The sequence below is a fragment of the Uloborus diversus genome, chromosome 4, assembly GCF_026930045.1.
Source record: "Uloborus diversus isolate 005 chromosome 4, Udiv.v.3.1, whole genome shotgun sequence".
Classification (NCBI taxonomy): domain Eukaryota; kingdom Metazoa; phylum Arthropoda; class Arachnida; order Araneae; family Uloboridae; genus Uloborus; species Uloborus diversus.
The window spans coordinates 20,344,664-20,488,842 of NC_072734.1; the positions used below are offsets into that span (position 1 = coordinate 20,344,664).

General features: G+C 33.2%; 4 protein-coding genes across 4 annotated transcripts in view; 2 read left to right on the forward strand and 2 right to left on the reverse strand.

Annotated features, from left to right (window-relative positions):
• Window positions 1–5,691, reverse strand: part of LOC129219928 (MAM and LDL-receptor class A domain-containing protein 1-like) — a 126,060-nt gene extending 120,369 nt beyond the window's left edge. Inside the window, 2 exon segments of the mRNA XM_054854245.1 lie at window positions 4,188–4,482; window positions 5,373–5,691. Of these exon segments, the coding sequence (XP_054710220.1) occupies window positions 4,188–4,482; window positions 5,373–5,691 (614 nt within the window).
• A 27,466-nt stretch (window positions 5,692–33,157) lies between these two features.
• LOC129219929 (CB1 cannabinoid receptor-interacting protein 1-like) lies at window positions 33,158–43,728 on the reverse strand. The gene is made up of 5 exons (XM_054854246.1): window positions 43,651–43,728; window positions 42,981–43,078; window positions 40,359–40,503; window positions 34,707–34,775; window positions 33,158–33,328 (listed from the first exon to the last, which is right to left on the reverse strand). The coding sequence occupies exons 1-5, from the start codon at window positions 43,726–43,728 to the stop codon at window positions 33,158–33,160; spliced, it is 561 nt and encodes a 186-aa protein (XP_054710221.1).
• Window positions 43,729–44,009: 281 nt separating this feature from the next.
• LOC129220455 (dr1-associated corepressor-like) lies at window positions 44,010–88,904 on the forward strand. Its single transcript, XM_054854875.1, has 7 exons — window positions 44,010–44,393; window positions 58,872–58,944; window positions 68,966–69,059; window positions 71,201–71,344; window positions 74,239–74,353; window positions 81,683–81,789; window positions 86,586–88,904. The coding sequence occupies exons 1-7, from the start codon at window positions 44,352–44,354 to the stop codon at window positions 86,668–86,670; spliced, it is 660 nt and encodes a 219-aa protein (XP_054710850.1). The 5' UTR covers window positions 44,010–44,351; the 3' UTR covers window positions 86,671–88,904.
• A 31,686-nt stretch (window positions 88,905–120,590) lies between these two features.
• The window catches only part of LOC129219780 (uncharacterized), a 242,999-nt gene continuing 219,410 nt past the window's right edge, over window positions 120,591–144,179 (forward strand). The window contains exon 1 of the mRNA XM_054854080.1: window positions 120,591–120,755. Coding sequence (XP_054710055.1) covers window positions 120,695–120,755 — 61 coding nt within the window. The 5' untranslated portion in view covers window positions 120,591–120,694. The remainder of the gene's footprint in view (window positions 120,756–144,179) is intronic.

Here is a 144,179-nt window from a genome sequence, read left to right on the forward strand (position 1 = left end):
GAAACTTCATATCCGCAATCAGACTTCTCTGACCCATGGAACATGGGTTAGTTTTTTCATGTAAAATTTGGGCCTAAGTAATTTGCTTAGGCGAACTATAGTCAATGGAAAGGGGCAATTTATGTGTATTTAGGTTGTAATTTCGTAATCTATTGTCAAGAATTTCTTTTTTACATGTTTGCTTGTGCAGAAAATCCCGATAGATTAAAATTAGATACATCTTTTGCACTTTAGCTATGTAACCGCATTGCACGCTCGTTAAAATAACGAGTGCCTTTGCAAGACTCTTTCGAAGTTAGTAGGGGAGAGGGTAAGAACGAAAAATAAAATAATAGTTTAAAAAATAAAAAAAAAACACGCTTTTGTAGCAAAATGATTTAAAAAGAAAAAAATAGTCTTTGGATGATAGTAATTGACCAAACACTTCATTTTAATGTAATACAAAAAACCATGGGGCGCTGTCTATTTACATTTTGCATAGACAACAAATGGAAGAAATTCAAGACAACAGATTAGAAGCTCCCCGCCCCACGCTTTTTTGTATTACATTAAAATGAAGTGTTTGGTCAATTACTATCATCCAAAGATTATTTTTTACTTTTTAGTTCAGTTTGCTACAAAAGCGTGCTTTTTTTTTTTAAAGTTTTTTAAACTATTGTTTTCTTTTTCTTTTTTTGTTTAGCTTAAATTGTTTTACGAAAAAATATTCATCTCAACATAATTCAAAACCTTTTATATTCATGAAATTTGCCAAAAAAAAAAAAAGAAAAGAAAAGCGACTAAAGGTCTCGGGCAGCATTCGAAACGCAGTCTCTCCAACTCCAAAAAGAATAACTATGCTCCGTAAAGTGTAATAGCCGAGCTCTAGAAACATTCAACTGCACTGATAAATTGCCTGTCGAGTAAATGTCTAATCCAGCTAATCCATCTCAGTCATCCGTATGTAGTGATGTGTGTATAGATGTACTTGTATGTGTGTAGATGTGTGTGGAGATGTATGTGCATAGATGTATGTATGTGCGGAAATCATATTTACATTACTTTGAAAATTCGAGATACATTTTATTAAAAGTATTGTTCAACAATGGTCTGATCAACAATGAACTGCCAATTGAAGGCTCACCTAAATTTTGGCATGAAATTAGTTAAAAACAATAATAACTCATGTTCTAATTACCTTGGAACATTGGAACAAATTTTATCTGATGCAGAAAAATTAAAGGTTTATAGATATTTTTAAATAACTTTTGTGAGCATTCTTTAATACATATTTTCTTAACTTTTCTTCTTCACATTGAGGGAATTAAGGCCAAAATATTGACTAAAATTGGAATAAACTAACCATTATTAGTTAATTATTAATTTGATTGCAGAATATTGCATTGTCATCGGGTCTGAGGTCGCGTGCCTAATTTCAAAAGAATCTATGAGCAGGAAGGTGGCGAAATTTGAGTTGCAAAATTCCGTTACAAGATACATACAGGTGAAGCTAATAAAAGCGTGTTAAAAAAAAAAAAAAAAAAACTCATTAACTCTTTGGTTTAATCTTTTCGTGACCGAACTATGAAAAAAATACAGAAAGAGTGAAATTTTGCGATTTAATGGGTTAAAATGACATTGCAAATCATGTGTTGATTTTTTTCTCTCTCTTTTTTTTAAAGTTATCTTTTCTACGTTTATTTTACTAGCCTCATATAAAGTCTTGTACATTATTTTTCATTTTTTTAGAAAATACATTTTGTTTAAAATTAATCCTAAATAATGCTCATACAGGGAAATCCCGTTACAACGAATATCAATACAACAAAATATCCGTTTCAACGAAATAAATTTTCAGTCCTGATATAATTATCATTACATTATTTGCATTCCATAACTACAAAATTCCCATCACAACGAAAAATTTTGCGGTAATTTTTAGTTCGTTGTAACGTGATTTCACTTTAATATGTAGATGACAGAATATGAAAATATTTACTAAAAAAAATAAATGAACAATTAATTAATTTTTTGGTTATTTTCAAACTAAAGTATTGCTATTTGAAGTTGGAGTCTCATAAGAGCGTCAGAGTGACGAGATGGTTAAAATAAATTCATGATTAAATGATGAATGTATGAAGTTTTATTTGAAAACATATCACAGTTATTTATTTATTTTTTTTTAATCTTATACTTCTGTCTGAAGACATATATATTGCAAAATTTTTGAAAGAAACCAAACTATTTCCAGTCTTTTGAGAGCTTATGGAAAGAACCTGGACCAGTGGTGCGACATCGATTTCGATATTTTCAAATCATCGCGATGTTCATGTTATTTCAAGTTGTCGACTATTAAGCATCTTTTAACTCCTTAGCACAAGTCCTTAACTCCTAAGCACATGCTTGCAATTTTCATCGCCCCCCCCCCTTTTTTTTTATCGGAACGAAAGGAAAAAATAAGAAATTTTCCGTTAGAGGTATGTCACTTGGAGATTTTTATTTTTTGGGATTTAATGCGATTTATCATGCTTGAAACCTAAAACTTTTGTAGTAGTATATGACAGTCTGCAACTTCATTTTCTACTAGTGGTACCCGCACGGCTTTGCCCGTAGTAGAAAATTAAAACGTCATTTGGTTCGCCTGTATATTTACAAATAATGTATGATGAATTTCTCGCCAACTTGCTTTTGCTCGCCCTTGTTATGGTAATTTGATCGTCCACGTTATGGTAATTTACTCGTCCACGTTATGATAATTTGCTCGGTAAAATGTTCTTAAAATTGGAAAAGAAAAAGCACAAAATTGAATTTTCAAGAAATCGCTTCAAGGTACTCACTCCTAAGCTACGAACTAATTTTGTGTCAAATTTCATGAAAATCGGCCGAATGGTCTCGGCTCTATGAGCGTAACAGACATCCAGAGACACATTTTTAGCTTTTTATTATTAGGAAAGAAATTCGAGGGTTGCCATACATTTATAGCTATCGCCAATCGCTTGAAGTAACTTTTCTATTGTCGCCAAAGCAGAAAGTCAACAAGTCTCCAAACCAAGTGACGTGCCGTTAACGGAAAAGTACAGTCTGACCACCTATGAGATGGAAAGGCAAACATTCGACTTTCGGGAGGAGATGGATCCTTCTATTAGTTTTAATGTGGCAGCTTTTTCAGATGCAATGTTAGCGTCTAAATTAAGCAGAGTTACATTGTAGCTAACGGAGCACGGGCATGAAATTCTTACCTTTTCTTCCTCCTTCTGATGGACTCGTCTTAACTAGATATTTGCTAATTCCATATCATAAGTGGACAGACTGTAGCTGTATAAGAACAATTTGTTGCAATCAATTTCGAACAGAAATTCTATCTTCTGCTGCTAAATTTAATCGGGAAAATCTACATAAATAAAATAAAGAATATACGTGTATGTAATGCAAGTATATTTATATGTTTGTATATATGTATGTTCTCTATACAAATTCAGTTTTCGTTGGATCTCGATCAAATTAGGCAGGGAGGTACTTGGGCACCCGAGAAGGAACGTAGGAGGGTTTTCGAACATCAAAAAAGTACCGAACCGTTCGGATTTTAATTTTAGGGCCCGAAAATTGCATTGAATGGCTCTTTCTACATGAAATAATTATCCGAGCAATTCGATTTCAGTTCCATTCGAAAATACCCCTGGAGTGCATTTACTTTCTTCGAATTTCAAAAAAACCTAGGCTGTAAAATCACCAGAAAAAGTTACTATAAGCATTTTCAAGCCTAATGGCACAGCATTTTCATATCGGAAAATTATCGTTCGCGCGATTTCATTTTAAATTAGCATGAATAAAAACATTTAGAAGGTTGCCACTTTTTTTTTTCTCGATTGTGAGTAAATAAAATTTTGTTTTTGTTTTGAGGTAAAAATTTCTCCTTTTTATTATTATTTGACGATTTATCTTCTTTCTTTTTTCTTGTGCTTTTAGCAGAAGATAACCAGAAATTTTAGTTGTATTTATGGAGGGTTGCGTTTAATTTATTTGGGAATTTTTGATTTCCGTTTTCTTTAAGAATGATTATTTTGGCGGGAAATTTTACAGTATTTTTTTTTGTCTATTATTTTTGCCTGATTGTTGAACACGAGTCACTTGGCATAACTTTTATTTTCGAGGTAGACCGTGCAAAACCGGGCAATGCAGCTAGTAAATAAATAAAGGCAGCTTCGCACCTGTAGGTGTGCGTTTGCAAATCCGGCACGGCTTCGAAAACGATCTGGTGTGGATCTCCGTAGCTGTACACCACTTCTCCCGGATTCCAGGAGGTATCTGCTGCCGGACTGTCTCTGCTGTCCCAAAGTAGAGCGTCCCTGCCTCCTCTCCGCAAGCTTCTCAGCAGCACACGCAGGGACCGGATGCTCAGTCCGGCCATGCTGTAGAAGAAGGACAGACACAGACCTGAAGGACTCGTCTGCTGGAGGACAGGGCCCAGGAGGGATGACGAATCCGGCAAGTCGCGATCGCTACCTGAAGTGAAGAAGGGAGATGAGAATAAGGGGTAAAATGTTTACCTTACTGGAGGGGGGGGGGGGGTCTGACTACACCTCAGTTCCTTGAACGCGTATTAAGTATTACATGTTTTAAATAGTTAAAAAATTATTTACGATTAGTTCTGAAGACAAGGACTGGGTGATTAAAAGTGCGCAGGAAGACTGAACCGAAAGGCACCAATTTAAGCTCCATTATATTACACTGTGCAAAATGTTTGAAAATTAACAGTTTTTAGATCGAAACGCTTTTGGGCATTAGTTTTTTTATTTCAGCTGAGGAAAGAATGCACAAACGGCTTTCAATGAAAAATTTGCTAACTGCAAAAAAAAGTAAATAAACAATTAAAAATAATTATAAATGATAATACAAAATTAATTAATAGACAAATAAAATGAAAAAAAATTAATATATAAGTATTTAAGTAAAATTAACAAAAATCATTTCTGACCAATTAATGTTTTTGCAATCATGGATTGCTGCAAAATTTTGAAACATTGTTTCTACTTTTTTGAAACTTCCTTTTGTTTTTTTTTCCTTTTCGAATATCTATTAATTCCTCCAGGTTTCTTAAAAATACAATTTTGTATGAACTTCGGGCTTTCTTTTCAGGCTTTTTATTTATTTAAAATATCTTACCAAATATTAATAATAATAATAATAAATGAATAAATACAAAAAAAAAAAACGTAATATTTTAAAAGTTATACGCTATATTCATGAAGCAATCATCAGAAAATAAATTATTTCTTTACAAAGAAATGTGAGCATTTGTAATTATTGTAAATAAAATATATGTATTGTTCAAAAACAAACAACACCCAAACGGTGCATAAAGACTTAATAAAAATTAAAAAAAACTCTATTACCTAAACTGGAGCTTTCGTAGAAGATGTATCCACTATTCTCATCCGAGCCCGTGTGGTCAATCGACGGTCCTCCGATCCAGTTGGAGGAGGATCCCATCCCGGGCCTCCACCGGACAGCATCCTCCGTGATGTTCTCCGGAACAGTCCAGTCACATGTGGTCAGTCTCCCCACTGACCCAAAGTCACAAGACTGCGGAACTTTTTCCGGTTCATCGTCCCGGCGGTAACGGGAAATCGGATTTTTGTTGTTCTCCGTTTCGGTGGTTGTACTCAGAGTACTGAAGATGAGGATGATCAGAAGGAGGCTCAAGACGGACATGGCGGTAAGGATGAGTTTGCAGTTCGAAGAAGAAATAGTTAATCAGTAATTATTTCACGAATTATCAATGGTTCTTAAGATTCACGACTGATAACCACTAGCCAAATTGACGGCAATATTTATAGTTCAAAAAAGAACTGATTAAACCCAAATTATTTCATCGATTAATAATGACTTGCGTTCATGGTAATTATTCGGATTGATAGCAGTATTTGCAGTTCCAAGAAAGAACTAACCAGTAACTGTTTCATTATTTAGTAATTAATTTTAAGATGCACAATTGGTAGTGATTATTCAAATTTATGGCAATATTTGCATTCCGAAGAAGAAATAGTTAATCAGCAATTATTTCTTCAATTAGTAATGATTGTTAAGGAAAACAATTGATGGGGATATTTCAAATTGATAGCATTACTTGTAGTTCCAAAAAGAAATAGTTAATCAGTAATTATTTCAGCAATCAGTAATGATTATTAAAGTAAACAATTGATGAAGATAATTCACATTGATGGCAATATTTGAAGTCTGCAGAAGAAACAGATAGACAGTTGTTATTTCATCAGATAGTAATAATAGTTACGATATGCGACTGATGGCAATTATTACGCGTGTGTGCGCATAAGTTCTACTTTGCAATAAAAATTCCAAACAAAACCAGTTGATGAATTTCTCGGTTTATCAATGAAAGATGAAGAGATAATCGCCATTTCCCCCCTTATTTTGAACAGATGCACAATGTAAAAAAATTGAAAGTTTACTTTGAAACATGTGGAAGGAATTCAACGAAAGGTTTTCTGAAGTAAAGCTATATAAAGAAATAATATCTTACTTGATGAACAACGGTAGATAAAACTCAAATGAAGAATTTTTGGATGTACTGTTTGAGAAAATACACACAAATCACTATCACTACCAGAAAATTATTCGTTGGTATTTTACACCAAGAATATACGACAAAAACTCACTTAGTGTTAATAAAAATTTATTCACAGATGCAAAGTTGTGGCCCAATAAATTATTTATTGAAAGCAAGAACCTATAAAAATTCACTTAGTATTAAAAAAAATAGATTCGCAAATGCATAGTTGAGGCAAAATAAATTGTTTAATTTTATTTTAGCTCAGTTGATATTATTGAAAACTAAAATTGTAGAATATAAACTGTACTGTACGCTCATCATATAAAAATAGATTAAATCATCGTCAAAACAGTTCATTTAACCAGAAGATGTTAAAATGAAGAGATGGTACATTCTTTCGCAAAATCACTTACTTCATTTGGATTGAAAACAACTTTTTCATATGGCAGACAAAACTAAAAGAATATTTTTAAAATATTGGCGATTGCAGTATTAAATCACTATATTCATATGGATCAAAACATTTGGTCACGTGTAAGCTTTATATTTTATTTCACGCATCAAAGTTTGTATTTCAAACCGCTGCCCTCAGAACACAACAAAATAGTAAATATTCTAACACCAGAGTACCGACAGAAAAGTACACCTCTGAAATGATGAACAAGTTAAGTGTAAAAAGCTTTTTTCTCTTTGTGCGAACTTATAAATCGAACCCAATGGGATCACGCCATTTACAGCTTCTTTTCAATACCGACCGAACCCATTGGAATACGGCGATTGCGAACAAATGGTTTCAGAAAAAGAAAACATTTTATGAACAAGTACAATTTTTCAGAAAGTGCTGAAATTTGTCGCTCTAGTTCTACCAACTGGAATGAATTCAATACAAGTTGCACGCGATAGGTAACAAAACTGATACCAGGCTAATTTTATTTTTATTTCCTATGCGTTAAGTATTTCCTCTCGAAAGCTTTTAGAACCATTCAACCCGTTGGAATGAAGAACAGCAATGCTATCATTGATTTGTAGTTCTGAAAATCAGGAAGTCATTACAATTGCATTAACACTGGAAAGGTAAACAAAAATTACTCACCGAAAACTGAAATTCGTAATGAACACGTTGGATTAAGCATAACAATTACTTAGAATTTTTGACATTAAAATTATGCATATTTTAACAGGTGACAAAGTATTTAATTATTTCATAATTTCAGGAAAAATGCTTCGAGGAGAAAAAAAAACAATAGCGGAAAACGGTATTTCACGAGAATACTATTAAATTTATAGCCCCTAAACACATACTGTGTTTGACCGAAAATAAACCTAATCGTGAAATAAGCCCCAGCGTAATTTTGAATGTAAGCTGCACCCCTAAAAATAAGCTTAGATCATCATTCAAAAGACCGAATCTCCTCCCATAGATATTGGGAAGGGGCATAACTAATATTTAAGCACAAATATATAGGGACGGTAATTTCTCGCAACTTAAGTCCCCTAAACGCAGTTTTAGGCTGTCTTTGGTCGCTTTAAAAAGAGGTCCGATCAGGCCATCACGCCCCCCTGATTAGTCACAGATCGAGCATATCTGGAATCTCTTCAGTCTGCAAGTTGGACGGCCTATGAGTTTGATCGAACTAGGGGCGCGTTTATCTTAGCTGTTCGAGATGATGTAGAACATCGTACGAGACTACTTAAAATACACCACCAGCTCAGTTATTCCATCCGAGGACTGCAGTTTCGTGCATTTTAGCACTCATCAGCCTGGAATAGGAATTACATGAGCTGGAGGCGAAAAACCCTCTTAAAGGAGCCAAGAGAGCCAAACAAACTGGTAGCTAATGCAGAATTAGCAAACCAGATGAGCGACCGTAGCAATGGTGCGGTTCAACTCAAAGATTGATGGCAAAGCATGGTATTTTGTAGTAAAGGAGTGAATAACTGAGCTGGTGGTCTATTTTAAGTACTTATGCCTTAGTCCTGGCTTAGGGCGGTAATTTGTTACAAAATACCATGCTTTACCATCAATCTTTGAGTTGAACCACACCATTGCTGCGGTCGCTCATCTGGTTTGCTAATTCTGCATTAGCTACCAGTTTGTTTGGCTCTCTTGGCTCCCTTAAGAGGGTTTTTCGCCTCCAGCTCATGTGATTCCTATTCCGGGCTGATGAGTGCTAAAATGCACGAAACTGCAGTCCTCGGATGGAATAACTGAGTGTATTTTAAGACTTCTGTCTTAGCCCTGGCTTAGGGTGGTAACAGGGGCGGCATTTCAGCATTTTATATGGAGGGTCGAGTTTCTTAAATATGAATTATCTTAGTATAGAACAAAACACATATTGGCTAACGGCAATTAATCATGATATGGGGAGAAATTGTATAGTTAGAGCCCCAGAAAATATATTTGTTGATGTGAGTTTTTTTTTTTCAAAAATAGTATGTATTTTTGAAGAGTATGAAAGCATACGATGCATTGAGCAGCTGAAATGTGTTTCTAGAAGAAGAAAGTGATGAACACGCATTAAATAGACGCACTTAAAATATGATGGTAACAATGAATGTAAAATACTAAGGCATTTTCCTGTGAAAATCATACAACCGCACCACTGCACGGGCCTCTCATAACTTAACTATTGTTACACAGAGCACACAAGAACGAGATATTTAGCCTATATGAGGAAATTACGTCTTTAGTTAAACTGATGAAAAATCGTTGGTTAATTTTTTTCTGTTCTGAAAATTCCAGTAAAGGCTTGATACATTTCTAATAATTTAAAAAACGGAAAACAATTGCTCATGTCTGGAAAAGTGTCGAGTTTTCATCAACCATTACAAAGAACCAGCAACATTGTTTTTCTTGAACATTAATTTGGGATTTATGTAAATTGAATGTGCTCATTTTTTATCATTCCTCTCAAAAAATTTGGGGGTGCGACCGCCCCCTCTCGACCCCCCTATTTGCCGCCCCTGGGTGGTAATCTACTACAAAGTCGTACGAGACTGTTATATTTCCATGCTCGAGTGTATCGTCACGTACATTCACGTTAAAGGTGGCTCAACAGTAAGGTGGTTCAATTTTTTTTTTTTTTTCAGCTAGAGTCCAGGACACCCCCAATTTTTTTAGACTTACTAATTGTATTATGCTGTAAAAGTTTTAGCTTCTTGCCCAAATTTTAGGAGGGTGCTCAATGACCCCTTAATTTAACATTAGCCGTAGCATAGAAAATGTCTCAAATTTAGAAACATTTAATTTCCCCAACTGTTTTTTTGTAAATAAATATTTTTTTTTTTGCAATGTATATGCATATTAATCGTGTATATTATAATATGTTGCATTGTTTTTTCAGTTCAATGTGTTTTTTAACCCCCCCCCCTCTCCATACTTATACGGAAAGGGGTTGAGCACCCTCTTTCAGTATATTACTATCCACAAGTTTAAAAATATTGAGGGGTGTCTTGTTATCTTGGAGAAACATTTTTTATATATACGTATTTTTGAACCACCCTTGTCAACAGGGTACTGGGTACTAAAACCTCAATTCATTTGGGATTTTTCCAGTAATAAATGATCATTTTACTTTCATTTTATAATTTTCTTAGATCAGTATTATCCTCACGTATGTAAAATTTCGTTTCATTCGTTTCGTTTCCTTGGTGCGTCGATTTTTGTGTTATAGAGCGCATATAACTTTTTTTTTTGTGATGAAAATGCAAACGACCAAAAATTTGAAGCCTGAAATGGTCCGGGGGGGGGATGCGTTCTAAAGTTATGAAGGGGCAAAAAGGACGAGCTTTGTTTATTTAATTAGACAAAGGGGGAAAAGCACAAAAATTCAAAAACAAAGCATACTTGAAAGCTAATTTAGAGAAATCTCAAAACAATATAATAATAAATCGAAAACCAAATCAGAAGTGAATCAAACCTTCTATGGTACAATTAACGTAAATAGAAATGTTTTAATTTCATAAAAATTTCTAACCATGACAGCAAAACAAAACGAAGTTGTAAGATGCTAAAAAAGCTAATTTTATGTAGCAATGCAAGCCCAGAAGTTAAAAGTTTTGGGAGGGGGAAGTAATCAATTTGTCGAATCATATTCCGATTTTACCGAATGACGCTACGGCAAGTAATTTAAAAAAAAAAGAAAAAGAGAGAGAATTTCAATCTTGCACTAAGCAATCCAAATTTACCGAAGAAGAAAGTTTTTGGAAGGTCATAGTAGCCTCCCATCGGGGTGCTTTTGAATGCACGTCATTTGTCCCCGAAAAATTGATATAAAGTCGAAAAAAAGAGAAACAAAAATAAAATATGATTTTTTTTTAATTCTAAAGATTATATCTATAAGCTTGGTTCGCAATAAAAAGTATGAAATAAAATAAGTAGGGGAGGGTGGCCTAAAGCGGGTAGGCCTTCGCATGCCCCTCCCCTCCCTCATGGTGTGTAAGCGGCGATGCATACGTATATCGTGTTTACATGAACTCCCCCGAGTTTTAGTTACTCCCAGCGAAGCAGCATAGTGAATCGGCAAGGCGCAACCAGACTTAAAAAAAAAAAAAAAAAAAAAAAAAAAAAAAGAGAAGAAGATACATTTCTAAAAAAAATGAAGTTTTGTAACTTGTGATTAGTCGAAGATCAGCTTATTTTTTTTTTTATTGTCAATGACATTACGTTATTCCGACACCATCCACTTAAAAACTACGATAGTCATTTCGTTTGTTTCTTTTTTAAATTTATTGTTACAGTTATTGAAAAAATTAAAAACGTGCCTTCGGGCAAAGGCGGGTATAGGATTTAATCATATATTTGTTTATAATTTCATTACTCGTGTGCTGACAGATTTTCTATTTCAATAGGATAAGTATAACTTTAAAAAGTTATTTTTTAGGATGACAATTATTTAATCCATCAATTTAATCAGTTATTTCTGTATGTTTTATAAACAAATGGGCCAATGACTTTAAATTGGATAAGTACAACTTTTTTTATATATTTTTTATAATTGGCAGGTAGCTATTCAATTATTTTAATCATTTATAACTTCATATTTGATTGACAAATGTACCAAATCACAATTAGTTAAGCTTACCCGCTTTGGGCTCCCTGGTACGGCAATGCGCGTTTTTCAAATGTTTGTAAAGTTTGATAATAAATAAATATTGGGTTTGAAATAATGTAAAAATCACTTTTTATTTTTTAGTTCAAGAGAACCCTGCTAGGAACAAAAACCGAAATTGTTGCAATAAAAATCAAAAACTACAATTTTCGAGCGTTCTAAGAAAACCTACCACCTTTGAGCCACCCTCCCCTATCTGGTTTCTTGATTGCAACACTCAAAAACTGAAGTTGATCTTAATATTTTTTGTTTTTGTTAATTCTAAAGTAGTCAATAAAATTCAAAATAAAAATTCAGAGTAGAACAAATATAGGCGGTATAGTAAATGCTATTCATATATACCTTCTGTTTACCGCGCATTTCTTCTCTCAAATTTTTAATTTTAATTTTATTGGCTGCTTTAGAATAACATAAACATAAAAATATTAAAATCAATATCAATTTTGGAGTGTTGCAATCAAGAAATCATATACGTACTTTTTTTCATACTTTCTCGAGTGAACCAAGCTTATCGAATTATAAAACACTTTTCAGATTTTATTTTAAAGGTTTTAAATCTTAAAATTTATTTGAGGTGGGACTTTTTGAAATTAAAAATTGTTTTTTACTTGTCACCTATCCTTCTTTCAAAAAAAAAAAAAAAAAAAGGCATTGATTTTTGTTTTAATATAAATGTATTGCACACTAAGAGAGAATAGCTCACATTTACTATTAATCTTTTTTCAATAATGCTGATTTGTATGCTCGAACTTGAAAGTACTTTTGAACAAGTATGTAGCGAAAAAAAAAAAGTTTTCAAAAACCCCACAAGTATATGTTTGCTTAGGTTTAGCTTTGAATATTGTTTTTGGCAACAATTAAAAATCGGAAGGAAAACGCGGGATGCATACGGAGAAAGTAAACAGAGAAAATCTTTATTTTATTTATTTACTTATTTTTTTTAAGCACGTTTCTTGACAGCGGGTGAAGTTATCTTTCGAAAATATTAAAGACAAGAAGAAAAAAAAAAATCATTTGCGCTCTCAGTGAGCTTTTACATTGCTAACAGCAATTTACACTGAAAAAAAAAATGTCTATTCTAATCTCCTTTTCCCAAATATTAAACGTGCACAAGAAGTTAAAATTTGGAAGAATGTTTTTGTTTAATACCTTTCCTTTATCGAAAAAAAGGTAAATAAATAATTTTTATAATTGTTTTTTTTTTTAAATTCTAAGCTATGCTTTTTTTTTTTTTTTTTTTGTGTAGAAAAATTTCATAATAGCGGAATGACAAACAACATTTTTTGTTAACAGTTGAAACAAGAACCAAAAACACATTGAAGCGGTTTTTAAACAATTAAAATTTTATATTTAGCATTAAGACTCAAATATAACAAGATATTTCAATATTTAAATACGTTTTTCAAATTTTTGATAACGCAAGTGTTTTTGATGATACAGGATTTACAATATTAGGAATGTAAAAGTATGTTTGATTTTAAATCTGCTGCTTGAAATAGAATATTCCGCCAAGCTGTAAATTTAGGGTCAAGCTAATTTAGAACACCTTCTTTTATATTATTCAATGAAACAAGAAAAAGAAAAAAAAAGAGAGAGAAAGAAAAAAATTGTAAGAGAATAATCACACCACACATAATAGTATCAATTTCCTGTTCGGTCGCATGAAAAAAAAAGACTAACGCTTTAATCTTGTTGGACAATGAAGATCCTGTTGCTAGAAGGGTAAAATAGATATTTTAGTCGCTTAAATCGGAATGTTTGGTTTAAGTTACACAAAGGGGCTGTTCACAAGCGATGTCACAAATTAAGGGGGGGGGGGGTTCATGAAATTGTGGAGGGAGGGGGGTAACAAGTGCGACATCACACATTTTTTAAAATAATAATATGTTTATAGAAAATAGCGTGACTTGTCACGAGGGGGAGGGTGTACAAAAATGTTGAAAAAAAGTTTAACAACACTTATAGTCAGCGTCAAAACTTAAAATCTGAGAAAAAGTTGGAAAAAAAAAAGAAAAAAATGCAGTCATTTAAGGAAACTCTGAGCCACGGTTTATCTTTTTTTACTGCCCCTCTCAAACTTCCAATTTTTATTGTATTGGCTGGTATAAAAAGGTAAAAACACTTCTAAACTATTGCGTAGCTAGCCAAAATTAAGATACAGCAAATTTCTGCCCCAGCTGGTTTGGTTCTAACCAAAACACCCGGTGAGGCAGAGTTACACAGACCGCAAGGAATATATTGGAATTGATCTCACAATTTCCTCACGAAATTTCTCACGGAATGTAGTATGCCCCCCTACTAATAACTATTATCAGAGGAATATTACTTCCGCCGAGTTGCCTTTCAAAATACCCCCGTTCATTTGACTCCGTTTGATTTTTTTAATGAGGTTTCATCAAAGACAGTGTTTATACACCGCATTGCCTACAACATTGCAAGAACTGAAAGGTCGCATGTGTAGCACAACGAAAAATTGACAGCGAAACACACCAAAATGTAAGTTATAGATGTGTGTCATGTTACGAAAGGCACACACATCGAACATTTGTGAGTGAAAAAAAACTTTCAGTTTAGCTTATTTGTATGTATCATTCATTTATAGTGCTAAGTGTAAGTTTATGAAATATAAATTTTTAAAACCGGGATATTCTTTTATGCTAAACCTTGTATAATTACTGCTCATTTAAACAGCATCGTTCGATTATTACAACATCGTTCAAGCAGAACTAATGAAAAAATTTGTTACCCCATAATGTTATCAACTGGGCAATTTTAATGTCACCATACATCACTTTTTGAAAAAAACGTTTTCAATTTTTCGTTGACATCGCCAAACAAACAACATTTTTTCCTTTCTCTTCTAGCAGGTTTCTTTCAATCTAGGTAAGTTAGCTTAATTTCCTTGAAATATAGCTTTGATATATTTATAGTGAATGTCAGGAAAAGTGCCAATTTGATCATGGAAAATTTCAATTTTTGAAGATACTCAGGAAAGTCAATAGTGTAGTTTAACTACACATCTGCAACAGATTTTTTTTAAAAATTAGGTGCAAGGTCATAGTGAAAATTTAATCCTATTTTAGGGGGGGGGGGGGGTATTTGATTGTTACAGATCTAATGCGAATGTTACGGAGCCTTCGTGTATTTATTTACTTATTTATCTTTTGCCCCTTCGCTCCCCCCCTCACCCTCCTTTTTTTTTGTGCATCTTCAAACCTGAGTGTCTTTGTTTTTTTCTTTTTTTCATTTTTTTTCCTCTTAAATTCTATTTTATTTTACTTTACTTTAACTGCGTCCTCGAACGTGTGCAACTCCGTTTTAAATTTTTTTATGTACCCCTAAACCTGTGCGCTTTCGTTTTTTTTATTTTATTTATTTACTTATATATTTAGTTTTTTGTGCTTCCGATCCTGTGCGCCTTTGTGACGTCGTCGTCATTATTATTTTTTTTTTCATTTAAATTCTTTTTTTTTCTTTTTTGGCATCTTCTGTCCCCCCCCCCCTCTTCTTTCTTTTTTCAGCCCTTTGAGAGTTAAGTTTGGCGCCCTCTTGGGGGACCCAGTCCGCCCCTGGTTACAGATCTGACAAATATTAAATTTTTTACTTAATGGGCATGTTACATTACGTGTATAATTTACATGAGTAATATAATATAAATATTAGGGATACATCGATTAATCGGCCACTTTGACGATTATTCGGCGGAAAAAAATATTTTTCAAAATAATTTTTCTTAAGCAGCATGCAACAAGAAACTATGATGAATACATTTATGAACAATAACATTATTTGCTACAAATATTATTTTAGAACTGCAGTATGAAAGTGTACAGAGTAAAAACAAATAAGTTTAGAAAGTGCGTAAAACGGAATGAAATATTAAAGAATAATTCTCACAGTTAAAATTTACATGACACTACAATGAATGATTAAATTACAGGACTTTTAAATTGGATTGCGAAAAATATTTATCCCCCTCCTCACTACATTTTTCATATTATCTGCCTTGCAGCTATTTTTACTTCCTTTTACAAAAAAGGAAGTATTGTATTCGCAAAATAATTTTCACTCAAAATTCGGCCTTTATTTCCATTTTCCTCACCCCCAATTAATGTTGAGTTTTGTTTTCAACCCGACCACACGCGGATAAGAGCCTAAGAACGTATAAACACCCGAAATATCCATTTTGACATTCCCCGAGTTAATTACAACGACATTTCTCGTGACGTCCGTATGTACGTATATATGTATGTGCGTAATTGCGTATGTATGTCGCATAACTCAAGAACGGTATGTCCTAGAAAGTTGAAATTTGGTACGTACACTCCTAGTGGGGTCTAGTTGTGCAACTCCCCTTTTGGTTGCATTCGGGTGTTTCTAAAGGGGTCTTTTGCCCCTTTGTTGGAGGAAATCATTGTTAATTTCGATGTATACTCATGTGGTGTTATAATATGGCGGACACTTGCGATATATATCGCCAGTCCTTTAGTCGCCAAGTTGGCGACAAATTTGGCGATTTTTTTTTAAAAATCTGGTTTCAATTTGGCCACTGGTGGTTACATTTAGAGAGTAAACTATTGAATCACATTAAAATTGCCAATAATGGGAAAATGACATTAAAATTGGAGTAAAAGAAAGTCATGTGATGCACACTATCTATTTATCTTTTTAAGGACAGAAATGTAACAGAAATAAACAAATGTGTTGACGATCCCACTGGAATCTCCCCTAACTCTCTCCAACAAAAAAGAAAAAACTCCCAAATGCTTTTATTTTATTATTTGAAGAAAATCAGTCATTTTCTAAAGTTTACGATGATACCGTAACCCCAGCTTTTGGTGAAACAACTTGAATTATTTTGTTTTTAGAAACTGGGCATATGATTACATTGTACAACAAACAATTTAAATTTAATTGTTGATACAGCAAAAAAGAAAAGTTTTTTATTTTGGAGCAGCAAAAACAGTTCCAGTGATATATCAAAGAAAAACCTCAAAATTTTGTCATGGATTGCATTGGCGACTAAGTTTACTACATGATTTTTTTTTTTTTGGTTTTTGCTTGGAAGTGCTTGAGAAATTCAACTTGGACTTAAATTAGCACTTTTCCCTTATAAGCAACTAGCAGTACCCTCTTGTTATTATGCCAAGTTAGCCGCCTTCGGCGGCTGTTTAAATACATTTGGGCAGCGGTATTAATTAATCTATGTCTATCTTTTTCGTATTTTCTATACCTATTTCCAGTTGCGTTTTGTGTCATTCACCTTTTTACGCCAAAATTGCCGCCTTCGGCTGTTATCTACCTATACGTTCTATCTCTAATTTTTTTATCCGTCTCTGTTTATTTTAACCTCCCCGCGCATTTCTTAATATAAACAAAGATCATTCAAAAAACTGCTTTATTCATTTAATTAAGTAGCGCAAACAAAAAGCTCTCCACTTGTCCCACGTAATTTGCAAAAAGTAGCGTTTACAAAAAAAAAAAAAAAAAAGAAATACCTCACTATTTTAATTAAATAAGTACGCAAATATGTAACGTAAAATAGGTACAGCGAAACGTCCGACGGAAGTGACCGCGCTACAGTAACCCACCCAATTAGCGAGCGAAATGAACTCTGGCCGATAAGCAATTGCGATTAAAAAGCACGGTACTTCTAGGACAAAAAGGAAATCCCGTATCCCGTATGAAAAAAAAAAATCAACTCCCCAGCAGAAAAACAACACAATTAAAAAACTCGGTATATCTAGGACAAAAAGGAAATCCCGTACTCCGTATGAAAAAATTTGACTATTGAAAAGCTATCGTTTGAGTAAAGGAAAAAAAACTCTAGAACGAAAAAAATACCCCCCCCCCCCCGGTCTGATTTCAAATTTCAAATAACCAGTAATCATATTTTTTAACTAAAATGCGTGAACACCCTTTAAAAACCTAAATGCAATCCTTTGCAATCTAAAATAATATTTGCGAAATAAACAAACAATCCACACCCGCAACTCCATTGTTTATCGCCAAATTCGCCAAGCGACTTACAAATTAAAAAGAAAATCAATTAACATTCGCACAATGAACATCCGTAAAAAAATATGACAACGGCGCAATAACCAAATCAAGAAACCACCGGTTCTACTATTCAACCTCAACCGAAAGCCATGCCAAAAAAAAAAAAAACCCCGACTCAGCGAAACGTTCAATCCAGACATGACGTCACAGAATGAAGAACTATCCCCCCCCCCCCTACTTGGAACGACGTAGAAGATAAAATGTGTCATTTTGAATTTTAAAAAAATTGTAAAAAAAAAAGGCTATTGCATATTTTTGAAAAAAAAAAAAAAAAAAAATATGAAGAAGGTGAGATGTCCTGTTCACAACAAACTAAATTTTCAGAAAGAAATCTCTCATACATTTTGTAGAATGGGTTAAGAAAGAATTAAACCCAGAAAAAAGCGAAAAATAAAGGTTCTTTCAAAATTTCATTAAAACATTTTTTTAAAAAAGCTATCGCGTATATTTCAAAACTTTTTTTTTTCTGAAGAGGGACACATGTTTTGACTACTACATACTAAATTTTCAGAAAGAAATATCAAATACTTTTTGGGGGATGGCTTTATAAAGAAGTTAAACCCGTGAAAAAACGCATACTCAAGGTTTTTTCAAAAATTCATGAAAAATTTAAAAAATCGGTCAATTTTTAAAACTTTTTATGTCGTATACTTAAAGTTAAATTCCCTACACTATGGTACAAAAAATATTTTTCTGGGCGCGATTGATTGGGGATCTGTGACGAATTGAACACAAAAAAGGGATAAAAATCACATAAAACATTTAAGAAAAACCTTATTAGAAATTTAGACTTTCGGCTTTGAAGTGCACGGTCCGGGCAGGGCCGGATTTGGAAGTGTGGAGGACCTGGGGCAACGAAGGAGTGGAGGCCCCTAATCAGGGTTCGAAAAGATCATAATATTTTCGAAAATATCCGATACTTTGATATATATCCGAATATTTTGACATATATGTATATATCCGATATTTTCGACTCGTGAAAGTTAAGGATATTTTGTAAAAAGGTTACTATGGAGTCCCCTTTGTTGTGGAGGCCCAGTGCCAGTAGCTCAGCCTGCCCTCCCCTAAATCCGGCCCCGGGGTACGTTCGATTTTTGTGCCAAGTTTCAGAGCTGTAGGTGCTATGGGGGCTTCTAGCCACCGGGTACAAACAAACAAAGAAACAAACAAACACCATCGCTCTTATATACTATACACACAACGGAGATACGAGCAGGTAAGTCGAATTGGATCAGTGGCGGATCCAGCCGATTGTTTTGGGAGGGGCCATCCGAAATTTTTGAACAAACTCCGAACTCCTCAGAAATTTTATTAAAATGAAGTTTTAAAAACTCAATTTTCGGGGTATCGAGACATAAGGTGAGGGGGTGGATTTAGGAATCTCACTCGAAAATGTTTCAAAATTTAAATTTCCAAGTAAATTTTGAAAATTAGGAAACTAAAAACGCATTTTGTCTATTTTTGATGATGTACGGAGAAAGATCAGGTTCAGGCGCTGGCCCCAAAATATTTTTTGAAAATAAAGCTTAGAAACCAAAATATTCTGTCATTATACATTGAGAAGTTAGAAGAGGAGGGGTGCTCTTCTCTAGCTCTTCAGCTGTTCAGCCTAAAAATGCACCTTTAGGTAATGTTTGCTTACATTAAAGGAAGTGTGAAGGTGCTTAAAATTCTTCCTTCCTAAAAATATTTTGCCTTTGAGGCTCTAAAAATTCGATTTTTAACTATATTTATACATATTTTAGAAAGGGATGGAAGATTCGTGAGCTCCTCCAAAAACCTCCTTTTAAAGCTATCATCACGATATAAACTAGGGAGGGAGGGGATCCTATCAAAAATCGTTTGTAATTGAAGTCCCAAAACATTTCATTTAAGTTGCTTTTAAGCAAGTTAAGTGATAAGAGCTGGATAAGCTGGTTTCCGTTGACATTTTTTCCAAATAAAAGACTTAAAATGCAATTTTTTGCTACATATCAAGGCATTTGTGAAAGGGCATAGGAAAAGGGGGTTCTCTCGCTAGTTTCGAAATTGAAGCCATAAAAACGAAAATTTAGGCTCTCTTTGGTCTTATGAACAATAGGACTCTGAGAACAGCAGCATTTAGAGATCGTCCAAGTGTCTGTAGTTGAAATCAAGAAATGATGTAAAAGATGGAGAAAAATTTTGGAAATAAAAGTTTTGTTTTGAGGATAGAGGTATAATTTATCTCCCAGTTAAGACCTATACTTCTTTTTCAGTAAAACACATGTGATAAATTTTGTTATACTCTCATATTTTCCCTTTTTTTTCTTAAAGAAATTCCTACAATCACAAGGCTTTGGGAGGTGCCATGGCCCCCCTCTAGATCCGCCCCTGAATTGGATTCCATTTTAAAAATATGTAACAATTTGACATTAAATGCTCACAAAGAAGACAAAATATTGGAACCTCAACTCGTCACGTGTCATGCATTTTTTCATGAGGTACATTTTTGTAAAAAAGCATGATATCACACTTCTTGTTACCCTTTTCCTCTCCTTGTCACAATTTCAAGAAACCCCATCACATCATTTATGAACAACTCCTGATTGCCCACTTTCCTCTACCCAAGAAAATTTTTTCAACCCATAAATACACAACTCTGGTTCACACCCTTCTTTACAAAACATAGGGTAATTTGCCAGTAGTTGACAATTTAGTGGAAATTTCTACAGTTCTATTTAATTTCACAGAAAAAAAATGGAAATTTTTTTTTCTATGTGTTTATAAAACTATGAGGATCAACGGTTATACTAATCATTTTTCTGTTTTACTTACTATTTTTCAAGTTATTTCAAATAGAAGTTAAAAAAGGGAGATTTTGCCAGTTCAGTCGACTCCCGCTACAACGTGATACGACTTATGCGAAATGGCTATAACGTGAGTTTTTCAGGAGCAACGAATTTTAGAGCTAAAGCGAATTTCTCACTCTCAACACGCAGAAATATTTGGAAAGGAATCGTAATGCTAAGTATCGGCTTTGTTATTGACTACTAAACATTGACTTTGTGAATGTACTTTCATCCTTTTAGCATCACTGACTGCGCAAGTTCCAACACACTGCACAATACAGCTTTATTAGTGTATCACCATTCCTCATATTTTTCATTTATTTATTCTAAATATGAAAGCTGATGAAATATTGTAGTACCGAGATACGCTGTTTCATCTAAAGTTTGAAGATGGAAATAAAAAGCGAAAGTTGGTGAGAGTCTAAGGAAAGGTAAATATCCTTGATATGTGCTTGAACTAGAAAGTAAATCAAAGGTAACACGACAATTAGGGATGAGTGAATCTTTCATACGGATAATTAAAAATCAAGAGAAGGCAATCTATATAAGTCTAGACCTTAAGTTTTAATATGAAGCTCGCAGAGTAGTGTTTAAGTAAAATGCAAACAATATGAAATTGGAATCTGCTCTTGTATTGTAGTTTATAGAGACTATGAAAGAGGGGTGTTACCATAGACGTAAATATTATAAAAGTAAATGCAAGGCTACTGTATTTAAAAATATCTTAGAGTGACCATCAGACTGCACAGCATAAAACATCATCTTTAATTTTTAAGTTATAAATGTAACTTATTGTATCTAATGAAAAAGTACTCTTACAGTGCAGTGCTTTATTATTACTACATACTTTACGTATCGTACTGTTTTATTTTTATGTCTATCTGTCCCATTAATCATTGATTTTGTGCATCGTAACAGTATTTTACGTTGAATACCGCAGCTTTTTTTTAATACGGTAAAAATTCAAATCTCACGTTCTCAACTGTGCAAAAAAATAGCTTATCCTGAATTCGGAAGTTCCGGATAGTCAAGCTTTTTCTGCATCAGAATAGCTCTTAAAAATATTGTAATAAAAAACACTAAAAATTTAAGGACATTTAATTAAATTAGCTAAAATTAAGGACACGTTTTCATTCTTAAGGAATGTAAAGACAACTTTGAGCCTATGTAATAAAACTTATGCTTTCATTTCAGTAGATGAAATACTCAATTCATACTTCCATACTTTGTTCATGAATTTTTTTACTGGTTTTAATGATATGAGTAATTGATTTTTTAAGAGGATGAGGGCAGAAAACAAAACACTCTAGAAATGAATTAGCTACACATTATTTGCTTTCATTTCATAGAATAATTTATTTCAAAGCTACATAAATACAAATTCAAATTATCCTTAATTTCAATTTCAATTTAAATGATTTCAGACTAATATCACATGAAGTTCATTAATAGACAAAATAATAAATAACTCAACATGCAGTCAAAGCTGAATATATTTTTTTCTATTTGTAGGAAATACATCACTGTTCAACAAAAATATATATATATGCAGTATAAAATAAAGAAAAAATAAGATTCTTACAAACCTTAAGTGTAATTTCAGGCTCATTATTTCGATTTTTAGTTAAAAAAAAAACCTTTTATCTTTTCACAAGCATATACATATTCATTATAATAGAAATAAATAGGTACACATTACTTTTTTTAAAAAACAAGTGCATCAAAAAGAAGTGCTTTTCAGAAAGTAAAGAATTGCAAGAATGTAGAAATATGAAAATTGTCTGACTGCAAACTTTGAAATCTTTAGCCTGATTGTATCTAAATCAGTGATTTTAGGAACTTAATTTGAATACTCAAGCGGTTAGATGAGGGTTGGAAGGGAGAGGGGGTTAAAGGTCTGTATGTACATGTGTACATTTATTAACATATTTGGATCAAGACCAATCCCAGTTGCAGATAATAAGCCTGAAATCACAGCATTTTAAAAACTTAAACACAAATAAATACGTCAAACATGTATGCTGTTCAATATTGTCAAAAATTCACAAACAGATTTTGTATAGATTTTACATGATCACAATAAATTACAAATTTATATTTTATGATAGACAAGAATTAAAATCTTAAGAAGAGTGCAATTTTAACACAGTAATATGGGAATGTCAGTAAATTCATAAACAAATTGTAAAAGAACAGCAATAAAGAAATATTTCATGCAAAATTGAGATCAATATCATCACACAGAATATAATTTTTTTCCCTCAAAATGTCTTTGAACATTATTAATCTTTGAAAATACAGCATATTTGGCTGAAATATTATAAAAAATTTATTAATTTCTGAAGTGTTTATACATATTCCTCAGACATACAATCGGACCTTCATACATTCAAAACTGCAGTGCGAAAAGAAAAAAAAATTTAGTTCAATTAATTCACATTATGTTAAAGGGAAGCATAATTTAATTTAAAAAAAAGGTATGTAAGTTTTATTCAATGCGAAAAATAAAAAATAAAATAAATAATTAAAGGTATAAAGTAATAATAGTATTAATTTCACAATATGATTCTGTAAGATTAATAAATACCTTCGTGCAAAAAAGTAAAATAAGAAATAACGTCAAAAAGCAAATTGCCGTTCACTGCAGACACGTGTTTTGGCATTACAAGGAACTCTTTATTAAACATAGATTCAAGCAAGAATTAGTGAAAATAATGCTATGTTCATTTAACATTCCAGCAAAAATTGTTTTGTTTGAATAATTTGTCAAAAAATGAGTTATTAAGAATGAATATGTTGGAGAAACAAAATACTCAAAGTTTATGGAAAATGAAAACACAGTATTCCTCAGCTGATGGTTAATACAAATTCACATTAGCATCATAGCTGAGAAAAAAACTTCTTCTGCAGAGACTTTTTTTGACAAACCAATTGTGTCTTATACAAAACAATTTAATAAAAATTAAAAAATTAATATTCAGATGCATAGGTCCGATTGTTAAATCTAATACGTAGTTTTGCATCAGTTGTTTTACTTTTTAGTTGATTTTACAGAAAATTCTCTAAAAATTTACCACATTGAGAAACAATCATACCTGACACATATATAATTATTAGATAATACCAACAGCAATATACAACATTTAGTATTGCTATAGCGATTTCTATGTCCTGCAACAGGTACATTCTGATCTGCTTTATTACTCCTTAAAATACAATTTAAAAAGATGTCACAGAAAATTTAACATCAAGCTGTTAAAACTATTAACTTTTAAAAGTGGCATATTTGCTGCAATAAGATGGGAATTTCGGCCTCACTATGAGAACATATTGACGACATTTTACCATGAAAAGTTAGGTAAGGGCAGTTTCTCCAGTGTGTTTGAAATTTTAGATCAAAATCATCTTTACAAAAATCCCTAAAAATGACATAAAACTTGTGCACATATTATGACCATGTAGCCATTTAAAAAATAGCCACATAAGGGGGGTGGGGAAGGGCAGAGAGGGACTGGGCGCAGCAATTAATACCAAAACCCACTTTAGTACTTTGAGTTTAGTCTGAAAAACAAACTAAATAGCATAAGTCAATGCTTTGTGAAATAACAGTAATGAAATACATTAAAAAAAAGTTTTGCACCTGGTCAAATAAATGGAATATTTTATAACAAAATGACGAGACAAAAAAAAAAAACATACGTAAAAAATCACAAGAAAATAATGTTTTGTATACATCGATCAGAATCCTCCTGTGAGTTTTATCAAAGAGCTGACAGAGCTCATAGCATAAGGCAGTGAAGGAGACTAAAGTCCTAGGACTAATGGTTAACACATTTGTATTGAAATAGTAACATCTTAAAATAGAAAACAATTCAGTATAAATGTCTAATAAGAAATAAATGCAATAGAATAATAAGATGATTGTAACGTTGAGTTAGATATTTTCAATAATAACACTATGAATATATCAAAGTAATAAAGATCAAATTCAGAATCAGAACATCTTAAACTTACAATCAGAGAATGCACACATGCATCCTTTGTGCTTTGATTGAACCTTGACAGGAAAAAAAACAAAGAAACAAAAAACACTTTCATAAGTGCAGGATTTTCAGTGAGTTGATACATGTAGTGAAAACTTTACAAACCACAAGTATAAATATCATTTTTATATATATATAATATCTAGAAGAAAAGAGATTTTTGGTGAGATTACAAAAGATGGAGCAAAGTGCTTATAAAAACTGCACCCAAGTTCACCTTACTGTAATGTTCCTGAAAGCATTTTTAACACCATTGTTAAACAAGTAAATAACATTAGTAAAAACAAACTTTGCTGAAATTTAATATTTACAAATTTACAATGTTTCACGAAAAAAAAAAACACTCAGCTTGTAGGCTATATCCAGCGAGAATCAAAATTGTAATGCAACATTTTAAACAGCTGATATTTTGAAAAGTTTATAAACAATTTTAAAATTTTAATTTTTTTCAGAGCCAATTTGGAATTGAGGCAGTGAGTAGCAAAGTGATGTAAGTGCCAAAATTAAAAATTTGCAGATAACCAGTAATAATGGTAGGTGTACCTGTCCTTTGTTTTAGAGCAAGAGATAATGCTACTAGTATTTCTGGTGGGTGCAGCCATACAGCTTGATTTTAAAAAACTTCTCAACAGGCCCGGATTTATAAATTTTGGCTCCCCCCCCCCCCCCGGCAGCAAAATCTATAGGGCCCTTAAACCAGAGGTATATTTGGAATGTTAAGATTTTTTCCCAGTTCCTTGGGCCATTGGCCCCTTTAAGGATGTGAGCCCTTCCGCACTGCGGGGTAGGGGGATATGCAGATCCAGGCCTGCTTTTCAATGAAAGCCTACCTAGGACTGCAACTTTAAACGTGTTTAACTCGAAACTTAAAAATGTCTACTTACATCCCTTTGTTTCTCACTGCCTCAACTGCTTATGTGGGTAAAAATTACACTGAAAATGTTCATGCAAAATTAATCTTTCACACCAAGTTAATAAACTTACTGCAATCATCATGTTTCTATTCAATCCACTCTCCCTCCTCTTTCAGAATCTCATTTTGATATAATCAAATGTTGGGTTTCCAAGAATATGTAAAAAGTGCTAAAAATTTGTAAAATGCTTTCAAAAATTACAGTACAATGAAATGCAGTAGATGAATATCACAGGAAATGATGAAAAAATAATGCTCTAATATTGAACTGCAGTGTTTTGTCTCTCAATTTGCTTTTCTAGCTCGAAGAATTTCATCTCTCAACAATGAAATCACCTGTAAATTGATTTAATTTTTTATAGGCATAGGCACTGATGAGATCTAAATGAAACCATGTAAAACTGTACTTAACGTATGAGTACTAGTAAAAATGTACACAAGATTTCTTTTCAGTTAAGTTTACATAAACAAATAAAAACAAAATTTGGCACACTTCGAAAAATAACAAATCTCAAATATACTGTACCACAGTATTAAAATGCGAGTAAAACGGGCAAAAAATGCAGGAAGTAATACTTATTCATACAAAAACTTAGAAAAAATTAGTCACATGAGGGAGAAAAGCTAACCTCGGTCTCAAAATCCTGAAAAATTGCATGAAAGAAAAGGTGTGTCAAGCTGAACTTGTATTATTACTAGCATTAAATTATGCTTCTGAAAAATTTTTTTTTAAATGTATATTGACAAATCATAGCAAAGAATTCAGAAATTTTTCTTGTGAAAATTCCACAATAGGAAAAAAAAATCTGGAACTCTTTTTTTGTCGATCAAAACCATTGGAATTACCGGATTCAGCACAATTGATATTCATTTTCGAAAAGTTAGCAAAATAAGATATGCTTTTCAAGTGTTTAATTATTTTTATAAAATCATAACAAAAGAAATATTTTGGAGAATGATGTTTCTTGCGCTCTGCTCCCTAAATATCTACACTGCTTAAACTAAATAGGTGTTTTGTACTCAGTAAAATATGCTGTTGTTAATTATAGGAAGCCTTACTATTGGGTTATTAAACAGAAAAAGGCTATCAAAAATTTTTCTTTCCTTCAAGTATTTTACTTCTGCTTAACTTTATCCTCTTTTTCGAAACTTCGCCACACATTCCTTCACTGGGAACAAAACTATGCCAAACGCCTCTGATTGACAGACCCCCAAAAGGGGTGTATTGCGTTTCATTCATTTTCTCCCTGCGTAGGCGTGTGTGAAAGGATTATCAACTGCGGGAAGTAACTGGAGGGGGAAGGGAAGGACTGGTACAGACGTTGTACCACAGCCGTAGGAAGAGAGCACTTTTTGTCGGTACAGCATATGTACCCGCCGTTGGCTAAAGGTTAATTGCAAAATTGTAATCCAAGGTTTACTAATTCAATATCAAAGTGCAGAAAATAAATTAGTGAAGAGAAAACAATGCATTATTATTCATTACTCTACCAAAAATGTTTCATGCCATTGCAGCTTGAATTCTATACAAAAAAAAAAAAAAAAAAAAAAAAGCTTAGAAAGGAAGTTAAACAGAAATACCAATTCAATCCTTCTTTGGTTTCATGAATATGGACGTTCAGTTGAGCAGCACTTAATTGAACTCTAATTTACCCAACTTTTGCTTTAATGAACACATTATCTATCTCTCAAATGTTTTTTAAGGAAAAAATTTGTTCATTTCTCCCAACCTTTTTTAAAGAGAAAGAAAAGGAAATGAACATGCACCAAATCAAAAACATTCCCTTGATAAGTGTTTGTATTGTCAGGAGTGATAACAAGAGCATAAGTGCTTGGTAAGATGTTGGAAATAAAGACCTCTGCAGCAGCAAAGAAAGAATAACTCTATTTCACTATATGGCAATCTTCAAATAGTGTTGACTGTGTGGTTTAATTCAATCTCATTGTATTATCTCCCCATCAACAAAATGGAGATCAATATGCAGTTGTATACACTTTTCCTTGTTTCACATGTTCTTGAATTATTTTTGTAGCAAAATCCTATAATTACATATAAATTCAAATTTATGAATTTCCACTTCATGTGTACATTTTTGTCTTAACTGTGGAAAATGCAAAACTGGAATTCCATTGTAATAATACATTTTATGAAAAGTGAATCTTTTAAAGGTAAAAATGGAGTTGCAACTGGGGGCTCATAAAAGTTCTACTTTTTTTTTTTAAAATGAATACAGAAATTTAGATAGAAGTTCAATTGAAAAATTTGAAGAAATTACAATATTTCAAAATGCAATTTCTGTTACATGTGTAAACTAGACACTTCAAAACAAAAACCCTTTTTTCTAATTAACATTCTTTTTTACTCAAAAAAGTTTGTCAATATCATCTTTGAGTTTTTTTTTTTAATTCTTAATTAAGATTAAAGGAGGGAATAAATGAAATTTTCTTAAAAATGAAAAAGTAAAGTATAAAATGCTCCAAAGTGAACAAGGTATTAGAGCCATGTGTTATAAAAAATAGATGTATATATATTAAGTAAATATAAATCATTTAAACATGCAATGGACTAAGTATTTCATACACAGAAAAAACGGCAGATTGTTTTCAGTTTTGATATAACATGAGATAAAATATTCTTAACAAACACTGAAGATTTCAGATCAATATGACATGCTACAAAAGTTGAAGCACATGACTCTCACAATTGAAAGCTTGCCTTTGCATTTCAAGTATTTTGGTCGGTAAAAACCACAACAGTAACTCACATAAAATATTAAGCTTAATAAATATGGAAGAGCAAATAAGACATTCCAAATAACAAACATTTTTCAACATCACCATAAAAAGTTCAAACATATATAAATATCATGCCAAGCTCTGAAATTTTGCCAAAACTAGCAGTAATAATATATCACTACAGAAAAATTGAAGAAATTAAGTAAAATATTGCACCTGCAAAATGCTCATATATTAATCATTGCGGAGAAAGTACAGAAATATTTGTAAAAAATTTATTGAAATACAAGATTTAAAAGTTGACAACACATATATAGTTAGTTCTTCACAACATAGAATAAATACAAATTGAAAAAAAAAAAAAAATGAATAATTTCAAAAGAGACATGACAAAAGTTAAGAAAGAAGGAAAAAGATATATGACTAGAATATTTCACAGGCTTTAGCTAAAAAGAAAACAAACATATCAAGAATTAATTGATTATCCTTTATGACAGATCCCAAAGTACAAAAGATCGGAAATAAAAGGAAAAGTTTCGGCAAATATAATCTCTATTCGCATCTACATAAGAAAAAAGCCACCAAACCAAATCCATATCACCAGTTTTTTCTTCACATCATTCCAATTTCTATCTCGGAGTTTATGCAACAAAACATCGAAATTTAACATTTCCTGAACTAGAAAAATAAAGCTGACAATGAAGAAATTAAACTTACTTCAAAATGTATGCTTAAAAGGCTGTTTATCTTATGTTTATATGAATTTTCACCTTTTGGACAAGAATAATTGTTTTGGACACCAAAGCTTAAACAATGACTTAATTTCTCCATCCAATTCAAAATGACTTTTCATATGAAACATTAGCATAACAGAAAGCATTTGCAATCACAAGTATTTTTGTTCATTAAGAAATTTATCAGTGTTTCCCAAAATAAATTTAGCATTAGTACTTAGAAGCAAAGTTACTAGTTTTGAATAAAAAAACATGTCTTTTAAGTTAGATTATAAATATTTTTTGTACTATTATTCATTCTCTTATTTACTTATATCCACGCTGTGTACATAAACAATTAGGTTATATATACAGTGGAGGTTGTGATCCCAGGCAGTGTTGTAGTTGGAGAAATATGTTTGGTTGATAGATTTTTGTTAGGCCAAAGCCAGTCAGTTTAGATTAGCCAGCTTTGATTTTAAAAGCAGACATTTCTTGTTAAAAATGTGTTTTGAAGCCAATTTATGTTAAATTTGAATTAACTTTACAATAGCAGATCAAACATTTCAGTAGATAGTTCCCCCTCCCCCATCTAACCTCAGTGCTTACCCCAGCTTAAAAATGTAGAAAATTATCAAAGTAAAACATTGTTACCCACATTTTAGCAAATTAATGCCTAAATTGAAATCATAGGAATTTCAACTTCACAAATAGTGTAGTGCAGAAGTGTATGTGCATTCTTTATAACACAAAAGAAAGCATTCTTGATTGTATTTTGCAATGCACCAAAATAGATTTGACTGAGTTTCATGAAATATAGCACACAATCAGGGCCATCTAATTTAAACATTTCAAACTTTTCGAAGAAGAAAGTTTTTCTACAAATGAGAGATTAGAGTTAGTAATCATCAAATGTGCCACTAAATTTCAAAATATCTTTTATTCCCAAACACAACTTTTATTTTCTACCAATGCACAAAATGTGTTATTAACCCAGGAGAACTTTAGCGGAGGCTTAAGAAACACCACTCACCTAAAACCTTTTATTTTCGAGGGTGCAATTCAACTGATATGAACCCAAACTTTAACAGCTAATTTTCTAAATGTTTTCTTTTAAGAGTACCTGTCAGGAGCTGGTGACTTTCACTTGTTAAACATCCACATTCATTTTTTGAAAGGTCATTTGCAACTGGAGGCAAAACCCAAAAAACCAAAATCCCTTGCGTTAACTGTGACCAATTGACTTGCAAAGTTCCCACCAATTACATCTGTGATAAATGAATGTGAAATTTAATATAAGTATGCATTTCGTGTCTATTCAGTGGTTTTTCTTTGTTTGTTCCCTTTTTAGAAATACAGTAACTATAGAAACTTGCTGCAGTAATCAATTTAAAGCCTCTCAAATTGTTCTTTGTATGTAAAGATATGTATTTTACAAATTGACGATGGACTTATGTTAAAATTTATAAATATAAATTGCAGTAAGCAAAAGTAATAGATGACAGGGGTGCCCACGGCATTGAAATTTTAGGGGTATTTTCCTTTTATTTTTTGGGGTGGGGGGACTCTTTGGAAAGTCTTTGAAATATTTAGGGGGTGCAACCTTGCTCTTAGGGGGCTGAGCACCCTTGTAGATGGGGTCATACAGGTACAACCTTTTATGTGCTGTTGAGCATGTGAGTTCTACCAGGTTGTAGAAAATTTTAGTGTCATCAGAAACTAAACCAACCAACTCCATTTGGGAAACACTGATTGAGACTATTAAAAACAATCACTTATACTACAAACAACATAAATTATAGAAAATATATGTAACCTTCACTAGCACCAGTACATGAGCTAATTAAAGACAGCACCACTTGTTGAAATTAATATTGTCATCAAAAGAAATCACATTACTTTTACACAAAAGATGCATTTCATACCTTGAATGCTAATAGCTCATCATTATACACGGTTATTTCTGACAAAAGATGATTTACATTTGCAAAATTTCATTATATTATATGCAGTTTCAAAGTAATTGAATGTTCTAAGTTGAATTTTGTTTCAGATTTAGAGACATATATAGAGAGATATCATAATCAAATCAAAAACATTTCAAAAGTTCATGCATGCCACAAATATTAAAAAGAGTCAAATTGAAAAATATTAAGGAGGTATAAAAATACTTTTGCTATTTATTCAGAAACAGAATAAAATGTTTTAATAGTATTAATGCTGAAGTTCAGATACATTACATATAAAACTAATAGCCAAGAACATCTATTTAGAAAAAAAATAGAAAATTATTCGTCAGTAAAACATTTCTTAATGGCAATTTTTGTGAATTTTCAATTTTAAAAAGAGCCAACAATTTTAGAAATGAGTATTTTCTTTTAATGTAAGGCAAATTTTGGTTTACATTAACAAACTCGATATCAAGAATTATTCCCCATCCAAGATGTCTCACAAAATATTGATTAACTTCATGAGTTAAACTTTTCTAAGATCAAAAAATAAATAAATACAGTAAAACCCCTCCTAACGGACACCCCTCTTATGCGGACAATTTTTAATTCTCCAGTTCCTGACACTTAAGGACTTCTTGCAAGTATAAGTGTCATAGTATATTACACTGCTTGCATCTTAATATCCTGTGTCTTATCAACAAGACAGTAAACAAAGAAATTAAGTGTTAGATGAAATGTACAACACCACAAAGTGTTAGGATATTTGGGTTCTTTGAATTATATCAACACAGGAGTCCTAGTGCAGCAGCTAAATAGCATACAGTTATACATCATCAAATATAAAGTTACCAAAAGAGGCACTAGTTTAAGAGTAATACAAGGTTAACATTTAAATATTAAATAATATTATTAATCTATTAGTGGCACGAGACTTTTGAAATGCTTTTCTATAAGTTCATAAAAATAATGCAAATATTACTTAGATTTAGATTTGCAAACATGATATAGATTTACAGATACTGAATTAAGGGCAAAGAATTTGAAATTTCTCATTAATTTTAAAAATATATATAATTGTTTTTAATTTTAATTTTTTCTCCCATTTAAGACATAAATGACAGAAAAAGAAAAGATTTTGCAGGGCAGAAAAAAAATCAGAATAGATATGGATATGCATCTTTAATTAAAAATTACAACCATTTTAAAATGAATTAAGATAAAAGTAATATAAACAATGTTTGGTTTTTAAATTATTCATCATTCAATGATTTTTAGGATACCGTTTAAAGATTTTTTTAGAAATCAGAATATTCTAGGAAAATATTACAATACAAATACATTTATTAAAATTTCTCAATATATTTTTTGATTTAGAAATGGCTTAAGAAAATTTATATATCAGAAGAGATTTAATTTCTATCTTTATTTTTTTTTCTCAAGTTTTAATCATCTCAGGAATGATTTTAAATTTTGGAACGAGACAAGTGTGAAATACAAGTGAAAAATCAAGTGTCTTTCACTTGACCTTATCCATAACATAGGTTGCAACTATTAATGATTATAATTTTACCGCAAAACAATATTTTAAGTTTTGCATATCCATATCACACATAATTTTATTAGGTTTGAAAGAAAACGTTTTTTAGTTTAGCTATTAGTTCATTATACCACATAGGTTAGATAAAATGCTATGAAAAACAAGTTAACATGAAATTTAAGAATTAATGTATTTTTAAGGAACACAGTTCAAGTAAATAGGAACTAAAAAGTTTAGCTAAGAAATTATTTTACAAAATCTACGTGCAAATAAATAAAACAGGAACCTTTTAGCAGGAAAATCATTACAGTCACTCTATACAACAGGCAACCAGATTAGCAAAGAAAATGTAACAATGAATTATGACATTGTGTTAGGAGTATAATAAGTTAAAATACAATTAAAAGCAAAAGAAAAATTAAATGATTTTATATTTGATAACATTTTATAATTTTAGAACTCTCAATCAATTTATGAGAATGTGTGTATGTTAATATATATATATATATATATATATATATATATATATATATATATATATATATATATATATATATATATATATATATATATATATATATTGATAGTAATCAATCAAACTGTAAATTAAACAATCTATAAAGACAATTTCTAACAAATATATGTGCATATCAAATAGTCTCTAAAGAACATCAATCTCTCTATCTCTCTAACTTTTGTTTCTACCAGCATCACCAAAGTGAACATAAAACCTCATCTAACAGTTTCCTTTTCCATTTCATAAGAATCGGAATCAGATTTATAAATACAATCATACTCAATATGATGGAGACCATTACCCCAGACACAGTGGTTGTTATCATCAGCCTTGTAAAACTTGAACTGGAATGTGATGTCCAATGTATTCAAACTCAAACTATCAATCTGCAACAAAGAAACAATCAGTAATGCATAAGGTAGCAACCAGTATTGCCTGTAAAAGAATTAGTGTTTCATACAGCTTTATGTCAAGGATCAGACTACAACCTAAAACTTTATGCGGGAATGTTTATGTAATGCAGTAAATTGCAGATAAAATTTGCAATAAGAAAACACAGAATGGCTAATAACTACACACATATTATAATTATAGATGCATCATTAATAATATAACAGGATTATAGCCTCAGCATCATTTGGCATTTAGGATAGCATTCTAAGCACCTGGAATAAAATATACACACTTTTAAGGACCTCTGAAGGCCGTAAAAAAGAAAATTAAAAGTAAGAACTTTCTAAAGTCTGTATAAATTCTGTACACAACATTCCAGGGTCTCCTGTACCTACCACAACACTAGTTTAAGTAGTTGAATGAAGCCCTGAAGACAGCCCTGTTTATTTTTTCAGACCCGAGTTCTGATAACTGAACAGGCCAATTAGGCTAGGAGCAGCAAGAGACAGGGTGCAGGGGGGGAGGGCAATTGCCCCCCTGTTGGAGACTTCTTGCCCCTCCCCCCATTGGGGAATATTGCTAGCTTCATGGGGGAATTTCAATTCCAAAAATTGATTTGCTAAAAACTTTCTCTTTCAATCACATGTTTGTTCAATAATGCTAAAATTCGTTACTTGTTACTTCCGAAAAAGAAAAATTTCAACAGCAATTTCCCCGGCAATTGTCTACTGATAACATTTTCTCGTCAGGAGCTTTGTATATTGCCACGTCATGAAGAAATGGAAAGACAGAAGGACTGAACTGGTCTGACAGACCTTGTCTATGCAGCAAAAGAGATGCGATACAAAACAGATAGAGGAGGGTGTAAAAAAGCCATAGGTGACAGGCTATTGGGAATTTTCAAAAGAGAATGAGGGATGTGTAATCTATAGGTCAAGAGCCATCCCCCACTTGGCGATTGACCTGCTCCGACGTGAGCGAAGTGGCCCTTAGGGGTCGGCATCTGCAAGTAAAAGAAGAAACCTTGTCGGCCCCTTGATTTGCCAGATGGCATCAATTACACAAAAAAAGTTTTCTCACAAGAGAGTTGTAGGAATGCAGTCTTTGATCATTCAATCATTTCAGGCTTGTCTCATCAGAATACAACATATGATTTTGTTTAGCACCAAGGAGGTAGCCAAGGGGGGGGGGGGGTCCATGGGGTCTGGACCTCCCCCCCTTTCTGAAAGATCCCTGTCCTTTTTTCTCAGTTGTTGCATCTCGCATCAACTGAATTTTTCCGAAAGATAATGTTTTTATAAAACGCAGCGTTTTCTGCTTAAATATTCCCATTAATCACTAATTTTCTCAGCACTTGAGTCAATTCAGAACACGAGAACCTTGTGCAACAACTACAGGTTCCCAATTTTGGTCTACTTTTTGCTGTGTCGCGTACTTTGTCTGAAACGGGGAAATGTCCCTTTCATATTTCAAACCAGCAGGGTCGTGTGACCTTGAAATTCAGCCCCTCTCCTTTGGTCCATCAAATTGCCATTGGCAAAGTAAAAACAAGCATTTATTGCCGCTTTTGTCGTATCCCACAGTCTCATTGGAGTGGTTTTCTTTATTTCTTTCTCCTTTCTTTTTGGATTTTCGTGGATTTCGTAGACGCATGTTGTACGAAAGACAGCCAGAGTGAGGTGTGTTTCTGGTGAATCAGTAATTGAATTCCGATTCTTTTCTGTTTTAACACGCAATTTTTATCTACGTCATACTTATAGGAAACATATCTTGAACAAAATTGTATGCAAAAGAAAATTAAGTTTACCCAAACTAGGTAAGTCGCAGTGCTCCCTTTTATAGTTTTCTTTATAATACGAGCAATTTACGTGTTAATGTGTTTTTCCATTTAAAAACTAATTTTAGATTCTAAGTCAGCGTCGAAAAAAGAAATTCTACACATTTCGTGTGTTTGAGGATGAAAAAAAATAATTATTGATTTTTTTTTTTCATTTTAACTCTATATTTTTGGCATGGTTCACTTCATATTCATTTTATATTTTGATAAAAATTTTATTTGAACTTTTAGATTATTTTTAACATCTCTCTCCTTTCTGAGTAACAAATTACGTAGATTTTTTACTGATATTTTCCCCCCAATATTTAAGCATTATCATGGATCATATTAAATGCCCAAAAATAATTTGTGTTTGAAGGTAAAATAAATAAAATAAATGAATGAATAAAACTTGAAGTTGATGTAACAAGCTTTTTGCGGTATCAAAATTTTATAGAAAAATGAAATTGATAATTACTTGAATATTTTATTATGATCAGTTTATGAAATTACAAGCTCGGCCATATTAACGCATGTAATAAGTAATTTATTAGAAATTATTACTTTTAAATCTTATTGAATTGTGATTCTATGATCCCAAAAGAAAACTGTTAGTCAGTTTTTAATTGACGAAAAAATCTCTTATTCGATGTTGTTCCATTAAACATATTTGTATTTGCATCATTGCAATACATTTTCTGATTGTTATTTACTGGCTTTGTACTAAGGAGTTATATAATTAGCATCTATGCATCCATCTTTAGTAAATTGTGAAGGTAGCATTAAACAAAACAAAAAACAGGCATGTGCTACAGGCACTATAAATGACTAGGTGAAAATTACCGCTATTTACTGCCTTTACAAGCAAAGAAATAAAAATGGTGAATACAAGGTAAATTTTTTTGAGTTTTTCGTTTCTATGTTGCCTTTTTTTAAACTCTTATTTTCTTCAAGCTAAAGATATTTACTATTTCTTGCAAGAGAGTGTTTTGCTAACATCGTATTAAAGAAAAAAAAATCATTACCTGCGTCGTAAAATATGATATGTATTGTTGTTAAAATTAACATGTTGTTAAAATAAAGTTACACAGATGCTTAATTTAATTCATTAGGTATACATTCCATTATACGGCATGTATAAGATCCCTTAGGTCATTTGACTGTGAATGCTCTTGACAAAATTAAATTCCTTTTGCAGTTTCGCATGGAAGAGAGCTCAGGTGTCTCCATCTGGTGGAAACTGGGCATCAAATTTTCCTGTGACATTCACACTGGATGCCATATCGTTGGTTCGCACTTGTTCCGCAAAAGACTAAAGCCTCTAACACAGCCCCATTAGAAAGAAAAACCATAATTATAAAAAACGTCAATACGCCTTTTTCGATATTTAAATTTTTTTCGAACAGCTTTCACCCTTTGAGGAATAGTGACTTCACTTGAGAACACCATTTATTTCTTGCTTCTCTTTTTTTTTTTTTTCAGCTAACTGAAATTACTGTGTCAGTTGGCTGAAGAAAGAATATATATATACAGGGGCGGACTGGCCAGGTCAGCTAGTCGGGGATCCCCGACTGGGCCAACGGCCAAGTGGGCCACCTCCAGCATTTTTTTTATGTAACTTAATACATTTAAACTCACACCTAACTTTTTTTTTAAGTGTGATAGTTAAAATAAAAAAACCCTGTAATTTGTGTACTCTATGTTTGGAGACACTTTTTTTTTTCCATCCTAAGCCTAGAAACCAAAGTAAATAGCCGAAGTCCACACGTGTGAATGCTTTCCTCTCTCATCGACTTTCTCTCTAGTTTTTAGAGCTCTGTGGGCCATAGCTCCCACATTGTAGAAACAGGAGGGGGCCAGAGAAATTTGTGTCCGACATGGCCTGAAAAAGGGCCCGGGACAAAAAAAGAGCGTTAAAAACTAATATTTGTTCATCTGTTAACAAAAATTGAAAGTGCCTGCACCATTAGACAAAGTGGTCCCGGCCCTACCATAAATGCGAGGGCCATGCTTTGGGGGGTCATCAGAGCAACAGTAAGATATCTTAGTGTTGTTTCTAGAATTAGATATCTTACTGTTGCAATGAGGCGACGACATGAGCAGGGGCATGCAGAAGGAAGTGGGGAGGGAACACCAGTTGGCCCGGTTCCGAGCCTAAAGGAGGCCCGAGATTTTTTAAACGAGGGGTGAAATATATGTACCGACGTAGAATAAACAAGATGTGGGGGGGGGGGGGGGGGGCGTGAAAGTTATTTGTAACGAGCGCCAAAATTTCTGTGCATGTCCATGGTATTCACTGGTTGTGACAGATTCAGCTAAATGCAGTCAATTGGCTAGAGATTTCATTGTTTTATTGTAAATTATCGCTATAAGAGTACTTTCATCTCAGAACCGCATACGGGAAGGCAAGTCTGGACTACGATAAACTGAATCTGAAACAGGACGAAATTTCGACTTAGAAGGGAGAGCTCCTGAGCATAGGCAGATTTAGGGCTGAGTTAGGGCAAGCTTGTCCCCCCCCCCCCCTCCGTCGAGCATTTCCTAGCGCCACCACTGAACTAGGCCATAACCCCGTAACCTTGGGCCCTGCTTTTTAATGGCCCCCCAATGGCTAAAATTACTTTACTCAATGACTAAAAGTGTAAGGTTTGAATGCATAGGAGCCCCCAGAAATATATTGGCCTATATTTTAATCGGGCCCAGTTCAGACCAGGAGACAAGCATTTCCAGAGGTATTGATTGCAATAGGAACTTGGAGGACTTTGTGACCATTACAGATTTAATGTGCACCAGTCATCATTTTTGAACTTCATTAGGATCTTCGACTGCCTCACTATTAACAGACCATCAATAGCAACCTAATCTTGGTTACAAAAACTTCAAACACCAGCTAACCTTACTCATTGCTGAAAGTTTTTAAATAAATAAGTAGGGGAACATGGGGCAAAGAGAAATAGCGGGGCAAAGTGAAATGGTGAAATATTTAATCTGCTTTTAGCTCTACCTATCTGGTATTATTTTAACTATGTAGTAACATATGTAGTCTATTCCAGTTAGGAAAAAAATACCACCGAAGATTAAAGCATTTGGTAATAGAGGCAATTTTTAAAAAATTATACTCATGTTGTAATATTTTGTTGTAAGTCAAAAATTATTTTTGTTACTATAAAATGATAAAGTTCTTATTAGCATTTTAAACATTGAGATCTCCTAATATTCAATGCAGTAAAAACTTAGTTAATATTGAGCTTATTTGCATTTTTAATAAATTGTACAATTAGTCAAGTACATACGGGGCAAAGTGAAATAGTTAGTTTCATTTATTCACTCAATCATTTAATATAAATCATTTACGTATTCATGTATTCATTTATTAATTCAGGGCTGTCCAACTGCAAAGAGTTCACGGGCCAGAATTCCGGTCTATGATCACCTGGCGGGCTGCAGTTTGAAAAATTTGAACAATAAGTTCTTACCTCTTATACAATAACAATTAATACTAATTCTTAATGTATAAGAGGTAATTAATTATAAAACAATGAAACAGGAGGATTATAAAACAATTTGCTTAAATTTTAATGGAAAAATTGAGGCAGATCCGCCTTTTTTACAAGGGCAGGAATGCCAACCTCGATGTTTTTCGTTGCCAGCAGAAGCAGGTCTATCAATGAACTGTCGGAGAGAGAGCTCCTGTGACGATTCTTGATAAAGTTCATTATCGAAGAAGCACTTTCGCATAAATATGTGCTCGCAAACAAGGAAGCGACAAGAGCAAATTCTCAATTTCTTTTTCGAAATCAACAAAGGCCGTAAAATCAGTGGAGGGGGGGGGGGAGCCTTTATTTTTAACCAATTGCAGGCAGGTTTTGCTTACCTGAAATGTTTCTCTCTTCTCTCCTTCTGTCAATGCGAGGCAATACTAATTCTAGGAATTCGTTTGAATACCAGCATGGTGGACTGCATGACCTTGACCTGTAGATGTCCTGTACCTTTTTCTCTCAAAACAATGAAAAGAGTATAAAAGGGCAATCAAGAAGAAATTTCGGGGACCCCGGCTTGACCAAGAAGCGTAGTCTCGGATGCTTCTTGATACCAATAAGTATCGAAAAAAGAAATATGCTGAATAAGAAGTTGGCGGCCCGCCAGTTGGACAGCCCTGTATTAATTAATTAATTTACACTCCTTCATTTAGTATTTCACTTATTTATTCATTCATTCACTTATTTTCTTATTCATTGTTCTTTTACTCGCTTATTTATTTTTCTCCATATATTAATTGATTTATTCATTTAATTATTCGTTTATTGTTTCTTTATGTTTTCATTTACTCTTTCAACCTTTTATTTAATGTTTCTTTTGATCAAAAATATGTTTTATGATCAAATAGAAAATATTTCATTAGAAAACATATTTTATTTTTCACTTTGCCCCATGGGGAAAAAAAAAAGTGAAAATCTTCCATTTTGATGAAGATTCACATTTACTGCCAAAAGTAAAAAAATACTATTTCAACGTAGGTTTAATTATAAAATATATTGTTCTTTCTTTTTATTCTGTAATTTTCAAAGATTTGTTCATTTTGAAAAATCTGTCATTTTAACCATTTTACTTTGCCCCACATTCCTCTAGATACATCTAGTTAAGTTTGCTGTTTAAGCAACTGCCGCACATCCAGTTCTTGGGAAACAATACAATCACTTTGACTTTGTTGAAAGACTGGTTCTTTTGTCCATACAGACACACAATTTCTATCCTGGATAAACTTGGCATTCTGCTGAAACCAATACAGTATTCATTACTATTAAGATATTGCATCTTTTGTTCTGAACATTATTGAATTCCTATCATCTCTCATATAAGCACCTGGTAAACTCAACACTAGCAACTTCAACTGTACAATCACATTATCTTTCCCAAGCACAAAAGAATCCCAAAATGACATCCTCCATTTCTAAGTTTAAGACTTTTAAATGTTTCTTGACGCATTAATAGCACCTTCATTACTTGAAGAAAGTTCACAACATTCAGTTTCCTTTTTGATTTTCTCTTTAAGTTTATTAACTCAAAATGATTAGTTAGATTAAAACTGTGGAATTTAGATTGTAGATGTTTCACCAATCATTTAAATAGGAATTATGCACTTACACATAACTTAAACATGAAAGTTTGGTTACAATTTGTAAAAATGATAAAAGAAAAAATCTTACAGCTAATGACAAAGGAAAGTGATCTCTGTGATTCTTCTTTGAGACACAAGCATTATGGCTTGCCCATACAAAACTGTAAGAAGCAAATTCTGAAGTTCTTTCTTCCTCATGCAATTCCATCAATGTCCCTTTTAGTGTAGCAGATCTAGGTAGGAAATACAAATACAATGATTCAGAATTGCTTTCTGAAAATGCAAAAAACTCAATTTATAAGCTTTCAAAAACCCAGCAACTGGTACGTACGTATTATCCAGCTGACCGAAAACAAAATTATCGCCAAATAACCTCCATCTGAAGGTTTTACAAAATGAGTAGAACAAGTTTCACGACTTCATCATTGGCAATTAATCCTTCGTTTGACAATCATTTTAGTTTTGAAAAGAAAATGGTCAACAGCATAATACGTTAGCATCCAATATCTGATCTAAGAATAAAAAGCAATTCACAACTTCTTCTCACAATTGTATTTTGACAAATTTTCAAAAACACTAATGGTACAAGCAGTTCAGTATACTGACTGTACAGTGAAAATATTCAAATGTACAGTAATCCACATACATGATTGAACACTTGATAATTTTAAAGCAGAAATTTTAAAATACAGCAATACACTAGTACAACAATACTTATGTGACCAAATACAATGTATGCTTTCATTACTGATGCAAGGGTAGATAGAATAAAAGATCATAGGGCTTTTAACTTAAGGGAAGTTTGCTGGCTCTGCCATGGCATTTTTGAAATTGAAGTGTTCAAACCTGCAATTTTATGCTATCTTTCACCTTAGGGCAGTGTTTCTTAAATTGTGTTCCAAAGAACCCCAGGATTCCATTGAGATCTATCAAGGGTTCCACCTTCTTTTTTCTGAATTCTAAAGAGTCGCTAATAAATTCGGCTGAAATAAATTCGGAGTGAAGCATTCATCAGTATTTTCCGAATAAGCAGCAGATAAAACATAAAAATGGATTGTGGATTGAAAATTTAATTGTATTGTCAACTTAGGATTATGTTAGTAAAAGTACAAGAATGCGAAACTTTTATTAAAATGACATTTAATTAAAGTTTTTAAAACAATAGTTACTTTTTGATGATAATTATTTTGGATTTGCAACATTTTTCATTTTATTGCAAATAAGTCACTTTTGAATGTTGCATTCAAACTTTTCTATCGAAGGTAAACCAGGGGGTTCAGCGAAAAAAATGAACATTAAAAAGGGTTCCATTTATCAAAGAAATTAAGAAATGCTGTCTTAGGGAAACGGGTAGCAGGGCCTGTGCTAAGGATTTCAAACTGTTAATCAGTCAGTTAGCCAATTTTTAAAAGCTTTAATTAAATTTCTAAAGTCTTAGCTACAGTTTAATCTTCTTCAATTGTGAATTTCTTTCTTTAGAAAACTTTAGTTAGCAAACAAAGTAGAATTTAATAAAATATGCAATGCAAACATTTACAGATATATTTTAAACATGCAGCATAAGCTAAATGAAACTCTTAATAGTAACAGTAAGGCATTTAAATTTCATTTCACAACTGGCATTTCAGGGGCAACAATTGGGGATCAGATTTTCTCTCCTATTGAGGGGCAGTTGCCCCCCCCCTGGCTACACCCATGGATGAATTATGGAATCTCTAAGGATATTTGGAATAGAACATTCACTCCCCCACGTGCCTGCACCAACCTTTAACTGCAAACTACATCTATGCTAGGTTAGTTGAATACTAAAACTATGTTCCATAATAATTTCACTGTATTATTTTCTAATATATATGCAAAACATAAAAATGATTTTCACACAGGGGGCTAGGAAGGATCAGTGTGGCACCAGATATCAAAAGCTAACTTTGCTTTTAAGAGTAATATTTTTCATTTCTAAGAAATATCTTTTGCTTACCATCAACCGGGACATCTTTAGGGTCCTCCATAAATGATTTCACATTTTTAGGGGGAGGGATGTTTGTGAAATTATAAGCTAGAAACAAGAGGGGGAGAGTAAGTGTGACATCTTATTCTTTAAATAAAAGATGCTTACAAAAGATTGTGACATGTGACAAGGGTATGAGGTTTTTGGTTAAGAGGAAGTGCGACACTTTGACAAAAGGTTGAAAAGACGCCAATTTTTTTGAAAAAAAGCATGACATCATTTACGCACAGCTCTCTTGCTGATTTTTGAAAACTATATTTCGAGCTATATTAAATTACAAGACCAGCTAATATATGAGGCTAGATATTTCCGTTTTCAAAAACCAGCATGTACCACTTAGCAAAGTTGTCACAGTTGATGGTAAAGTGTTCAACAAAAAAAAGGTATTTAGTTAATGGGGCATTCCACGGTATTTTTGACATTATGTAGAGTCCGTAACGTGATCTTTTTTTGCCTCAAACTTTTTAATTTACCGTTTGATTTGCAAATTATTTTAATTTGAGCTGGTGTGTTGGTAGGAAAAGATCAAAATAAAATAATATGCTGATCAAATAGTAAATTAAAAAGTTATGGCAAAAAATGTAACGTTACGGACTCTACATAAATGTCTAAAATACCGTGGAATGCCCCTAATGCATCCCTAGTGCTCACTTTTCCGAGACACTATATAGAATGAAACTATTAGCGTAAAATGAAACTTACTTCACCTTTAGGGGAGGCCGAAAAGTGAGAAGAAATTTATAAGTAGTTTCAACATTCAACTTTATTGTACAGTTGTATTCAAATCGTTGACCATCTTGCTATATAAAATAAATCAGATTTTAAAAAATAACAAATTTAAGATACATTACTTTCCAAAACAATCAAACACAATTTTCAAAATTCAATTTTTCCATATCCTAATCCTCTTATACGATTAAATAGAAATCTGCTTCCTGGGAATGGGTGTTATAATGTACTCTTATTAATTATTGAACTTTTAATGAAGCAAAAAGAAAAATAAATAAATAGTTATTTTAATAATCAGGAAAAATAATTGTAGCTCTTATATACAAGACAATACTTAAATCTTCACAGTGGAAATTTTGAAAAAAATCTTAGTTTCATTCCTATAAAAATTTAAACGATAATATCAATTAAAATCCTTTTAAATAGCATGGTATCATGCAATTATTTATATAGACAAATAGTAAATTCTTTCAATTTTTATAACGTACCGGGAAAAAATTATTACATTCAAAGAATTTGAATCACAAGCAATGAATTATAACCTGAGCTTTAAATATAACTTTTTCAAACACTTGTATCCAAAGACCATGCGTTGAGAATGTTTATCAAGATGCAATTTCAAGAAATTATCCTAAGACATTACCTTATAATAAACCAATGCCTTCTCATCTTCTCTTTTAATATTAACATTCAACGAAAATTTTGTTTTGTCTTTACTCATGCTGAATAATTACCAAAAAGTCAAAAATTCATGTAAAACTTTTTCAGTGGATCCAGTGTATCACCACTTAGGGTTAAGGGTTTAAAAGTGCAAATAACAGTTATCCAATAACGATTTAAACGCATAAGTGATGCAACTCGTGTTTTGAGAAGAAAATTCTTAATTACAGTTCTAGTGTGTGATTTAGGCGTACAATAATCATTGATTGCGCTGGATAATTTTGTTCTGAATTTAAAATTGCGTGCAAACGAGTGACACGTATCACTGCTTTATTAGAACGTCTTCATAAGCGCGCGTTATGAGCCATTCTCGAGTATTTATACGCCACTCAATCGATTCAATCGTGTTGTTATTAAACTGTTATTTCTTTACTATTTCTTGTAACTTTTACAGTTTATGAATTGTGATATCGTTTTAAAGTAATCTGGAATTGCGTTTCTATCGAGTTTCTTGAACGAACTAATATTGATGTGATTTACTTAATATCGGAAGTGAGAAAATGCTCTTGGCGAAGAAATAAAATGTGTCTATCAGTGTGAAGTGTGTTTGGAAAGCCTTTTTTTTTTGTGTGTTTCGTTTAAAATCTCTTCAAAGGAGTTTCTAAAGTATTCTAAAGGACTATTATGCCAAGTAAAAAGAAGAAATATAACGCAAGGTTTCCCCCTGTAAGTAAAACAATGGTAATACGCATGTAAACACTACTCGTTTTCAAAATGATCCACGAGAATTCAATTCTTTAATAAAGAATTTATCTGTCCCTCAAAATATTTTATTTCTGGTTCGTCAAATTCAAACTCTCTACTGTTTTCTATAATGTATTTGAATTTGATCGTATTTATTGCAGTTAAATTTTTAGAAAGCTATGATTTTCTTTTTTGTGATATTGTTTCAAAGAAATTGGAAGTTAGTCATTCTGAAAACACAGCATATGTTATTTTTGTGTGACATAAAACAAATCCTTATTACTAATATTTAAAAAAAAAAATTTCAAACATCTCATATTTATTGAAATGTTTGAAACATACTAACTGTTGTTTAACTTTCTTGTCACATTGTTATTGTTTGACTATAATCTATTGAAAATGACTTTTGCATGTGTTTATAAGAGTTTTCTGGATTAATTTACAGTAACAAACTCTATTTTTGGTTATGATATCAAGATGAAGATTTCAAGCAAGTTTTAATTTTATGCTAAACAAACGAGTTCACCAAATCATTTAATTTTTTGACTGATTTGAAATGCAACTTATGAATAAGAGTTGCTAGAATAATAGTAAACATGTTACTTTATAAAGAAAAACGTATTCAGGTTCATTCAATTATTGGCAAAATTAAAGTAATGGACAACGTACCATTTGCAAGAAAAATGCAGTAATTCATGATGCTAGCTTGTTTGTTAATTCGCAGCAGGCAAAAGCTCCCGCACGGTGCATCAATAAGAAGCCTGTAGATGTTGTTTACATTGATTTTCAAAAAGCTTTGGATAAGGTACCGCATGTTGCTCTACTTAGCAAATTAGCTGATATAGGAATAGGAGGGAAAATTTTCATTTGAGTAAAAAACTGACTGACTGGAAGGAAACAAAGGGTAGTTGTAAGGGGAAATTATTCTAAATGGAGTGAGGTTTTAAGCGGGGTTCCTCAGGGATCGGTTTTGTTCATTGTTTTTATGAACAATATTCATAAAAATATTTCTGGGAACATAAATTGTTTTGCCGATGATGTCATGGGGATGGTAGTCGGGGCCATCCTGAAGGGGGGGGGGGGGTGAGTGGGGGCAATCGCCCCGGGCGCCACGAAATGAGGGGGCGCCGCAAGGCACCCCTCGTTTCGACGGAAAACAACGACATTCACACAAAATGAGGGGCGCCTTCCGGTGCCTCTCTTCGTATAAAATACCCCGATTGTATAAAATTAGGGGCGCCTTGTGGAGCCCCCTCATTTTAGGTATCATAGATACGCAGCCATAGACACACAAAATACAGAATCATTGCAATGGTTCTCTATTTTGTCCTATGGCACGAAAATATTTCTGTCTCTCAGTCTCCAAAACATTCGTTTCCTTTGTATCATTAAAACAGATACAATTTCTGAGAATATAACTGTTTAGAATCAAACTAAAGGCACTTCTCTTTTGTTTAGTTCTGACCAAATTTGCTTGAGTTCTGCCCCTGCATGCAGTGACGTAACAAGAAATTTTTTTTAAGGGGGCACTTAGAAAAAAAAAGTTTTTTTTTATTGATCGGATAGGAAAAAAAGTCAAAAGGTGTCAGGTCAAAATTTCGAATTAATTTTAAAAACGCAATTTTAGCTAGAGACGTACCGAGTACTCGGTAACTACTCGGTACTCGGCCTACTCGGCCAATTTGCCGAGTACTCGGTACTCGGCCAAATTCTGATCAGATACTCGGCCAATACCGAGTAGTTGCAAAAAATTGAATATTGTCCAAGACAGATACTAAAATTTATAAAAAAAGAGCAAGCATTATATTCTGCAATCATTTACAATTAAAATTTATAAGTCAAATTTAAATTTTGAGAATAATGAAGTTTGTAATGCTTTAATGGAATAAATCTTTATTTTAATGTCCCCAAAGTTAATAAAACTTATTTATTAAAAATTACGCAAAAAATGTAAGTATAGAAAATATGGAATTTTTATATTAAAAATGGATTTTTGCTACAAACAAAAATTAGTTATAAAAAATGTAAAAATACCTTTGCTTAAAAAATAAAACAACCTTAAAAGTACAGTGCAGGAACTCTGCAGACACGTGTTTTGGCATTACAAGGAATTCCTTTTTCAATGCACAAAATGGGGGCTCGTAGATTTAAAGGCATCCGACAAAAGTCGTATTTTGTTGTTGAATGTCTTTACATTCTTTAGCTCACATGTTATGCGCTGAAAAAGACGTTCCTTGTAACGGGGGGGGGGGGGGGGGGGGGGCAGAAACACGTGTCTGGAGTGTTCCTGCACATTTGTTTTATCTGCTTTTAAAAATTATTTATGTTTGGCAGATTAGAACTATAATTGATTGGTATACAGTGAAACCCCTCCTAACAGACACCCCTCAAAGGCGGACACCCCTCTTATGTGGACAATTTTTAATTCCCCAGTTCCAATGCAAATAACATTATTAAACCCCTGTCCTGCGGACACCTCTATATTGCAGAAAAAAAAATTTGTCCTGTTAGTGTCCGCATTAGAGGGATTTTACTGTAATTTGTTTTAATTCCAACTTGATTAATCATACATTTTATTTATTTATTTTTAATTTAAAAAATTATTTTTTGTAAAATTTTTGACACGAACAAAATTGTATATATATAATGCGTAATTAAATTTCAGCAGGAATTTAGTTTTAAAAACTATTATATGGACAAGGAGGTTTATACTACTATTCCAATAAGTTCAAAATTCATCACATGTGTGTCGGTGGTTCTTCTTAAAACATAATTGGTACTTGGAACTCGGCCGAGTAGTGAAAGGCCGAGTACTCGGTAACTCGGTACTCGGCCGAGTAATAAAAGGCCGAGTACTCGGCTACTCGGCCAAAGTGCTACTCGGTACGTCTCTAATTTTAGCCTTAAAACGCGATTATAGGCCATGTTTATTGACATTAGGGTAAGGGAGGGAGCTCAGAGATCGTTTCCGATCGTTTAAATAGATTGAAATCAATTCCTTCTCCCCCTGAAAATTTCGAAATTGATTTTTCAGAATCGCAGCTTTAGACAAACAAGATTTTATGGATAGGAAAATCTGGAGCTTTTTCCAGGAAAATTGTTCAAAATTATGGTCAAAAAATTTAAGCAGAGTTTTACTTTCACGGATATCCCACTTAAATGTTTTGTAAGTGTCGTTTGAAAAACCCATTGCTTGTGATATTAAAGAAAGGCAGCATGGGGATGAATAGTTTCTTAAACTCAATTCTTAAAAGCAATCTGTAATGCCATATTTTGTACTATTAGGGTTGTGATTTTTCGAAATTAGAGCTCCAAAAACGCAATTCTGAGCGATTTTCGGTGTTGTTAAGTATTTGTGGGCTTCTCCCTAAAACTTACAAATATTTGATGCAAAAGAATAACATCTTTGTTTATAACATATAAGAAAGCTGATATTAAATTGGTTCAAGTAAAACCAAAAAACTCAAGAATCATTGGATGAGTTCAGATCAAAATTTCATTTTGATGTAAACATTAACGAACAATTATTTCGAACAATACATTTTTTCTTTATAATCCGCAAATTATATTCATATTCTTAGTTTGATCAATATGAATAACCAATCCAAGTTTAATTGTTTGTTTTTATCTAGTGGGATAACATTTTACTGGATAAATATTTGGATTTTTAACATTTCCGTTTTTCAAAAAGTTTTTGGAGCATTAATGTTTCACAAATATTAAAAACTGATTCATTGCTTGTGCTTTAATTTGTATTATGCATAGCCCTTTGATTGTTCTGTTTATCAATATATAAAAAACCCAAGTATGTACTACGCACTGATGTTAAAACTAACTTGATTTTTCTGTGTGCATAGGGGGGGGGACGCCAGGAAACTTTGGCAACGGGCGCCGTCAGCTCTTCGGACGGCCCTGATGGTAGTAAACGAAGAACAAGCTAATCAGCTGCAAGAAGATCTAGATCATATTACGAAGTGGGCTGATAAATGGGGTATGGCTGTTAATGTTGGGAAATGTCAAGTGTAACATTTAGGGCATGGAAATAAGTGTACAAGTTATTATTTGCAAGGTTCAATCATTAGTCAGGCAGACAAAGTTACTGATCTGGGCGTCTCAATAAGTCAGGATCTAAAGTTTAGTCAACAGTGCAGCATAGCTAGTGACAAAGCCAATAAGATGCTTAGGTTTATCAATAGATCTATTTCAAACAAATCTAAAGAAGTTTTTCTGCCCTTATATAGAGGTTTCGTAAGACCTCATTTGGAGTATGCTGTTCAGTTTTGGTTTCCTTATCTTAAGAAAAATATTAATGTATTGGAAAGGGTTCAAAGACGTGCTATAAGGTTAATAAATGAACTTTCTCATTTAGACTACAATTCCAGGCTTAGAATGCTAAAAATGTACAGTCTTGAGCAAAGAAGAGATCGAGGGGACATGATTCAGTTGTTTAAATTTATTAAAATGAAAGATGTTACTTGGCTAAAGTTTAGCACTGAAAACAGGACAAGAGGTCATTGTTTTAAGCTATTTAAATCTCACGTGAAATACACCGCCAGCTCAGTCATCTCCATCCGAGGACTGCAGTTTCGTGCTTATTAGCACTCATCAGCCCGGCATAGGAAAGTGACTGAGCTGGAGATGGAAAACCTGTTAAGGAAGCCAAGAGTGCGAAACAAACTGGTAGCCAATATAGAATTAGCAGACCAGACGAGTGACCGAAGCAATGGTCCGGTTCAACTCGAAGATTGAACGCGAGGCAAGGTATATTCAGTAAATTACCGCCCATTAGCCAGGGCCAAAGCAGAAATACGTGAAATACACCGCCAACTCAGTTATTTCCAGCCAAGGACTGCAGTTTCGTGCTTATTAGCACTCATCAGCCCGTCATAGGAAAGTGACTGAGCTGGAGATGGAAAACCTGTTAAGGAAGCCAAGAGTGCAAAACAAACTGGTAGCTAATATAGAATTAGCAGACCAGACGAGTGACCAAAGCAATGGTTCGGTTCAACTCGAAGATTGAACGCGAGGCAAGGTAGCTACCAGTATATATACATATTAGGAACGGAAAACGGTTATTTTGTCCCGCATGTGACGCCTCATATATTTCATAAAAAATAATACATTAAAATATTTATGAACAAATTTTTTCTGCTTAACAAATTACAAACTTATGGGTGATTTCTAAAACAAAAAGTTTCATCATTACCCTTTAAAATTATTACTTTTTAATGAAATATATGAACCGTCACATGCGGGACAAAGGGTTGACTTTTTCGTGGAGTGACCCAGAAGCGTTTTATTGACATTTTTATTTCTAACTGTGTTTTGTTTAAAATTCTCTACCTTGTACAATTCTTTTAAAGTATGGCTTTAAAGATGTCAAAAATTCAAGAGAAATATTTTTTTAATAACATCGTTGGTTGTTTTCAGCAGGTTTTGCTCATGTTCTCATATCATCTGCTGAATGTTACTTACAAAGTAATGTCCTTATGCACAATTCTTGCTTCTATTTTCATATATTCTGACCATTAAACAGGGGCATTCTGACATTACTGAACAATTGCCTGAAATTGTTTAAGTTTTACTCCAAATATTAAGAAAAATTACAAAATTTAGTGTTCTTGTTTACATTTACAGTATAACTTCGATATAACAATACCCGACTTGACTGCATTGACTGTTTATGCTCCTTGATTCAAGATATCCTTGATTTAACAATATAACTTTTTCCAATCCCTTGAGAATCCTTAAATCAGGGTTGTGCTGTATTTCCCTTTTCTTCTGCCCGTTGGATGCTCTGCACCTAAAGAAATATTTTGAGTGAATGGTTGAGCACCACTCCTGAAGCTGCCACTCCTGGCTCTCCCTTAAGGCTGCTCTTCAGTGGGGAAGAAAAACGATCTCGCTTGAAAATGGGCTTTTTCTTTAAACGAAAGCAATGTTCATCAGTGAAGTGATTGACACTTCAACATCAACAACCAATAGAACGAGCGGTGGCCGATGAAAGTGTGGATCATGTGACCTGTCACATTTTGCAGGGGGACAGACCGGACGCTCCCCTGCTGTGCAGAGTAGTCGAAGGAGGTAATAGCTGACGGCGAAATGAAACCGCAGCTTTTTACAGACCCTTCCAAGGAAATTCTAGTTCTTTCCCTCTTGAGTCTTGACTACATAGGTAAAAGAAAAATTACTCAGTGTAAAAGGCGCGGCATTTTGCAATCCCGCTTGTGATATTAATTTATTTGCATTCGCACTAAAATTAATTTTTGAAACGAAGATTTTTTTCCCCATTAATACGGTTCCTGATCTCATCTAGGAAAAATTAACGAATGAATGAATATTTGCAATAAATAAATTTATAAATTCGTTTTATTTTTAGAAAAATGTTCGTTATTGAAAATTGATAATATCAAAAAAGGAAGGAAAAAAAAAGATAGCCTACATGACCACACTGAATTTTAACGAAATGAACTCCAAATTCTAACAAAAAAATATTCTTTAAAAATGGATGATCCTACTTAATAAATCTGAAAAATCGAGTGCCGAATAAAAGTGGGGACTAACTAGTTATCGGTTGGCGAAATTCTTTCACTTCCTCTGCCTGTTTGCCACTCTCCCCAACCCCATCCGAGTTAGCAGAAAACATTCTTAAAAATGAAACTAGATCCTCTTTGCATAGTTAATACTTGATTGTACAATAAACATTAATGCCACTAATTACTTACATTAACCTTTATTTGAACTGATAATATTTATATTTTAGTGCTAAATTAAATACTACTTTGTTGGTTAGTTACCTGTTTTACAAATGTAGTGGCGACTAGAAAAAAATGTGGCTACTATAAATGCCTTTTCTCACCACTGGTGACCGGAAAATTCCCCTAATCTTTATCTTTGAATCCTTTTCTTTTTGAAAAAATATTTATTTATTTATCTAAGTACTATATGCAGATGAGAAGGCTACGATAGCATTTCTCAAGGGGTTGTTATGGTGAAAGTTCTTTCAAATTGAGCATAACAACGGCAAAGTCGCGGACGGCTACGGATAAGGATTTCCTGAATTTGAAAAATTAAAGATTTTTCTCTGATCTTTGTATGCAAGGGTACTCACCCTGCTCCAAGCTCAAAGGCAAAAATCACTCCTTCCCCCACTCTCAATGTTTGTAAACTATCTTGCGTTGAAATTTTGCAATAAAACTAAACCTAGCACTTTTAGAGTCTCAGATTCCCAGTTACTAAATTCGGCAAAATACATGAGGTATTACATGCATTATATGACCAAAAGTATTGGGACACTTTCAAAAATTCACAATTTTACGGATTTCTCAAAAAATAAAAGACCAATTGCTCTCTGCTCTGTAATTTTTTTCTCATGAAAAGTATACTCCAGACGTCAAATCCAATAACAATTAAGTCTGATATTCATTTAGGGGACCAGCAACAAATAATCTGTTCTTATCATGAATCACTCTATAACGATGGCAGGAAAGTGTTGCCAGTTTGCTAACAATTCCTTACCATTCGTCGCCTATCCTAGAATTATAGAAATTCGGCTCATTAGATTGCTGATAACTTTTTAAAATTTAAAGAAATTGCGGTGGAATTTTTTTCATGGATTGTAGGATGTATCTGAGCTTTGAATTATGAACGTTATAAATTGCTATCTTTCGTGTCTGCGCAGTGAAAAATTAATAGCTTTAACTGTTTATATTTCAACAAATTTTCAATATTTTAACTTCAAATTTTATTATTATGTTTCTCTAAAATGCTGTCAAATATTTTAAAAGTTTAGTAACGTTTGACGAAATACTCTGCGTAATATAAGGCGAAAACCTTCAAAAAAATTTTGCATTTTGAAAGAAATGCTTATATTTCCATGGGTATAAGAGATACTTTCACAAAAATATAAAAATAAGTTTTTGATAGATTTTTAACTCATTTCTGAAAATTATAGCTTATTCCCAGCAATTTGCAATGAAAAATTATCAAAAAACTTTTTTACTCAATTTGTTGTCGGACCCCTAAATGAATAGCAGACTTAATTTTTATTGGAAAATGACAACTAGAGTATACATTTTATGCGAAACAAATTATAGAGCAATTGGTCTATTATTTCTCGAGAAATCCCTAAACATGTGAATTTTTGAAAGTGTCCCAATGCTTTTGGTCATATAGTGTATATAGTGCTTCTACTTCAACACATTGAGTTTTTATTAAAATTTTCTAATGAGTCTTGTTGGTGTCTGATCCTCGTTAGTTGTCATAATAAATATTAAGGGTTGTCCTTTTTCTCAGAAGGCACGAAAATATTACCTACATGTATATCTGCCTGAAAAAAAAAAAAAAAATCTCGAAATACTTAGATGAAAAAAATCTCAACGCCTCGCTCTGCCAGATTTTAAAGTTTTTATCGCTCTGCCTCGTTTTCATGCATCTTGCATTTAATGAATCAATAATAAAAAATAAAAAAAAGGGCAAGAAACAGATTTGCAGGAAATATATAAAGTTGAAACAAAAATGAAAATGAACAGCTTACATTTAGGAAAGCAATTATAGGTACAAGTAAGGGTTCACAATTAAAAAAAAAAAAAAAACAAACAAGACAAACTTTTTCTTTTAAGTTCTGTGTTACGCACTTCTGTGCCGAAAAATTATCGTATCCTGTCTTCAGTCACAGAATAAAATGAATGTTCTAATCCAATGATTATCAAGTAATTTTCATTCGTATAGAACAAAAATCTTTTTTGAGATCCCACATTTTCTATTCTATCGACTCGTAGTAATATGTAAATACAGCGAGAGAAAGGATTTAGCTTCTTGTTTAGGAGAGGGAACCATTTCTATATTTAATTAACATGATCTTTATCGTAAGCATACTATTTACTCAGAAATACTCCCTATTTTCCCAAGCACTCTGTTTGGGGGCTATGCCTTTTAATTTTCTCGAAAATAAAAATTTTCAAAATGCACTTTTAGACGATCTCTGGTAGTATTTGGAAGTAAGTAAGAGGTCCCGTGATCTTCCACCAGCAAATTTTTGAACTTGAAACGCCAAAAACACAATTTCAGGTTCTTCAATTCTGTTAGGAAACGGGGAGTTCGGAAGCTTTCCCCGGAATTTTTCGAAATAGTCTAAAAACGCAGTCTTAGTGTGATGTTGGGGGGGAGGCAAAATTTTTAAAGTGTTATAAACATGATTGTAGGCCATCTTTATTAACGTTGGGGACATGCAGGTTTTTGAAATCCAAAAATGCAATTTTAGACGACTTTTTTTTTTTTTTTTTTTTTTTTATGGTCAAAGGAGGACTTTTCACAAACTCCCTTCCCGAAATTTTTTGAAATTAAAGCCATAAAAACGAAATTTAAGACGATCTTTAATGATGTTTTTTTAAGGGGGGGGGGGTGCTTATGTGACCTGAAAACCTTTATGCCTGTAATTAATTTTTTCTACATTGTATTAAAATGTTGATCTAGCTTCTGAGAATGAAAATAGAAAACAGTGAAAACTTGTAACCCCCATTCTATATTGTTCACATTTTAGTTAGCTTTGTCGGCAACATAAGGCTGAAAACGTCATTAAAACTAATACATACAATGCTTAGTAATTCTACCACGGTGTGTTTTTTACATTAACTGAATCATATTAAATTGCTAATATATTTTTCATGATTTTCTATGTATTTAATGAGTATGTTGGTGTACGGAATGTTTTCCGCTATTGAATTTTCCACCTCCCAAACCTTCTAAAGAAATTTGACGAGTCTGGCTCTTAAAGACACAAATAATTTTCAAAAATGTTTGTTGAGCTGTGGAAAGCACTTTATGTGTGTACCATTTGTAGTAACATAAAACACATGTAAAACGATGCAAAATACCCAGTATCTGGAATACGATTTAATCTATATATAAAAATAGTTTTCTACTGTAAGGGGAAAATGTCAACTTTTCGCATTCGACAGCATTGTAACAATGTTCATTATATTGTAAATAAACAATTTGACTCAGAAATATTCCTTTCAAATCTATTTCTTTTCAAACCACAAATTTGAAAAAAAGCAGATGTTGCGAATTTAACAGCTAATAGCACGCATCTACGTGGATTCACTTTCAAAAGCACTTGATTCTTCACGAAAGCCTTAGGAAAAGAGGAAAGAAGAAAGGACGTCCAGCGGAGGTCATTGAGGGGAACTAATGAGAGGGTAATAAATCTTACACCCCATTAGCTTTTACCCCTCAAAAAGGGGAGGTAACTATTCTAGGGCGGGGCAAATGCGAAAAGTGAACGTATTTTGAAATTTTTTTCAATAGTTAGAACATGATATTTGTTTAAAAAATGGTCGCATTATTTCAAACAAGATCTCAAAAGAGAGCTGGAAATATTTTGCGTGTCGGGGCGTTCTTAAAATTTCGATAGCACGAGTTGCAGATGTTTTACAGAGCGAAATGTCCAACAGTACCTCGTTTTCGAAGAAATTCATTTTTTCTCGAATTTTAAAAAATCGGAGAATGGACACATCAAAAAAGTAAAAACTAAAAGAAACAGACATGGTCTTGAAAAATACTCAGAAAAAAAAACGGATCCGAAAACTTTACAGGAATTTGTAAAACAAGCTCCAACTTTCCCCGTAGGTTAACATTAGATCCGAATCTTTCAGACTCTCAGTGAAGAGCACCCTTAATGTTATGAGGTTTGATTATAGAGAGGGACCCAAAAAAGTGCTTGACCTCGGTCCCAAAATTTCTTTTTCACTGCCTGCCATTTAAATTTAATGAACCTTAAGTGTGAAATGTTTTAAATCAATAAGCTTGTTCTTGTTGATGTAATGATATTGTTTGTGTGGCTAAAATTAAGCACATATTGTGATAAAATGCATAGAACAAGGCTTGAGAAATTTATTGCAATACTGTTCTAGTGTAGAACTGGTCTCTTAATAAATCCTTATTAAATATTTAATATTTTATTCACATTCAGTCTAAATCAGGCGCCAAACTTTTCCATCTCAGACTTCCGATATACTACCCTCAAATAAGCTTAATTTTACACTTGCAGTATTTTATTTCATTTTAAATTGAACCGTTATTTTGACAACTAGCTTGTCATTATAAAGAAAAATCATTTATTCTGAAAAAAAAATGATTGTGAATAACGTTGTAAAATCTTTTGAAAATAAGCAGATTATAGAACTGTTGATTTTTTTTTTTAAATTGCAAATTAAGCAAAAATTATATCCCTTTCAAAATATATTTAAAAAATATGACTTGATTTTCCCATTACTCTGAATACCTCCACCATTGCACCAGGGCATTTCCACGAAAAAGTAGACATGAGGGTAAAAATTTCAAAATTGTCCTTTTGCAATAAATAATATGTCGAATTAAAGTTAATAATATGAGGATTATGAAACTATAAAGAATATTTTCATTATAATTACTGTTTTTCATTTTTTGAGGCTTAAAGTTAGTGCAACATAAAAAACTTTCAGTTTGAAAAAAAAGGGTATTTTCATTCTATGTGAAACAATACTTCAAACAGTAGAATTTTTATTTTGTGTACATTTATTGTCATTTCTGACCTTTGACTATCTTTTAAAGTACTTAATATTTGCTGAAAACACATTAAAGAACATTTGTAATACAAATACAAATACAAACACAAAAGTGACGACCAGCAACAGGCTCTGGGCCCAGCTAGACTGGTCCTAGTCAATTTACAATCCCCAGTGAAGATCAATGGCCCTCTTAAAACTGTCTACTCCTTTGCTCATTACCACCTCTTCCGGTAAGCTGTTCCAAGGTTCCACTACCCTGCTAAAATAATAATTTTTCCTAATATCCATGTTAGCCTGAGATTTAAATAGCTTAAAACAATGACCCCTTGTCCTGTTTTCAGTGCTAAACTTTAACCCCGTAACATCTTTCGTTTTAATAAATTTAAACAGCTGAATCATGTCCCCTCGGTCTCTTCTTTGCTCAAGACTGTACATTTTTAGCCTTCTAAGCCTGGAATCATAATCTAAGTGGGAAAGTCCACTTATTAGCCTTGTAGCCCGCCTTTGAACCCTTTCCAATACATTAATGTCTTTCTTAAGATAAGGAGACCAAAACTGAACAGCATACTCCAAATGGGGTCTTACCAAACTTCTATATAAGGGCAGAAGAACTTCTTTAGATTTATTTGAAATAGATCTATTGATAAACCCAAGCATCTTATTGGCTTTGTTGCTAGCAATGCTGCACTGTTGGCTAAACTTTAAATCCTGACTTATTAGGACCCCCAGATCAGTAACTTTGTCTGCCTGACTAATGACTGAACCTTGCAAATAATAACTTGTACACTTATTTCCATGTCCTAAATGTAGCACTTGACATTTCCCAACATTAACAGCCATACCCCATTTATCAGCCCACTCCGTAATATGATCTAGATCCTCTTGCAGCTGATTTGCTTGTTCTTCATTTTCTACAGTCCCCATAACTTTGACATCATCAGCAAAACAATTCATGTTCCCAGAAATATTTTTGTGAATATCGTTCATAAAGACAATGAACAAAACAGGCCCTAACACTGATCCTTGAGGAACCCCGCTTATATACTTATAAGGTCTGTCTGTCACACCCGTCACAGAAAAGATGCTTAATATAGCATAGCAAATGCAGTATTCCATGAAAAAGCATGAAATTTCATAAAAGTCTAATTATTGTGCATCTGATTAAGTATGACACAAAAAAAATTGATTAAAAAAAATTAGTATGAAAATTTTGGGGTGACAGGTGTGACAAACAGTTTGTGACGGGTGTGACAAAATCATTGTGACGGGTGTGACAACACTTGAAACACTTTCTAAATTTCAAAATAATTCCTAAATTTAATAGAACAGTTTACATACTTCTGTTTCACAAAAAATTAAAAGATTAAAAAGAGTAAAAAATAGTAATAAATCCTGAAATTCAAAACATTTGAATTTGGCAAGAATTTTAATTATTTAGTATTTCATTTTTCTTTCATTCTTCATAAATACAAATTATAAGATTAATTTTATATAGACATAACCGTGCCATACAATTAAATGTGGTTTACATTTATAAACTAACTTTATCTCTTATAACTCTATCTCTTTGTGAGAGTTCTTTTGTGATTCTGGTGGTGAGAAGAGATCAAAGTTTCTTTCCTACAACAGAAGCTGTTTTTCTTCAATATTACATCTTTTTACGTCACAGCTCATCAAGTACTACAGTCAAAGGAAATGTTGTCTTCAAGATGGGACAAATCTATCGCAATAGAAGGCATAAAATCGTTTCACCACTTTCAGGTGTGCGATTCTACAAATCTTTTAATTGGAAAGACTGCTAAATCTACATTGAAAAAAGTAGCTGTCACTTCAACTCAAACAGTAGATCTTCCTCCTAGCAGGATCCTACAACCACCTGAGCTTACAATTGGTGATTTTGTTTTGGTTTCACTTACCACTACATGCAACAGTACGAAGCACTGCATAAATAAATTTTATTATGCTACTGTTTTGGACATTGACATCACGAAAGAAGTAAGTTTAAAATATATGCAGGCTAGTGGACTCCATTGGATTTGGCCAGAAAAAGAAGATATTTCATCTGAAAAATATCGGTAATTATTAAAAAAGTTGCTCCACAAGCCCTTGTAACAAGTACAGACTACTGAAAGTTCTAAAACAGTTGTATATATGTTTATATAGGTGTTATTTCCAATAAAATGTAAGTATATGTTAAGTATTGTCCAGTTTAATAGTTGTACTGATCACTGTTCTTCAAAAATTTGCTTCTCAAATTCACAACTTGTCACACCCGTCACGCCAGAAAAAAAATTCCTACGAGGTAAAAAAATTTAATTGTGCTATAAATCTTGTGTTTTAAGTTTCATCTGAATCTCATTCAATATAAAAAAAATGCTACAGAAGTGAAACATTAAAAAATTCACAGGAAATTGTACAATTGCAAAGGTAAGTGAAAACTCATGTCCCGAAAACGTCACACCCGTCACAAAATTTAAAATATTTTTTTAAAAAAATTGAAAACTTCCACAGTTTCATTTTAGCTTAAAATTATTTAAGCAAATGCATAGGTTAACATCATTTAAAACTTTGTTGGTGTTTACTAAGTTATTAACTGGGTAAAACTCGGATACAACTCGCAAAAATAGCATCTCAAAGTCACACCCGTCACAATGGAATTGCCCACCACTGATTTTCCAACTCTAAGAAAAAAATAAGTGTCAAGTTACTGAGATCTAGCATGGTTTTATCAAATGTGCTGAGTTAGCATGATTCTAACCTTTTTTTTTTTTAAGTCAATCTGCAGTGAATCGTTCTTTATGTCAAATATATGATTGTATAGAGTTATTGCAGCATACTTTTTACTTTCCTTAGCTTGCTTTTGTTGTTGAAGTGGATGTATGTATTTATTTCTGATAAATTTTTCTTGTAGGCACGGATAAAAAAAATAATGCAAACTGATGAAGAGATTGGAAAAGTAGCCGCAGCAGTACCTGTTATTATCTGTATCCTCTTAGGATTTTTTTCAAAATAGTGTTTGTTTAATTAGTAAATATTTATATATTGAAGATATTGAATGAATAGAGAGTAAATTTCATTACACAATGATAATATTTCTTTCTCTCTATAAATTAAGCAACTAATTTTTGCAGGGGTAGATGAATTTGATCTAGCTGTCATTTAATGTTTGGATAAAAATTTTTTGTATGTTTATGTAAGGCGATATATTTTGTGTTTAATTGCAGTATATTTTGTGCTTAATGCTGTTGTATATTTTGTGTGTTTTGGGGCAATTCTATTTTAATAGATTTATCAAATGTACAAAATGCCCGACAATGATTCTTGTTTCATTGAACAAACTTTATGTATATGTAGAACATAGTCCACTTCTATTTAAAGCAATTAAATTTTGAATTTCTCAGTAACAACATTTAAATAATGCTTTTTGGCTGAGTAACAGCGGTATCTTAATTGCATGACAAGAAGCTGCAAGTTGGCTATTTATGCCCAATCTGGCAACAATATTCTTGTCCAGCATGGTTGGCTCATTTATCGAATAGATTTTGTCATACAGTTATGCAGTAGAACTTCGATAAAACTTTGTTCTGCTGTTGCAGCTTTAGCCAAGCTGAGCCTTACCCAGGTAGCATTAACTCATCGGATTTTGCTCGGCCGATCATCGACTCCTTCTAAACTCATCGCGTAATGCACGCTAATATCGTTGCGATCAGAATCCGAGAACTGTTTTCGATGAGCTGTTTTTTATCGGAAAACTATATCGTAACGATCAAATTTTCCGATGAAAATTTGTCGAGCTGCATTTCATCGGAAAAAGAGATTGTAACGATCAAATTTTCCGATAAAAATTTTCCGAGCGAAATTTCATCAAAAAACGAAATTGTAACGATGAAGTTTTCCGATGAAAATTTGCTGAGCTACATTTCATCAGAAAAAGAGATCGTAACGATCAAATTTTCCGATGAAAATTTGCCGAGTTACATTTCATCTTAAAAAAAGTAGGTCGTTTAAATTTTCCGATATAAAATTTCCCAATCTAAAATTTTTGGAAATCTCCCAACTGTTAAAATAGGATAAGTTTTATTATTCGAATATCCAACTATTGATCAAACGTAAGGCTATACGGATCAACATTCAAGTTTGAGAATCGGAGGAAAAATGACTGAGACTTTGACTCCGAATCCGACTCGTGGATTTTGGAAGGGTTTACTCCAATTTGCTGCAAAATCAATTCAACTTTAACTCCACGATTCCAACGCCGATTACCTCACTGGAATTGCGAACAAAATGAGACTCCGGCTCTTGAATGATTTCTCACTATCTCCAAAATAATTCCACTCCGTTCAATTTGACTCCCAAAATTACTGACTCCGAATCTTCACTAGCTAGTGCCATAAGTATATTCACTGAATAAAATTCTCACTTTCCGTTCAGAAATCTGTCATGGCCTTGCCACCCGATAGATGGCACACAAATGATTTTTCATTTAATACATTATTTTCCGCCTTGGAGCGAGCATAACTTAAGATAAATAAGATAAATAAATACCTTTGTGCTGAATAGTAAAGTCAGACCAAACAACGTAAGTAGAAGCACAAATTTGTAAATTACAGCAGACACGTGTTTCGGCGTTACAAGGAACGCCTTTTTCAATGCAAAAAATAATGAGCTTATGGATGAAAAGACATCCGACAAAAGCCAAGAGCACATAAGCATGCAGCTTAAAAGATAAAAAGAGCGGATTAGCCAAACACCAATGACAAAGTTATAAACCGATCAGGAACCAATAGGAATGCAAGCAAAGGCCAGGAGCTTTCTCTTAGGTACGAACCCAGAAAGAAAGAATTCAATTGGACAAGGATTAAGCCAAAGCTTAAACAAAGGGAAAAGAAATTGTCAGTAACCGTGAACCGCAAGAAAGGAAAAGCAGAATGGAAAACCATGAAATAAACAGAAACAAAAATTTTCGAAAAAAGGAAAAATAAAGATAAATAGAAGAACATTGGGGGGGGGGGGGTGTCAATCAAGACAAAAAGGAAAAAATAAACAAAGGAAGATAGATAAAAAAAAGGGGGGGGGAATGGGGAAAGGACAGTATTAAAGATATGGGAGCCAAATGTTAGAAAAATATGGAACTGCACTAAGATCGTTAACTAAGTTAGAACTGTTCCTCAAAATATGAAAGGATTCCCAAAAGTCAAGATCTGATGAATTGGGGCATTTTTGGATAATCTGATAGGAGTTAAAATCAAAAGAGTGATTCGAATCCCAACAATGTTGAGCAATACTAGATTTATTTAATTGTTGTTTTTTCACATAATTTTGATGCTCTTTCAAGCGAATTTTTAAAGCACGCCGAGTCTGTCCAATATAGGCAAGTTTACAACTACAATTAATTCTATAAATTCCACAACAATTAAGAGGATGAATAGGATCTTTAAGAGAAGAGAATGAAAGTTTATTAATAGGAGAGAACACCACCTGGAATTGGAAACGTTTTAGAATCTTAGCAACATGATAGCTTACAGATGGAAAGAATGGCAAAACAACCAAATTCTTTCTGATGAAGGTTCGGTTAAGAACATTAGTTTGGGATTTATTTGAAAGTTTTTTATAAATGGAATCAATCAAAGTTGGCAGATAGTCTCTATCAATTGCCACAGCTTTAAGATAATTAAGTTCCACTTTAAGAAGTTCCGACGAAGAACAAATATTAATTGCGCGATAAACAAAAGAATTGAAAGCAGAATATTTTTGATTTGGAGGATGAGACGATAGTCTATGAGGAGGTAAAGAGACAGCAAAAGGTTTGCGATAAATAGTAGTTTCAAAACCAATTTCAGTACGAGAAACAAGTACATCAAGAAATGAAATGCAATTATTCCGTTCTTTCTCACAAGAAAACTGAATATGAGGATCAATGGAGTTTAAAATAGATAAAACCATATATAGCTAATTTGAAATGTAATTTACCACGTTCTGTAAAAATTGACAAAGTAATCTTTCGGTCGAAATTGGCTTTACTCAGAGCTTCGATCCAGGAAACTAGGAAACATTTATCGTTTATTGAACGTGAACTTTATGATTTAAATCTTTCGGTTTCTAATTCCATTCCCAACTTTAACATTATTGACAGAAATTCTTGGTCTAGAACCCTTCGTTCCTCTGATAAACATCAAATTGTTTTGAAAAAGAAATTAGCTATACTTTGTAAATCTTCTCATGTCGTTCCTCTTGATAATTTACCTGTTGTTAATAAGAATGTTGTTGTTAATCTATCTAGCGTTCCATTAAGTAATTCTCAAATTGAGGCTCTAAAATGTAATGATAATTTTGCTGTGAGTGTTAATCCTTCTTTTTCAAAGCTTATTGCTCCTGTTGAGAAAGCTTTTAAATTTAGTGCCTTAACTTCCTCTCAAAAAGATTCGATTCGGCATCTTATAGCTTCTAATATTGACTTTAACTCGAAAATTTCTAAACCTGTATTTGCTAATACTGTTAGCCGTTCTGTTAAAGACTTAGTTTCGAATTCTGATCTGGTTGTTACCAAAGCTGACAAGGGTGGCCAAATTGTTGTTCTTGACAAATCATCTTATGTTGATAAAACTAATGATTTGATTTCTTCTGGGCCATATGCTGAAATTTCTAAAAATCCTAGTGATAAAGAGTTAAAAACTATTGCATCTGCTGTCAGGTCTGTTAAGTCTATTCCTTCAAATGTTAAACGCTCTGTTGTTCCATCTATTGCTAATTGTGCTAGATTTTATGCTTTACCTAAGGTGCATAAAGCTGGTATTCCTTTCAGGCCGATTGTTTCCAATATTGGTACGGCTTCGTACAAACTTGCAAAATATTTAGTCTCTGTGTTTTCTCCCCTTAGGAGTCACAATTTATTTACTATTAAAAATTCTGTTGAGTTTGTTAAAAAAATTCATAGTTTCGTTCCAAATAATTCTTTTATGGCTTCTTTTGATGTTAACTCTTTATTTACGAACGTTCCCGTCGAGGGTTCATTGCTATGCCTTCGTAGAAGACTTTCTGAATTTCATTTCACCAATACGGAAATTGAGGATTTAATTTTCCTTACCCGTACTTGTATTAAGCAATGTTCTTTTGTTTTTAATGGGAATTTTTATATTATGTTAGATGGTCTGGCTATGGGTTACCCACTTAGCCCCATTCTTAGTGATATTTACATGCATTATTTTGAGGTTAAGCTGTTCCAAAAACTGCAGTTCCAATTTTATGTTCGGTATGTTGATGATTGTTTTGTTCTAATGAACCAGAATCAGTTTGAGAGTGATGAGGTTTTATCTATTTTAAACTCCATTGATCCTCATATTCAGTTTTCTTGTGAGAAAGAATGGAATAATTGCATTTCATTTCTTGATGTACTTGTTTCTCGTACTGAAATTGGTTTTGAAACTACTGTTTATCGCAAACCTTTTGCTGTCTCTTTACCTCCTCATAGACTATCGTCTCATCCTCCAAATCAAAAATATTCTGCTTTCAATTCTTTTGTTTATCGCGCAATTAATATTTGTTCTTCGTCGGAACTTCTTAAAGTGGAACTTAATTATCTTAAAGCTGTGGCAATTGATAGAGACTATCCGCCAACTTTGATTGATTCCATTTATAAAAAACTTTCAAATAAATCCCAAACTAATGTTCTTAACCGAACCTTCATCAGAAAGAATTTGGTTGTTTTGCCATTCTTTCCATCTGTAAGCTATCAGGTTGCTAAGATTCTAAAACGTTTCCAATTCCAGGTGGTGTTCTCTCCTATTAATAAACTTTCATTCTCTTCTCTTAAAGATCCTATTCACCCTCTTAATTGTTGTGGAATTTATAGAATTAATTGTAGTTGTAAACTTGCCTATATTGGACAGACTCGGCGTGCTTTAAAAATTCGCTTGAAAGAGCATCAAAATTATGTGAAAAAACAACAATTAAATAAGTCTAGTATTGCTCAACATTGTTGGGATTCGAATCACTCTTTTGATTTTAACTCCTATCAGATTATCCAAAAATGCCCCAATTCATCAGATCTTGACTTTTGGGAATCCTTTCATATTTTGAGGAACAGTTCTAACTTAGTTAACGATCTTAGTGCAGTTCCATATTTTTCTAACATTTGGCTCCCATATCTTTAATACTGTCCTTTCCCCATTCCCCCCCCTTTTTTTTTTATCTATCTTCCTTTGTTTATTTTTTTCCTTTTTGTCTTGATTGACACCCCCCCCCCCCCCCCCAATGTTCTTCTATTTATCTTTATTTTTCCTTTTTTCGAAAATTTTTGTTTCTGTTTATTTTATTTCATGGTTTTCCATTCTGCTTTTCCTTTCTTGCGGTTCACGGTTACTGACAATTTCTTTTCCTTTTGTTTAAGCTTCGGCTTAATCCTTGTCCAATTGAATTCTTTCTTTCTGGGTTCGTACCTAAGAGAAAGCTCCTGGCCTTTGCTTGCATTCCTATTGGTTCCTGATCGGTTTATAACTTTGTCATTGGTGTTTGGCTAATCCGCTCTTTTTATCTTTTAAGCTGCATGCTTATGTGCTCTTGGCTTTTGTCGGATGTCTTTTCATCCATAAGCTCATTATTTTTTGCATTGAAAAAGGCGTTCCCTGTAACGCCGAAACACGTGTCTGCTGTAATTTACAAATTTGTGCTTCTACTTACGTTGTTTGGTCTGACGTTACGAGCATAACTTGTCTAGTGGTTAGCATATGCATCTCGTATTCCAGAGGTCTAGGGTTCGATTCCCGGCTAGAGCGACATTAGTGTTACATTAAAAATTAATTAAAAAAGTTATTAAAAAAACGAGTTATTAATTCCCAAATGACGTCATCCGAAAATGCCCCTCCTGCAAGTTTTCTTCCCACTGTTAATTTTTTTTCCTCCTGCTTGTCCCTATATCGTAGTTATTACTACTTCTCATCGTATTTTCATCCTAAATTCATCGCCTCGGAACGACACTGCTCGTATATTGCTCCAAATTTCATCGTATTTTCATCCAAAATTCATCGCCTCGGAACAGCACTGCTCGTGTATTGCTCCAAATCTCATCGTATTTTTATCCAAAATTCATCACCTTGGAACAGCACTGCTCGTATATTGCTCCAAATCTCATCGGTATAGGGAGCAAAATTCATCGGATTCCGATGATCGGATTCTACTATTGCCGATGAGACATATTGGAGCAATTTCCGATGAAAACTCATCGGAATCCGATCATCGGCCGATCATTGACCGATCAAAGTTTGATCGGATTTCAATGAACGGCCGATCCTCGGCCGATGAGTTGATGCTACTCGGGTATAGACATTTAAAATCAATTTGTCTTAACTGGCTGTTTCACCTGGAAAAAAAGATGGAAGTTGTATATGTAATTTGCCTTAGCAATAATTTGTTTTAAGCTTGTTCAAATTAATGAGATTCGATTGCATTTTGATTATACAGTAAAACCCCTCTTAACGGACACCCCTCTTACGCGGACAATTTCTAATTCCCCGCTTCCTAGACAAATGTCATTATTAAACCCCTGTCCTGTGGACACCTCTCTATTGCGGACAAAAAAATTTGTCCCGTTAGTGTTCGCATTAGGGGGTTTTTACTGTAGTTTAAAATGTTTTGTTCAATAAAATGATTTTTGCATGGGCTGCAGCATCAAAGTTAATGAATATTAATGTGTGTTAAAAACAAATTTTTCATGGATAATGTTGGTAAAATTTGTCTGAAGAAAGGATTTTCCATGGTGATCACATCTGCATTTGCTTGCAGTGTGGAAGAGTACTGAAGAAGATGCCAAGTACAAAATGCTTTTTTCCGAAATTTAACATTATTAGCTTCAATTCTTTTGATGATTAAACCTCCTTATCAAACAATGAAGGTTTTTTTTTTTTTAAATTTTTTTTTAAAAACTTTTTAGAATATACTTTGAAATAGCATTTAGTACTAGTTACATGATACATTTGCTAAAAAAAGGCAGACTAAAATGCTTCCAAGTTCATACAAATCTAACCTAAGGTAACCAAAATTTCCTACTTAAGGAGCCTAGACCTTTTCATCTGTCCAGTGGGTCATTCCATATCAAATCAACCAATAAAAAATACATTTTGAAGGTCAATGTTTTGGATTGTTATGATTTTTTGTCTGTTTATTATACTTACCTCCAGGATGAAAAAACTGAAGTTTCAAATTTTTTCAACAATTCTTTGCAAAGTTGGATTTTTTAAATTTTGGAGGAATTTGAAATTTTGCATTGATTAAAATCTTAAGATGGCTATTATTAGAGTACTATTTGACTTAGAAATCTACCATTGGTGCTGTTTTGTTCAGTCTTTTATAAGATTTTCAAAAATATATAACAAAGCCCAGTTGCTAAAAAATTTTTTTTTATAATTTTCTTAATAAAATGTTTTTTTTAATTTGTAAAAATTCAAAATCGAAATTTTTAATTTTCTTGAAAAAAATATATGTTACTTAGCCTTTTGTTAGCAACATTTGTTCAAAATTTCAAGATGACATTCTTTTGGTATCATGCAGAAATTTTTTTTTTCCTCTTTCAACAGTGCTTTAATGGGTCATTCCATGTCAAATCAACCAATAAAAAATAAATTTTTAAGGTCAATGTTTTAGAATGTAATGATTTTTAATCTGTCTATGATACACACCTCCATGATGACAAATCTGAAGTTTCAAATTTTTTCAACAATTCTCTCCAAAGTTATAAATTTTTTTAAATCTGAAAGCATCATAAATTTTACATCGTTTAGTAATCTTTAAAAGGCTATTATCAAAGAACTAATTGACTTAAAAGATTAAAACTTGTGCTGTTTTGTTCAGTATTTTAAGAGGTTTTAAAAAATATATAACAAAGCCTAGCTACAAAAAAAAAAAAAAAAATCATTTATTTAAAAAAAAAAATTTTATCAAAATCAAAATTTTTAATTTTCTTGAAAAAAAAAAAAGGTACTTAGGCTTCTTTAAGCAACATAAATTCAAAATTTCATGATGGCATTTTTGTGGTATCACGGAGAAAAAAAAAATTCTCTTTCAAACAGTTGCTTCAATTTTATTTGTAAAAAACATTTGTTCTAATGGAAAGTAGTTAAAGTTTAAATCGAGACTATTGCGCAGAAAAACAAGTACTTGGCTGTATTGCAAGCATATTAACAAGTTCAAACAATTTTTTTGGTGAAAAAATATTTATTATTGAATAAAAAATCTAAATTTTATTTAAATTTGAAAACTTCAATTTAAAAGTTACTTAAGCTTTTTTAGCCATATTTTAAAAGCAAATTTAAGTTCTATTTATATATATAATTTAATTGCTACAATATAAAATTTAATATTTTTTTAAGCCCATTAAGAAGCAGTTTGAGATGTGTGTAACTCACTTTGCTACTATAGAACTCAATTTGTAAGTCCTAGTATAGATATACTTTCTTCTTATGTAAGATTTCAGTTGCTTTTCCCATCTCCTCTTTCGAGACTTGGTATGTTCTGCTTGTAGCAGTGACAGGATGTAATTTGCACAGAACAAAATTTTTAGAAAAGGTCAAAATGTCTGCTTTTCTTGGATAAATGAATGATGATGATGGTTCGCAAGGATGAAGGAAAGAAACCTGGATTTCTTCTTCTACCTGATCTTTTGAAATTACATATCCTATCCACCATTTGCTGTCATAGGCACAAGCAATATAGCCCACAATTTCTTCAAACTTTACATCCCCATTATGAGGGCTCATGAACTCGGGATCCTCTGTACTAGAGCCTGGTTTTGGATCTTTGCTGAACTCACTCATAGCATCATCGGTTTCAGGAACTGAAGAATGTTTTTGCTTACTTAGCTCTTCTACTGTATCAACCCATGAATATAGGATTGAAAAAATGTTGATTGGAGACCTTTGCTTTACTGAATTATTTCAATATTTTCAATTACGGACCATTTGCTATCGATAAGTAGAGTAATATATTTTCAGTTAGTAAATTTTAATTCTTGTCTATTTAAAAAAACCTGCATATATATATATATATATATATATATATATATATATATATATATATATATATATATATATATATATATATATATATTTCTGTATAAATAAACATCTGTATATATATAAAGGTATCAAGCCAAGGGTGCCAATAACACCTCCTCAAATACTGTACAGCCCCCCTCCGCCCACAGTTATGAAACCTCTTTACAGAGAAAAATGCCCCTTAAACATCCCCTTAAAAATCTTAATGGCACAGTCTTTGCCATCCCTCCACCCCCTTTGGATGATCCAGCTGGTCAAGCAGTATGAATTGTTACATGAGTAAAGATGTTGAGAGAGGAAATATTTTTTTTTCTTATGATACCACAATAATGCTATCATGAAATTTTGCATAAATGTTGCTAAAGTAAGACTTAATAACATAAATTTTTTTCAAAAAAATTTAAAATTTCGATTTTGAGTTTTTTTAAATTAAAAAATTTTTTTTTTCAAAAAAATGTTAAAAAAAAAAAGAAAAAGGTAGAACTAGGTCATGTCATATATTTTATAAAACCTTATTAAATACAGAACAAACCACTACCAATTTTAACTCTGAGTCAAATAGTTTTTTAATTACGGCCGTTTAAAGAAAACATGTCAAGAAAAATTTTCAACTTCGTCAAAACTTCAAAATATTATAACTCGAAAACAAATGAGTGAAAAAATCCAAAACTTTGTATATTTTCTCTGTTGTGGTAATTCTCCATTGGAACAAAAAATGAGCAAAATCTAAAGACATGACGTTTTGACCATTGGTTGATTTGATATGGAATTACCCCAGTACAACAAATACAATCACTAGCTTTGTTTTATTTTAGGTTGTAAAAATGCAAGTGCTTAATTTTTGAAGTAAGCCCATGTTTTTGTACTTCAAAATTTGATTCTCCCCCCCCCCTTTTTTTTCTTTACATATCTTTTGAAATAGATTCCACGTCTGTTTGACTTTTCTTTAATGCCAATATAGCTAGAGCTTTAGAATTGTTTGTTGAATCTTTAGTGACGAAAGCAAGTCTAATAACAAAGAGTAGAAATGCCAAAACATTGACACCATCACACCTGTAAGTATTTTGATGTAATTTTACTGTAGCAATTTTTTGTTGAAGTGAATTGAATTGTTTCGTACAGGAAGGGGGAGCTCTTTCATGACCTTTCACCATGGAATCAAGTGTTTACATCTTTAAAAACCACTTTAATAATGAAATCTTAGGAATGCAAGCCTTCAGCCCTCCAAAAGTTCTGCAACCAGTGGCATTCAACAATTTTAAAGAAAGTAATTTATCAAGTGGGAGTTAATTTGCAGATTGACTGCTCTCATCCCTGATTGAATAAAATTCACAATCTATTAACATTGTATTAACAATCTAGAAGTTTGGAATTTTAGCATTTGCTGCTTAGGTTTCCAGTCTTCTAAAATTTAAGTATACTAGATTAATTGTGAAATGCAATTTACTTTGAATAAAATAAGATTGAATATTTTTTCATACCCCTCATGCTGCCCGATTTTTCATATAAAACTCCAATTTTTGATGTCATTGCTTTGAGCGTTTTGGAAAATCAATAAGTTATGTTCAGAAGTGATTTTTTCCTGGCTGGAGTAGACTACTTGGGTTACTTTATAGTTAAGGTATTGCCAGATAGCTGGTGCTAAAAGCAGAGTAAATATTTCACCATTTCACTTTGCCCCACATTTTGCTCCTTAAGCTTCTATCGGCTACTTTGCTCAAATTTTAATAATTTGAATTTTAATGATAACTTTAATGTTTATGCTTAAAGTATACTTATCTAAGGTGAATTGATTGGTTTTATTAACAATGTGACCATTGTTTAAGAGATACTGCAGTTTAAAGCAGGGTTTTTACCATGGTGGCAAGGTTTTGGACACCATGGTAAAAACCCTGGTTTTTACCGTCCTGTCCAAAACCAACGTGTACAAAAGTGTCCAAAACTATATTTTTAGAAAAATAGTATTGTGTGAGAAAACATCAAAAACAGAATAAAATGTATCAAAGTAATGTTTTATATTGAATATTTATTCAATGAGAACATTCAACTTACTTATGCATCTGATTTTCCATCTAGTTGCATAGAAGTTGAATTCCTGATTAAAATTTCAATTTGTATGCATAAGTTTATTTATTTTTGATAATAGTAACGAAATTTCCCCATGTTTATGCACGTGTGCAAATGAGAGCAGGGTTGGCAAGGCTTTTACCATCCTGTTACAAACCCTTGTGTCAGAAAATGTCCAAAACTATTTTTTGAGAAGCTATATTTTGTGAAAAAATCTCAAAAACAACAAAAAATGTCAAAATTATTTTTTTTTGACTATTTAATATATTTATTCAATGTGAATATTCAGATATAAATATATATGTAACTTATTTATGTAGCTGATTTTAATCTAGTTAAGTAGAAATTAAATTCTTCATTAAAAATTTAAATTTGTATGCAGGAGTTTTTTTTTTTTGCATAAACCCAATTTTTCGACATTTATGCATGTGTGCAAAAGAAAGTGTTCAAAATATAGTGCAATAATTGACTTAAATGCAATAAATTACAATTTTTTGTAGTTACAGAATGTATTATATTAAAAATATGAACTAAAAAAAAAGAATAGCACAAGTTTTATAATATAAGTGTTTAATCATCAATTTCTTGTTCTTCAATCTAAGATTTTAAAAATAATTTTTGTTAAAACATCATGTAAAACTTATTTGCAAAAACCATTTAAAAAATTTAGCTTTTTTCTTTTTTTGCACCTAAATATTGTACATTTAATAACATTCCTTTGAGTTATGAATGGAACTGAAATTAGTTATCTTGGTAGTGTTGGGAATTTCCTTTCATAACTCTACCAACTGTTAAATAAAGAAGTTTTTGTGTAAAAGTTATTGGCAATTTTTTTTAAGTAAAATGTTTTTTAAATGAAAATTTTGAATAAAAATATTATTAAATACTCATTAATTAAATCTCATTAATATCTTTATTTATGCATCATGAATATTGCAGTGAATACAAATTGATTAGATTACACCCCTTTAACTTTAACATAGTTTTGGACAGTTTTAGACGGTAAAAATTACCTGTCCTGTTTTAAACCAGTTTTGGACAGTCCAAAACCCAACCCTGGTTTAAAAAGCAATACTTTCTTTCTAAATTCAGGCATGATTTTCTGATAAATCCTATTTTTTATTCACAGGAAATCTTGTGTTCTAGCAGATAGTAATTTGGAATTTCTGAGAGAATTGGTCTCTTCTATACCTGATGTTCAAGGTGAAGATGAACAAGGAAATGCTTGTTTATTAGATGGAAATTTATCTGGTGGTGAAATGCGTGATACACAGTATGTTTTTTTCATTTTATCCAAATGTAGTATATTTTTAACTTTGAAACTTTCTGTAAACATTCGCTGTATGTTTTAAACTGATCTTTATACATGATTCAATGTTTTATTCTTTCAAAATAATTTTTTTTTTCATTCAGTATAAGAATAATGAACTTATATTTTAGACATTTTGCCTGTTTGAAATTTAAAAACAAATAAGTAAAAAGGGCTTAAATAGTCTGCTGCCCATAGAATTTTTAAAAAATAAAAGGGGATGAGCAAACAGCTTGCAACTCACTGACCCCGTGTGACCCCACTTAGAAATTTGAGTCTTTTTAGGAAACAATAGAGTCTCAAAAGATAAAAAAGTGACAGGAATTCTGGATGTCAAAATATATATATATCTTAATATATAAAAATCTTATGTGCGGACGTTTGTCACCATAAGGCTTTTAAACAGCTGGACCGATTTTAATCAAATTTTTTGTGTGTAATTAAGGTGTGGCAAGCATGGTTTCGAAGCGCGATGGATCGAATCGTAAACGTTTTTGTTCATTAATTAATTAATTTAAACATTGGATGGTTATATCTCACAAATGATAAATATTTATTTTAACCTATTGTTGAGCGAGAACTGAAATAAATATTTAACCCGTTGCCAAAGGACAGTAAGAAAGCCAGCTCTGCTTTTTGTAATGAAATTTCCTACTGTGATATGTCAATTGAGAATAGATAAAACGTAGAGAGAGAGAGTGAAGCCTTATTTTTTTTCATTTCTTGAAAACAACGATTTTAGGTCCCGTAATATATTTTAAAATAAAGTACTGGAAGGTCCACGCAAAACGTGTTCTGTTATCGTAGTTGAACCATGTGACCGGATCGTTGCTTTAGGTTTTCCTAACCAAATGATCAGAAAATACCGTACCTAGCAACATTTGTTTCTCGGCTGAAATCTATGAGTTTTGGCACCAATGTCAAGAATACTTTAAGGATTATCCAACTAATAAGTACATTATTAAAGAAAAAGATTATGGAATTTAAGAAACAGATTTTATTTTTGACAGAAATAGGCCTCTTTTATTACTTATTTGGTGAGTTGCCCGGAGAGCAAAAGTTATATCAAGTGACGCGTGTTCAACAATTAGGCTTAAATAATAGAAAAAACAAACAAAAATAACTAAAATTTCCCCTTCAAAATAATTTCTCAAAGTAATGATTCTTAATCAATGTTAACAGCAAATCTAAAAGTCTCGAATAAATTAAATGTAATCCTCCATTAAAACAACTAAAATCCTTGATTATCTTCTGCTGGCAGTGCAAAAAAAAAAGTGGCCAAAAAATAATCAAAAATGTGAATCTTCACCTCAATGCTAAAGTCAGAATTGTATTTGTTCATAATTGTCAAGAAAAAAATAGCAACAGATCTTCCTTCTCAATGATTTATTCACGCTACAAACACCATTCACTTTAAAGGCACTTAAAGTATGCAAAAATGGTGAAACAGAAGATGTGCAAAAAACAAAAAAGAAAAAAATACAGCGATAAATAAAGCTTATCACACGTACAATATAACAGATTGGATGGATCAAATATAAAAAGAAACTAGCAAAATTTAGGAAAGTAATCAAAGAAGAAAAAGGAAAGTTTTGAGAAAACATCCAACACAATTTAAAATCTACCAAAGATATTTATTGATCAGCAAACAATTTAAAACATTTTTTCTCGAGGATAGTTGCTTCAGTAATTTAGTTCTCGAGGACAAAGGCAACTTGAGTGCAGAACCGCAAGCTCAAGCAGAACACTTTTTTAGAGCAGCGAATGTGCTTCAGATTCAACCCCCATTATTTGGGCTAATTATTCTCACAGACCCTTCAATTCAAAAGATTTCACCTCCCAAGAATTCGATTTCTTAATTAAGAATCTAAAATTTAGAGCTGCATGTACTGACAGAATAAACAATAAAATTTTAAAGAATTTTCCAGCTATGGGGGAAAATTTACTTAGAGAATTTTTTAACAATAATCTATCTACAGGTATCATTCTTAATATCTGGAAAATTTCCAAAATAGTACACCTCTGTAAACTAGGAAAATGAAATAAAAATGCTGAAAATTGCACACTGATTGCCCTCACTCAAAATATGTGTGAATTAATGGAAAGACTAATCCTAGAAAGGATGACATGGTGGGAACAAAGATACGAAGTTTTCCCCGAACTTTTTTATTTGGTTTCAGAAAAGAAAGGGAAACGGAAGACTTTCTCGTCAAATTAACCACAAACATTAGAGACGCCAGGACATCATTTATCTCCTCTCATTAGACATAAAGGATGCATAGGACAATGGCTGGGGGGGGGGGTTAACTGCGCGGCACTAGGAGCAAATGTTTGACAAAAAGAGAGAATTTTTACGAAAATCATCGATTTTTCATAACATATACCCGGAAAATTATTGAAAATTTGGCAAACATGTGTAGAAATAGTTTTGTAGAAAGTTTATTTAGCTTGAATTTTTATTTTAAACGCTTTTTTTCCACTGTTTCCGACATTTTCTTGAACAACCCAAAATTTTCTCCCCCCCCCCCTCCCTCCCACCTTTAGCTCACTCCCTAGGGGCAGGTACTTTTAGTATGTTTACTTACAAACTACCCCTAACAATATTCTGAAGTCAAAAATTATCGCATATTTCATGCACGCTACAATGTGTTTGTTGACTGAACTATTAAGACATCAGTGGCAACCATTTATGTGTATATATGTTGCGTCCATGAATGAACATTTGAAGTTTGTTGTTTTCTCTCTCTATTGTTTGCCGCTGTTTTTTTATCTTATTTACTTTTATTTTATGTTTCTTGAAAAGAGACTTTGCATTCTCAGCTTTTATGTTCATTATAACACATAAAACGTCTTCTCAGATCAGTTAGGCAAAGGCGGCCAAAAGACAGAGGAAACAGTGAAGACAGTGCAGGTCCTAGCCATTCAACAGCAGATGAATCCGAAACGTGGAGTGCCGAAGAAGATGGAGAAGAGGTTTGATTTTAAATTTTTTTCTGTATCTGACATAATTGGTGGTGGATTTACACTGTCACAATGCACAGTTACAGCTTTATCTTACTAATATTATATATGCGAAAGTTTGTCTGTATGGATGTATGGATGTATGGATGTTTGTTACTCTTTCACGCAAAAACTACTGAACGGATTTTGATGAAACTTTACAATAATATAGCTTATGCATCAGAATAACACATAGGGTAGTTTTCGTCCCGTTATGGGGAGCAAAACCCCCTTAGGGGGGCAATAAAACACAACTTTTGTATAAATTCTCTGACATTGGGATGAAAAAATACTTGCACATATTTACATTATATGTCCATCGAAAGCTCTGTTTTTTCTGCTGAAGATGGCACCTGTTCGAAATTTCTAAGTAGAATAAAAAACGAGTTATGAGCTTTTTAGATCCATGTTCGAAGGCTTTCCTAAACTCAATACAGTATTTAGTGTATCATCTCAACTCCCTGTCGATAGCGACAATTGTTGTATTGTTGACTTTCTTTGCTTTTCGTGATTGTTCAAGGCTTTTCTCAAGTCAAATCTTGAAGTAAGATTTTTGCACAAGATTGGCAAATAATACATGATTTGGCTGATGATTTTCCATTTAAACGGAACTTTAATGTAATTAATGGTTTTTATTATTATTTATGCTGATTGAACACTTACTCATTATCCAAACAACCAGCAGATCGCCAAAATTTTTGCAGAAAGATTTCCGTAGCTGATGCATTTGGCAGTTTTTTCAACGTTGCTGTTTTTGAAGCCGAAGACTACGTCATAATGTTTCTCAGCTTTCACCATGTAAACAAAATATCGCCAATCAAAGAATTTTCAAAAGACTTTTTTTACTGTGTTAAATAATCCAGCAACTAAATTAGGCAAATCCATAAACAGCACAAAAACTTCCATTAATTTTCCTTTTTGCACAATTTCAAACAATCACCAAATTGTATTACTTATTTTGGTAACATTTCGGATGAAACTGTTTAGCACCATTTTATGGTGACCAAAAATATCTCAGCATCTGGCGACGATATCTCTGTAACGAAAATTAATATCATATCGTTTTACAAAGTAAGGAAAGAATGGGGGAGCATCATCGAAGGTACCCCGAAACGACTTTTGCAAATTCGGTAAAATCGCACCAAGAGCCACAATGATTGAAATTTCCCGAAATAACTAAAGCAAGTATAAGGGGATTACGAGCGCAGCTACTTTTTTTTAATAACTTCGTACTTCATTAGCCATACAGAGAAGGTTTTAGATTCCATGTTTAAAAAAAAGTATCAACAGATTAATCTTTTTAAATATGAGAAGATTAATTTCATGTTTTTTAAATTTGTATATGCTTAAATATAGTGCTTTCGTTTCTAAATCAATACTACTTTGTTCTTTATAATTATTGCTATTTTAGTTTTATGGGTAAGGAAGAAACTCGATTTTTAATCACGCCAAAAAGATGTGTTTTAAATTCTTTCACTTAAAACAGAAAACAAAAGCAAGTAACGATTTTTTCTAATAATTATTACTGACCCAGGCAACGCCGGGTATTTTTGCTAGTATGTGTGTGTATATATATATATATATATATATATATATATATATATATATATATATATGTGTGTGTGTGTGTGTTAAAATAGTGGTTAAATTCCAGAGATTTAAAAATAAGCTTCAGTATTATGATAGATAAATGCATAATGAACTGAATGTGTAACTATTTTGATGCATATGCTCAAGGTGCATAAAAAAACATGAATAAGCTTGCTGTGTATCAAAATAGTTGGTTACGATAGTTTGTTGGCAGTTGTTAATCATTTTTCAGTGTATTTCTTTGTAGGCCATTAACTGTTCCATGAGATCTCACATTACTTCTGTAACTGGACCTTCCTTCACCAACAAATCAAAAAGATCACTTGCCATTATCATAATAAAGGAATGTCTCCAAACTTCAAATATCAAAGTTTTGATTGTGTTTGTATCGTTGTTGGTTTCGTCCTCCTTCGTCACTTCTATAATTTTTTCTGGAGTTCTAAAACCAATCGGATGAAAATAAAATGTCTTCTTGATCCAAGCTTGCTTATTAGTGTGCCAAAATACTGTTTATTGCATGCTGTTGGCAATCTGAGGAGTTTGGATTCTGAAGGAGGGAAAAACTTCCTCTGTTTGATATGCCGCTTTGGCGTAGTATCAAAACTCTTATGCAAGAAGCAAAATAGAGACCTGAAAACTTTAACCTCATATATTTAAATTCATGTAAAAATAAAAGTGCAGTGGTTTCTTTTCCTGTTGAAACAGGGAGTCATGTGACTCTCTAAGATAGTGCCCAGCTTCTCAGTGGCTTACAAGTCTTTCTTTAATGTCTGTGTGCTTTCTCTGGAGGTTGAATTATCTTCACGGTTTGGAGACACGTCAGTCAGGTATAAATCCCGATTTTCGGTATTCATTTATGTGTTAAAATGATGGTTTTTTGTGATCATTACATGATATCTGTTTTCAAACAACATCTTAACTTCCAAAATAATATTCACTAAATATATTCAAAAGAAACTTCTTTTCTTCCCTTGGGTGTGCACTATTGTTTGAATTTCCAAGAATTCTTCCAATTTTCCCTAGGGAAATGAAGAATATATAGATTAAAGGGGAGTGACACTTTCCAGGAATTTTAATACATCACTCACATGCAGGTGGTCAATGGTCACTGGAGACATCTGTTTTTTATGAGCAGAAGGCAACGTATAAACATAAAACATATTATGATCAAGAAATTTATCATGCTTTGAAAACATATTATCAGCACAGAATGCAATTAATTTCATGCATGTAGAAGTTATGAATGATTTTTCAAGAACTATGAAAAGTGATGATTTTTCATTTTAACTTTTCATACTCAAAAATACAAAGAGCTATCTCTGTTTCAGTGACAAAAATATGACTTTTCTTTGCTTATGTTCACTTGATCATTAATTTGTATGAAAAGTTACTTTAATAAATTATATCCTGTTAATGTTGCTTATTATTCAAAGTGATGACCCAACTTTAACATGAGCATTTTAGGCCATTTCTTACATTTTTATAATTATTAATTTAGTGTAAAAATTTATAAGTTTTATTTCAATTTTAAGAATAGAACAATGTGCTTAAATTATTTAAACATTATATATCCTTAAAATTATTTAAAGTTTCATTTAGTTCAGCTTTTTATTTTATTTTATTTTTTTTCATAAATTGATATGACCAACAAATGTTCTCAAGATAAATTTGAGTATTTAAGAAAAGAAAAATAAAAACTATTGACATTTTATGTAAGCTTGGAGAGATCAAGGCCTGATTTAAATGTGGTACACCCAAACTTGTTTTTGTGCGGTAGATGGGGGGGGGGGGGGGGGGCACATAAAAAAAAAATTGCTCAAAATTACACTATTAAGCACTCATTTTAAAGATAGGTTAGCAGGGTTGGCAAGTTTCTGCCGAGGTGGTTAAAACCACTGGTAGAAACCGGTTAAAACCGCATGGCAAAAACCACTTTCTGCCACTTTGCGGCAGAAACTGGCAAAAACTCACAAAATGAAAAAATTAATTGTTAACCAAAGTACTGTAACAGGGTGGCGACAGATCAGGGAAATCAGGGAGATCAGGGAAAAGTCAGGGAACTTTATTAATCAGGGAAAAGTCAGGGAAATATCAGGGAATTTTGAAAAAATAACAAAAAATCAGGGAAAATTGATTTTATGAAGGAAAAAATTTTTTTTTTGCTTTACAAAATTAAGTATTTTAATTCCCTACGCATTTTCCGCCAATTATCTGCTCAAAAAAAAGTAAAATTAATGAGGTGTGATTATACACTGCCGCATATTTGTGCATTTTTTCCCCTCAACGTCAAAGTATTGAATCTTACTTATTCCTCACAGGATGAACTTCCTAAGATTGTTTCTGTGTCTGTTAGGTTGTTTATTTTACCTAGCTTAAAATTTCCTTTTACGCTTTCAATGCTACGTAAAATAAACAACCATACAGGCAAAGAGGAAGCCTTCATTAATGCCTTAGCTCCTTTGCTTTTATTCCATTGTCTCGAAGTAATTAGCATACTGTAATCAGAATTTCAAGAAGAAATCTTTGGTTTTTGAATTAATACTATAAAAGCTTACAAATTATTACTTCTTCCTGTTTTTAATTTGATTGATAAAATTGAACTTTCAATAAAAAAAACTTTGTTTTTTGCCGTTATATTATTTGTTATCACCGCAGATTATAAAGGTTTTCTTTTCTTCGGACTTAAGTGATTCTTTTATTTTATAACCAAGTTGTATTCTTCTTTTATATATTTTGAAATTAACTAATTGCTTTTTTATTTCTTTTTTCCCCCTTGCATTTCAAAGTTGTTTGTTACAAAAGCGATGTAAGATTTTTTTTTCATTACATACTGAAATCGTTTGAAATAGAGTTAACTAAGTAACTTAAGTAAATATCTTTATTTTTTTTTATTGTTAAAATGCTGTATTCATTCATTAAAATCTATGTTCTTGATTAGTGAAAAGCTCCATATGGATGGATGTCAAATGGTTTCATCTGTTTTGCATAAATATGTCAATTAGTTATATAAGAATAACTACATTACTTCTATTATTTCACTATTGCTTGTTATTCTTGCAACAATTATTATACTGTTTGAAAATTTAGTTCAAAATAATTGCAATTACTTTTTAGTTCTATCATAAATACACATATGTTTTTAAGAGTGATTTTAATAGTTTCTTAAAATTCTTATGCTAAGTGGTTTCTGGAAGTAAAGTTTTTTTTTTAATTCTCTATAATCTTTCCATTGTAGAAAAATTTAATATTCTATTTTGTAGAGGTTTTTTCCCTCAAAAAAAAAATGACTTGATATGTTTTTTTTTAACCATCTTATTAAAAAAGTAGCATTTTTTAAAAATATACATTTAGTTCAACAACTTTACACAACTTAAAACGTTTAAAATACTGCATTTTATACAAACATACAATGGATTTCAAGTAGAGCAAAGAAAGAAAACCATTATCATTGGTAACGTAAATCAGGGAAATTTGGTGAACTTAATCAGGGAAATCAGGGAAAAGTCAGGGAACTTTTTTTCACAGTTCCTGTCGCCACCCTGTGTAATTTTATTACAAAATTATCACAATTCAAAATCAAATGTTACATTGTTTGGACCCTGCAATTGCCTCTTAGAAAAGTGGTTTCAAAAATCTAAACAGGTTCTATATTTACTACGCACAAATGAGAAATTTTAGAATATTCTTAAAACAAAAGAGCTAGCAGACAATGCATCAAGGAGCAAGCAATGTTTGTGAAACTTTCATCTGTTGTATAACTGGTCCACCATATAGTAACTGGGGCTGTGGTAAAAATTTGACTGGAAAAATAAGTTTTGAGAAATGGGGCCAATTTGTTTTGTAAAGCTGTGAAATTAGGTACCAAATTTAGTCAAGTAAAATTCTGGCACTTTCTTCTTGAAGCACATGACATGATAATTTCAATCACAAACAATTTAGAGGAAGAATATAAGTGAGCAAATTAGTAATGCCTGTTTGATTCTGTATGTCACTCCTCTTTCCTAAGCATCCCTGTATGATTTTTTATCCTTTGTTAAGCCTCTGCAATTGGAAAGTTCGCTTTCTGAACTAAAACAAGGGCACTAGCATTCGATTTTGTTTTTTTAAATGATGAAATGATGTTTAATTTTTTAGTTTACTTAAACAAATATCATTTACTAATTACTTGAGTTATTTAAGACATTTTTAAGTTTTTGCCAGTTTCTACCGGTTTTTACCGGTTATAACCAGTTTCTGCCACTGGCATGGCAAAAACTAGTTTCTGCCGGCAGAAAGCCAACCCTGTAGGTTAGTCAACTAAGTTCCAATTTGTGTGACATTTTCATAGATCGCACAAAAAAAGACTGCACAAAAACAGGTTTGGTTGTACTTCGCTTAGATGTTGAACACCCTCAGTGTAACCAGTGTTAATCTCTATCATAGAAACATTGAAAAAAGCCAGTTAAAAACAAGAATCTAAGCTTGCTGCTAATCTAATATGTAATTGTCATTACATTCAAATGAAGCAAACTGCTTATCCAAATTTGCATAAAAACAGTTTTCACTTACAACTGCCATTAAGTTCCTATTTGCAGATATGTCTATATAAAAAATTATGCTATAATAAATTTAGATCTGCAAATTGTGCAGTCTTATTTTTGACATATGTTTCAAAACTTTTTGAAAATTATGGGTATTAATTCTTTTTTTTTTTTTTTTTAGTTACTATTTGGCTTCTAAATATTCAGTATTCTGCCTGATTTTCAGCCAAATACTTGGAATCTGGTATTTGATCAGATCACTCTTCGTTTCATCCTCACAGTCATGCTTACAACATGCAGAGTGTGATTCAAACATGATTGATCACAAATATATCGAGATGCCCGTTAACTTATAGTCCAAGAGTCCATGAGTGCCAGACCTACGTCATAGTATAAAGGCGCAAAATTTTTCTACTTAAGGACATCACAGCAGGTAAGAAAGGTTCGCTATTATTTAAGCTAAGTCATGTCTGAAAACAGGTTGCAAAGTACGTAAAATTGCTGCTAAAACTAAACATCATGGATTCATTCTATGTCACGAGACCTGGTGGTCCAAAACCAACCATCTCCGATTTGGAGGACGTTTTAGAGAGGTGCAGACATACCTTTGAAACTAAACTATGCAAAGTTTCAGTTTCCAAGACACAAATCACAAGGATCTAGGATATCTCAAAAAGAAAAAAAAGTGGGTTCCAAAATGGCCTCCAAAGGGGAATTCGCGCTAAACATGACAATTTGTTTTACAAAGTTGATCCACCATTTTGGAGCCCTATTTTTTATTCACCCTAGATCCTCAGAATTTAGGTCTTGGAAGCTGAAGTATAGTTTAGTTTCAAAGGCATGTCTGCACCTCTATGAAATTTTGTTCAAATCGGAGATGATCGGGTGGAGACGACGAGGTCACTTGACATGGAATGACTCAGGTTTTGATGGATTTTTTACTACCTGTTTCCTGCCAAAGCCAACGTAATTCAGCTTAAATAATAGCAAACCTTTCTTACCCTCTGTAATGTGCTTACACAGAAAAATTTTGGGTCTTTATGCTATGACATAGATCTGGCACTCATGGGCTCTAGCTCTATTATAAAGTGCCTGTATTTTTTCATAATAGATACTGCCTTTAACCTTTTCCTTTTTTTCCTGATCCCTGTAGTTGGCTTAATTGTTCATAATTAGAAAAAAATTATTTCAGGATTCTGAAGATAGTACTAAGAACTGTTCTTCACATCTTCCAATTGTTTCATCTTTACCACCAGCAACCATTCCTCCTGTATCATGTAACATTGCTTTTGCATCCAAGTAAGATTTTTTTGTGTCTGAAATTGTTCTTTTTGCTTCTCTTTTTGGAAAACCTTTTAATTATGCAAAAAAGTTTTTATGTGTAAATAAAATAAATCTATCAATGTTTGAAAGTTACAAGGCGGTATAATGTTCAGTCAACTTTAATATCCCCGTCAAACTTATGCGTGCAACTGTTTCTATAAAAATTATACAAAGGTAGATTCAAAACTCCAGCGCTCAAATACGCTACCTTGCGGTGATTTATAAAATTAAAGAAAAAGGTATAACATTGCGTTCCAGGTGTGTCTGTTGGTAAACATAGGCAGTTTGTTATGAGTATTTATTAACACATTCGATGTATCTTAGATTGCTTTCAGCAACGGAAATTGTTTCCTCCCGTAATGGTATTCTCGAGCTTCTCAAAATAATCTTAGTTTTCATTATTTTCCTCTAAAAAGTGAGTTGACTGTCTGAAACGGCAAAATCGTAAACGCAAGAAAACTCTGGATTAACAAATTTTCCATTAGCACGAATAAAAACATATATGCTCATCTGTTCAAAGCTTTTTTTTTTTTTTTTTTTTGAAAAAGGATAACATTATACCAGGTAAAACTTTTTTTATTGTTTTGTATGAATTTGCAAGAATATGGGGTTTTTTTTCCCAATAAGCTGGAAATAAGGATTTAATAACATAAGCAGAAGAATTCGGGTTTTCATCTCCACCTAGTTTAAAAATAATTAATTTAACTAACCTTATTTTACTGCAGCATTTAGTTAGAGTGGACAGTATGCAAAATATTTTCTTGAATAAATTGTCGCAGAACGAAATGAAAAATGTTTAACTGCGAAAAAGAAATTTGAAGCAAAAACAAAAGCCGAAAATGTTCATCGCCAGTGTGCCAACTTTACTTTATTGCTTTCATTCTCAGCTGAAGGGTTTTGCCAAAATTTGTTTAGGGTTATAGTTTAGTATTGTGTAAGCAAAGAACCCGTGGCGAGATTTCGCATGTCAGTTAAACCATTTTTATTTTTTTTCATGAGTGGAATAAAATGGTAGAAAGATTACAGAATTTGATAAGTTAAAAGAAATAATGGTACATAGATCAATTAAAAAGAAAACTACCACCATATATCCGTGAAAATTTTGTTGATGATTCACATAGCATGACAGAATTAAATCATAATTCAGAAATTAGAAACATACAAAACAGAAAATTTTTAAATTAACCGATTCGGCAATTTGAGAAAAGTAACTCAGCTGCAAATGCAAAACAATTAGAGCTAGCCAAGCAAGGCAAAGAAGTATCATCTTCTTTTGATAATAATTCGTAATGTCATATAATTAAATTATCTAGCATTAATTGTTATTCTTGTCAGTTTTATGGAAACACTGAAAATGTAGTTCCATCAAGAATTGATAAATATTGAATTCAACATCGTGGAATGGCTGCTTAGAACTACGAAGTACTTAATTTGCGTTAATTTATGACATTTAGTACTGTTTCTTGAATTCTCATTTCCTTCTATGTGGGCCAGAATATCCACAAGATTTTAAAAATTTATTTAAAAAGAATAAAACAAAAAAGTCATGCATACAAACAAAAAATTACTAGACTTATTAGCATTTTCTACGCTACGGCGTGCGTTTGTTTTACCTTTTTCATCCGTCATTAGACGATGGCTGCAGTGCCGACTATAGTTTGTTGGAGTTGCGAATATTTTGATGGTTCTTGAAAGCCCCTAAATTACAATTTATCTGGAATTTATATGCTGTCCTTGAAAAATACTTTCGGTTTTACAATTATTTGACATGTTAACACAGTTTTTGTATCTAAAACTGACAGTTAAGGTTTCTATAAATTTACTCTTTTTATGCCTTTGAACAGATACAAAATTTTATTTAGAAAAATTTGTTTGAATACCATAATCTCTCTCTCTCTCTCTTTTTTTTGTGTGTGTGTGTGTGTGTGATTTTCCCCCTTTGCATGGATCTATGTATTTCTCTAAAAATGTTCATCATTTTCATTAATGCATCAAGATTTTTTTTCTTGGCCAAATACATGAATTTACCTGATTAAATAGTTTTTCCTCCTGTTCTAAAGTATGCCCCCAAAAACTTTCATTGACCTTGTTTTGTGAACAACAAGGATATAATTTATTTTGTATATATAAAAAAACATTGAAAAATAACAATTTAGTTTGCTCATTTGAGGAGAAAAATCCATTAAATATCTAAAATTTTAACCTACTCTAAAACTTTAAATATTTATCAGAAGTATACTTTCTTAAATTCACAAAAATCTGTAATTTTTTTTAGTTGACATCAGGGTTGGCAAGTTTTTGACAGTTGGTGGTTTTATCCGGTTTTAACTGCTTTTTACAGTCATGTCCAATACCTGTCTAAAATTAACTTTGATATAGAAAATTACCCTAAAAAGTGATTCTTAATTTTATAAATTTTGATTTCAGACTCTAAAGAAAACTTTTGGACTAAAACAGTCCACAAGTGTTTGATTTTTTAGAGTTTTAGATTTTTTAATGATAAGCAATAAAAGAATCATGAACAAAATTTTTAATAATTCAAGAAGTCACTTGTCTGTAGAAAGAGATGAATAAAAGAGCTACTTTTAATATAAAATGAAAAGGATTACAAAATGATGACTGGTTCATTCCTTAAATTTTTCAAAGCTGAAAATGCATGTCATACATTTGCCTGGTTTATTTTGTGAACTTACACACTTGGCTTAAAATATAAATCTTTAATTAACATTTACACACACTGTACATATTTTTCTCTTGAAGCATGTGGTAACAAAATACCAGTTTTGGAGTCTTTTGTACACCACATCCATTTTTCGGTTTCGGAATGGATCAATCCAACACTGGAGAAGATCCTCTGAATTTAAACTGAAAAGCATAGACTATAGTGGTTTTTCTAAAAACCTTTCCACCATACTCGTACTGAGACATCCTAAACAGAGATCTAATTTGCAGGATATGGTTCAAATTGGACTTCAAAAGCTATTAGAAACTTATGTAAATTTGGTTGTATTTGAAGGAAATATTAGTTTATTTATGAACAGAGAATATTTACATTAGTTCACAAAAGATTTTAAAAAATAATAATAATAGTGTCGTTTAAAATACTTAACCATTACCATTGAGTGCTGATCCACTTAGTTTTACTTTAACTCAAAAGAAAAAAGACAGTCTAAAGCCTGACATGAGATTTTTAGATTGATAAAAAAATTAATTGTAACCAATTGTTTTAGTGAAAAGTTTAATCAGAAAAAACTGAATTCAACAGTTTTAATATCTGCAACTATTTTTAGAGCATAACAATATTATTTAAAGGAGAATTTAAAATATATTAAAATCAAGCTTATTAATTCAATTTTTATTCTTTATTATTTGATTTTAAAACTACAGTTAAATAATTTGTCACCATCAGGAAACCTTATGTGTTTATAAAAAGTTTTAATAACCTCTGTATTTGACAATGTCAGTATTTGATAGTTTTTGGCAGATTTTTCACATGTCGTGTCAAAAACCAGTTTTTGACTTCAAAATCCCAACCCTGGTTGATATAGAATGACCCTATAAAAGATAGAAGGAATGTAAATATATGATATTAGTGTTCCTTTCGCAATTGCAGAAAATTACTTAGTTGGCGCAACTTTGAGGAATAATTAAACGTTTTTTAACTCTGTGCAGCTTTCGAGGCTGTTGTCCTTAGAGTACTTTATGATTTATTTTTAATAACGGTCATATCTATGAACAATTGTTCCAGATAGTAGGCAGTGTCAAGATGCCAAATGCATGTATGAATTTGTGCTTCTCTACAATGCACAGAAGGATCTCAATTTCATAGTCAAACAATATACACCAAGGCCGTAGCCAGGATATTTTTTCGGGGAAGGACATGGTCGGAGGCAAAGGTGGTTCCAGACATGTAATCAAGGGGGAAAATAGCGTTTAAAAATTATGTTTATTATGTTGTTTTCAAAAATCAAATTAAAATATAATTAAAAAATTAGAATCAAATAATTTATTTGAATTAATTAGTTCAATAATATTTGATAATTTATATTACACCAGAATTATTCATCAAGGAGTAATGATTTTTTATATGATCTATATCACTATCAGTATCTGATGTCTATCCAGCTCAACAAAATTAGAGGACTGCGTACACTTATACGGTCTATGATACATCATACAGTGTTTATTACATGTTTGTAATTCTAAATACATGAGACAGGGGCTTTTAGAATAACTTTCAGGAAAATAAGTGAAAATAGTCACATATGAAAAGTAATCAACAATCTCCATCTCAAAAAAAAAAATTCATTCTTAAAGTTTACAAATGCATTAACTAGCATTATTTTTTATAATCTACAAAATTAAGCAATTAATTAATTGTGATTGGATTAAGAATGGTAGTTTTGATCATGTAAATCTCTTAGGTCTCTTGTTGAAGTGTATATTAAAGAATGTTTTTAAAATGATATTTGTAATAAAAGTCATCAACATTAAAAAAATTAGGACTTTTTGAAATTTTTTTGAAAAATATGAGTGTGTGGAGGGGCGATGAGGAGAAGGGGTCGGACCAAAAGAAGAGTTGTGTACCAAGGTCAAATGAAGGAGGGTCGAGTTCTGATTAGATAGTCATTGTTTCTTTATTTTTTTTAGAGAGATTAAAATTTCGGGGGAGGATTTGTTCCAACGCTCGCCATTCTGATATACACATTTCTCTGAAATATTCATTTTTTTTATGCTTCTGTTTTATTTATTTATTTATTTTTTTGTTATAGTTCATCTCATCATTACATGCCACATCCTGTTCAGTGTATATCAAGTAGCAGTGCAGTTAGTGCAGATGATGACTACGATTCTTGACATTTCTGGACTGCAGATTGTTGCAATGATTACATTTTGGTCTACTAGTATTGAGCCAATCAGCTGCTAGTCTTGAATTTCTCCGGATTCAAGCCGATTGGATTGGGGGAAAACTGCTTGGTGATTTATCAGAACAGCTACAAGTTTTGCAGTTCTGCACAGTAGAAATCAAAGTGTGTAGCGTAATTGTTTCTTACTGTGTTGGAAGAGCCACTGTAATTAAGCTGTCATAATGATAATAGCTCAGTGACTTGGAAAATCAGTTTTAAAATCCCTTTTAAGAAATGCTCGAACTGAAGCTCTTTTGGCAGTGAGCCTATGTTCATTTGAAAAGTGATGAAGAAATATTTTCAACTTGATACATGGATACCATTTTTCATATGTTAGTATGTTGTATATTTGAGTTCCCATAAATTACTCAAGCACTCTAAATTTCAACATTATTACAGAAGTTTTAAAGATAAAATTGATTCCGAAGATTTCGGACCCGAGATTATTGCAGTTGTGTTGTTTCTACACCTATACTCTGGAATAACAACACCCAACGTCAAAAAATCAGTTTTTTTCATAAAGCGGTCGTAAAGTTTCTTAATCATTCTCTGGTTCTATTTAACTTTTACCCAACAGATATTGAATATTTCATGATATTAATGCTACATTAGGAATGTACACATTATTTTAGGTGTATTTGAATCGCAAACGACATTGGTTGTTTTAGCTCTAAATAAAAATACTTAAGGACATTTTTAGGACATTGGTAAATGTGATTACTGTTAACTTACATACCTGCCGACTCTACTGTTTTTTCCAGTAGTTTCCTGGATTTTAAGTATCTCTCTCAGTCTCCCGATTTTCATTAAAAGTCTACTGGATTTCAAAAATATTTAGAAAAAATGTCTATATTTGGGGAATTTGAAGAAAAAACTCTTTTATGTTGTATTTGTAAAGATTGCCCAATTGTAGGTACTCCAATGTTTGAAAGCTTCCTTCTAAAATTCAAACTTAAGTACATTGAAATGTAGCAACATTATCAATGCTTATTAAGTTAAATCAAAAATAAGCTTTAACTGTATATTAAGCATTAGTTTAACTTTTAATCTTCTGTTTCATGTTTCAATTAATATTTTTATGCGTTTGATTTTACTTAAAGAGATAAAAAAATCTACTGGATTTTTTCTTTGGAAGGTGGCAGGCAGGGTTGTTGCTGCACCACATTGGTTGTTGTTTCACCGAAAAGTCATTATCTTTCTAGTTTTATTAAAGTGAGTAAAGCAACAACGATACTTTATTATACTATACTGCATTTAGCAACATTGGTATTTTATATTTAGCAATGGACAAATATCAAATAACACAAAATTGGGAAAATTTATAGTTAAAATTCTAGCCGAAAGTTTTTATTTTTACAAAACCATCGCAGTTGCTGCAAATTTATAAAGAAAAAAGGTAATTTTAAACTTTTTAAAGGTAAATTACATTGTGATTTTAGTGAAAAAGTTGAAGTTTTTCCACTAGCTGTATTCAACTTATTTTACCAAGTTTTATTTTGGTTTTCTTACACTCTTGCAAACTTTTAAAATTCAAATTTTATCCTATAAAAATGTTATCTTATAAAGAAATTTCAGATTTTAAAAGATCACTGCAGCAATATAGAAAAACGTGTGCTCTAAAGAAAGACTTGAAGAATGAATTTTTATTAGTCAAAACAGTCCCATGAGTATTGTGCGATAATCCTTGATTGACTGTTCAATTATAATAAGGTATAGAGCAAAAAAAAAAAAAAAAAAGATTGGGCAGAAAATTCAGGGATTTTAAAAAAGACAAGTGGCCTAAAACTTTACATTGTATAAATGAAATACCTCATCACTGCAAAAGTTTCAGAATTTAAGAAATGTTTTGAAACTCTTTTTTGTTTTATATGTAGGTTTTCCAAATGTGGTACTTTTAAATGCTCAATTTATTGTCCTATGTAGTTAAATGCTTAGTCATTTTGTCGAAATATGTTTTAAGTTCTGCCTGTTGGGATAAAGCTATGTAACTATGTTTACATTTTTTAAAATACCTATTTCTAATTTCTGTAATGTGTTGGAATTTTTTCCTCAATGCGATTTCATTCACTTCATTTATGTTAACTGTGAAAAGCATAATTTCATTTGGTGTAAAAAATTTGCATTTTTTAAAATGTGTCATTGTAAGCAAGAAGTGTTACCTGAATAAAGTTACCAATTTTTCACTACAACTGTCTTTTTTTCAAGCTTAATTTCAAATCTATACAATAGACCAGTTTTAAGACTTAAAATTTAAATTTGGAAATCTTTAGATTTTTTTTTAATTCCAAAAATTCAGTCATTGTTGATTATAGGGAGGCGTAAACAAAGTTTTAATTTTTGTATTCTTTTTACGTGGAGGAAGTATAGTAATCGCAGAAAGAAAATCCCTGAAATGTCAACATAAAATTCCATTTTGCTCGCCCCCGAATGATTGTTGAGTAGTTTTTTAGCCCGTCTGCACGTGCATATGAACTCATGGGCTGCTAAAATATTCATTTTGACCATCCCTGATTTGATTACTACGAGCTTTCTCATGACATTTGTGTATGTGCAATATGTATTTACCATAACTCAAAAACTGTATGCGGCAAAAAATTGAAATTTTCCATGTAGGTTCTGAGTGGAGTCTAGTTTTGCACATCCCTAATTGGTTGCTTTTAGATGTTCCAAAAGGGGTCTTTTGCACCTTCCATGAGACAAATTGGTTTACTTTCAATGCAGATTGAAGTGATGTTATAATTTGGCAACCGATATATGGCCAGACTGTTGTTGCAAAGTTGGCGACAAATTTGAGGTGTTTTCTGAAACTGGTTTCAATTTGCTGATATTTAGCGAATAATCCATTGAATCATGCTAAAATTGTCAGTATTTTTAATAAGATGAATATCTGTAAAACATTTTTTTGCATTGATTCCCGAGAAACATGGGATGTCATTATTTGAAGTGTTTTCTTGCTCACTCTAAGCCACTATTGCATTGCGTTTTTGCTACGTTATACACTTTGTCAATACTTTTGCGTTCTAGTAGTTTTGTGAGTTTACATTTATTACCTTCTGTGTAACTTGCGGATATAAAGTCTTGACAAAACACAGTGGGGAAATTTTTCCTGAATTTCAGGATAAAAATTAATCATCTTGCTTTAATTTTTGATTGCAAAAACTTTAATTTGTCAGGAACAAGTTAAAATTGTATTTATTTTTGTGCGTTGTATCTGAAAGGTACACGGGATACGTATTTCTATTTTTTCAATTTTGGTTGTTGTCGTGCATTATTCATGTGTAGCTCTTAGAAAATAGTGCAGCAGTGGACCTTCTGCATTTTCTTTTGGAGTCAAATATTCTAAAAAATACGGTGTACATAGCTCAGTTATCCCAAATCACTGTACACGAATTTAAGTACATTTTCCCCTTGTAGAATACCAATTGATTTAAATCTGATCAATGCCAGTTAATTCGAAATTAGGAGGATTCTTACATATGGGGCCGTTTCTTCATTTCCAAAAGTAAAGAGGTCTTGCCCTGCCACTATTTAAAGTTCAAATTTTCGATTGATCAGGAAATGATTTTTTCACAGGACGGATTATTTTGTTTCGCTGAAGCAATAACTAAACTTTCACAATTATTCTGGACCTGCCGTCTTCCGAATTTTTTTAGAGAAGGTCCTATAGGCGGCTGGTGCACGCATTTTTTTGTTCTATGCACCATCCATCAGCCTTTGGGACCCAAGAGAGGGATTGTCCACAAATGATGTCACGTTTAGGTGGGGGGGGGGGGGGGTCGTGGAACTGTGAGTTTGACGGAGAGGGAAGGGTTACAAAAAGTGTGACATTGCGTATATATTTTTAATAAGAATATGCATGTGAAAAATAGCGTGACATGTGACAGAGGGGTATGGTAAAGTGTGACAACAGGCTGAGCAGCTCAAAAATATTTTTAAAATGTGACATCATTTATGGACAACCACAGGGTAAACCTATACATGTGTATGATACACAAGAGATTTATTTTGAGATGGGGTGTCCACGAGAGGGGGGGGGGGATCATGATGCAAACTGCATCGGTAAAGTTTTGGGGAAGAATAATATTGACGCTAAAATCCGAAAATTTTGCCCTATTCCCCCCCCCCCTTAGCGCTATGGGTGCCGCCCATGGACCAGAGGGACTAGTCTGGTCCCTTAAATATTTGCCCCTTCAAAATAATTACCTTGCAGAATAATTTATTAAGGAAAAAGTAAGCAGAAAAACAAGTTTATTAGAAAGCGCTACTTCTTTTACTGCTCCTCCCTCCTTTTCTCCCCTGTGTTCGACGTCTTAAATGGACTTGTCCGAGGGACTAGCTCTTAAGAACCTGTTCCCCAGATCCCATAGATCCTTGGCGTTCGCTCGAAAGCTTATTTGATTATTTCACGCATTTTTTAAACCAACGAATAAATTTTTGTTTCCGTACCTAGTATGCAGGTTTCTATGTGAGCTTCAGGAAACAACAAATTCACTAGACAAAGTTATTTTCCTGCATCCATTGCAGTGGCGGCTCGTGGCTTAATTTGATGGGGTGGCCTGCTGTTATCAGGGGCGCCGTGATGGAGGTCATTGTGGCCTCCCAAAAGTTTCTTTACTTGGCAAATGTGGAGTTCATATAGCTTTTCAGGCCTAATGTATCTTCTAATTATGTTTTAGTATGTGTGCATGCTTTATTTATATCATTCGGTAAAGTTCGGAGTTTCATTTTGTGAATTGAGAACTCAACCACTCTCCTCCCATCCCAAAAGGTCGGGTTGCCTCTGACGATTGTATAAAGTTTTCACAAGAAAAAGGAAAACAGATAAAATGAAGAGAACTAAGGTGGGCGTGCCAAATAATAAGGCAATGTAGACCAATAAGAACCCCCCCCCTCCTCCTTTTGCACATGCAGAATAGCAAAAATTAGATTGTGACTGGGATCATACAGTAACATTAACTTTCACTTTAACATGTTTCGTTATTATATGAGTTGGTGAGAATCAAAAGGATGGAAGTGGGCATTTTCAAGTTTTGAATGCGTTTAAAGATAACTTCCTGCGTAGGCTTTCTTAGATTTTTTTTTCTAAATCATGTAGAGCAGCACCTACCAGGGCTACTAGTGCTATCGCTTGCCCTAAGACTAAGGAGAGGTTCACCTACTATTTGTACAGATTATCTCTAAATTTTTAATTTTGCCACTTACATCCCTTTGCTTCTCACTGCCTCATATATATCAAATTACGAAACTGGTAACTAATTTTTCTAGAAACAGTTTACTTAATTACCAATATATTCTTTTTATAAGAAATTTAAATTACTTTTAATTTTCATTGTGTAATAATTTAGGTTTGCTAAGCGTTAGACTACGCTATCTTAGAAAAGGCATGATAATAAGGCCAACACGATTAAGACTTATATTACTTTAAACCAAATATCATAGCTTATAAGAAAATTGAAAAAATCTCACTCAATGAAGATTATTTTAGGTGCAACTTTTAATTCAAAAATTTAAAGTCTTATTATATTAGCACAACACTGAAAACCAACTGAACCTAAATTCAAACTGAAACTTAAAAAATGGCAAACGCCTTTTCGAAAATAAAATGTCCATTCAGAAATTTCGAGAATGCTCTCTTAGTTCCATAAAGAAAAATAAACAAATTAAAATGAACATCCCATGCAAAGAAATGAGTGGGAACCCAAAATACTGTAAACCCCAGTACCTCATAGTAACAGCTGTTTAAGATTAAAGAAAAGGAAAAAATGAATTAAATCAAAAGAGAGAAAGAGAAAGCGACTAGAGATCTTTTCCTTTCACCGTGGGGTGGGCTCCGAAAATTCTGCCCATCGCCTCACTGAAACTTTGTATAAGCGACGCGAGACGAGACACATTTGTCCCATTGCTTCTACTATTGCTATTGGATGAAGATATTTTTCGAGGGGGGCCGGCCCATGGCCCATACGTATCGCTCGGGGTGATGTCGCTTGCCGCTTTCGTTACTTTGATTTAATGCTCGCAGTTGGTTAAGTTGTGGGCCGCCGTTAAAATGGCCTAAAGAATCATTCTTAAAGCGATGTCGCTATTTGATAGAGAAGGAAGACTTTTTTTTCTTATATTAGCGATTAGCAGAGTGCTAGAAATTTAAAATCAGTTTCATGCCCTGATTTTATTTAAAACTGAAACACAAAAGACATTTTTAAATAATCTAATTATACACTATTTTGTCGGGTGGGCTCGGCCCATAGTGACGAGCCGCCACTGGTCCATTGTGTTTTTCTTTTGTAATGGAAGGGGACTCGGTCGAAAAAACAAGTCCCCAACTGGACGTAGTTGAGGAGCATGCGCAACAGAGACTGCCAGGGAGCTCCGAAGTGAATTGCTGCCTGCTGGACGTTCTCGCAAACCGTTCGTTCGGAGCTTTGGCTTTGACTTTCCAAGAGAAAGCTCAAATAATTTCACAGAGCAGGCCTAGGCTCCTGACCTAACATTATCTATGACTGACTGCTTGTAAGTCAAGAAAAAAATTATTTTGCTGGCCCTGCGTTCTTTTTGAAAAGAAAAAAGGCGTCTGGAATACCGATGGATTTTTAGATATGAGCAATTTCCACAAGGCAACGATTCGTCACGAGAAAACCCAAGGACACTACCAAGCCATTACTCAGTTGAAAACTTATGGTAAAACTCGAATAAATTTTCATCTTAGTGAGCAATGTCGCTCATCAACTTTGAAGCATATAACACTGAAGTTGATAATAATTGGGAAGATAATATATTTATAAATCTTTTTACTTTTGTGTATCGTAATTTACCGTAACCAACTGGTCCCCTAAAAAATATTGATCTGCACGCCACTGTGCCACACCTACCTCCTCCGCAACACCAGCCTTTCTTTTGACCCCTCCCCCCCCCAGCATTTCTTTTATCCTTTTTCACCAGGGCCGTTACTAGGTCAAAAACCTGGGGGGAGGGGGACACATCTGGCGGCTCCTTAATTGTTTCAAACGCATCTTCCAATATGCAGAGAAGGAGAGAGATTTAGCTTCTGATTTAGCAGCGATAGTCATATTACTAGACCTTAGTACTAATAATATTAATTTATTCGTAAAGATAATATTCAGTCAGAAAAAAGGGGTATCGGAGAGCTTCCATCTGTCATTTTTTTGAAATTGAAGATAGAAAAACGCAGATTTAGGCTATATTTTAAGTTGGGGATAAAGGGGAGAGGAGGTCCGATCGTACGTTACATTTGATTATGTTCAAGGAAGGGGATTCGGGGGCTCTCCCCCGTGAAATTTCCAAGATTGTTAGTTGAAAGTTGACAAGTTTGTTTTAGACGATCTATAGTGATGTTAAGGATGGAAGAGACTCGGGGATCATCCCCCGATAAATTTTCAAACTCCAAGAACGCAATTTTGAATTACTTTTGATTGTGGGCTCATTGGATCCGGGTGCTCTCCCTCGGAAAAAATTTGAAAATTGTAGTTCGAAAAATGCAGTTTTAGACGATCTATGATGACATTAAGGAGAAAAGAGATGCGGTGTCATACCCCGAAATTCTTTGAAATTGAAACCTCAAAAACGCGGTTGTAGGCTGTTTTGTTAAAATTGAGTGGACTGCCAGTTTCTTGAAATTAAAGCTCCGAAAACGTAATTTAAGATAACCTTCATTGAACGGAGGGGGGGGGGGGGTGATTGAAGGGGCTCGCGTATAGAAATGTTTCGTAATTGAAGCACTAAAAACGAAATTAAAGTAGTTTTTCGATGATGTTGGCGAGAGAGAGGGGGGAGCATTCTCTCGAAAATTTCCCGATCTGTAGAAAACGCAGTTTTAGAAGAATTTTGGCAATGTTAATGGGTGGAGAGATTGGTAGTCCTTCCCTGGCAAGTTTTCAAAACTTAAATTCAATTAACGCAATCGTAGGAGAATTTCAATACTGTTAGAGGGGTAGGGGGTTTGAGAGATGTTCCCCGAAAAATTTTCTGAAGCTTTAACAGTGAAATTTTTGAGGATCTTCGGTAATATTAGGAGGAGGACAGGTTCGGGAAACCTCAGCGAGTTCTTTAAAATTAAAGTCAAGAAGACGAAATTTATTTCACCGTCAATGATGATGAATGATTAATTGAGAGGGCATTTCTCGGGGATTACGTTGGAAGCACTTTCATAATTTTCGAAATTGCAGTCCTACATACTTATGTGTAGGCCATCTTAAATTACGTTAGGGCAAAAGATGGGGTTTGAGAACGTTTTCCCAGAATGTTTCAACTTTAATCTATACTAATATTATAAAGAGAGAGGGAGGATTTTTGTGTGTTTATATGTTCGAGGTAATCTCCGGCATCACTGCACCTATTTGAATAATTCCTTCAGTATATGAAAGGTGCTTTCTTACTGAGTAACATAGGCTATAATCCGGAAAAAAAAAAAATCCGATAAATAGTTCTTTCTTTATTCCAATTTAGTCCTAAATTTCACGTAAATTGCCTATTATTGGCTATTAAAGAGGTAAATAATTACTTGCACATATTAATATTATGTATTGTTGAAAAGGGTAGAATTTTCCGCGTTCTAAACCATTTGTTTCAATGTTCTAACTTAATTATGGTGGGAGTAATTTGCGTTTTTACCTCGAACTGTTTTAGGCTTAGCTGAAATTTAGACACTACTTTCTTCATTAAATCTATGAATAAAAAGTGAAAGAATTGTCCTACAGTTTTCCTTTTGACACCATTGGAAAAAGCGACATTTTTTACTCCAGATCTCTCTCGACATAAATGACGATGGTCGAAAAAATTAGCTTCTATCTTCAAAGGAAAAATAGTTACAAGCGTTTTTTAATCAATTTCGAAATATGTCATTTTGATTCAAGTTGTCAACCATTTTATTTTCGCGTTTCGACGGTTACGCTTTTTGAATCCATTGTTCATTTTTTTCTTTTGCATTTAATTTCTCAAACTTATTTTATTTCGTGTTTCCATGGTTACTCTTTTAAAATCCATCTTTCGTATTTTAATTTCTTAAGTATTTTAATATCTATCGTCATTGTTTGGACGGGTAATTTTGCACGGTGTTTTTTTTTTCTTTTATTTAAGACTGATTGTTGAATATATGTCACTTGACATAATTTTTATTCTCAAGGAAGACCGGGCAACGCAGCTCTTAATATATAAAGATTTGAAAGCTACTGTTAATGTGATTTTATACCATTTTCTTTGTTTGGCGAAACATTTATTATTGCCAAAGAAAAAATATTCGCTTCATTCGCAAAAGGGCTGGGTTCCGGTAGCGTGGTCGCTTTGCGCGTTAGGCGCTGAGCCCTTTACTTTAATGGAACAACATCCTCTAATGCACAGGTTCCAAAACTTCAATCTTCCGCGGACCCCCTTCGGAAAAATTACGAACTCCGCGGACCGCCCCCCCCCCCCTCCCTCGGGCGCGCAAAAAAAAATGATTTGACAAAGTTAAATCTTTTTTTTTTTCTAATGTGTTTTTCCGCTTTTTTTTTCCTTTAAATTTATTTGTTCATTGTTCTGTATATTTTTCAGAGCATTAGAGCTCTTGTCTGGATCGATATCTTACATTATTATTTTGAGTTATGGAAGTATAATTTTATTTGTAATACAAATAGGAATAAAAATGTTATCACAAAATTTCTATAAGTTTGCTAGTAAAATTGAACTTTTGAAGTTAGTGAACAAAACACAGTTAGCCAATTTAGGTGTGTACATTTTTCATATGAGTTAGGATTTTTATTATTAATTATGGTTCGGGCAAACCTACACTGACAGCGTCGTAATGCTGCGATTAGGATTTGCTTATCCTTCACAATGCTGCCTGCTTAAGTTTTGCCTCAATTATAGGGAGCCACCGCCCTCTGGTCGCTATCGGTCACCATTTCTCGGAAACTGCAAGCACATTCCTTCATCGCAATAAATTTATTATTAATGCTTTACATGCAATTATAATACTAAAAAAGTATGCTTACCGACAATACAGAAAAACTTCAACTAATTCCACTTGTACCTGTGCTACAACCTTGCTCACCACTCTTGTTCATCAGTTCACTACACACTAACATTTTATTTAATATAATTTAGTAACAATATGAACTTCATCACGAACACAAAATTAATTAATTAATGTGTAGTGTGTTTACTTCCCAGAGGGAGGGGGGGGGGTTGGACTGCTGCGTCCTGCATGTACTTAAGCAAGAACTCTTTACGTCCTTTTACAAAAAAGGAACTATTGTATTCGCGAAAAAAATTTCACTCAAAAATCGACCTTAATTTCCATTTTGCTCGCCCCCGAATGAATGTTGAGTTTTTTTTTTCCGACCCGATCACACGTGAAAAGTGCTTAAGAACGTATAGACAGGCGAAATATCCATTTTGACGATTCCCGAGTTAATTACGACGAGTTCTCTCATGACGTCTGTATATGCGGATGTGCGTGTATGTATGTCGCATAACTCAAGAACGTTATGTCCTAGAAAGTTGAAATTTGATACGTATACTCCTAGTGCGGTCTAGTTGCCCACCTTCCTGTTTGGTTGCATTCAGATGTTCCAAAGTGGGCTTTTACACCTTGTTTTTGTGTGGGGGGGGGGGAGAATCATTGTTAATTTTGATGCAAACTCAAGTGGTGTCATAATTTGGCGGACACTTGGCGATATATTGCCAGTCTTTTGGTCGCCAAGTTTTGTCGATAAAATGGCGACAAATTTGACGTTTTTTTTTATCCTTTTTTTTTTAAATCTGGTTTTAATTTGGCTACTGTTGGTGATATTTAGAGAGTTAACTACTGAATCACATTAAAATTGCAATAATGGGGAAATAACATTAAATCGGTGTAAAAGGAAGTCATATGATGCACACATCAGCTCGTTTATTCCTCATAAATGTTCTTTCTTTTTTAATTAAACTATCGTTACTCGTCCTTCAAACTTAATTATATTTAACGTTTTAGCTGGATAGCACCGCAAACCCCTGGCATCGACTCGGGGGTCCGCAGAACACAGTTTGGGAAACTCTGCTCTTATAGAACTCAAATGTACACATATGCATGCGTGTATGGAGCATAGGTTGAAATTTTCAGGAGATTGTGTTTGGATAATTTAATATTAAGGAGAGCGCCATCGTTCTTGGGGTGGGGGATATGGGCTCGATGCTATGTTTTGCATCTTTCCTCCTCCCGTAAAAAATGAAATACCAGTCCAACTGCAATTACGTTGGAGATAGTAAATTTATTACGCAATCAAAATATTCTTGATGTTATGCACATCTTTCCTTTTTCGCGGGAAACGGCGCTCCACTTCTGGCTGGCTTTAACGCTTCAGTTGCCTGGAAATATGTTGAGGACTTCACTGAGCTGGAAACTCCTATTCCGGAGCGTAACTGCGTGTCTCTTATACAAGAGAACTCAGTTACTTTGGAATCAAGGTTGCCGAAGAAGAGAAAGTTCGCAGGCGACCTTGCCAGGCTATTTTGCAGCTTTGAGAAATTGCTTACCGAGACATTTCGCTTTGGATGCAAGAATATGGATTCGGCTTTCTCAGATTTATTATTGAATTCTATTTTATTTGCGGTTTGGAATTTACATTTACCAATAATTCATCTCATATGTCATGTTGTTTCTAAAATTACAGTTGAGGTAAACCTAACCTGACAGCGTCGTATTCGTAATTTTGTGATTAGGGTCTGCGAAAACATCACAATGCTGCTACTGTACGGGCACGGATTGTATGGAATTTTCAAACGTCCAGATAAGACGAATCTATCTGAATGAGGGGGGAAAGTAAAAATTTGATGGCGGTATTCCACTCATTTGAATGAGTCTCTGCTTCTGCAAAAGCTGACATCGCTAAAAAAATAATAGATTCGTCCATTTCCGGCTGTAAAACGGATGTTTGTCTTTCCATACAATCCGTGGTCAGACAGTAGGTCGAGAGCCAAAGGCCTTGCCTGTTTGGTTGCCAGGTCCCCATCCCTCCATAAAACTTTTCAAACTTAACTATTCTGAGTCGAACCCCCTAAAGAATCGGGCCTCCCTAGTTTCCGAGTTGTCTGACATGGTCTCTTGTCAGACTTTTACCAAGTTGAGTTTGGCTCAACTGTAGTAAAATTGAGTTATTGATTTACGTGGTATTTCAACTGTGAAATCCGGAAAATTGCAGAATAATTTTTATTCGAGTGGAAGTGCTGTTTCTTTTGACACTTTAAAACATCTGTAACAAAAGGGGGGGGGGAGGAAGAAATAGAATTGTTTTAAGCAACAATCACATTTCCCCCTATTGCTTTCATTTCGATGAGTTGATTGAAGAATCTTACAAACTTCTAAATACGTTTTCTTAACAAAAATCTCTACTCTTGTCTTTTAACTAATTACGGAAAGAAACCAAAAGAATGCGACCCACCAGAATTGAAAACACGTAGAAATTTTAGCTACTTGTTTCCCGACAGAAAACAGAATAACAGAATCGTAAAATAAGTATGGATTCGTTGAAGAGAAAAACTGGAAGCTCTAGTCTGGGGCGATAATAAGAAACAGCGAAAATGAATAAAAGAGAACAATTTAGTTACCAACGAATTTTTCAAATTATATTGCGCATGTAAATGTTGTATAATAACGCATGTCTCAGAATGAAAATGGACCCAATCTTCAAAACAAGCAGTCAAATTGCGTCTCGAAGCTGAAAGCGTTATTGCTTAAAGAAAAGATTCTTGTAATTCCGAAACACGTGTATCCTACATTTCAAAAATTGTGTGTATGTGTGTGTGTTTTTTTCCCTTAATTTTACATTAATTTCACTGTCACGTTTTGAAAACATCACGCATTTGATTTCCTTCATTATTTTACTGTAACTAGAAAATCGCTCGTCAAGGTATGACGGGTAAAAATTGCTTCTACATTTGAAAGGAGCTATTGATGCTTGTTTGATGATGTTTTGATGTTTGAAATTGTAACCCCAACTCCAGTGAATTAGCCCTAAACCCCAGTAGGTGGTGTTCATTGTTGACCATTTTTTCGTTTTTTCATTCCTCTGAAATGACACGGTCTTACCGGTAAAACAGTTGAGTTACCGGACCCCGTTCAACCCCATCAAAATAAAGCGTTTCCTTGCATGTCAAACCTTACCACAAAAATATTATCAAACTATCATGCCGTGGCACGAGTTTCATTGTTGAAACTCGCACGTTACTCGATCAGTGGCTATTATATATATGAGGATTTTTTCTTTGTTTTAGAAACTATACTTTTTGCTTGTAATACTTAACCCCTAAAATACGGAAAAGGCACCTTTAAAAATTGATATTTAAAACACCCCTTCGTTTGCCTATTCCATCATTTCATTAACATTCTTTCATTTAATTTCTGGTAAAAATAAATGTTCCCAAACGAAGCATCCATCGAGGTCAAACAACTTGAAGCGTTACTTATTCCTAATCTTATGTGATGTTATTTATGTCTGATGTTTCGCCTGTGGGTCAGAGTAAAGTCCCTCCTGCTGTGACTTCTCATTTGTATGTTGAGGAATATTTGACAGGTGTTTGAAAGTTCAAACTCACAGCATTACACCAATTAAAGAATGATACAAAAGATGGTTAGTTTAAATTTTTTACTTCCTTTTACAAAACAGGAAGTATTGTATTCGCGAAAAAAATTTCACTCAAAATTCGACCTTAATTTTCATTTTGCTCACCCCCGAATGAATGTTGAGTTTTTTTTTTCAACTCGATCACACGCGGATAAGTGCCTAAGAACGTATAAACATTCAAATTATCCGTTTTGACATTCCCCGAGTTAATTACAACGACTTTTCTCGTGACGTCCGTATGTACGTATATATATGTATGTGCGTATATGCGGATGTGCGTACGTATGTCGCATTACTCAAGAACGGTATGTCCTAGAAAGTTGAAATTTGGTACGTAGACTCCTAGTGGGGTCTAGCTGTGCACCTCCAGTTTTGGTTACTTTCGTGTGTTTTTAAGGGGGTCTTTTGACCCTTTTTGGGGGGAAATCATTGTTAATTTCGATTCAAGTGGTGTTATAATTTGGCGGACACTTGGCGATATATCGCCAGTTTTCTGGTCGCCAAGTTTGTCGCCAACTTGGCGATAAATTTGGCAATTTTTTTTTTTAATTTGGTTTCAATTTGGCCATTGGTGGTGATATGTAGAGAGTAAAATATTGAATTATATTAAAACTGCCAGTAATGGGAAAATGACATTAAAATTGGAGTAAAAGGAAGTCATGTGATGCACACAGGGGCGGCAAATAGGGGGAGCAAGAGGGGGCGGTTGCACCCCCAAATATTTTGCGCAGAATGTTAAGAAATCAGGAAATTCAATTTACCTAACGCGCAAATCAGTGATCATATGCAATAGGAAGTTAAAAAAAAAAAAAAAAAAAAAAATCTGCAGATGATCTTTAGTAAAAGTTGATGAAACTCGAGACCTGTCCAGCCACGAGCAAGTGTTTTTCGCTATTTGGATCAAAATTTTGAAATTCATGAATCATTTTCAGAACTTTCATAATAAAAAAATAGATGGAGAATAAGTTTGTTTCAACTAAAGAAGAAATTTCCTCACATGGTTTAAATGCCTCATACTTGTAAGTACAGTGTTAAGATGATGTTTCTGCTTCGAATGTGAAAGGGCAGTGCAGTGTGACAGGCCCGATTTTTACGAGAAGTTTCTTGGTATTTTGAGTTCATTATTGCGCTCATATTTTAAATATACGTTCAGTTAGTGAGTGAACATTGATTCCTCCTCTTAAGAGGCATATTTGAGCAGTTCAATACATTGTATACTTTCATGGAAACTTCTTACAAAAGACACGCTATTTTTGAAAAAAATTCGTGCATCAACAGATACTTTTGCTGGATGAGGCACAAAATGGTCTACAAAAGTTAAAGCTAGAACTCTTGATCGAGCTCCTATTAAGAGCTTCTTGTTGATTTGGATTTATTAGACATATTAAAAAATAAATAAATAAAAAAGTGACAAAAATCCACATGATGATGCAAAGTCAAGTGATTGACTCAATACTTTGTCTCAAATAATAGATACATTCAGTTTCTAATGAAATTAACACAAGATTTAGTGATAAATCTAAGTTCAATATTATATGTGCAGGTTATTGAACAAGATAAATAAAATATTTCAGTTACAAGTAAAAGTTGTTGAACGAAGCAAAAAGAATTGTTTTGCGAAGAGCCAGTGTACTTCAATGATAAAAAATAAAGACTAGAGCACAAATTTTAAACTTGCATGTTTTTTTTTTTTTTAAGAGAATATTTTTAATGATGCGTTTTCTAACATAACTTTCTAGCTTAAATTATTTTTTCACCGATTCCAATCAACTCAGCTAACTGAAAGATCATTTTCGTGTCTCAGAAGGTTAGAGAATTTTTTTTTTTTTTTTGGTGCATGATGGGACAAGCGAGACTTTCATCTTCAGCTATACTGCCAAGAGCATGCTGCTGGATATTGACGGAATATAGTATCAAGATTTCCTCTTCTTCTGGATTCCAAAAATCGTGCATTAAAATTTACTTTAGAAACGGTAGTATCAAGATCTTTTCTGTTATAGCTGACTATAAAATAAATTAAAAATGTGGATAGTAAAATTTGAATTTCTTTAATGACCTTACTTGAAAAAAAATGTACTCGTATTTTATTCCACATTGAGAAAATTCATGTTTAAAAAACTCGACCCCCCAAATGAATTGTTGAAATGCCGCCCCTGGATGCTCGTTTTTTTTAAAGGGAAAGTGGCATTGTGTCTCATTTCCTCGAGCCGTCAAATGTTTGATCATTATGGGTAACTGTTCTTGTTGTCGTGTGCCAGCTAAGCTAGCAATTTGGAGTGCGCTGATTCACTTTTAAAGCTGCATCGTAATTTGCTGTGAAGTCAGACTTCTACGTACACATCTGCCATAAAGATCCGTTTATAGGCTAAGCAACCATTCACAGCACAACAACACGTTCACAGGTCCATGCCCAAGCCAGGATTCGAACCCGGACCTTCCTGTCGCAGTCAGACTTCTCTGACCCCTAGACAAGGGAGTCAAGTTTTAATACTGTTGACCAAATCAGGGGTACCCTGATGGGAGGGGACTGTGACCTTCCAAAAATGTCCTTATTCGGCAATTTCTTTTATGACTTTTCGGTAAAATTTGGGTTTCCATTCGGCAAAATTATCATAATTCGGCAAATTTTGTCTGAAGATTCGGCTAAATTATCATCATTCGGCAAAATTTGGAGTTCCATTTGGAAAAAGTATCATCATTCTGTAAATTTTATCTGACGATTCAAAATTAGGATTTCATTAAGGCTAATTGAGAGTTTCAACCCATTCCAAAACTTAACAGGACAAAATGTCGTGTAGTTTGAATGAGTGTAGCGTCAGTCATCCTAACATAGCTTCGAATGATGAAAAGTTTTGTAAACACATCTTAAAAAAAAAAAAAAAAAAAGAAAGAAAAGAAAAAGAAAAAATCAGGACTGTGTGGATTTTAATTTCAAGAGAAATTTTTGTACAGGGTCCAGCATTTTGACTCCCGTATTCGGAAATGGGGATGTGAGAATTGCGGGGAGGGGGGGATCCGGTGGTGGAAGTAGTATCGGTCGATAACAGTATATCTCCCATTTGCAGTATCATGGCTCGGTGATCAACATGAGAGAAAATTCCCAATGGTAGCTTTTTAATTGTTATTCAGTGGGAATTTCGCGTTCGATTCCAATTTGGTCGACATGACCTTGCACCAGAGAGAAAAAAATCATGTTTGGGTATTAATCTTAAGATCCACATGCACTGCACTGAACAAGAAAACTCCTGGCTGACCTCAAATTGATGCAAGAATGTGGCAGATGTGAAAGCGTCCTTCCAGGAATCTTCAAGTCCTAATTATTTAGCACATTTGCCAAGCGATTTTTTAACAGGATAGGAATGTAAGAAAAATCCTATACAGTGATCTTTCCAGTGCGAATAGTTTTTCTAACCGAGTTAAACAATTGATCGAATAGATGTTACTTTTTTTGGTCGCGGTTAATTTTTTGGCCCTGATTAAATTTATGCCTGTCAGAAACGCATGTACATTCTGTATTTGATTTTTGCGTTGCCTTCGCAATGATGCCAGGATAGGTTTTCTCCAACTATATAGTTAACCGTTGGAAGGAAACAAAGTTAGTTAAGCTCACTATTTATCGGACGAATGTGACTATAATTAAAATTTATTTTTCTGAGAACGATAATTTTTTTAGAACTATCAGAAGACTAGAGGAAAAGAAAGAGTAGACACCTCTCAAAAACCCATTTCTGTACTTTTCATGAGGCTGCCTTAATTAATTCGATTAAAATTTCAAAATGTAAAGTGAATTGAAAATGATTGTCCTCACACTCAATTTCCTTCTTTTCCAACGCCATTTTTTCAAAAATGTTTAGGAAAGTTAGTCACTAAATATTTTAACGTGGAATGGTTGTTTCACTCAATAAAAGTGTCGCAGTTGGGTTTTTATCACTTCGTGAGTATAATAGAAAGATTTCACTTTGTATCTTTTCTTAGAAAACTGTGATTAGACACCAAAATGATCTAGAAACATTATATTTTTTCTACAGTCATTAAACATAGATTGCCTTTTTCTTTTAATGACGTAATTCTCATTTTCGGTACAAACATCGAGTGCAAATACATTCTGATAGTTTAATGAGCTCCAACATTAACGTAAAGTTTACAAAAGGCCGCTTGGAACGTGTTCCAAGTTCCAAGCCATTTCCTAAAACACATCTAAATAAGTTACAACAAGCATTTTGTTAAACTACTCAGGAAAAAATATATTTCTTTATTGTTTTTCAATAGTTTTTTTTTCTTTAATTTGGAAATCAAGCATCATTGTACTGTCATCCAAGCAAACTAATCAAACGCTGAGAATTTATTACATCGACGCACAAGGGTGGGCAAATTTTATTCGCAATCGACTGAGATTGGTCAATCAATTGTTCTTTGAAAATCAATTCATTGTGAGATTCCGTGATGTATTGTCGAGTCAGTGGACCGGAAATCTTTATCACACTACTCCAATCTTTCAGTGCCAGCAACACATGCCAACAACTTTGTCAAGGTTTTGTTTGGATTAAATTCATCCAAACTAATTTGATTTTTTTAATTGTAGATTAATTAATTCATTACATGATGTTCGTGCTATTTCAAAATATGAACTAGTCGCATGTTTAATGTGCATTTTAAAATAAAAAAGCCGGCTGAAGTTAATTTTAAAAGGAAGTACTGCATACTCCCGATTATCCGTGTGCGGATTATCCGGTTTGCAGATTATCCGTGCATCATTTCGGAATCACACTTTTTTAAAGCTTCTTTCAGGCGCAAGTGATGATACCGAAGACGAAGATAAAGAATATTAAGAAAATGCAATTTCACATTCTACTGCTCTACAATCTACGGAACATTTATTGGATTACATGAGTGAAAGAGGTTACGATTACGGAGAAATAATTGCAGTAAGAAAAATTCGTATGGACATACACAACAATTTAAACAAACAAAGAAAACAAAAATGTATCACCGAATTTTTTAAGCAATAAATTTTGAAGGAAAGTTCCTGATGGTTTGTGTGAGTATATATATATATTATTTAGTTTTTTCTAATTTCCTCTTTTTTGTTACCCTACATATTCCTTAAATGATTTTTCGGATTATCCGCGTTTTTCGATTATCCGTGCTACGCCGCCCGGTGGTTAGCGCGGATAATCGGGAGTATACTGTACTGTACTGTAAGCTTTTATTTTATAGCAATATGATAATTATTTGGCGTTACAACCCGGAATGGGTCTTAGCCTACTTAATAATCCTGTTTCGAGCGACTCAGTCTTCAGCCCCTTTTTCTCCAATTGGTACTATTAGGATTTTCCAGTTCTTGAGGACATCAGCTATCCATCTTCCTTTTGGTCTTCCTTTTTTGCCTATTGCACATTGGCTCCCAATAAGCCACTCGATTATCAGTATGTTTCTCGATGTGGCGGAGCTAGGATAATCGTTGTGTCCTCTAACAAATTTCACTATATCTTTTTTTTTATTAGTAATTTCTATTTATTTATTTATTTTTATTCTACATTCGTCGTTATTTGTCTGAATTGGTCCATATATCTTTCTTATTATTTTATGTTCAAATTTTTAAGTCGTTAATAGCTTTTGGTGTCAAGGCCCAGGTTTCACGGCCATATGTCAATTCAATAATAATGAAATAAATAAATGAATTAATGTATTTTTTAGTAAAATAAAAGGAACAATTTTATATCTACTGAGAAATAAATTATCAGTTTACCTTTTCTTTTTCTTTTTTGCAGCTAGCATATGGTAAAACTCTTAAACTTCACTCAAAACAATGCACTCAGAAAGATGTAATTATTTCATTTCTCAATTGATATCAAGTCTATCTCACAAAGATTTATTTAGGAAATTAATATAAAAATTTCTACCTAGATTCAAATTTGATATTATTCTGCTTAATTTTTATGAACTGACTGTACTGAAGAAATACACTTATATGTTGAATTTCACCCTCTTTCCTCATCCGTTTTCGCCATAAACTACTGATAGGTTTACGAGGGCCGGAATCACTAAGCGGAAGTGTGAATCGACGAACACGTAATTACCCATGATAAGGGGAAATGTAAGGTCTGCTTTTTGGATAAAGCAACTTATTTTCGCTTTCAATTGACCTATAAAAAACGCTTTCTTAGTCAAGTTAGGCCAAGATGAACCAGATTGGAGTGTTTGCATTTATTTCCGCTTGCATCGTTTGCCATCGATGTAGCTACCCCTTAAGTTGAAAATCTATCTGCTATGTGATAATATCCATGAAAACAGTTTTTTAAGTTCAAGCCTCTCTTCATAATTTCAAGAAATGAACTCATGGCAGATCGTTAAAGACACAACGCATTTCGTATTAGTTTCAGAAAAGAACCTTGTCGCGTCCAAATTTCATGTTTTGAATTTTTTTAAAATGAATTACTCATATATACGTATATGGTTCCCAAAACTTTGTGGACAAACTTGCAATAGCGATTTGGAATTACATAGCATCGTTAGGGTCGGAAATGACTACTTTTTGCGGTAGAGGAGATTTTGCGCGAGTTAAAAAGCTTCACTTTGACAGGGATGCCCAACCCCCCTAAGGGCAAAGACGCACCCGCCTCCTTCAATATTGCGGAGACTCCCCCCCCAAAAGCAAGGCCCCCCAAATGAAAAAATATCCCTCAAGACAAGCCCCCTAAAAATTTCAATGGCGCAATCTGCGCCATGACCCCTCCCTCCCCCCTAGGTGGGCCTCCTGACTTTAACCGACAGAATCAGAGTTGTTAACACAAAAATTGCATAATTGCTGTATAAAGCTAAGAGCAGATATACTCACCAAGCCCGTGTTGTTTGCAGGTTGCGGAGTCGGAGATAAAATGACTAATACCGGGAATTTTAGAGCATTTGACTCCGACTCCTTTACCCCAAAATCAGACCGACCCCGACTCTGTAAGCACTGGCAGACTTAGGACTTTGAGGGAAAACACCCGACTCCGACTCTTGGAATTTTAAATCTTCTGACTCCGAAGCCCTGGTTGTTTGCACGGGCTTAGCGAGAAAGCTACTCGCTAAGCAAATGAAATCTGTACAAAATACGTCGGAGTTTCTGAGTAGCAAAAATAGTTATTAGTTAAGTAAATAGTGTACTTATAGGGGAAAAAATATTCCCACCCGTGGCATACAATATTTCATTACATTGATGGATGAATTTAGAATTTAAAAAAAAAAAAAAAAACTGCAGCTATGGAATGCTTACACATTGAAAACTTTAGTTTGTTACTTTTTATTGGTTTTAGTGGTTAAAAATCATTTATATATACATGTGAAAAGAAAAGTCATCGGACGCTTCTTCTTTGCAATTTTTATAATGCAACAAGAGTTTACCATTGCTAAAAATATAAATTCTTCCGCATCTTTTAAATATTAACCATCATTCAGCACTTCCGGTTATGAAAAAATTGTTCAGTGAAATTCAACTCGAAATTGCTACCCAAATCACACGTTCACTTGTTAGTGTTGCTTGGAGAATAGGGTTACTCTCTCCATGTTTATTTCTTCTCAATGGTATACTGCACATGTTTTTTATCGATGCAGAAACCGTCTTGTACTTGCAACACTGAACAGTAGTTCCAAAGAAGTAGTATGCTTGTTTTATAACATTAAAGAAGTTAATTTAATTATACTCATAGTAAAACACTACGAATGCAATAAATCAAATTTTTCTCATGTTTTAGTATGAACTAGTGGTACCCGCACGGATTTGCCCATAGTTGAAAATTAAAAGGTCATTCGGTTCGCCAGTATATTTACAAAAAATGGATGACGAATTTCTCCCCAATTGGCAATATTCATTCACTCCCCCATTCCACGTCATGATAATTTCGTAATTTACTTGTCCATCTTATGGTAATTTTGCACCGGAAAGTGTTTTGAAATAGAAAAAGAACAAAATCGAATTTTCGAAAAATTGCTCCGAGGTGCACACCCCCATGCTACAAACTAACTTTGTGCCAAATTTCATGACAATCGGCCGAACGGTCTAGGTGCTATGCGCGTCAAAGAGTTCCAGACATCCAGACAGAGAGACTTTGAGCTTTATTATTAGTAAAGAAAGATTAGATTTTTATTGTGATATGTTCGACTATAAAGAAACAGAACCGTATTTAAGGGATGGATTCTCTGGGTTCAAATCTCCAAAACTTTTCAAAACTATTCTAAAAAATGCTTTTTATAATAATTTTTTTACCGAAAAGAATATTACTTTTTAAATTTCTTAACTTCATTTTTAAAGTAAAATTATTATTGTTGAATAAATATGCAAAATTCAGTGCATTATCTGCAGCTTTCCTTTTTACTGCGTTTGTTGCGAACATCATTACTTACAAAACAATAGTGTTTTCCTTTAAAATTTTTAATACCACTACAAACGCACCAAAGTTCTTTAAAATTAAAAGTGCCAAACTCTATAGTTAACACATTTTATTAGGTATCAAATATGAATTAATTTAAATGTGAATGTGCGTTGAATGTGAATTAAAGTATTATTTTGAATGTGCGTAAATGAGTACACGCATCTATTCTTTTGTGTTGCTTAAGAGACATCGAATGCTTAACAAGGGTGAAGGTAAGTAGTGTACTCATCAGATTTTCTCCGTCATTTAACCGATGCGATAACTTACTGTACTGTAACAAGTATCAATAGAATATGGAAATGAAATCAAATGTTATTGATCATATAGATTTCACAAGAAATGTGCTTGGTAAAACCTTTAATCACATGACTTCCTTTTGCTCCAATTTAATGTCATTTTCCCATTATTGGTAATTTTAATGTGATTCAATAGTTTACTCTCTAAATATCACCAACAATGGCCAAATTAAAACCAGATTTTAAAAAAAAGAAAAAAAATCACCAAATTTGTCGCCAAGTTGGCGACAAAACTTGGCGACCAAAATACTGGCCAAGTGTCCGCCAAATTGTAACACCACTTGAGTTCACATCGAAATTAACAATGATTTCCCCCCAAAAAAGAGCAAAAGACCCCCTTAAAAACACCCAAAGGGGAAGTGTGTTCAACCAAAAGGGGAGGTGTACAACTAGACCCCACTAGGAGTCTACGTACCAAATTTCAACTTTCTAGGACTTACCGTTCTTGAGTTATGCGACATACATACGCACATACGCACATACATACATACGTACATACAGACGTCACGAGAAAACTCGTTGTAACTAACTCGGGAATCATCAAAATGGATATTTTGCGTGTCTCTACGTTCTTAGGCACTTATCCATGTGTGGTCGAGATGAAAAAAAAAAAACTCAATATTCATTCGGGGGTGAGCAAAATGGAAATTAAGGTTGATTTTTGAGTGAAAATTTTTTCGCGATTACAATACTTTCCTTTTTGTAAACGGAAGTAAAAATCTGTTTACGGTTATGTAAGCAACCATTTTGTATCATAATATGAAGTTTCAACTTAAAAAAAATACTCTACTCGAAAAATAATGATTTGTATATGTTACGTGTATGGCGGTGCTGTTACACTGACTCACACGTATTGGCGAGCGAAGCGAGATTGGCATAGCGATCCGTACGGATATGCGAGTGCGAGCAGGAGACGGAGCTCCCTATCAATTAGTTATCAATTTCTTTTCATCGAATAATATGTTACTCCAGACGAAATCACACACACACACACACACACACACACACACACACACAAAAAAAAAAAAAAACCTCTAAAGTAAGTAAACTATGCCGCAAAACAAATAATGCTTTTGAGTAAAAAAAAAAAAAAATTCTAAACTTATTATTAAACTTAAATACCTTTAAAACCTGTCTCTTATGTTAGCTAATCATTTTTTTATAATAATATTTGTTGATAATAACTAATTAAAGTTTTCATCACTTATTCATTTCCTTTTCTTAGTTAATAATTACTTCTTTCCAAATACAACCAGTTTTACTCTTAGCATACATACTCAATTAAGTGCTAAATCATGGATGATAAGCATTTTCTCGGCAAAAAATGTATTAAACCTACAAAGAAAGTTTACTAAGCTAAAAAAAAAAAAAAAAAAAAAAAAAAAAAAAAACTTTTTTTGCTCAAAAAAGAGGATTTTAATTATTTTTGAATTTTTCACGGGGAGGGGGAGGGGACATGGCCCCCCATCCCTGGATCCGATCATGAAAACACATATCCATCAGACGTCGTTTTTGTCAGAGATGCGCAGTTCTTGAGGAAAACAAAAACCCAGCATAAGAAAAGAAAAATCTATTTCAGAAGATGATGAAGTTAATGCAGATCTTTTCTAAATGTCCACAGTTATTTAATTTTAGCAAATTCAATTGTAGTGGAGCCACAGCACGTGTTTTCATCAAGTGCATTATTTTTAGAGCAAAATTCCTTTACCATCCCATACGAGCGGCACACTTTTGCTAACGAAACGATAATAACTAAATAGAATCTGATTAGTATTGCTTTACAATTGCTGTGCGGGTTTCAAGAAGGCTATAAATTCAAGTAATAAAAGCACAAATTTTTCTCTTTGACTTAAAATGTAATTTTTAGAAGAATAAAGTCAATCCCGCGGTATTGGCTCCTTACAATCCCGAAATCCCACGGAACTGATTTTAGCACGGGATAGGAAACCCTATTGAAATTGCGCTCCAAACTTTGGACACTGTTCCAAGTTAAGATATAATGAGGTATAAAAAGTGTTTACATGAAATATAAAGGAAATAAAGTGTATAATTATATTTAAAAACCGTATAGATACAAAATTTTATAAATTGGGGATTTTTTTTTGATGCCAATAAATGTGTCATACCATAACAGGACAGACCATCATTGTTAAAGAAAAATCGAACCTATTTATGAGCAAAAGGTGTTTTGCCGAAATATTACATATATTAGTTCTACTAATGAAAAGGAATCTCAAAGTACAGATGAGGCTAATTTATTTGTAGTGATTTTCAAGTATTATGAAGGAATGAAAATGAATGTGAAAAGATATGAAATAGGGGACATGAAGAGCTAAAAATAAGCTGTATTAATAATTATTTGGGTTCGTCAATTGCTTTTATGCTTCCAAATATGGGGGGGGGGGAAAGCAGAAATATTACATTCAAAAGAATTAAGAAAACTGGGAAGACATTCAATGTTTTCAGGGGCAAGTGTGCATTCTGAAATCAGTGAAAGTTAACAAGATTGTATAATTTCTATCTAATGATTTTTTTTTTCTTTATTGGGTTGTAAAATAAACTTCTTTAAAATGATAATTGGTGTCCCAAACGGTCCTCTATTTCTGGATACATTAAAGAAAAATCGAATAATCATTGTGTGTGTGTGCCCCAAGTTAGGGTTTGAGGTCCCTAACTTGGGACAATGAACATTTGTTTGTTTTTATTTTTAAAGAGACACATCTACACAACTATACCATGTCTTGAAGTGAAGTACTAAGGAACATCCTAAAAATAGAATACTTCGTTCGAATGGAAAACATATGATTAATGTGATACTAAAGGTAAAAGTTCAAAACTGTCCCAAGTATGGCACTTGACTGTATTCAAGCATTATCAAAAATTAATTAATTAGTAGAAACACACATTTTGAGTGTTTTAGCTCAGTGAATGTTCCGTATGGGAATCAAGTTTACGTCGGATATTCATCGAATTGGGTACGGAGTTATTTCAATGCCCGAGAATTCACATAGAAAAGTTTTCGAAATTTTAAGAAGTCCCAAGCGTTCTAAATTTAAATTTACAGTACCAAAATTGATATTTTCAACACGAGCGAATTTTCGGGTCATTTCAAATTTTATGCCCCACTAAAACCCGTAAAAGTACACCAGGTGAAATTTAATTGATGTATGTATTATAATTGGAACAATTGGAATATTTGTCTTACACTAAAGAATTAAAAAAAAAAAAATTGCAGCTCAAATCGCCTCAGACTATGCAACATGATGTACAACAAAACCAGACATGTGCGATGGCCCAAGCGAGTGATCAAGCAGCTGTAATGTATCCAACTGTCTTCATATTATTACTTATGATTTATAATATTTGTTTGTAGTATATCTGCGTTTTCTAAGTAAAGTGTGTTAATTCTAGTAACTGTCATGTTGAATAGAACATTTTTTTTTATGCAGCAAAAACAAACATGTAATACAAAAAACTTTAATTACAAAAATACATTAGAAACGCAGATTAGCAACACTTTAAGAAAACAAATGATGACTGAAACTGCGTTCGAAAATGTGCAGCGTTATAAAATACTACTAAAATACCACAAAGTTTGAGTTTTTAAAAACAAATACTGCATTTAATTTAACAGTTCACTTATTAATGAATTCCATTCTTCGTTAATTAGCATTAAAATATTCCATTACAGAATAGAAAAACGTGTTGGATGAGTTGTTTTTAAAAGAACAGATGTATTTCTAATAATAACAGTTAAAGCATGAGTGTACAGCAGGGGGTGGAGCTGGCTCTGACATTGAAAGTTTTAGCGGCATGGTGCTTTGAAAGCCTTTTAGAGCGGGCGCTGTATGGAGTTGAGTATGCAAAATATGAGGACCGCATTCTGTAAATTGTTTTGGACTCAGAAAAGCTTGCAGATTACGATTCTGGATGTTACCAGGAGGCTTGTTGGTCCATTAATTTTTTATACCCCGCTCCCTTATTTACTAAGTAAATAAATTGGGCAAACTCATCTGAACCACTTTAATGATTGTCCTAGTTTCAATGTACTGTTGATTCTTAAAATTTAAGATATTTAAGGATAGTTAATTTAAAATAAAACAAAAATAAAATAAAATAAAATAAGTAAATAAATAAAAATTAAAAGAATAATTTTTGTTGAAAAAATTATTCAGTACTAAAAATCAAATTTTTACATAGGTCTTCAAAAGCAAAATATAAAAATCAATCTTTTTTGCTTTGACAATCATTATTGATGCATTTGCTAACTACTTGTCTCGAAGAAATAAGAGAGAATACAGTTGATAAAGATCACACAGTCCTAACTGAAAAATATGATCAATATAAAAGAATAATTACCGAAATTTTGATGAGCTTTTTAATTTTTTTACGCGTCAAGAGCACTGAAAACGAAATATTTAAATCTTTGAACAACTATTGTGAAATGGTTGAAATTTGGTTAGGTTCAGTTATGGCTGATAGGAGTAATAATTTTGAACTGCATTTGTTAACAACTAGACAAATGTTACCTTACTTTTTCTCCACGAATCACACAAACTACATTCGTAGATCGACTCTTTATTTACAAGATATGATAAAACTACCTGTAGAAGTTGTAAATGATATGAAGAGAGGAATGCTGTCCGTCAAACGAACGGAAGGTAGATTTAATGTAGTCAGTCCCGATTTAGCAGTAGAGCAGTTTCAGAATCGATCTTCGGCAGTGACTGGAGGTTTGATTGGTATTGCAAAAAATGAAGATGCGATGAAGAGATGGTTACTTCTTAATCCGTTTAAAAATAGCGTACACGACACACGAGGCTCTTTCTTCATGTATTGGAATACAAATAAACTCTGCAAGTGACATTAATTACCATAATGAATGAACGCAATCCAGGATCAATAAAGACGAAAAAGATATTCAAAGTATCGTCAAATATTTATTGCTTGCAATCCCTATAATGATAGCGAAAATTGCGCGCTCCGAAATATTTACACCGGTGAACTTGCTGATGAATCTTCTTCTCAGTGTTTGCTAAATATTGTAGAAAATGGAGAGATTGCATTAAGTACGTACGAAAAAGAGCCGTTTGTTCTAAAATGTAAAAAAGTTATCCGACCCTATTAAAAAAATTAAATTTAACAACTGTGTGACTACTTACAAAAAAGGCAGAAAAACTACGGGTAATAAAAAGTTACAAGACACAACAGATATAAGTGTTTTTCAAAAACCATTCATGTTGGCTGATCAACGAGGATTTGACACACAAATTTTAGCAGCTCATGAAATTTTGGATTACTGTAAGTACCTTTTTGACGCAGAAGGATTTTATAGGAAATCTCCAAAATCGGAACTCGCTCTTGAAATTGAAAGTCATTATAAGTGCGGTGTAAGCAAGCGGATAGAGAACTTCAATTTACAAAATTCTAAAATTTTTATTGTTCGATGGTATGGCACTTGTTCACCGAATTCCATTAAAAAATTTCAATACCTTTTACGAATTTCCTGAGGCATTCTTTGAAAGAATTCACAAATTTTTCTCGCAGCCAAGTTTGAAACGAGTGGACATTTACGGAGTATTTGACAGGTATGATGATCTTTCAATCAAATGTTTAGTGTCAGCTTTGCAGAGAAAGGGTCAAAAGGTTAAAATTGTTATGATTTCCAAATGATAATACAAAAGTCCCAAGCAATTGAAATAATTTCTTTTCCAGCACTGAAAATGCGTTACAGCTCGATCAATTTCTCTGTACTGCTGCTTCGAGAAATGCACAAATAAATCAAGATTGCGAGTTATGTATTTGTGGATTATTTGACGATCCATCAAAATGTTTTAAATTACAAGGTTCTTTATTTTTTGAAGAACCTGAATTAAACTCCAACCACGTCTAGCACGTCTTAGTTGTTTAGGTTTATGGTTTGATGGTTCGTACAAGAAGAAATTCATTTCAGGATGTCGTTTGGCATGATTGTCACTAGGGGAAAACATTTGTCATATTCTGCCAGCATTACACTCTCTATAAGTGGCTGTGATTCGACCAGCAGATTGGGTAAAAAAAAAAAAAAAATTAAAAGTTGCGTCGTTGGATTTTGTACAGAAAGTTCCACGACATTAGGAAATACAGATCTTAGTGTCGAACAATTAACTGAATTATGGCGACGAAAGAAGAAATCGTAAATGGTACCCACGGAAACTGACGAAGCGGCCATTACCGGTATCGTTGATTCAGCCCTGTAAATTTTCATCCGACTGTCAAACAAAGGATCGTTCTTGTAAAAAATTACAATTAAATTGTATTTCGCTTTGTAAATGTATCAATAATGATTGTCAAAATAAAAAAGATGGATTTTTATATTTTGCTTTTAAAGACCATTGTAAAAATTTGATTTTTGGCATTAAATAATTTTTTTTAACAAAAATTATTCTTTAAAATTTTTTTTTCTTATATTTTTAAATTACCTAGCTTTAAATATCTTAAATTTTAAGAAACAACGGGACATTAAAACTAGGACAATCAGTAAAATGGTTCAGATGAGTTTGCTCGATTCATTTACTTAGTACCTAAGAGAGCGGGGTATAAAAAAATTAATGGACCAACATGCCTCCTGGCAACGTCCAGAATCGTAATCTGCAAGCTTTTCTGAATTCAAAACAATTTACAGAATGCGGTCCTCATATTTTGCATACTCAACTCCTACAGCGCTTGCACTATTTATTTTCATTCGGAACGTGCGCCTGCGCCACCGCTTATGGGGGTGGGAAACCGTTCTAAAGTATTTGCACATTAAGATCAAAAATCGGCATTCTGCGATAGAAAATAGCTGTCGACCATCTTAGAATAATAAATATTCCATCGACCGAAAGCCATCGCCGATTACCATCGTGAAGGCAAAAACATTCGTCATCAAAATGACAACAGCAAGCTGAAGCACGATTAAAACGAGTTGATGTGTGCATCACATGACTTCCCGTTACTCCAATTTAATGAATTTCCCCATTACTGGCAATTTTAATGTGATTCAATAGTTTACTCTCTAAATAGCACCAACAGTGACCAAATTGAAACAGATTTTTAAAAAAAATCGCCAAATTTGCGACCAAAACTTGGCGACCAAAAGACTGGTGATATATCGCCAATTGTCCGCCAAATAATAACACCACTTGAGTTTACATCGAAATTAACAATGATTTCCCCCCAAAAAGGGGCAAAAGACCCCTTTAGAAACACTCGAATGCAACAAAAGGGGAGGTGCACAACTAGACCCCCACTAGGAGTCTACGTACCAAATTTCAACTTTCTAGGACTTACCGTTCTTGAGTTATGCGACATACATCCTCACATACGCATATACGCACATACATACATACGTACATACAGATGTCACGAGAAAACTCGTTGTAATTAACTCGGGAATCGTTATTATAGATATTTCGCGTGTCTATACGTTCTTAGGCACTTATTCACGTGTGGTCGAGTCGAAAAAGAAAACTCAACATTCATCAAAATGGAAATTAAGGTCGATTTTTGGGTGAAAATTTTTTCGCGAATACAATACTTCCTTTTTGCAAAAAGTAGTAAAAAGACCAAAAACGATGACTAAGAAATATTATTGCTATTTATCACATTAGAAACATTAATTTTATCTTTAATATTAAACTACAATTACATTCAGTGATGTTTAGCCAAACTATCAAAATTTTCGAAAAAAAAAAAAAAAAAAAAAATCTAAAAATTAAAAAAAAAAAAATGAACATTTATATTTGGTAGGCACCATGCACAAGATCTGAGCCACATGATTTTAAATTAATCCTTCCTTCTATTCCAATTATAGAAAATGACATTTCTCTGTTGAAGCATAACATATTAATGCAAATTTTTGAATGTAAGCCATTTTATCGCTAGAAAACCTTTCAGTTACGAAGATTAAATCAGAATATTTACATGATATCCTGACCATAACCTTAAAGAAGGATTATCACGCCATATTGACAGCTAATTCTTGCTTGAAACCTTTTCGAATATTTCCAATTTTACCGCTTGAAATCTACAAACATTGATTAAATAATAGTAACTAATTTTGCTAACGCATTTTCCAAAGATAAATTAATGAAACTTGTACAACATCCCCTCTTCGCTTCTGAAATGAATGATACATTTCTACAGCATTTTTTTTTCTTATTTCGCTCACTCCATTCAAAAGCATCATATCTCAAAAATGAGTGATTTTGAATGGGGTGGTTTGCAAAATTTTGAAAGCATTTTTTTCTGAAAGAGCATGTTTAGAAACATAGGATCTAACCATTTTTTAAATATTTTGTTTAAGTTTGATATTTTTAAAAAATATTTCAATCGGTGCGCTTTTATTGTTTACTGTTCTGCCAATGACATCACAAATGATGAAATGCCATTCACTGTTGCCATTTGCAGAGCGCAATATTTAATTCGCATCTTTACTCACGTGTACTGGCAACGATATGGTTGACAGCAAGCGAAGAGCACAATGTTTAATTCGCATCTTGATTATCATAACGTGAAAGCGCGGTACAAAGATGCGCCAAAGTACATCATTTGTGACGTCATAAAGACCACGCTTTATTTTCAAAATCGGACATTTTAAAAAAATAATTAAAAACTAAGCGTTGGGAAAATGAAAGTTTTTTCTCACTCCATTTATTATTATTATTATTATTATTATTATTATTTTGCTTATTCTATCAATTTCAGTGACTAAAAGTAGTACTTTTTGACTGAAGAAAGCAGCCCCATTATGCCCTTTTTTGAACTGCCATTAATGAGTAGTATTTCTAAGAAAGATCTGCATTTCTATAACTTAATCTTTCACCGTTAAAGAGGAAAGGTGTCGTATTTGCATTTTAAGTATTTTCGTTACGTTCTTTTCATGAATGACACATCTTGGGTTGTGCTTGATCCATCAGGCATGAAACATCTGTGTCGTTTAGTGAATATGATATTTATTCCAAAAATAGCATTGCACACGACAAAGAGCATTTTTCATTCCTATTTTTTAATCAAGAACGCAGTTTGCATTAATGTCGGTATTGTACGGAGAGCTATTAGTAACAATAATCACATAATTTGGGAAACACACGCCGTAAAACGTAAAGGACATTTGGAGCTATTATGTTATAGCTGTTAATTCGCTATGGACGCCTTCGCAATAAACGAACTTTACTGTGTACAGTAGAATCCCGTTATACGGCGGTGATTGGGAGACATATTTTACACCCGCATTTTAACATAACCGCGGTAAACTTAGTTTTTTCTCGAACGGGAATTAACGCCAGCGATATAACAGCTTAACAGTATATAACTCATAGACCTTGAACCAAATACCCAAGCAAACTTAACTGCAATTACGTCACTCATTGCTGCACTTAAATTATTTTATTAAACTGTTATTAAATTAAAATGAAAAGACGCAAAATAACAGAAATTATATCTTAGTATGGTTAAAATTCTTACTGGAGAGCACCTAGTGTATTTTCTTCTTAGAACTGCAAGATATTATAATGGAATGCAGAAGTAGATTTTGGATATAAAAATATTGGACGTATACGAGACTATAAAGAAAGCAGGATATTTTTATTCTTTACAATTCCGAGGGACAGGATGGCACCCGCGGTGGTACTAATTTCCCCGGATACCCATACTCGAGCGGTTGTGAAAATTTTTTTGTAGTTTGTTTTTTTACATCAAGAGAGACCTCGGAAAATAAACACATTTACAGTGGAGCCAAGAGTCATTGTAAAATAAACGAACTTACAGTGCGGCAAAGGAACATAAGATAAACTTACGGTGCAACAATGAGACATTGCAAAATAAACAAACTTACAGTGAAGCAAAGGGATATTGCAAAATAAACAAACTTACGGTGGGGCCAAACGAACATTGCAAAATAAACAAATTTACAGTGGGGCAAAGGGACATTGCAAAATGAACATGGTGAGTTTTTACGTATTAGAGGGAATTTTACTTTGCATATGAATGTATGTTTTGAAGATTACGGGTGTCCTTGCACCTTTTTCATTAGAAATTAATATTTAGTCAGTTCTTTCAACTTATATCTGAACTGACTCTTCCTTAGACAATGAAATTTTTTTGATAACAACGCATCTTTTGAAAACAAGAGAGGACATCTTTATCTTTTATAAAGTAACTAGTATTTTATTTTAATGAAATTATTTCTAAGCGTGAACTTTGATTTTTTTTTTATATAGAAACCAAGTTATGGCTACAAGCTGTGTTAAGTTACTTAAAATAAGATTAAAAAGAAGGTAATTTAAAATTGCTCTTTATCATGAATCAATATAAATGAGAAATATACTAAATTGAAGCAGTTATCGAATTTGAATTATGACCTGTGACCCGCGTCCGCTGCGTGTCCTGTTTTGGGCATTTGAGGCTCGCTAAACCAATCCCGTTATGTTCGATGATACGAACCGGAAACTATGTTCTGGAATTTTGCAAAGACACGATCCTCTTCCTTTGTGGTTGCTAAAAATTTGGAGCCAAACAATCAGAAATTGTTTTCTAAATTTGATAGGAAATGATACAACTTTAAAACGTCAATTGTAAAATGCATGATGTAAACATATGTATAGTTAAAAGGAACAAAATAATGGAAAAAAAAGTTGTGTCTACGAAAGTTGGGGTCGGGTGTCATAACATAAACTTAGGAAATGATCCTTTAATATTTCATCCAGTTTTACGCCTTTTCTAAACTTTTTATTTTGTTTTTATTTTACACAATTTCATACTACATGTTATTATAATGTTTGCAAAAATTTACATTTAATTTTCTGTTAACAAATGTATTCATCATAGTTTCTTGTTGAAGGTATGCTTAAAAAAATGTTTTGGAAATTTATTTTTCCTCCGATTAATCAGCAAAATTTGATCGAAAATGGCTGATTAATCGGTACTGTTGATTAATCGGCGTTTTCCTATTACCTAGAAAACAGTAAAAGGTATTAGAGTTTTATTCTTTATGTTCTGGTTCGCGAAGTTCATACTACTTTGAGGTGTGGCCTTCTTGTAAAAAAGGTTGGGCGCTACTCTGACGGCTTCCATAAACCAAAAAATGACCTGTGCAAATATTATCCAATTCTATTCATCTATTCATTGTATGAATTACATTTTAACCTTTATTTTATCAGCCGTATTAAACGAGATAAAAATATGAAAGGAAATATTATTACGGTGAAAACACGAAAACTCATCACACTATTTTATCACTGGAACATGACCGCCAAACCTTCAGGAATTAAAACCTCCCATTGTGAATACTCGAAGGCAAAATATTTTAAGGACGTATTTTTTCCGTCCCTTTTACACAAGAGCGAGCCTTCGACTTCGACAATACTTAACCACAAAGAAAAATCACTTGAGCATAGTTCCCACGGAGCTTCGCCCGGCCTTCGAGAGATGGCGCTAGTAGCCGTCGACACAGTTATGTCAAATGGGTTTCGATTTCGTTTCGGAGTTCAGTCCGTTGAATAGCCATCGGACTATCAACAATCTGGAAGCGGCATGTGGTGTTTTACGTAGACTTCGTCAGTTTTTATTGTGTTGTGGTTTCTTTTCTTTCATGTAAAATTCACATCGTCCGTTTTCTTCACCTTATATCTGAAGTGGCTCTTCCGAAAACAATGAAAAACTTTTTGAAAACAGCGCACCTGTCTCAAACGGGATACCTTTATCTTTTATTAAGTAAGTAATATTTTAATTTAAGCTAACTATTATTTCTTTGTGTAAATTTTTAAATATTTTGCCGTGTTTTTTTTTTTTTTTAAATTTTACTAGTTCTTCATCACAAATTTTTGTAGTAATTGCACCACTGAAAATTATTTAATATATTTAAACGCATAAAATATACTACATTTTCCTGACTCTTGATAAAAATTTCACATGATTTAAATAAATGGAAAAAAAGGCAAGGCATATTTATACAAATCTATATGTATCTGTTCTGAAAATGAGTGTCATTGAAAAAAATCCTGATTAAAAGAAAAGTACGTTAGTATATATAGAGTAAATTGCGGACAAATTTTTTGTCCGCAATAGAGAGGTGTCCGCACGACAGGGGTTTAATAATGTTATTTGCATTGGAACTGGGGAATTAAAAATTGTCCGCATAAGAGGGGTGTCCGCCTTTGAGCGGTGTCCGTTAGAAGGGGTTTTACTGTAATATAATTGATAAGTCAAAGTGCACTCATGTGCTTTAAATTATGAAAAATATGATTGCGTATCATAAGAGAAATTACAGGCTAAATCTTGAGTCTCTTTAAATAACTATTTTGACTTGTAGTTCTTAGATGATAAATTATGCGAAAATTTTTTATAACCCGTTTTTTTAAATAATGAAGACCACAAGAAACTTGAAACAATGTTTTTGAACTTGTTTCTAAATGACTTTCCGGATCATAGATTTTTGAAAATTAAAGTTGCAGACTAAAGTTCAAAAAAAAAAAAAAAAAAAGTATTTTTTTCATTTTATAAGGTTAGTGTGGGAAACATAAAATTAGGATCTATTTTGAAATTTTCTTGCAAGGTAATTTTTGAACGCGAAATCATAGTCATCCGAACTAAAATCTTTTTTGGATGACATTTCATCCTACTGTTCACACTTCTTTGTATTAGAAAATTGGTTCCTTGAAACCCAGAAACATGTGTCTGCACTCTGCAATCAATTTGTCAGTTTGAGCTTGATATACATTGTTTAATATTGTTATTTAATTAGCAAAAAGTTTATCGCAGATGCAATATGACTGCGAAAGAATTTCTGTAACTCTTTTGCAAATATTAATTAAATAAAATCCTACTAGGGGTCACTCATTAATTACGAAAGGGTACCAAGGGGGACGGGGGTTGGAAAAATCTCTAAATACCCATACTTTGGGGGGGGGGGGGAGTCAAACCCATTCTTGCATAATATTTTCCAAGTCGATATTTTATGCTAGAAATCACGTGGTTAAGTGGAAGAAAAAAACGCTTCGCTTAAGTATTGGGAGCTGGAGGAGGGGGGAGGGGAGTTGATTACTTTTTATCCTTCCCTTTAATTTTCCCCTAAAATGTCAAAAAAGCTCTTTAACTTTTAAGTAAACTATGAAAGTGTGCAATGCTAAATGTCTTCTGTGATGCATTACAAGTGAGAAGTTTTTTATTATTTGCTCATAAATTGTATAATAATGCAGGTTCTAAAATTTCTCAGAAATATAAATTACATGTTTTGTATTTCATGACTATTGATGCATATTAATAAAAAATTAGTAAAATATCTAAATGTACTTTTAAAATTCACATAAATTCCTTTTCCGGCAAAAAAAAAAACTTGTTATTTTAAAATTATGTAATTTGTTTTAAATAGTGTTCCAAGCATGTGTAAATGAAAACAGTTATTTGTTAAACTAAATAAGATTTTCATAACAAAGTGCATTTGCGTACAAACGTGTGCAAATGCGCATACATTACAGGGTTTATCTTTTCAAAATGTTATATTAAAATTTGAAAATCTGGTGCGAATCTGGTTTTGAAAAACATATTATTTCAAGCGTAGAAGAAATACAGCTAAATCTAGAAATTGATCATTTAAAATTCGATTTAGTTAAATATTTAAGCTTTGCTAACGAGGAAAGTCAGGAGTTCGAAATGGAGTTGTTTCCTTCAGTCAAAAGTACTACTTTTAGTCACTAAAATTGATAGAATAAGCAAAAAAAAAAAAAAACATGAAGCGAGAGAAAACTTTTTTTCCCTACGCGTCATTTTTAATTTTTTTTTTTTTTATAATGTCCGATTTTGAAAATAAGGCATGGTCACAAATGATGTACTTTGGCGCATCTGTCTTCCGCATTTCCACGTTATGATAATCAAGAAGCGAATTAAATATTGCACTCTACGCTTGCTATCAACCATATCGTTGTGAATGGCATTTCATCATTTGCAATGTCATCGACGTGAACAACGTGAACAATGAAAGCGCACCGATTAAAATATTTTTTAAAAAAATATTAAATTTGGTCAAATTAGTTAAAAAATGGTCAGGTCCTATGTTTTTAAGCCTGTTCTTTCAGAAAAAAAATACTTTTAAAATTTTGGAAACGACCCCATTGATTCCGAATTACTTGGCAGGTTTTATAGACAGTTAAAACATATATTTCTTTCTATTTTTGGACTCAATTGAATCAAAGTACAGTGAAACCTGTATAAGTTGACCACTTGCGGTGCTCTACTTTATTGGTCAACTTAAACAGATGGTCAACTTACAGAGGTTTATTTATACGATAAAGGCCAATTCCGTGCCTGATAAAGGTGGTCAACTTACAATGGTGGTCAACTTTACAGGTTTTACTGTACTTGTCTCCCCCCCCCCCCCCAATAACATTTGAGTTAATAGTCCGATTCGAACAAATTTTTTTTGTTCGAATGATATCGGCGAGGATTCTTTATTCCTATATTTCACTTTTGGATTTAAACAATTTTTCGTAGAATTTGGAACAGTTCAAAGAAACTTAACGTTAGCACCTACGGGGAAATTCAAGGCGATTCCGAAATTAGAGGCGAATTTGCTTCAAGCAAAATTGTAGGAAAAAGCTTTTGATGAAAAACATGTATATAAAATATCTTTTTGATTTGAACAATTTTCCGTTCAATTTTGAACAGTTCAAATCCCTTAACATTAGCGCCTACGAGGAAACTGAAAGTCAATATGGATTCCGCACTTAAAGGCACTTTACTGATTTACTTCAAACAAATTTTGTTGGAAATAGCTCCTGACGACAAACTCCCGACTCCGACTCCGAGAATTTTGGAGCACCTGACTCCGACTTCCTGAAAATAAGTTGGACTCCGACTCCCCGACTTCGACTCTGACTTCGTAGTTTTGGCAAAAAATTTATACACGGATGAAAAATGACTTACTCCAATTTTTGGATCTCCGATTCCCATTCCTTTATCCCAAAATAAGCCCGGCTCCGACTCCGCAAATATTGGCAGAGTTGCGTACTCCAAATGAAATGACCGATTTCAACTCCGAGTCTTTGAATTAAATACCTTCGACTCCCAAATCTGACTCTTTTATCCCAAAATGAGATTGACTCCAACTCCGCAGACCAGACATGGTTTTAACTGTGACATAATTATTGTAAATATGACTTGTTTTTATTTTCACTCGAAAGTTTTAATTTATGTATTCAGTTTTCATCAGATGAACTCGAAGTCCTTTATATTTTCTACAGTAAAATATGCGCAGACGGAGGTTTTTTTTTTCTTTTTTTTGACAAAGAAAATTATTTCTTTAAGTTGACAATTTATTGTTTTTATTTATTTTGGAAAGTACATTAATTCAATTAAAAATATTTTTGGGCAACAGGGGAAAAACAAACTTTTTTTTTGACATGATGTATTTAGTTTACTGAACTTATTAATTTTAATTATTATTTTTTCGTTTTGAAAGCGATTAAAGATTTTTTTTATGGAAAAAATGCATTAGCTGTTTTATTTAAAAGGTGCTGCTATTTTATTTGTTCGTTTATTGAGCAATCACGATTGCTTATTGCTTTCATTTGACTGTTTTTGGCGTCCTATCATTTTATTTTCCCACCGCCACCCTCCGCACCATCACCGCCGACCGGCTCCTCACGATGCTGCTCCTATAGCGAAAGCCGCCTCCAGGTTGCGTCCATGTCCTACACACACGCGCATACATACACACACACACGCATACATACACACACACACGCACACATACACACACACACGCACACATATGCACACACACACACAAACACATACACATATACACCTACACACACATACAACTGCACACACATACACAAACACATACACACACATACAACTGCACACACATACACAAACACATACACACACGCATACATACAGACACCTACACACACACACGCATACATACAGACACCTACACATACATACAGACGCCTACACATACACACACACACCTACACACAACTACCCACACACTCATGACACTCATGCCTGAACACAGACACAAACACATATGCCTACACACACATACACATTTCCCACCACACACAAACACTCATACACACAACTACTCACACACTTATGCCTGCGCACAGACACAAACACACATGCCTACACACACATACACATACCCCCTACACACACATAAACACACATGCCTACATACACACAGACACACTCGTGATTGCGAAAAACATAATTTGAATTCAAGAGGTCAAAATTCAAATTAATTTTAAAAATTATTTTTATTTATTTATTTTTTTACGCAGCTAATTCTTTAGATGAGTGAGACATATTTTATTCCTAGAAATCGCCTTAAAATATTAAAAAATTATGTTTGAAATAATTTGTGATTTTAACTTTTTGAGAATATTGATCATGTACTAGAAAGTAGACTCGTTTAGTTCTAGACGGAAGTTCTTGTTTTTTCTTTTATTTAATCTTGATTGTTGAACATGCGTAACTTGACACAACTTTTATTTTCGAGGTTGACCGTGCTACAATTGGCAACGGCAATAGTAACGTTTAAAAGGGGGAAATTTTAAACCAAGTTTTAAGACTTAAACATGCTTAATTTTTGCATAGAAAAGCAAATATCCTCCTTCTTTTCGAAACAGACTATAGTAAGGATGATGATGCAGCAACAGAGGAAATATATTAATTGCTGTTACATATTTGAGAAAACACTTTTTTAGATTATAATCCGAACAAAGTATCTTATTTTTATTTCAAAGGTTGAGTTATTACAACTTGGGAACTACAAATTTTCAAAATAGAATAGTACTCAAAAATACTTCTGACATAAATACTGGCACAAATCCTTCTATAATTAAATAAAATTTCGGAGTTGTAGTTAAATAACATTTTAATCAAGTTTTCAGATTCTCCATAATTTTAGAAATTAATTTTTAGTGTAAAAAAAAATGTAATTCATGACCAAAAGCAATGCAAAAAATGAAACAAGAATAACTTGATACTGTTCATTTATTTTTTATCACTACAGTAGTAACGTTTAGTGAGAAACCACTATCAATAGTTAAGTAAGAAAATGATTCATATGTGACTTCCTTAAGGAAAATTACAAAAGTTGAAAAATAAATATGTAAAAAATAGGGACTGGGAGGGGCAAGAAAATGATTGAATATAAAAAGTCATCTGTAGGTAGGATTTACTTTAATTGATGTTGAAAGTTTCGCAGCTTAAATAAATCTTAAAACTTTGAAGAAAAACATAAAATGATTGAAGACAAAAAAAAAAAAAAAAAAAAAAAATCACCATTTCAAATTATAGGTGTGCGTCTAGTTTCTTTGATAAGGATAATAGGATAAGAACCGTGTGATCTAATTTGGGAAGTTTACACCGAACAAGCAGAACTTCTAAACACTAAACTTGAAATTATGAGCTTGCTTTTACGCCTGTTTTTCACTAGATCAGGGTCAAGAGCAGGCTAGATCATCAATAAAATGGATGAATACTCTTAAGAAATGCCGAGAGCTCTTCGTGAAGGAAAACATATCAGAGCAATAAAATAATGAATTTAATCTCCCCTCCCGTTATTTAAAATGTGTTTTCTGAATGTTTGCCCTAAAAAAATGTGAAAAGATGGTTTTCCGTTTTTGTTATTTCCCTTCCACACAAGCATGTACTATACTGAGTTAAACTTGACCACGAACTCTTTAGTTTATTTTAGGGGTTATCCACAAATGATGTCACTCTTTCAGGGGAGTTCGTGAAATTGAGACAGTGTGACGACGGGGAGGAAGGGCGTAACAAGCAGTGTGACATTAGGCATTTTTATAACAATTCTGCAAAACAACGAAACAAAGGGGAGGGGAGAGGGAGGGAAAGGTGAAGTGTGACACATTGTGACAAGGTTTCAATCATGTTGAAAAAATGTGGGACACAATTCATAGACAACCCCTTTACAGCTCACCTCTGAAATTCAAAAGGACAATCCCTCCTCCCTTATTTTAATGTTTTTATTAATTAATCAGTTTTTCTTTATTTATTTATTATTATTTTGTACCTAACATATACCAATTATAAAATCTCTTCTTTTCGTCCTTTACGTAATTTACAAAGCTTTATGTTCATAGTTATTTGTATAACGTAATTCTTATGATGTAATTTTCATGAAAGGGGCTGTCCATAATGATGTCACGCGTTTTTCAAACATTTTTGATCCCCTACCCCCTTTGTCACAAAGTGTCACACTTCGTCCGACCACCTCCTCTACCCTTGTCACGTGTCAAGCCATTTTTCATAAACATATTCTCATGTGTAAAAAAACAAAGCAAAAAAACGTGATATCACTGCTTATTATTAACCATCCCTCACCCTTGTCACAATTTCATGAGCCCCTCCCCCCTCAAAGTGGAATATCTTTTGTGAACAACCTCAAAATGTTTTGTTAAAATTGCATTTTACGCAGCGCGTGTTTTTTTTTTTTATCATTGTTTTTGAATGTTTGAAAAATTCTGGTTTTTGAATTAAATAAAAACAATGAATGAGTATTAGTTCATGTCTGTTACAATTTTTTTATACGCTTAAGGGGCTAACTTTTTAAATCGAAAATCACCTTGAACGTCAGGTGAGTCTTTTTTTTAAATTTTCGCTTTGGTTTATGTACAAGAATTTTAAATTTTTATAAAAATTTCCGAGAAAAACCCCCTCTCAGTTTCTTCACAAATTGCTTAGGTTTGGAACAGTAGTAAAAATACTCATTGTAAAATAGCAAACTCTTAATGTGGGGGAATAAAATTGGGAAATAGTTGAGAATCCACAATTCACTCATTTGCCAATTATTAAATTAAAAAAAATAAATAAAAAGCATCTAAATCAGAAGAAATAAATGAAAACCAAATAATAGGATAAAAAGTTTCCCAAACTGTATTCCATGAGACTTTGCGAAAATCAGTGCCTGCAGCCGCCGAACCACATTAGTGCAAAACGACTTCCCAAACGACGGTGGTGAAAAGAAAAAGCGGTTGCAGCACAGATGGTAAGATAGCTGCGAAATGTGGCATTTCGACAGAGAGGAAAGTGCGATTTGAAGTATGCGTTCGAAGAAGAACGATGAAAAGCGAAAATAAATTCTGGTCCGCGGACTGAGACACATTTGCATTCTGAGGAGGCAAGCGTGAACCGAAAGTCGCTCGATTCCGTTACAACGCGGAAAGGCGTGTAGTGTCTGAAACGAGGAAAAGCATCCCTTAATTGGATCAAGGACGAGATTGGTATCAGACGTGGACCCTGCACTAGTTTGCCTTGGAGTTGACAGTTTTTTACTCTCTGTGCTCAGTCCAGGGATCTGTTTTTATACCTTCAGAAATGGGGGACTTTGTAACTGAAAGTTGATTTCCTGAATTTTATCATTAACGAAATTTGTATTTAATTTACCACCCGACCCCAGTCTGTGGATTTTCAAGAAGCAGAAAATCTCCAGCGTCCATGCTGCAGGTTTGTGCAGAATGTACATCTTTAACAAGCCGCATAAATGCTGCATGTTAAATATTCCTTCAAATGCCTATTTGGCATGGGAACACTCGGCTAAACTAAATTCTTAGCGCGGTTTCGCATTTGAGAGAGTTCAAGTGCATCCATCTGGTGGGGAAACTGGTAGCAAAAATTCTCGTGGTAATGGCATGCCATTACCATGACATGAAAAGATGGTTTCGGTTTCTGGGGAATACACTCGATCTGCGGTTGGTGAGAATAAGATACCAACAGACAAACAAACAATAGAAACCAACAAAGAAATTAGCTTTTATTGTAAAATTGCTGAGCCTGTTTTTCTCTGTAATTGGCAACTTAGGTTGGCGATTCATGAACGGGGGTAGCAAGCAAAGAAAGTAGGGCACAGAGCCCCCTAGCTTTAAATATTTCTTTAATGTTTATTTTATTCTGATTTATTTTAGGGTCTAGACATTTTTTTCAGTTTAACTTTAAGGCTTCTTTTATGTACTTTTCTTCTCGCTTTTTTGAAACGGGAGGGACGGTTCATTCTAGGTCAAAATAACCCGGTTTCAGGTTCATGGTAAACGGTTTTTTAGTTGAAATTGTATACCAAGACAAAAGGGTGTTCAGGATCGTATTATATCAGCGTTTCTTAATTTCTATGATGAATGGGACCTTTTTTAATGTCCAATTTGTTCTCGGAACCCTTGATTCATCCTCATTAGTATAGCTGAATTCAGCATTCAAAATTTTCTTGCAGTGAAAACGAAAAATATTCCAAATAATACTTTTTGTGATCTGAAAGTAGCACATGTTTTGTAATAACAAATGACATTTCAATAAAAAATTCGTATTCTTATACTAACATGGACGCCGGTCATGCGTCGAGAATAATTGAGTTTATTATCTACAATTCATTTTGATGCTTTCTGTGCTGTTCATTCGGAAAATATTGATTGAATGCTTCATTCAGAACTTATTATATCGATTTTTTAAAATGATTATTTTAAATACAAAAAAAAAAAAAAGGAACGCGGCAACCTTGATCTTCCTAGGAACCTTCGGATTCCGCGGGAAAAAAATTTACGAAACGGAATAACGGCCATTCATTTCTTGTGTTTATCTAAGATAGAAAATTATTTTATTTGTGAAAATCATTACTCTGAGTAGATACAATAATAAATAATTTTTTCATTTATTGTTTTCCACTATTATTAAACAATATGGTAACCATCTGATAAATATTAATTTATCAACCATTACTTGCTTCTTCTTATAAACAATTCCATTTTTCAAGAAGACGTTTGAAAATGAGCTATCATAAACATGTCCGCGTTTTGCTAATTTTTTTGAACGTTTTTCAAATCCATTAATTGATATTCAACAAAAGCTCGGTACCATTGGAAGTTTGAAAAGCTTAAAATGTAAATAAGCTTACCCTCTCCTTCCGATATCAAGTTGAAATGCTGTACTTTTTCCAATTATTTGAAACAATGCATATTGTTTATCCTAACAGAAACTAAACCATTATGGCCGCCACTGAATGGCTTATTAAGAGTTGATTGATTTGTTTTCAAGAATGTTCTATCTTAGTCTGTTTATAATATCTTGCCATAAATATTCATATATTTAATTTGCATGAGGCAATTTGCTTTAATAAATGTTATTGAAAATTGTCTGCTTGAAAAAAAGAACAGACACAAATACTTGGTATCAGAAAAGTTATCAACTATTGTGTTTGTTACATTATTAAACAAACTGTATCAAGGACAAAGCAAATACAGGAGAATCTTTTATCCGAATCTAATTTGTAGAGTTTACAAATTTATGTTCAGCTAAGTAATAATTCTAAATATGATAGCAAGAACAAACTATAAGCGACAAATATTCGTTTTTTCTCTTGATTAACTGTACAACTCCTACATAGATCGTACAACAAATTATAGTAATCCTACAAACATTGCGTACTTGGGTTCTCCGTCTGACATCACTACGAGTTAAACTCTATACTTTAGAGCAGCGGTTTTCAACCTTTTTTCCCTAAAAAACTCCTTAAAAAATACGAAAGAAATTGGCGAACCCATTGTAAAGGAAGAAATAAATAACAAGCGAAAAAGCAATCGCATGCACAGTAAAATTTGGGAGAATTTTTTTAGTAATATTGCTCAATAGATCATAACAAGAACGAGACTTAATTGCAAAATATGAAAGCACAAATAGTTCTATAAACTGAAAAGCTAGAAAATGAATTCAAAACAAATTCATCAAAGAACAAACATAGTGATTATTTTTTGCTGAGATTCAGTCAACTTTGGAAAAAAAAAGAAAAACTCTTGGGAAAATTGCAAAATAGAGAAGCTCAAAGTTTGCCTGAAATATCTGCCAGTTTTACAATTAAGGTCAGCATTTTATTTGCTTCTGTATTTATCCCTTTTCTCATGGAAATATTGTTCAAAAGGGTAATAATATTTAAAAGGTATTTTTCTAACACAAGAGATGTCTATGACAGACACAAGAAACGCCTAAAAGAAGTGTCTGGGAGTAAATCTGCTATGACCTATACGGATATGGGCTTAGAACTTGCTCTCTTTTGGTGATCTTGGATGACTTAAAACCTTCGTAGAAAGATGAAAGGGGTAAGAAACAAGTGAATAAATGAGAAAAAAAAAAAAAAAATTATTTGAATTTTTGACATCTCAAATTCAAATTATGTTTTTCGCAATCACGAGTGTGTGTATGTAGGCGTGTGTGTTTGTGTGTAGGGGTATGTGTATGTGTGTGTAGGCATGTGTGTTTGTGTCTGTGTGCTGGCATAAGTGTGTGGGTAGTTGTGTGTATGAATGTGTGTGTGGGGGGTATGTGTATGAGTGTGAAGGAATATGTGTTTGTGTCTGTGTGCAGGCATGAATGTGTGGGTAGTTGTGTGTATGTGTGTGTATGTGTTTGTATGTGTGTAGTTGTAGGTGTCTGAATGTATGCGTGTGTGTATGTGTGTGTATGTGTTTGTATATGTGTCTGTGTGTATGTGCGCGCGTGTGTGTGTAGTTGTGTATGTATGTGTGTGTGTGTAGTTGCGTATGTATGTGTGTGTGTGTAGTTGCGTATGTATGCGCGTGTGTGTAGGACATGGATGCAACCTGGAGATGGTTTTCGCTATAGTAGCAGCATCGTGAGGAACCGGTCGACGGTGATGGTGCGGAGGGTGTCGGTGGGAAAATAAAATGATAGGACGCCAAAAACAGTCAAATAAAAGCAATAAGCAATCGTGATTGCTCAAAAGAAAAAAAAAACTCAGCAAGCATGATGAAATTCCGCCATTTGGTCATTCTCAGAAAAATCAGGAATTTGTGTTTCTGGCTTTTACAACAAAGAATAAAAGTTCAGAAAATAATTCAAGTGAATAAAACTCTTTAATACAACTGATGGAATATATTAAAGTTACTAAATGAGAAAAAATATTTTATTTATTGTTTAAATTTTGGCTACAGAATGTGATTTATCACATCCGTGGACTGTAACCACTTATCTTTTTTTGTTTCCATACTTTATATTTCATGCACCAAATAAGAAATTTAGCTATTTAAGCTATATTTTCGATCAAGTACACATTTAGTACACGCTTCTCAGAAATTTAAAGTCAATCTTAATTTTCATATTTATTTAATTGCAAGTTTAATGCTTGTGACCAGAGAAATAGTCACATCTGTTGACAGAAAAGAAGGTGCCAATAAATTCTTCCAGGTTGCGGCACCAAACTGTATTGGTTAAAAGATTAACCCTCAAGAAGCCATTTTGTTTAGTGGGACAGAAACTGAAGCTTGCTTTGAGATTTCTGGGACTTGATTTAAAAATTTTTGTCCTCGATTTATAAAAAGGAAAGATCAACTCATCACATCTGTGGCTCATACAGATTTAAAATAATTAGGTAAGATAATAAAATAATTCAATGAATTAAATGTAAAATCTTTGCTTTTCAACTTTCAAGTAAAAACTGCAAAAGCACATGTTCTTAAATGTAGAAAATTGTTGTTTGTATCACATCCGTGGACATCACATCTGTGGACACAGTTTGTCCATGGATGTGGCTCTAACAAAGTAATTTTAAAAACTTAAAATATTTGTTCGCTTGATCTGAACCACTATAATAGCATTATCATTTTAGGATAGATCTAACTTAATCTTAAGTATTTAACATACTAGGATTTTTTTTTTTAAATGAGCACCAAAATCCCTGTTTTTTCTGAGAATGACCCCATTACAATATTATTTTCGCGAACCCCATTTGTTCCCCTCGCGAACCCCCAGGGGTTCGTGAACCACCGGTTGGGAAATGATGTGTTTAGCGTCAGGACGACGTAAATCACATTATGATAGTTTAGTCAGGGTGCCATTTCGAAAAGCTAGTTCCGAGGTATGAATAAAATGTTTTGACTGTTTTTGATAGCTTATGTTATGTACATTTCAGATCCGACTGATGCCACTTTACCAGAGTTGAGCATTTTGAGTAATTCAAGATGGCATCCAAGATGGCGCCCAAAACATTGCAAATTTTGTTATGAAGCAACATTAATTTTTAGAGTATTATTATACGGTCGAACCCGCTATAGTGGACCGTCTGAGTACCCAAGGTTGTCCTAAAAAATGATTGTAAATGGGCGAATATTCTTCGACCCCCCCTCCCCCCACCGAACACTTTTTTACATTTTTAGAGTTAGATGAACATTTAAAGGCCTTCTTTTTAAACCCCGAAAATCACGTCAACAAGCTGTTTAGGCTTGTAATCGTGTGATAGAAAAGTACCGAACGTTATCATAATTTAATTTTTAAACATAGTTGAACAAATAATCTTAAATGTATATGTATCTTACGAAAGCAAATCTAATGTTTGAGCAATTAAAAATTATTTTTCAATAAAAAAAAAATAATAATAATATTTTAGAAACTAAATTACAATGCATTAAAAATTTAGTTTACGACCTCTTCTCATATTTTAGTGCCCGGGGGCATCGCCCCGCTCGCCCATCTCTTCCGACGGCCGTGTGTGCACCCTGACGGCCGTAAGTCCACTAAAAAACAGATGGTTTACCATAACCAAATCAGTACTTCCTTGCGCAGTTTCCGACTGACTGCTGCCATCGTCAATATTTGATAATTCTAACCTTAACCTCAATGGAAAATGTTTTGCGTTTTACAGAATTCAAAATTTATACATATATTGTCTGAAATCGATTCTAAGATAATGAAAAGAGTTACTGTAAAAACGGGGAAATTCATAGACTGTTCTACTTTCCGATTTTCAAGGGTTGTTTTGAGCGAACAAAAGGGTTCTGATGAATTGCCTTTACACAAAGAAGAAAGTAACAGAAGAAGAGAAAACTGGAATTGTGTGTACATCCTCAAGGATTGGTAAACATTGTATCTGGAAAAATTGCAGCAGCTAAATCAGTTAAAGTGGACAAAGCTTATGAAATGGTTATAATAGCAGTACATAATTTTCAAGAAAATCTCCGAAGTAGATTTCATGTCAGTCAAAAAAATTATTTGTTGTACGCATGGATGAGGATAAAGAGAGTGGCAAAATTTTAACCGCGTTACAGATGGACGCTTCTCTTTTATATTCCAAAATCATTGCTACATAGATATAAAATGACTGATGTTTTAAAATACGAACTTTCTTCTGTGCCTCCATCTATGTTTAAAGACGATGGAAACATGAGATAGGTTGTTGGTATGTCCACTTTAATGAACAAAATGAGTGTGTCGCAATCTAAAAGAAGAACTAAGTCACCGACACTAATAATCGTTGATGGTTGTGCTTTACTGTGGGTTGTTCATTGGCCTGTAGGAGGGTCTGTGTATGTTTTCCTGAAAAATTTCCTTGAAAAAATCACTGTCATGTTGAAAGATGCTCATGTCCACCTGGTATTTGACAGATACTTTGACTACAGCATCAAAAGTGCAACAAGAACCAGTTGTGGGAAGAAAGTATCAAGGAAGTTTGTGCTAACTGAAACGACAACACTTCCCCCACAAAATATAATGCTGTCCAATTAAGACAACAAGCGCCAATTGATATACAGCTTTTATGTAACTTCATTTCTACAAATGTTTGTAATTTCCCATTTGAGAACCGTTTGGTTGTTACTGGACGAAATACTACGCCATTTCAAGTACATAGGGGCAACCTCAGTCAGAGAACCGATTTTAAAACAAAGCACGAAGAAGCAGACTGCTATAATGATACAGCAGCTAGCATCTGAAACTAAAATGAAAGAAAATTAAACTGTTCATCTTATATGTGACGACACTGATGTATTCGTGTTACTGTTATACTTCTACCATCGACTAGGTATGAAAAATGAAGTCTGTATGGCGTCGTTAAAACCAGGAAGGGCATTAGTAGACATCAAAGAAACAGTTTCAAAATACAAGGATATAATTTCAAGTTTGCCGGCTACTCATGCCCTGCCTGACTGTGATTCTGTTGCTCCATTCTATGGAATGGGAGAGAAAATACTTCTGAAGTGTCTTCAGGCTGGTAAACAGTTATGAAAATTGGGTCATAAAGAGAGTTGTATGACAGAGGTAATTAAAGAATGCACAGCATTTATTGCTTCTTGTTATGGTGTTGAAGGTGCTACTGATATGACAGAAGTAAGAATTTCTCTTTGGGCAAAAAAAAAAAAAAAAAAGGTCAAGCACAGCTACGAGCTCCTTCATTTGCTTCATTACCACCCACTAGGGACTGCTTTGCCGAAAATGTAAAACGGGCTCACTTTCAAACTATTTTGCGGCTATCTGCAAACAGTCCATTATTTCTTCACCCAGATGCAACATCATTTGGTTGGCAAAAAGATGAAATCAACAGAGTTTTTTCCCACTGCCATTCCGCAAAATACTTCAATTGCTTCAGATTACATTATAGTATGACGATCTGAACAATCCTGCATAACTGTGAGATGTAGTTGTAGGGCAAATAATATTTCCTGTAGTATAATGTGTCAATGCTTACATGAAGGGGAAAGGTGCTGCAATCCAAATACCAATATAGCTCGAATTGTGAATGAAAGTGACTCTAAAGAAGAATTTTAGTTTGATTTGTACTTTACAACTATGTAACCTTGAGCTTAGGTAACAATATCATATATATCTTTTTCACATCAACTTCAGTACTATCTTTTAAACTGCAACTTTAGAAACTAATCCTTAATGTTAACATTTGAAACATAGTTTCTTGATTTCTTATTCAAAGCATCACAATATATTTTTGTCAACTTGATTCAATAAAGCTTTAAGTAAACACACTTACATACATTTTTCACCAAAAATGACGTTGTATTCTGATTCCTCGAGCTAAAAAACATATAAAAAGATATATCACATGATAAAATCGCTCCAAAACTAAATTTTCACCTTTTTGAGCGCCATCTTGGACGCCATCTTGAATTACTCAAATTGCTCAAATCTGGCTGAGTGGCATCAACCGGATATAGTATCTACACAACATAAGTATTCAAAAACAGTGAAAAAATTTTATTCATACCTCAAAACAAGGTTACCCTATTTTTGGGCATTTGGCGCCCAGACTAGTTTTACATAAGGGAGGACAAACTTTTTTCCGGCGCAAAAGATAAGTGCTTATTTAGGAATGTGTTTTGCTTATTACCCGGATTACCTTTTATCCGGATTGCCTTTGGCCCCAGTTAGTCCGGATAAACGACAAAACAAGGTTGTACTGTAGAGTAAAAAAAAGGGAGGGGGCACGAGTTGGCAGCGCGGTATAAGCGATTTTGAGGTGTACCGAGACGTGATTTTACTAATTACCAAATGGCACGACCTTGAGGGTCACGGATCTGGACGAAATTCTGAATTTAGGTTAATTCCCACTAGATATGAGCCCAGGTATAGCGGTTTGACTGCATAGGTCCTAGTTCGGCTGTAATGGGAGTCCAAAGTTTCTAGTTTAGTTCCAGGATGCAATGATTTTCACTTTGAAAATAACTTTCTTTTACTCTTTTCTTGATATTGCATGGCAGTATCACCCAACTGAATACAATCACAGTACAGAATAAATTTCACCGCCCCTACGTTGTACTAACAAGAGCAGGGTTGGTAAAAAAAACGGTTTTTTTTGAAAAAACCCTCAAAAAAGCGGGTTTTTTGATTTTGACCGGATTATTTGGTTTTTATTACTATTTGTAAGAAAAACAATTTTATTTTAGGAAATTCATGAAGATTTTATGAATTAGTTTTTAAGGAATCTTTAATATTCATATCTGTACCTAATTTCTTCGTAATTAATTAAATAATTAAGAGTAAAATCTTGTAATTTCATTTCCTCATACTTAGAGATTTCTGTAGGAGAATATTGTTTGAAAATCTTTAACTATTATAAAAAATACAGTACGTGAATGGGTCTTGGTATAAATAATCAAAGAAATAATTTACTGTGATGGTTCAGACATTATAATTAATTACAAATAACCAAGAATGAATTCTTGCAAATGAATCCCCTCATATTAATAGCTATCTATTATAAAAAAAAAGTAAAATTAAAATCACGCAATCTTAAAAAAAAAAGTATTTTGCAGTATCTACAAATGAATTATAAGTCTGTTGTACATTATACAACTTTAAAAATCAAAAGATCGACGCATATTTTGTTTAAAGATTTAAAAAAAAAAAAAAAAAAAAAATCGTGTTATTCACCTAATGTATCAGTGACAACAATTATAGAAACAGGACAAGTAGGTTTTAAGAAAATCATTATGTTTTCCATTGTAGACATTATTTCTCCTAGTTTAATGCATTTAGGAATACAATTTTTTTTTATCAAAGAAAAAAAAAATTAAGAGCTTCAGTATGAAAAATTCTTTTAACATAATGAAGACTCATAAAAATTAATGTTTATTGATTCTTTCACCATTTATACATGAGACTTCTTTTGTAATATTGGGATAAAAAAAGTTTTTTGAAAAGTGAAAATTTGGCAGTATTTTTTTTTATTTTTAATCAGAGCACTGAGTTACATAGATAAATTCTGATTTCATTATTTTATATATATTTATTTTGTATATTTTCTTTTCTTGCTCTGAGTGCAGCGTTTATCGGGGATGCAAAAGGTGTGCACTGCCGTGTGCAGGAAAACGGCAGTATCTGCAAAAATGAGTTTTCGAGATATCTGAAGAAACGCGTGTTGGATTCAATACTAACTGTGGGGAAAGGTTGGAATTAGACGTCTTTTTCGCGCCTTTTTTTCAGCAGAAACCAAATAAACGAGCTTGTACAATAAAGATAACGTAAAATAGATGACAAAAATGCAAAAAAAAAAAAAAAAAAAAAAAAAAAAATGAAAAATGAAAAATGAAAAATGAAAAATTTGCAGTTACTGCCCTTTACGTGCACACGGCAGTGCAGGTATAAGCCCAATTTTATGCCTACTCTAGTGTTCTTCTACGTCTTTAGTTTTTTTTTCTCTTGTCATTTAAATATTCTAGCGTTAAAATTTGTATACACTATGCATCGCTTTAATGGTACGTAATCTATCTCAATAAACCTTAAGTAATCAAGCAAATTATGTAGTAAATGAATTTTTGGTCGAAATATGCTTTTTGGACTATTTTAAAATACAAAAGCCTGAAAAATTATAACAATTGAATAACTAAAAGAAGAGTTGGATTTTTTCTTCATGTAATTTCAGAAAAGCTTAGTTGGTCTGCCGTGTATATTTATTTACCTAATAGGAAAGCTGCATTGATTTTTAAAAAGAAAAAAACAAAAGAAAAACTATTTAGCAAACTTGCATTACCTTAAAAAATATAAGTTTCTAAATTTATTAAATCTGTAATTTATCTATAAAACTTTGCTAGTTACTTTACATTGGTTTAAACCGTGGTTTAAACCATGGTTTGAACCAAACGACCCTGAACAAGAGACGCAATAGATGTTAGGAAAGCAAAAATTGTGCCAAAATTTCAAATTCCAAAGAAAACGCTACTGCAGTTCCAGGGCTAAACCAGCAAAGTTAGACCCTCCTTGCAGCCGAACTAAAGCCTATGTACTCAAACTAGTTTACCTGGGGTCATATCTAGTACGAATTGACCTAAATCCAGAAGTTTATCCAAATTTATGACCCTCAAGTTTTTGCCGTCTGAACTACACTGATTTTGCAGGACTCCAGAATTGCAGTGGCGTCTTTATTGGAATTTGAAACTTTGGGACAATATCTACCCTCCGAAGACATTTGACGTATCTTGTCAGTACAACGAGGGGGGGGGGGTATTGTGAATGCATTTAATTGACACGTACGGAAATGCAAACCAAGAAAAGGGAAAAGAAAATTTAATTTCAAAGGAAAAACCATTGCTTTTCCGGACTCAAACAGCAACTTTGGACCCCCGTTGCAGCCGAACTAGGGCCTATGCAGTCCTTTACCTGGCTTCATATCTAGTGCGAACTGACCTAAATACAGAATTTCATCCAGATCTGTGACTCTCAAGGGCGTGCTGCTTGGTAGCAAGTTACTGATTTATTTTTTTCTTTAAATTGTGTCGAATCAGCAAAAGTAGAAAAAATAATTTTAGTTGTAAATAAGTCCTACATTCAGATGCATGAAATTTCACTTTCAAATAAATTAGTGAAGAGTAATGGTCCATTAATGAATTTGTACATATTCCGGTTGAATAATTAAGGCTAATGAGGACATTCTTTTTCCTGAAGTATTGACAAGCTCGTTAGGTTTTTCTGCTTTTGTTTACAAACTTAGCAATTTCCGCTTCTTCCTATTTTTGCTTTCTTTTCTGGAATGCATAGCGTTGATGATGCTAAGTTTCTGTCGATTTTAAACTATATTTCTCAAACTTCTTTGGGTCATCGCTCTCTTACAGTGTCAAGCTAAGTCACGCCTCTTTTTCAGTAACAAGCAGGGCTTAATTTTGGTCAAAATAAGTGCAGGAGCCCTGTAGTCGTCACAACTTATTTTTACTTGAAATAGCCCGAATTCCGCTTAAAATGTTAATAATATACTTGAGCAAGTGAAGGGACTCAGCTCACGTGAGCTCAAGCACGGATACGTGGGTTTATTACACGAGGTCTGATCACATGGCAAGTAAAAGTAAGACTGTTTTACCTTCAGAGTTAGTAAAGAGAATAGGTAATTATTATTTCTTTTGGTACAGATTTTCACTTTTATGCGATAGATTTGAAAAATGAAGAAAAGCCTGATCTAATTAGAAAACCTTGGCATTGCGAACCCAAATACCTTTGAAAATGAATAATAAAATTTAAAAAGGAAAAGAGAACATTAAGCGAACAAAAATTATGGCCATTGTTTGTTTATCTGAAGGAAATGGTCATAGCATTTAGAAGTAAATCATTAGAGTTATTGTTTACCAAATGCAACGTTTGTAAAGAAATTAGAAAAAAATTTAAAACACGTACAAGCAAGGTTTTTTAAATAGTCAACAAGTGCGAGGACATAGCTTTGTTGCTGTGAATTCAACTATCATTATAGTCTTTCATTGTCTAAAGTTTTCTTTTAAAAAATATGAAATTAAAATGTTATGAAGCAAAGGATTTTGAAAAATATTTTTTTTTCTTATGGCTTATCTACTAGCGGAATTTTTGCTTTCAGAGTTTCTATGCTTGTGAACAGTGTGTTGGTTAATTTGTGGCTTAGACATATTAATCGATTCTTTTGACGATTGGAGCTTCTCCGGACTGAGCTGTGTCATGTGTCGTGCATTTTATGTGCAGGTGGTCGCTGACTGACGTGCAAGTCAAATTATACTCTCAAGCTAGATAAACTCAAGTTTTACTGAAAATTGATTGACGATTTGACTCTCGGTAAGCTGCCTAGCTAGGATTACCCCAACTGTAGATTAATTTAGAGCTTGAACATGTTTGAGGCTTTAGTATAACTATGCTATATTTTATATTGATATTATCAGTCCCGCCATTTGGTAGAGGGGAGTAAACGAGACCCCTCCCCCGAGGCTTCCAGCCTTTAGAATTTCACCAAAAGTTGAAACCGTGCGTAGAATTTAACAGACGAGGGAAACCTTAAAACTCCCGGCAAAATGTGAATGCTAATTCCTTGCAAAAAAAAAAAAAAAAAAAAAAACATGTAGCTACATATATATAATTCTATCACGTACTTTAAATTTTGAATTTAGTACATTATTATTCTAACAAATATTTCATACGTATTTTAAAACCGTACTTTTTAATTATACTGTGTACTCGGAATTTCTGTTACATTCCAACTGATTCCAACTCGATGTTAAAAATATTAATATTTTTATCTTTCTACCGCGTTAAACTTCGAGAGCCCATTCTTTTACTTTTTCGAATGAACGTAGAAAGTATCATGACAATCTGGGTTTTTAGGTTGGTTGCTCACCCATAGAGAAAGCTTGTTACCATTCTTAGGTGGGGCTGAGAAAACCTGCCCGCGGAAATAGTTAGCACGCCTAAGTTCACGGGCATTTTAATTTACATTAATTAAGTGCCATACTTTCTCCTCTTTTTTTCCTACCATGTCTCTGAAGTGAAGTTTATTTTGTTTTTCCGATGCCTTTGATGAACGAGCCGTTGGACTATTCAAACCTGCCAAAATCAGCCCCAGATCGGATAGGAAAAAGGGGATATTATGGATAAGGGGAAATTTCGGATTATTGGACAAGAGAGAGAGAGAAACTTTAAAGATACTTCTGACTTAATGAAAACGACTGAAATACATATTTTGAACAGAGAAAATTTGCTTCAACCAAATCAAGTATTAAATAGGTACAGTCATGAAAAAAAAAAAAAAAAGAGCTGATGTGTGCATCACATGACTTCCTTTTACTCCAATTTAATACCATTTCCCCATTATTGGCAATTTTAATGTGATACAATTGTTTACTTTCTAAATATCACCAACAATGGCCAAATTAAAACCAAATTTAAAAAAATAAATCGCCAAGTTGGCAACAAAACTTGGCGATCAAAAGACTGATGCTATATCGCCAAGTGTCCGACAAATTATAACACCACTTGAGTTTACATAGAAATTAACAATGATTTCCTCCCAAAAAGGTTTAAAAGACCCCTTTAGAAACACCCGAATGCAACCAAAAGGAAAGGTGCACAACTAGACCCCACTTGGAGTCTACGTACCAAATTTCAACTTTCTAGGATGTACCGTTTTTGAGTTATACGAGATACATACACAAATACACACATACGCACATACAAACATACATACGTATATACAGACCTCACGAGGAAATTCGTTGTAATTAACTAGGGGGTCGTCAAAATGAATATTTGGGGTGTCTGTATGTTCCTAGGCATATATCCACGTGTGGTCGGGACGAAAAAAAACTCAACATTCATTCGGGGTCGAGAAAAATGGAAATTAAGGCCGATTTTTGAGTGAAAATATTCCCGCGAATACAATACTTCCTTTTTTGTAAAAGGAAGTAAAAAAAAAAAGGAATCCAAACTTATGACTCTCTGTTACTGGTGCCGTTACCCTAATATGTTCATAGTTTTGCTGTTTTCCATTTCAAAATATTATTCAATGTAATTGAAACTAAGCGTATTAAATTTAATGTGTATGAAAACCGCTCTCTAAATTTCGCTACTGTGAACATTTTACAGGGCATGTACTTTTTTTAAAAAGTCTTTATGTGCATCTGTCGTTATACAATGTTTCGACGGTTTGTATACATTTTTACTTTTCTAAATTTATTGCGTTTAAAATGAAAATTTTTGCCAGAATGACCCAAGTGTTTAAAAACACTAACACAATGCAGGATAGTGCCAGTACACGTGTAAATGTGGTTTCTAATTGTATCGAAATTTTATCATCTTACTCATCCATTCATATTGAACTCTCAATTTGCCTAATGAAACTCCAATTTCACCGAATGACAAAATACGCCTATATTTAATGAGAAGATAGATTAAGCCAGTGGCGTACCTAGCATAGGTGACACCTGGGGCGGTAATATGTGGTGTCCCCCTCCCCCCGCTACAAACACACACAAATAAAAAGGTTTTAATGCTCTATGCAAACATGAAATTGAAATTCATACAATTTTCAGAAACAACAACATACATCTGTGTTATAGCGAGATTTTAAGTGTGCTAATTTACAAAAGACAAATAAAAACTATGAACACTTTTTGTATAACTTGCTTTAAGCATATCTGCTGGCCGTCGAGAGTTGAAAAAAATAAGGGAGTGTATGAAATTGATGGAGCCTTAATTATTTCAAACGTATCTCAAACACAATGAAAGATAACGGAGTTTAGTTTTTTGGTTTAAAGAGGAAGTCTAGCTACTAGATCAAAGTACTGATAATATGAGCTTAGTCCTGAGTATAACATTCACTCCAAGAAGGGCGGGGGGGGGGGGCGAAAAATTTTCCCTGAGGAAAAAGGGTCCCCGGAAAATTTTCAAAATTGTAGTCTTAAAAATGTATTTTAGCTTTATATTTTTAAAGCGCTTGCAATTCCCCTTTGGGTGTTACCTCCCTCCCAGACGAGTGATACCCGGGGCAAACCGTCCCCCATAGCGACGCCACTGCATTAAACATCATTTAGAAACTTAGCAATATTGCACTGCGTTCTTCAGCATGACTCCCCCCCCCCCCCCCAAAATGGTCGTCTGTATCCGTCCTTGTCGGAACTCCGCTGAAAATGGCAGCTAAAATATTAGTTCTGCGAACTAAAATAGCATACATTTGTCCAATCTCTGTCTTTTAATCAGCAAAAGCATATTTTTTTCATCCGAGATCACTCTAATGATATTGTTCCCACGCTTGCTCACCAGTGATCAGATTAAAAAAAAAAAGATCGATGATGACGTCAAGGAACAGAACTGTCAAAAAGTGAATGACACGCAGGTAAACACCAGCCACCACTCCCAAGCCAAAGCAAACACAACCGAGGAAGCTTTCTCGCGTCTGAAGATGATCCAGTAGCCTCAAAAGTCGCTCACTATGACATACTTTCTCTCTGGGGTGGCCTTGCAGACGAAGAGCTCTTACATCATTTTGGGGGGAAAACTTAATGGAGCGAGCGCTACCCCTACTCCCTCTCGTGCTCTTCTTCTTCCCTCTTGTTTCATGAAGTAATAAAACGGTAAATATGAGAACATTATACCGATATTAAAAGCTCTGACACGATTTCGAAAACGTCAGGTACGCCCAGTGACCAGTTATTGACTTTTGCACGAAACGGTCTTATTGCGTATTAGTTAGAGAACGATAAGGTTTTAGTGCGTTCCATGAGAAATTTAATTAGTGCTGAAACTATCATGAACTTAGCATGGGTTGCTGACAGCTGAGTTGATGGTTGCAATAGTTAATGTAACAGTTTGAGAAATCGTTTTGTGAGTGCTCTTTTAACTGATGTGTCGTTTTCTGAGTAAAATAAGTGATGATAGAAGGAAGTTTTGACTATGTTTATGTATATCACCCACGTGGGCTCTCAAGTTTTATTCTGTAATGGGGTGGTTTCCTTCAGTCAAAAGTACTACTTTTAGTCATTGAAATGGACAGAATGAGCAAAAAAATTACATGGACCCAGAAAATACTTTCATTTTCCCAACAGTTTTTTTTAAATTATTTTTTTTAAATGTCCGATTTTTCAAACAGGCGTGGTTTTTATG

Coding starts and splice junctions, on each gene's coding strand:
- LOC129219929 (XM_054854246.1), bottom strand. CDS start 43,728: ATGAGTAAAGACAAAACAAAATTTTCGTTGAATGTTAATATTAAAAGA. Junction 43,079..43,650: donor AGGCATTGGTTTATTATAAG/GTAATGTCTTAG, acceptor TATTTTATATAG/CAAGATGGTCAACGATTTGA. Junction 34,776..40,358: donor ACTTTCCTTTGTCATTAGCT/GTAAGATTTTTT, acceptor TCCCCGTTTCAG/ACAAAGTACGCGACACAGCA.
- LOC129220455 (XM_054854875.1), top strand. CDS start 44,352: ATGCCAAGTAAAAAGAAGAAATATAACGCAAGGTTTCCCCCT. Junction 71,345..74,238: donor GGTGAAATGCGTGATACACA/GTATGTTTTTTT, acceptor ACGTCTTCTCAG/ATCAGTTAGGCAAAGGCGGC. Junction 74,354..81,682: donor CCGAAGAAGATGGAGAAGAG/GTTTGATTTTAA, acceptor AAATTATTTCAG/GATTCTGAAGATAGTACTAA.